General features: G+C 46.4%; 2 protein-coding genes across 3 annotated transcripts; both read right to left on the reverse strand.

Annotated features, from left to right (window-relative positions):
* Positions 1–5,251: 5,251 nt before the first annotated feature.
* On the reverse strand, positions 5,252–19,920 carry MSMO1 (methylsterol monooxygenase 1). The gene is made up of 6 exons (XM_066573563.1): positions 19,772–19,920; positions 17,170–17,470; positions 14,791–14,939; positions 13,864–13,990; positions 12,536–12,690; positions 5,252–5,892 (listed from the first exon to the last, which is right to left on the reverse strand). Exons 2-6 carry the CDS (start codon positions 17,416–17,418, stop codon positions 5,694–5,696), a joined length of 879 nt encoding a protein of 292 aa, XP_066429660.1. The 5' UTR covers positions 17,419–17,470; positions 19,772–19,920; the 3' UTR covers positions 5,252–5,693.
* A 19,872-nt stretch (positions 19,921–39,792) lies between these two features.
* Positions 39,793–115,578, reverse strand: KLHL2 (kelch like family member 2). 2 transcript variants are annotated; one of them, XM_066573564.1, is made up of 15 exons: positions 115,279–115,557; positions 103,409–103,531; positions 98,669–98,775; positions 89,692–89,813; positions 74,327–74,489; positions 70,291–70,400; positions 66,456–66,572; positions 65,304–65,453; positions 51,322–51,439; positions 50,076–50,273; positions 48,148–48,249; positions 47,929–48,057; positions 44,758–44,898; positions 42,502–42,645; positions 39,793–40,505 (listed from the first exon to the last, which is right to left on the reverse strand). In XM_066573564.1, the coding sequence occupies exons 1-15, from the start codon at positions 115,326–115,328 to the stop codon at positions 40,477–40,479; spliced, it is 1,803 nt and encodes a 600-aa protein (XP_066429661.1). In that variant the 5' UTR covers positions 115,329–115,557; the 3' UTR covers positions 39,793–40,476. The 2 variants fall into 2 exon arrangements, with proteins under 2 accessions (XP_066429661.1, XP_066429662.1); XM_066573565.1 differs by lacking the exons at positions 39,793–40,505; positions 42,502–42,645; positions 44,758–44,898; ... (2 more) ...; positions 50,076–50,273; positions 51,322–51,439 and adding exons at positions 56,966–57,268; positions 59,107–59,471; positions 60,667–60,732 and having other exon boundaries at positions 115,279–115,578.
* Positions 115,579–127,111: the final 11,533 nt, after the last annotated feature.

Raw genomic sequence — 127,111 nt, forward strand, 5'->3', positions numbered from 1 at the left:
AGCTATAGTCTGCTTCTTTTTTATCACAACCCTACGCAATGATCGTGTCTGTCATTCAACACACATTTCCATCCACGCTGGTGTTTGTCGGACACAGATTTTGCTGTATGCGGTCATAATCTTGGATACTGTGCCTCGTGGTACAGCAAATACTTCCGCTGTCTTTGTTACAGGGGCACCTACCGTGCGGGCACCAACAATTTGACCGTGTTGGAATTCCACCAGCTCTGCCATTACAACTGTGCAAAATACTGTCTCCAATACAAACGCCGCTTACCACGTGTTGGCGCTGTTATATAGATCATTGTATCATGCAACAACTACAGCACCGCCTACTAACTCCACTGTAGTACATGTGTATGGATCCCGACCATTAGGAGGGATCCGCATGGGGTTTTAATCATTAGCACTGAGCTGACCTTTTCATATAGTTAAAATTTACTGGTAGTATTGTGAAATATGATTTATAATCCTATGTAATTTAAGGCATGCATTTCCTATGGTGTTTCCATATTTTTGTCCACCCCCTGTATATTTGTACTTTAAATTAGGTCACATTCTGGAGTAAATCATAGAACACTTGTCAGCTAATGGTGGCATTGCCCCTTATGCTATGCCCTCCCAATTTTTATAAAAGTGCCAGGGTCAGTAGAAAAAAGTCAAAAAGGTGCATATTTTTGTGCAAGTACAACCTCTGCAAAAATCTGCATCTTTTTATGTCAGAAATCCGGTGTATAGGCCTTATCAATAGGTATTGTGTGAGTGGCAGAGGTTTATGGTTGTACAAGAGATTCATGGGGGTATGTTTATTTGGGTGTTTTTGTATTGTATGTTTAAAACGTCTTTGGACATCTAAAACTTAATTAATAAAAATATTTGAATAAAGAAATAAAAGAAGTTTATGGTTGACAAGTCAAGAAAATATGTTGGCAGTCAATACTCTGGCTGGGACTAATAGCCTGCGCTACGATATGCAGCGTATATGATCACAAGTGGACAGGTCATAAAATGTAACACGCAGACATCCCACTGATTCATTGTTCAGCAGGGCAGCAGATATCCATATGGTACATGAACTTCATTTCAGGCTAACCTTTTCCAATCCAATTTTGGATTCAGGGTTTCCTAAAAGGCTTTCTCTTTTTGCTGTGATACAACGGTGCCATCTGCTGGCTAAAGCCAGTGTGTGTGCACCAGAGAGGCTCCGACAGTGGAGTGGTGGCAATAGACGGTAAGAATACCCTGTCGGACGTCTTCTGACATTGGAGCTGTATAAGCTTCCATCAGAATGTAGGAAAATGTCAGACAGTGGATTGAAAAAGGTTAACAGAAGGGATTATGTTGTGGTTGGTCCGCTACACCGGCATGTGGTTACAGCAGATCACCGCAGCATAGGATGATAATGAGGAAAGTAAAAGGTATTTTTCCACATTAGCAAATAAAACATGTCCTGCACCAAGCTGCTGCCTAATTATAGTATATATCATTAAAGGCGTTGACTGATAGCAAACAGGTCCATACTCACCCTCGTTCTTCCCCGCTTTCCCCTGCCCCCCGAATCTTTTGGGACAAGCAGGCATGTACTCGAAAATGACAATACTTGCTCAAGTAATTTGCCTTAGCAAGTACGCTCACTCATCCCTATTTGTGATGCATGACCGCAGGTTGTAGCCTGCCAAAAATGGGAGCTTAAGTTGGAAAATGTCGCTGGCTTGAAACATGTATGGTGCGGTACGATCAGCCGATCGTTCGTCAATTTGAGAAAAGACCAGTGAATCTTTTTACACTTTAAGGCTGCATTCCCACGAACGTATATCGGCTCGGTTTTCACGCCGAGCCAATATACATCATCCTCATGTGCAGGGGGGGGGAAGATGGAAGAGCCAGGAGCAGGAGCTGAGCTCCCACCCCCTCTCTGCCTCCTTTCTGCCCCTCTGCACTATTTGCAATGAAAGGAGGCGGGACATGGGTGGGGCTAAGTTTTGAGAATTGCCCCACCCCTGTTCCACCTCTCCCCATTGCAAATAGTGCAGTGGGGCAGAGAGGCGGCAGGAGCTCAGTTCCTGCTCCTGGCTCTTCCATCCTCCCCCCCCCCCCCTGCACATGAGGACGCCTTATATCGGCTCTGCGTGAAAACCGAGCCAATATACGTTCGTGGGAATGGACCCTAAAAAAAACTGTAATCCTCATCAGCCAGTGTAGTCTAACATTTTGCTATCAGGGTCATTCATACAAAAGATCCCAGAATCGATTGATTGGCTGCACTGCGATTGGTCAGTTTCATGTATACTGTAGCAATTTTAGGGTACCGTCCCACGAGCGCTAGCTCCAACAACTGTAGGACTTAACTTGCATGGCAATTAACACTACTGCACAAGCGTTGACAGCACTTGTATAAAGCAGCCGTAGGGTAGGTTTCACACAGGCGAGAACATTGCGTAATTTTCACCTGATGCGATATTAAAAAACATTTGTTTTTTTTATTTATTTTTTTGCTAGTTTCTTTTCCATCAGTGGTGTTTTTACTGATGCGGTTCTCCCATGTTTCCCTATGGAGCCTGCTTTTGCGTCACAATATAACAAACATGTGTTGCAATGCGATTTTAACATTAGAAAGTCCCTTTGACTTTCCCAATAAAAACGTGATCAAGCGAGCAGCAGCGATGCGATAGTCTAAAAAAAAAAAAATACCTGAGGCACAAAAATTGCAGGGACAAAGACGTGAAAACCACAATCGCCCGTGTAGAACTGACCTTAGGCAGGAACTTTTTCTTCCATGGCAGTTGTTGGTGATCCCTTAGAAGTCGAATGGCAGGCATGATGTTCTAGAGCAGGAGGAGCGGAGCGGACTGATATGAATGAGCAGGGATGTAAATGATAAAATACAACTTCTACTGGAGCTTTCCCCATAAAGTTCTATATCAGTCCGCTCCGCTCCTCCTGCTCTAGAACATCATGCCTGTGGTTTGGCGAACACGTTCAAGCTGACAGACAGACTCCCTTTTAGGAGGTTAAACACTTCCACACATTTGGTAGTCATGCACTCATATACACACTTTTTGGATTGAGATTGATAGACTGCTTTGTAGTCCTGTACCTGTATGGGGCTTACATGCCTGGCCCTCTCTATTTCTAAAATAACATCCACAAGAACGCCGGCCCCCCTAGGCTTCCCTGCCAGGCGTTAGATGGACTGCTGTTCTCCTTATAGTACATCCTGGTGCCATCGCTTCCCGGGTAAACTATGCCCACGGCTGTCCACATGATGTAAAAAAAGACAGGATTCATCCAGCTAGTCCAGTTCTGATTCTCACATGTCCATTATAGGCTCTTTACATGGTGGATAAGGGTCATGAAGCCCCCTTTGTTCTGGCTGTGATGCTCTGTGTGTTCTGACACCTTTCTATCATGGCCAGCCATTGTTATGATACAACCAATGTTATTCACTTCACCTGTCAATGGCTTTAATACACAGTGTGTACACAATATATATCTCCAACACAACAATGATTAACCTTTTATTTCACCTCCCCTGATCCACAGCACAATCAGCACCAATTCTGCTACATACGGACATACCCTTAGTGGCAATCATATTGGGACTATTAGTGTATTTTCACACACATAGCGGATTGGCTGCAGACATGGGAGGCCCACGTTGTTTGAACAGCCCCAGGCCTTTGGTCCACCTAATCCACCACTGCATGTAGCCCTAACCAGAATGAAACATGGCTGGACTAGTCTGCAGTTTGTCCACGTATCCAACGGGTCAACAAGCTCAACAGTCAGAGAATGGCTACAGCAGACAGTTTCAGATCTTGTGTAAAAAAGGTGTTTTCAATCACTGACAACAAACAAATCAGAGATTTTGACAATGTTGAGCTGAAAGAAATCAATCAGAAAATTGCCGAACTTTTAAGAAGAGCGCATACACACCTGCGCTGGTGACTCCCCGCAGGCAGACAGTTCCGTCTGTAGGCAGAACTAAACACTGCATAGGGACCCCATTGACTATAAGGGGGTCCACCTGCTTTCTGCCCAGCTGTCTGGCTTTGGGATGGAAGAAAAAGTGCTGCATGTAACGCTGCTTCTTCCGGAATTTGAAGCTGGATCTATGATGGAACCGGATGGAGGTTCCGACACAGATGTGAAACCGGCCTTATCCAGTGAGTAAGCTTTGGTTCCATAGCCCCCTTTATGACTGCTTTGACGTCAGCTCTACGATTCAATATTTGGTCTGGGCCAAGAAAACAGTAGAGAATCCAGTCTGGTAAGGGTCTGTTTACATCACGCTTTAATCATCCAGCAACTGCATACATTTTAATAGAAAAAAACGGTATTGCTTGACATACCCATAGACTATAGTTGGTGCATACTTCAGAGCAGTAAACCCCACTTTGTCTTGTACATGTTCTACACTGCAGTCAGTATAAAACGGAAAGCAGTACTTTTCTATATATTTTTAAAATTCATAAATACCTAAAAACCAGGGCTTAACTACAAAACTATGAAAAAAACAAAGACTCTACAGTGAAATACATATGGCTATAGCTTTAACGTATACAGTAAAAAAAACGAATACGTATGATTAAGGGCACCTGCAGACGGCCGGGTCGGATCCGGCTGTGAGAATTCTCGTAGCGGGACCCGACCGAGCGCCTGCAGAGAGCAGCGCGTACTCACCCGCGCCCCGCAGCTCCAGATCTTTCATGTGGCGGCTGCCGGCGCATGTGCAGACCGGAGCCGGTGGCCGGTGAGTGACGTTTCTGTGCGGGGCTCTGCGAGCCCCGTACAGAAATAGAACATGCTGCAATTTGTTTGCCACGCAAGATTTCGCACGGACATCTGCATAGGATTGCGTTTGCTAAGGCAATCCTATAGCGGCTTCCACAGGCAGAAATTCCGCAGGAAATCCCTCCGCGGAATTTCCGCCCGTCTGCAGGCGGCCTAAAACTGCATGTTTGCGTACTTTTTATTTTTAATTTATCATATATGTTAAACGTACATTAAAACGTGATGTGAACAGCCCTTATATAAGATGCATATATGCGCAATTCAGCACGAATGTTCTGAAAACGTAACTCCAAACCACCCTCGATAATGCACCACGTTAAAGGAAAAGGTCACCATTTATAAAGTGCCAAATACAAGCACTATGCGTATTCTTTTTCATTAGGTCTTTATGGCAAAAATCGCAGAAGCAGAGGTCCGGCTTACCACGAGAAACACTGGCCAAAGTACGGCGCCAAAGATGAGTTAGTGGCTTTAATGGTATCTCCCCAACATACATGTACAGACATCAGCGCACCGTCAGTAACACTACTGAAGGGCAGCTGGCAATTAAAATGTTAAATAATTAAAATATGTACTATGTAGAAAAATACAATGCGATGTTTGACAAAGAGATGAAAGTGACAGAAGTGTGAACTATTCTTGCAGTCCTTGTATCCTCCGAGCGGTCCCAGTCAGTCTGCAACAATCATCTCTGCTCGTTCTGACAGTAAGGCCCAACGTGGCATTTGTACGATGGCAGCTGCAATTGGATTTGTGGCTGATTTGCACAGCTATACTTGTATCTCCCGCAGGCTACAGATAAATCAGTGTTCTTTCCTGCACTCGCGGTAGAAGTTAGGATTTAAGAGCAATTCTCGATCCATATAATGGAAAATTAAGCGGTGTTTTTGGGAGGGGAATTACTTCCTCTTCTTTCCTTCCTGCGTCTTCCCCTTCTCTCGGTAGCCCTGGTACTGAGAATCGGTGTTGAAGACTTTGTCCCACCATGTAAATGTTGATGCATAGTTACCTACAAAGTTCATGTGATGGAAATCGTGGAAACGAGCCCCGGCATAGAACGGTATAAGATGCAGGGGGTTCAAAGGGATGTCGTAACCGCTGGAAGAGAAATTAGCATGCGTGTTAGGAGCCAAAGGCTTGGTACCGTGTTAGCCAGTAGAGGAAAATGTGATTGTTCCCAGTGAGAGAAACCAAGTAACCTTGTAGCTATGATACCTTTCAATGGCTAACAAAACTACATGATGTTAATGCGAGCTTCCGAACCAACGCAGGGTTCTGCTTCAGGCTTAAAGGGGTTGTCCCGCGAAAGCAAGTGGGTCTATACACTTCTGTATGGCCATATTAATGCACTTTGTAATGTACATTGTGCATTAATTATGAGCCATACAGAAGTTATTCACTTACCTGTTCCATTGCTAGCGTCCTCGTCTCCATGGTGCCGTCTAATTTTCAGCGTCTAATCGCCCGATTAGACGCGCTTGCGCAGTCCGGTCTTCTTTTCTCAATGGGGCCGCTCGTGCCGGAGAGCGGCTCCTCGTAGCTCCGCCCCATCACGTGCCGATTCCAGCCAATCAGGAGGCTGGAATCTGCAATGGACCGCACAGAAGAGCTGCGGTCCACGGAGGGAGAAGATCCCGGCGGCCATCTTCACCGGGTAAGTAAGAAGTCACCGGAGCGCGGGGATTCAGGTAAGCACTGTCCGGCTTTTATTTTTAACCCCTGCATCGGGTTTGTCTCGCGCCGAACGGGGGGGCTATTGAAAAAAAAAAAAAAAAAACGTTTCGGCGCGGGACAACCCCTTTAAATGAAATAGATCTGAAGGGGCATGGATATTGATATATACATACTTATGACAAGGCACAGACATAGATGTGATTGGTTTGCACTTAAAGGAATACTGCAAAAAATAAATAAATAAATAAAAAACATTTAAAACTAGACACTGATAAGGGAATGAAAATTTTATGGTCCCTGAATTACTGTTGGGGTGCCTGATGACGACTCCCTACTTCAGGCTTGATGAATCCCCCAACAGTAATTCAAGGACCATAAACCTTCACTCCCTTATCAGTGTCTGGTTAAACATGTTTGTTTCTGTTGCAGTATTCTTTTAAGTGCAAACCGATCCCATCCATGTCTGTGCCTTGTCCTAAGTATGTATGTCAGTGTGTATAAATATGCATGCCTCTTCGGATCTATTTCATTTAAGCCTGAAGAAGAGCCCTGTGTTGGTTTGGAAGTTCACACTAACATCATTTGTTAGCCATTAAGGCCTCATGTCCACGGGGAAAATCAGATCCGCTGCAGATTCTACATGTAGAATCTGCAGCGGGTCCCTCCTGCCCCGCGGACATGAGCGCTGAAAATAGAAATTTAAAAGCATTTACCTATCCGTAGCGGGCGGCGAAGCTCTGCTCTTCCTCACGGCCGGATCTTCATTTTCGGCCGGCGGATGAATCCCTGACGCCGGCGGCACGTCGCCGGCACGTCGTCGACGTGCCGCGCGCATGCGCCGGGCACATCCGCCGAGCCGAAGCAAGGAAGATGCGTCCGTGAGGAAGAGAAGACCTTCAGCGCCCGCTCCGGGTGAGTAATTCTTTTAAATTCCTATTTTTGGTCTCCCGCGGATCCGGACGGCTTCCATAGGCTTCAATAGAAGCCCGCGGGAGCCGTCCCCGCGGGAGACCCGCATGAAAATGGAGCATGGTCCAGATTTTTTCATGCTCCATTTTTTTTTAAATGCCTTTTATTGACGATCCGCGGGTATTTATCTACCCGCGGGTGGTCAATGCATCCCTATGGGGTGCGGATCCGCGCGCGGGAGATCCGCTGCGGATTTTAAATCACATTTTGCCCGTGGACATGAGCCCTAAAAGGTATCATATCTACAAGATTACGTGGTTTCTCTTGCTGGGAACAATCACATTATGTTAGAGAGCTGGAACTGCATACGAGTTCTGATTGTGAAAACATGAACAGAAGATGCTATTCATATTTTCTGGGTCACCTTTATACGAACTGTTTCAACAAGACAAGCCACCGTGAGAGTGGTAAAAATAGTACATTTTAATGGGGTTTTCTGGGCTCATCTTTAGAATGGGTCATAGATTAGTGGGGGGGGGGGGGTCCTGTGTAAATTCACACACTGACAAGACAGACCATCAACATGTTTTCTAGAGGCAACAGATCTTATGGAAAACGCTTACATTTTAGGTCACCATCATACATGAATCTGCCAACAATGTACCCCGATGTTGGCTTTCTCCTAATGGCAGATGTCAGGAAAAGAAGGATTGTTATATAATAAAGAAATGTATAAATACATCACTGAAAACAGAGTAACTTTAAGGCTTAACGCCCATGGATGGATTATCGCTGCGATGTCTGTCAATAGACATACTGTGCAAAATGATTCTCCCCTGTCCATGAGCGGAAATCAGGGGGAAGAATTGCAGCATATTGTAATTTGTGTGGAAAAAACGCATAGACGGCTTCCATTGCAGTCAATGGAAGCCGTCCATCCGGCGATACTCCGCACTGTGGGCATAGCGGAAGTATCGCGGGAATCCACATCATACCCCAGCACCGGCACGCCGGCCGACACTCTCGTGGCAGATCCAGACAGGTAAGTACGGGGTCTCTGGGGAGCGCCAGGTCCAATTCCGCTGCAAGATTTTGCAGGCGGAATCCGACCCAGCAGTGGGCATAAGGCCTTAAGTATATAAAAAATAATCTTTATTAGTTCGACAAAAAAGACACATATATAAAAAGGATTGTTAAACTGTTAAACAAAAAGACGCGTACCAAGGACTTATAATCAGGGCTTGCCCTTTGAGGGCCCTAGATAAAAAGGCCCTCATAAACAGAGAACTCATTGTGAGAAGGAAGGGGGGGGGGGGGGGGGCCATAAAGCAACCTCCTGTAGGACCCCGTTACGCACCGACCATTAATACAGATTAGAACTAATAACCAAGTCCTTGGTCGCAGTCCTCAAATCACTCACAGAACAGACAAATCAAAGCATGCAATCAACATAATCCATGTATAAGCATCCAATGTCAGAGTATAAGAAAGCCAGATACAGACCCTCATCTATAACTATCCAAAAGGCACCCCAGATATACTTTATATAACGCACTATTTATTATAAAGTGCCAAGTGCAGATGAAAGATTACATCAATAAGGAGTAGAGCCGATGCGTTTCTCTAGCCTCAAGTAGTTCATCAGGGGAGCTAATTCATCAATTATTAAATACATGCGCTCTATGAGTAATACTCAATCTGCATAAAGCAGACCCCAAATTAATTCCAAATACTGTGCTTCACTTAAGTCAGTAAACCAATAAATAATAAAACGTGGCAGGCAGGATAAACCCAAACCACTTAGCTGGATCTTTGCAGTGACAGGTATCTCAGTGAAGCAGAGGCGCTGCGGTTGGCAGACACACTAGTAATAGGGTCCTACAGGAGGTTGCTGTATGGGGGCTGCCCTTCTCAGGGCGATAACTCCGTTTATGAGTCTTTTCATCTAGGGTCATCATAGGAGGAGTCCAGCTTATAAGTCTTTGGTATGAGTCCCTTTCCTTTTTTGTATGTTTAACAATCAATGGCACATATTAAGTGGCTTTTTTGTCTTTTAACCCCTTGAGTGGCAGGTTTCCTACCACCCTGTCGTGCCCACCAGGGCAGGTTTTTTAAAATGGTCTAATCATCGAATTTCAACTAGTTTTGCAGTTGCGTCTCAAGAGCCATAACTTTTTCATTTTTCCATTGACATGGCCATGTGAGGGCTTGTTTTTTGCGGGACAAGTTGTGATTTTTTAAACAGGGGGGAGGAAAAAAAGAAATGGGGAAAAAAGAAAAAAGGGGCCACGTCATTAAGGGGTTAAGGGGTTAAATAATGTATTAACTTCCTTCTCTGGGTCATTACGACGCACATGGATACCACATGTGTGATTGTATTTTTGATTTTTTACAAAGTAAAGGGAGACAAGTGTTTTTTTTATTTTTTTTTAAATTTTTTTACTTTTTTTTTTTAAATTTTTTTTTAAATTTTTTTTTTTTTTGTCCCTTTAGGGGACTTCCACAGGGACCCATCAGGACCCCTGATCACATTCCAGGGGTCCGATGGTGACAGCCCTTTACATGCTGCAGTGACAACCCTTTACATGCTGCAGTCACATAGACTGCAGCATGTAAAGGGTTAACACAGCAGAGATCGGAGGTTTTCTCTGATCTCTGCTGTAAGAGCAGGTACCTAGCTGTCCTCTGACAGCTAACAACCAGCTCTCCCTGCCACAGAGACCATCGGCTTGCTTCTGACAAGCCGATGGTCTCTATGGCAACCTGTAAACAAAGCAGGACATTGCCGACATGTCGGCAATATCTTCTGCTGGTTTTTCAAAGCCCTTGCACTGCTCTGTGTGGGTCTGTGCAGGCAGAGCACACTGTCACAGCTTGTGGCATTGTGCTCTGCAGCTCCCATAGTGATACATAGCCCGGAAATCTTCCGGGCTATGTTGCTATGAGCAGTGGAGCTCGTCACGGAACTTTTCCGGGCGTGCCACTCAAGGGGTTAATGAAGTAATAAAGCTTATTTTTTTTAATTTAGAACCATAGAATAGTAGAGTTGCTCAATGCAGGATTCACTAAATCATCTCAGACAGATGTCTGTCCAGCCTTTGTTTGAAGACTTTCATAGAAGAAGATCTCACCACCTCCAGTGGTAACCTGTTCCACTCATTGGTCGCCCTCACTGACAGAAAGTTTTTTTCTAATATCTAATTTGTGTCTCCTCCCTTTCAGTTTCATCCAATTGCTTCTAGTCTTTCCTTGTGCAAATGAGAAAAGGACTGATCCCTCTGCATATTTTTGGGAGTTATTCCATTTGCAGTGATTTTTTTTGTAAGGATGAATTTATTTGGTTTCAGTGATTAGAAAGAAGAATTGGGCAGCTGGATTTCAACATGTCCGCTCCTTTGTTCTCAAGAGAGATAAGCTGCCAGAGCTATCTGGCCGTAGCTTACATCCTATCTCCTTAGAGAATACATGAATGTGTATGGAAGGGTCATAAAGACTAGTGTTTGGATGACAGCCATTTAATGTGTATGGCCAGCTTACTTTGCAGTACACTTTAGACAAATGTTTATGAAGGCAAATAATTTCTACAGCTTCAAAGACAGTAGCCCCCCAAAGTGTCTGTGTGGAATGAATGGCTCAGGACACCAAGTGATAAAACAAGTCGCTGATCAAATTCTGGAAGCTTTTGACAGCAGGCAAAAAGTGTAGGAACTACCTAGCACTGACCGGCATCTTGGAGCTAGCGAGAAGAGAAAGTAGACTTAGGCCTCATGTCCACGGGGAAAATCAGGCCCGCTACGGATTCTCCATGGAGAATCTGCAGCGGGTCCCTCCTGCCCCGTGGACATGAGCGCTTAAAATAGGAATTTAAAAGAATTTACTCATCCGGAGCGGGCCGGGAAGGTCTTCTCTTCCTCACGGCCGGATCTTCTTTTTCGGCCGGCGGATGAACTCGTCACGCCGGTGGCACGTCGCCGGCACGTCTCGACGTGCCGCGCGCATGCGCCGGGCACATCCCCCGAGCCAAAGCAAGAAAGATCCGGCCGTGAGGAAGAGAAGACCTTCCCGGTCCGCTCCGGATGAGTAAATTCTTTTAAATTCCTATTTTAGGTCTCCCGCGGATCCGGACGGCTTCCATAGGCTTCCATAGAAGCCCGCGGGAGCCGACCCCGCGGGAGACCCGCACGAAAATGGACCATGGTCCAGATTTTTTCATGCTCCATTTTTAAAAAATCCCTTTTATTGACGATCCGCGGGTATTTATCTACCCGCGGGTGGTCAATGCATCCCTATGGGGTGCGGATCCACGCGCGGGAGAAGAGTTAAAATCTGCTGCGGATTTTAATTCTTCTTTTGCCCGTGGACATGAGGCCTAAGGCCTCCTGCAAAAGAGGTGTACAAAGTGTAACTGCACTGCAGGTCTATGCGGAATGCCGAATCACAGATTGAGGTTTTCTGTAAAAGCAATGAAAATATAGAAAGAAATATCTGTATACTGCTGTATCATAATAATAGCATGCAAGGTCCCACTAAAATGAGTATCATCGCAGTTGGGATTCGTTGTGTGCATGGATCCTAAAGACAATTAGTTGCATTGAGCCAGGATCACACACTGCTTTTTCACATGTCTTTATCTGAGGATCCACTGGTGATCTGTTTGGCAGTTCCCACTGACACTCGATTGTTTGCTGATCCCAATGAAACTGGAAAAACAGCCAAGGTAAATCTAATGTCTAATGGCCACTTTCGTTGGTTCACCTCCGGATCCTGCAGCAAATACTCCCCATAGGACATGCAAGGAAAATGCTTTTCTGTGCCCACGAGCGGAAATCAATTTAAAAATAAAAAATAATTAAATCGCAGCATGTCCTATTCTTGTTGCGAGGTTCGCACAGACGGCTTCCATTGCAGTCAATGGAAGCCATCCTTCCTGCTGTGAGTCGCGGCAGATCCACATCATCGCCGGCGCTACTCTCTGCACATGTGCAGTGGCGCACCAGCAAAGCAGAGAGAGAAAACAAGACAGTTATGCGGGGGTCAGTGCCGTGGCACAGGGTCTGATTCCACTGTGAGATTTGCATGAGGCCTTAGGGAATATTCTTTGCAGTGATATAACACTCTAGTTACACGTCATTAGATAAAACATGTATCTGCTGCTTACCTGTGGACATCTATCGTTTCCAGAAGTCTAACGATAACCCAAGCCCATAGAAGAATTACATGATTGCAGAAGACCATAATGCCAATGAAGAAGCCAGCTCCTAAAATGAGAGTCTCCAGGGGGTGAGCGTACTCTGCCTGCATCCCGAATGGAGACTGTAAGTCACAGAAAGCACAGGATTAGTTAACGTGCACAGTCTAACAGCAGAACCTGTCCTGTGGATCTGTACTATACTCTGCACAGATATTATTTTAACCCCTTAAGCATTCGCCCTACTTTCGTATTCAGAAATGTTTTTACATCGCCCCCTTCTAACAGCGATAACTTTTTATGTTAGCGTAGCAGTATTAGGGCCAGGGACCAGTTGTACCTCATGTGGTGCCATTAAAAAGTACATCAAACTATATGACAAAAAAATACTTAGGTTCCCTTAACAACCAATCACAGCGCAGCTTTCATTTTACCACAGAAGTTTATGTACGCTTAACTAGCTATGGGCAAGACAACTCTTTTCTAGACAATTTTATAAATGATGCCCAATGAACTGAAATAGTTGTAGTAATTTTTGGAGAAGGGTAGGTGGGGGTGGGGTGGAAAAAAGGAAACAAAATTTCACAACCTTTGGGGTTTCGTTTTGCGGTTCTCAGTGCAGTATAAATGACATGCTAACTTTATTCTGCCGGTCGGTATGATTATGGAGTTAAAGTTTATGTAGTTCTTTTTGTTTTAATACTTTTGCAAAACTAGTAATTCTGGCTTTTTTTCTGGGCTCACCGCATGGATTAAACCCCGTGATAATTTTATTGTTCGGGTCAACATGCATGTAGCAAAACCAAGTCCATTACTTTTCTTATTTTTTAATGGGGAAAGGGGTTCATTTTATTTTGTAATATTTTTAACAGGTTATTTAACCTTTTTCCCATATTTTTTTTAGGCCCACCAGGGAACTTACTCATGTATTGGCTTGCTTGCTACTATAATGCACTGCAATACTTCTGTAGTACACATAGTAAGTATACCAAGATGGCAGACTAGGTGGCCATTCCTACACCCCCAGCAAGGCATCGGCACACTCGGATTGCACGGTTTGTGAGTCAATAGTGTGACAGAGGGAGCCCCCTCCCTCCGTCTAACCACAGATGCTTTTGAGTTATCTTCGATAGATACTGGCTATTGCAGCAGAGTTTCAGCTGACAACTGCTGTGTCGGTCGGGGGCAGCCCATGAACTTGTACCGGCATAGGATTGTACATGTAGCATCGTAAATATCCGATGCATCTCACTAAGGGGTTAAATGGAGTCAATTCAGTAGATTGCCACTATACTTACTACAAACTCATGATGCACTTTGTGGATATACTTGTATATACGCTTATGGTGCAGAAGACGATGAAGGAAATAGTGCCAGGTGTCTTCAATCACTGCGCAGCCAAAACACTGGGCACATAACACGTACCTACAAGAAAAGACGGCATTGCTAAAAAGGCAGGCATGGGCTTTGTTCCATAATTTTTCATGTAGCTAGATATTAAGCCATAATCCACGTCTGGAGGAGTAACAGCATATGATACTCTAAGCATTTGTAGTGTTCTCAAAATCAGCAATTTATATATACCGCCATATCTCTACGGAAGCGCTGAACTTGGCTCGGTCTCTGAAAGTGAAACAGTAGGAGGAATCTAGCAAATCTGATCTCTTACGAATCTCCTCAACTCATCTAACCCTCTACTAAATCTCACAAACATCCCTAAAAAGCCCCTTTTAAACAGGACGATTATTGTGCAAACTATTTGTTAGATCGAGCGGCCTGCACGATAACCGCTCAGCGTGAACGCATGCAGTGAAAGAACGATCAGCGATAAATCACTGACCGGCTCATTCATGCAGACCGTAAAATCATCGTTGGTTCAACGCTGCGTTTGCCATGAAAATAGACTGATTACAATGAATGGAGGCGGGTGTGAATGATCTCCAGCCCGCTCCGCCTCCATTTACTGAGCGATGATCGCTCCCGTGTGATAGCACAGCAGCGATCATTACTGGGACGGCATATAGATGGGGCTTAATGTATATATGGCCCCACATCCGTGGTGCACAGGCGGTATGCTGGGCAGTCCTCTTACTAGGATCACATGTAATTACTGCCATGAATGCCATGCGTGGGAAACCTCTTTATACCCCTCTTCATTGCGCTATAATAAAAGTATAACATTGTTTTTTTGTATTTCCCCGAGTTTCTTGCCAGCAGCTACTTACCATCTAGGCATATTATCCCAGTCATATGGAATGTTAAAGTACTCCGTGAAGTAGTACGTTCCACAGATCAAAGGAAGCTGAATGCAGAAATGATTAAAAAGGAGCATTTTAAAGCACCGCCACTGGCCCTCCCATGTTTCTGGTCTATCCTGTAACACAAAAAGCAGTCAACATAAGATGTGAGATATATATGCCAGATAGGGGCTCACGCACTGGGCCATATTAGGGATTTGCGTTGTGCGGTCCCATGCTGTACCTCCAGTTCAATGCACACATCTGTACCCGCAGCCAGGATGGGACACCTATCTGTATTATGGAGGCAGAAACATTCACATCTGCACTGGGGGCTCTGGTGCAGATCCTGCACAAAATCCAGATGAAGTAGAAAAGTTTTCGGCTGATGTGCTGGAAGTTGGATGGACCCCATTATAGTCAGTGGGGTCTATCCAGCGGTTACAGTATAAATAGACAGGAGACCTGAACGCAGGTATGAATGTGACCCAAGTCTCAGTTCAGTCTGCATCGGAGCCTCCATATAAAATAGTCCATGTTATATTCGCAGTTGTGGCAATAGCCTGCGTGCAGATTCAGCATTCCCTGGTAGGCAGTGAACGCTATGTCACTAGTGACGTAACATTCACTGCCCCGCAGGAAGGAGAATATAGCAAATCGACACCATGTCACAGGAAAAAGATGATCCATTTGGTGGAGTGGAGGAACCATGAGAAGATCAATGAGGTGAAGATGCGGTAAGAAGGCTGCCTGCGCAGGAATAGTTAAGTATTGATTTTTTTTTCCTAATGACAAAACCCCTTTAAGACCAATATGCTCGAAACTTCACTGGTGATGGAAGAATAAAGACATTTTTTATATTTTTGCACCCGTTATGCTGTCATGGACCATGTTATTTGCATATATGGCTTTGTGGTGACTATGCCTCTTCTACCCCAATGCCTTCTGCATGCAGATGTGCTGCTGACATTTGATCATTTTATTTTTGGTCACGATCCGTCGGAGATTCTTTCATAGTCGCTAAAAAAAATAACAGTACAGTTCATGGCGTTATTTTTCTCCAGTAAAATGATGGAAATTATAACAAAACCCAACGGACCCGCCTGTAAGCCAATGGGACCGGTCATGTGCTGCTGGGGTCATCTGATAGATGCATCTTAGATTGACTTCTATTTTTTCTGCTCCTATGAGGCAATATAAAAAAATGGAACTTCTAATGCCAATGTGAGCCTAGCCTAAGAAGCTGGTAATATCACTGTATGCAAAGGTCTCTGGGGGGAGATGTCCGCTGGATCAACATTTGGGGAGTAATAGGCCGAACTGGATGGACAAAGTCTTTTTTCAACCTGAAATACTACAGTGTTTCCCCAAAAAGAAGACCTGTCTTATTAATTTTTGCCCCAAAAGAGGCACTAGGTCTTATTTTCAGGGGATGTCCTTTACTGACCTATCAGGTTCAGTCTAGGTCCCATCTACTGCTCTACAGAGCTCTGACCCATTGAGCCGTGGGACAGATTAGCTTAATTCAGAAATCCCACCTCCACAATGCAATGCCTCTGATTGGCTGAGCAGCGCTGGATGAACCAATCAATGCAGTGCTCGATGAACCAATCACAATCATCGCTTCCTGGAGGTGAAATGTATGAATCCCGTAATCAGAAAGCGATCTTCTGTGGGCGAAAGAGAACTGCAGCAGGAGGACCCAAAACAAGCCTGCTAGGTAAGTATTTTTTATGTAATGCAGCTAGGGCTTATTTTCAGGGTACGGCTTATATTTCAAGCCTCCCTGAAAATCCCCCCAAAATCAGAGTAGGGCTTATTTTCAGGGTAGGTCTTATTTTCGGGGAAACATGGTACGTTAAAGGGATTGTATGAAGAAAAAAAATAGTGAAAAGCACTCAGCGTCATGTAAAAATATAAAGAAAGCATACCCTCCTCACCCAATCCCAGCCACTCCCATTGCTCTTGTTCACTCACCACTTTTTACTTGCTGCTGCAGTGATGACATCCCGACACAAGGAGACCCGAGTCTTGCAGCCAATCACCTTGACCGGTGATTAAACGCAGTGGTCACATGTTCCTGTGTGAGGACATCATCACTGCAGCAGGTGGGGACTAGAAATCAGTGGAGGGCTAGGCACCATTAGAACAGGGGCAGCAGGGATTATCGGAGGACAGGATGCCTTCTCCTGTGTTTTACATGATGCTGAGCACGTTTCACTACTACGATTTCCTCCGGACAGCTCCTTTAAGTACTGATCAAAGTGAAAAGAAACTTCCTCCCATTATAGAACATTTGTCGGCCTTTTCTATTTAAACAACAGTCCTGTTTTCCTATGTTACGTATCAACAGCACGGAGTACCTACCTGCTGGATTTTATACCTTTGCATGAAAGGTATGAACTGAAATAGAAACCCAGGTAAACAGAAGAGGAAATAGATCAGTTCGTGGACAATAAGGGATCCCCATGTTGCAATCTGGAACTTGGAGTAGTTGTCTAACATATAGGTCCAGGCATACTTAAACAGTCCCTGCAGAGGATTGTCTGGCAGTAGAGAGTCAATATACTCCACAGCAAGATACGCCGAGCTGAGAATACTGTCGTTTGTAGCCATTCTGGTTGCTAATACATGGAGATCAACAAAGAGTCGTAGATTCCAGGGGATCCTGTAAAATAAGGGGGAAGAAAAATGAATTCTTGTGTATAAAAAAGTTATTTTAAAGTGTAACTAAACTATTTACAAACTTCAGAGAGTCATAGTGCCGCATCAGAGGTTGTCATCTGTGGGGTCTGGGGTGCTGGGACCCCCCTGAGCACTAAAATGAACAGGCAGAAGCACATATTGGAGAACGGAGACCACTGGGCTGTTTTTAGCTTTGCTTATCATTTTCTATGCAGATTGGACTATAGAGGTTTTACCTCATTTAGGTCAACAGGCAAAATTCAGCAAAACCATACTGAGACCGCGCTGCCACTGAAGCCACTGTCAGAGGAGCGTATTGTAAAACACCCGTAATGCGGCAGTGTTATGGATGACGTTACAACTGTAGGTCAGTCATTTATCATGCTTTGCCTCCATATATCTAAAGGCCCATTTACACCAGCCGATGATCGCTTAAAAAAAAAAAAAGCTAACCAGCGATCGTTTTAGCGATAATCGGCATGTGTAGATGTGCGCCCATCTCGCACATTTACAGCCTCTGTTGGCTGATCATTAAATTCAAGCTAACCTAAAAATCATCACACACTTTTATCAGCAGTTCTCCATGGGGAGGGGGGGGAGGGGTTAATAGCATGGTTTCCCTGTGGAGAACAAAGGATCTGAGCACAGATAGTAGCCTCAGGCTATTAGCTGCATATTAATTTGCCCAACTGAGTTGCACATGTGAACAAGCCCATTGAAATCAATGGGCTCTATTTACTATGTTTTGCACATGCAAACACGGTCATGGGAATCCGGCTTCATACAAAAACAATTGTGACTATAGAAGGGGTGGGACCCTCAGGCCTTAGTCAGACGGGCGTTTTTTCGCGCGATTTGTGCATCGCATGTCGCATGCGCAAATCGCGTGACCGGAGGCGAAAAATCGCGGGAAAAATCTGCACCTAGCCGCGTTAATCGTCGCAGCAAAACGCCCGTCTGACCGGAGAAAAATCGCTGTGCACATCAAAATGCGCATGAAACTTAGACTGACCGGCGAAAAAAAATGATTTTGGTGCGCACATAAAACGCCGAACGCAGATATGCGCGATCTGCGAATCGTCGTGTCCTATAATTTTTCGCATATCCGCATAAAAAGCGGACATGTGACCGATACCATAGCGAACCATTGGTTCTATATATGCGCAAATCGCGCGAAAAAACGCCCGTCTGACTAAGGCCTCACGGGGCGGCAGCGGGGCTGTCCATAACATTTTGGAGTAATGGTGATGCTACTGCTCAGTGTGCACCTGGCCATACATTAGGGCGCGTTCACATGTAGACGGGATACGCTACAAGGGAAAAATCTGCAGCAAATCAACACTAAAACCCGCATCAATAGAGGTGGAGGAGGTCATGGATTGGGGTGCGGATCCACCCCAGACTGCACCCATTCAATTTAAAGTCATTTTAAGGGGTGACGTCTGCTGTTGACCTCATTACTACATATGGATTTAGTATAGGTTTCCTATTCTTAAAAACAAAAAAAAAACAAAAAAACTTTATTTAAGACAGACTTTATATTGAAAAAAAAAAAAGTATACTTTATGTAAAAACAGGCAAAAAACACACGGTTACGTTTTATATGTATGCCCTAAAAAAAAAAAGTTACCCTGCAGTATATAACACACTGCTCTGTATGTAGCAAGTGTTAATCGGACACTTACGGCCGTGCAGGCGGATCTCATATAGTTACGCCCAACATTATAGGTGCAACTCGGATGGCGTACAGACATCCCGGCGATGTGCGGGACACCAAACACTGACATGTACAGTCATCCTCCGAGAATCGGCCAGGAATAGGGCGCGCTAAAACCTTTTTTTTTACTTGGACTATCCCCATTTGAATCCACCCAGTCAGGTGAATACGGGCTAGCGCCATCCGATTTTCGGAAAAAAACCCAAAACATCCGTGTTCATGTAACATCAGGGGCCAAATAAACTAGGACAGAACTTTTTCTTGTATATTCAATGGCTCTTGTAGTTGGATAAGATAACTTGGTGCCGCAAATTGCCAATTGGGTCCAAAGTTTGCTGTATGTGTATATATCACATAGCGGTACTACAGTTATATATATCCACCGGTCACAGTAATATAAATCTGCACTATATACAACTATAATATAAAATGTACCTGTGTGTATTTCTCTTGTATATCTATACATGCACATATTACACATCCGTATCCGCAGCAGGAGTAGCATACGGCACACATACACTGCATTAAGATACAAGTTCTCCGCGACTACATGCACAAGGCGCTCACCTCTCCCGGTTACGAGCCGTCCGTCAATGCGCTGTGGAAGTGACTGTCTTTATAGCATCCAGTCTCCCTCTCTTCAGCACCGGTACAGAGGGCTCCCAGCTGTCACGCAAAAACCGAGCCATGCTTTTCCTCCGCTCTGATTGGCTGCTTGTGCTACCACTACCTACGTCACCGGACCAGCTCAGCTTCTAATTGGTCAGCGACATGGAGTGAGCCTAGGCAGACTTTTACTGTCATCCAATCCTTACCCGCAGACAGTTCTGTTCAGCGCGCCGGAGTCCCGCCCCCTCTACCTGAGAAAGGAGGTGGGTTCCAGAGGCGGGGTCACGTGGAAGCACGGTCACCATGGTAATAGGATGACAAGGCGGGAAGGAGGTGTCTGTGTAGTGTCGCTCCTGACGTAGTTAGACTACGTTGTATTATGGCCGCGCCGTGACTAGAATGTATCTGGTGACGCCGTGCTGGGCCTCTGATAATAAATAATAGTAGTGCAACAGCTGGAAAGCCCTGGCTGGCTGGGAGGCTTTCAGTGCGCTGGCGCCATTGTATAATTCAGGGCTGCACTTCAGGAGTGTAACCATTGAGGCTGTACGGTGACATTCGGTGTGACACACCGTACAAAGATGGAGGCCACTGCGCCTGCCTCACACGTAAATGTGGCGGTGTGAGCAGCGAGTTGCCACGACCTGACAAGAAATCCAGAGATTGCTCTGTAGCCAATCCCAGATGAGCAAGTAGTCAGAGCAGGCGGCGGCCTACGGGCCCCGCGACCACCAGACCAATAAGACGGACTGGAGTTGGAGGACAATACAATAAAGCTCTCAGGCCGCGCCGCACTGCTGTCAGCGAATGGAAATATAACTGAATTCAACGTTTCCCTTTTCCTCCATTGATTTCAATAGGTTTTTTTCTAAAAAAAAAAAAAGGAAAAAATAGCACCGCGGTTGTGGAAAAAACAAAGATTTAAGTTTGATTACTGTTTCTTGACTCCAAAAACGGAAATGACCGCTGCTAGTCTGAGTGAGCCGTCCATCGCTTCCAAGGGATAGAAAAAGAGGGATCCACTCAACGAAAAGAAAGCTCCATATTAACCCTCTGCAATCCCCTGTCTGACGTCTGAAGACATTATGATTTAAGGCTGTACAGCTCCAATGTTGGAAGACGTCCGTCGGGGTTCTCTTACTGTATATTGCTAGCCTCTCTGCTGTCGGAGCCTATCCAACGTGTCACCTCATGCAGTACTGGCTTTAGCCAGCAGATAGCGCCATTGTATAGCAGCAGAAAAAGAGTAAGCCCCCTAGGAAAACCAGAATACAAATTGGGTTGGAAAGGGTTAAATACTACAGAGAAAACACTGCACTAGGGGTGATCACACGGAGGGGAAATGTAAGGATTTTCTGCAGCATTTCTGCAAAAGGCACGGAATCAAAGAAAAAACAAACCCGAATCGGTGTGGATTTTGACTCGAAATCTGATGTAGCTGATTCAGAAGGGACCGCGCTCCCTATCACCTCTAAAGTCTTCATGCCCTCATTGCTTTCTTCACCGGGTCCCTGGCGCCCTCTAGTGAGCGCAATGTAGTTGTTCAGGTGATGCAGACGTGGCCAGCAAAGCATCGAGAGCACGAATACTTTGGAGGTGAAAGGAGCGCGGTATTTACTGAAAGCCCCAATGTTTGGATACACAAATACCCCAGAATTTGCAGCGCTGTTTGGGCCGGTGTTAAGGGTAAATGCAGATGACCGTGTCAGATTCCAACGGCGAGATTCTCGCAGCGGGATGCGGCCCGTGCCCCTGCATTGACCTCTCGCTTACCCGTCCGGCGTCTTCTCTCTCTGCTCTGCGATGTGCCGGCTGGCACACAGCCACACATGCGCAGTGCAGAGCCAGCGCGTCAGCGATGATGCAGCAGTGTAAGCCTCACACTGAAATAGGACATGCCGTGTGCATTTAGCTTAAAGGAAAATGGACAGCTGTCCTACTGATAAAATGAAGAAAGGTTCCTTTACACGGGGTGATTATCACCTGAATAATCACTTAAAAATGATTTTCAAAAAAGTCGCATGTACACAAGCCACCCGCAGGGCACTTAGCGGGACATCACTCAGTAGTCACTTCTATTCAACTCACAGAAACAAAGCGACTAGCGAGCAACTTCTCACTCAGTGTCCACGGCACGCGTGGATATTCCATGCAGATTTCCATAGTGGATGCACTGCGGGTTATCTTAAAATTGATTTTTTTTTCCTTACAGGAGATCACGGATTGTGGATTTTTTCCATGTGAATGCACTGTGGATCATCCCCGCGGAAAAAATCTGTAACCTCACCTCCCAGCCTTTTCCCCACGTTCCTAATTGTTTCTAACCTTTAAATAAGCAGCAAAGCCACATTTAAATGTATTTGTAGATGCACTGCAAATCCTACACTCCCATAGAGATGAATGGAGCCAGATCTGCTCGTGATCCGTGGTAAAATGGAGCATGCTGCGCTATCAGGGAGGGGACCTGCAGTTGATAGGAGCGCCACAAAACCTTTGGACTTGATACCAGAGAACCCCAGGGTTGGAACTTTCTACATGTTTCCAAAACTACATAAAGCTGGCAACCCAGGGAGGCCAACTATCTCAGGTGTGGGAACCCTCACTGAAGGAATCTTAGGATGGGTAGAAGTGTCCTCAAACCACTGGTGAGGAACACAACCAGCTACTTTCAAGACACCACGGACCTACTGAACAAACTATCAACCATAGGTCCCCTCCCTGATGGTGCCATCCTGGCCACAATGGATGTGGAGTCATTATATTCCAACATCCCACACAAAGATGCACTGACTGCCTGCCAGGCACATCTTGAGGCCAATGGGGTCGCCTCTGAATCAGTGTTACAACTCATGAGATTCAGCCTCACACACAATTATTTCTCCTTTGGCAAAGAGATATTCCTGAAATTCACTGGCAGTAAAATGGCACCACAATATGCCTACCTTTTCATGACAAAACTGGAGAGTGACTGTCTGGCCTCCTGCCCCAGCAAACCACTGGCCTACTTCCACTACATTGATGACATCCTAATCATCTGGACCAACACCGAACAAGAACTAATAAAATTCCATGAGAAATTCAATGCCTTGGACCGCACCATAAACCTGACATTATGCTACTCGTATACCGAAATCAACTTTTTGGACACCACCATAAAATTTCCAACAAATCAATACAGACATCCCAATACCGGAAACCGATTGATCAACCCACATACCTCAGATGGGACAGCTTCCACCCTAAATACATCAAAAAGTCCATCGTCCACAGCCAGGCCATCAGATACAACCGGATCTGCTCCATCCCACCTCAATTGATGACCAAATCACCAGAGCCACCAGGATACCCAGTGATCAACTATTCCAATACACAGAATGATGAAGGAAACAATCATGTAGTAGTGACCTACAATTCACAGCTAGTGGTATTAAGGAAAACAGGAAATAAACTCCATCATACCCTACACAAGGATGACCGTCTGAGAACATATTCCCAGACCCTCCCCTTCTGTGTTAAGGCAACCTCCAAATTTAAGGAACTTTATAATTAGAGATGAGCGAACACCAAAATGTTCGGGTGTTCGTTATTCGGAACGAACTTCCCGTGATGCTCGAGGGTTCGTTTCGAACAACGAACCCCATTGAAGTCAATGGGCGACCAGAACATTTTTGTATTTCGCCGATGCTCGCTAAGGTTTTCATGTGTGAAAATCTGGGCAATTCAGGAAAGTGATGGGAATGACACAGTGACGGATAGGGCAGGCGAGGGGCTACGTGTTGGACTGCATCTCAAGTTCACAGGTCCCACTATTAAGCCACAATACCGGCAAGAGTGGGCCCCCCCCCCTCCCAACAACTTTTACTTCTTAAAAGCCCTCATTAGCATGGCATACCTTTGCTAAGCACCACACTACCTCCAACAAAGCACAATCACTGCCTGCATGACACTCCACTGACACTTCTCCTGGGTTACATGCTGCCCAACCGCCCCCCCTCCCCCCCCACAGCGCACACCAAAGTGTCCCTGGGCAGCCTTCAGCTGCCCTCATGCCACACCACGCTCATGTCTATTTAGAATTGCGTCTGCCATGACGAGGGACCGCAGGCACACACTGCAGAGGTTGGCACGGCTAGGCAGCGACCCTCTTTAAAAGTGGCGGAGCGATAGCCCACAATGCTGTACAGAAGCAATGAGAAATAGAATCCTGTGCCACCGCCATCAGGAGCTGCACACGTGGGCATAGCAATGGGGAACCTATGTGCCACACACTATTCATTCTGTCAAGGTGTCTGCATGCCCCAGTCAGACCGGGCTTTTTAATTCATAGACACAGGCAGGTACAACTCCCTATTGTGAAGTCCCTGTCGACCCACAGCATGGGTGGCTCCCTGGAACCCACCGGAGGTACACAGAAATATCCCATTGCATTGCCCAACACAGCTGAGGTAGTAATGTCGTGCTTAATGCAGGTGGGCTTCGGCCCACACTGCATGCCCCAGTCTGACTGGGGTTCTTTATAAGTGTACAGATGTAGTAAAAACTCCGTGTGCACCTACAGCATGGGTGGGTGCCAGGAAGCCACCGGCGGTACATAGAAATATCCCATTGCATTGCCCAACACAGCTGAGGTAGTAATGTTGTGCTTAACCCTTTCCAATCCAATTTGTATATGGTTTTCCTAGGGGGCTTACTCTTTTTCTGCTGTTATACAACGGCGCTATATGCTGGCTAAAGCCAGTACTGCATGAGCTGACACGTAGGATAGGCTCCGACAGCAGAGAGGCTGGCAATATACAGTAAGAGAACCCCGACGGACGTCTACCAACAACGGAGCTGTACAGCCTTAAACCCTAATGTCTTCACAGGTCACACAGTGGACTGGAAAGGGTTAATGCAGGTGGGTTTCGGCCCACACTGCATGCCCCAGTCAGACGGGTTCTTTAGAAGTGTACAGATGTATTAAAAACTCAGTGTGCACCTACAGCATTGGTGGCTCCCTGGAACCCACCGGCGGTACATAAAAATATCCCATTGCATTGCCCAACACAGCTGAGGTAACGTCAGCTGTAATGCAGGTGGCCTAAAAATTAATTTGATTACACTGTAGGCGAGGGCCCACAAAAATTGCTGTATCAACAGTACTAATGTACATCCCAAAAATTGGCCATGGCCAGCCAAGAGGGCAGGTGAAACCCATTAAAGGGGTGGTCTCGCGAAAGCAAGTGGGTCTATACACTTCTGTATGGCCATATTAATGCACTTTGTAATATACATCGTGCATTAAATATGAGCCATACAGAAGTTATTCACTTACCTGCTCCGTTGCTAGCGTCCCCGTTGCCATGGTTCCGTCTAACTTCGGTGTCTTCTTGCTTTTTTAGACGCGCTTGCGCAGATGCATCTTCTCCCTTCGGCTGGTCTTGGAAGCATCGGCGTTTTGGCTCCGCCCCTTTTCGCGTCATCGCGTAGCTCCGCCCCCGTCATGTGCCGATTCCAGCCAATCAGGAGGCTGGAACCGGCACACGTCATGGGGCGGAGCTACGCGATGATGCGTACAAGGGGGCGGAGCCAAAATGCTGATGCTGCCGAGCGGAGCCGAAGGGAGAAGAAGGGAGAAGACGGATCTGCGCAAGCGCGTCTAAAAAGGCAAGAAGACACCGAAATTAGACGGAACCATGGCGACGGGGACGCTAGCAACGGAGCAGGTAAGTGAATAACTTCTGTATGGCTCATATTTAATGCACGATGTATATTACAAAGTGCATTAATATGGCCATACAGAAGTGTATAGACCCACTTGCTTTCGCGAGACCACCCCTTTAATCGCTTTGGTTAATGTGGCTTAAGTGGTAACTAGGCCTGGAGGCAGCCCAGTGTAACGAAAAATTGGTTCAAGTTAAAGTTCCAATGCTTTTAAGCGCATTGAAACTTATAAAAATTGTTCTGAAAAATTATTTGAGTGAGCCTTGTGGCCCTAAGAAAAATTGCCCGTTCAGCGTGATTACGTGAGGTTTCAGGAGGAGGAGCAGGAGGAGGAGGAGGAGGAATATTAGACACAGATTGATGAAGCAGAAATGTCCCCGTTTTGGATGGTGAGAGAGAACGTAGCTTCCATCCGCGGGTGCAGCCTACGTATTGCTTACGTATCGCTGCTGTCCGCTGGTGGAGAACAGAAGTCTGGGGAAATCCAGCCTTTGTTCATCTTGATGAGTGTTAGCCTGTCGGCACTGTCGGTTGACAAGCGGCTACGCTTATCTGTGATGATTCCCCCAGCCGCACTAAACACCCTCTCCGACAACACGCTAGCCGCAGGACAAGCAAGCACCTCCAGGGCATACAGCGCTAGTTCAGGCCACGTGTCCAGCTTCGACACCCAGTAGTTGTAGGGGGCAGAGGCGTCACCAAGGATGGTCGTGCGATCCGCTACGTACTCCCTCACCATCCTTTTACAGTGCTCCCGCCGACTCAGCCGTGACTGGGGAGCGGTGACACAGTCTTGGTGGGGAGCCATAAAGCTGGCCAGGCCCTTAAAGACTGTTGCACTGCCTGGGATGTACATGCTGCTCGATCTACGCACATCCCCTGCTACCTTGCCCTCGGTACTGCGCCTTCTGCCACTAGCGCTGTCGGCTGGGAATTTTACCATCAGCTTGTCCGCAAGGGTCCTGTGGTATAGCAACACTCTCGAACCCCTTTCCTCTTCGGGAATCAGAGTGGGCAGGTTCTCCTTATACCGTGGATCGAGCAGTGTGTACACCCAGTAATCTGTAGTGGCCAGAATGCGTGCAACGCGAGGGTCACGAGAAAGGCATCCTAACATGAAGTCAGCCATGTGTGCCAGGGTACCTGTACGCAACACATGGCTGTCTTCACTAGGAAGATCACTTTCAGGATCCTCCTCCTCCTCCTCCTCCTCCTCCTCCTCCTCAGGCCATACACACTGAAAGGATGACAGGCAATCAGCCGGTGTACCGTCAGCAGCGGCCCAAGCTGTCTCTTCCCCCTCCTCCTCATCCTCCTCATGCTCCTCCTCCTCCTCCTGTACGCGCTGAGAAATAGACAGGAGGGTGCCCTGACTATCCAGCGGCATACTGTCTTCCCCCGCCCCCGTTTCCGAGCGCAAAGCAGCTGCCTTTATGGTTTGCAGGGAATTTCTCAAGATGCATAGCAGAGGAATGGTGACGCTAATGATTGTAGCATCGCCGCTCACCACCTGGGTAGACTCCTCAAAATTACCAAGGACATGGCAGATGTCTGCCAACCAGGCCCACTCTTCTGAAAGGAATTGAGGAGGCTGACTCCCACTGCGCCGCCCATGTTGGAGTTGGTATTCGACTATAGCTCTACGTTGTTCATAGAGCCTGGCCAACATGTGGAGCGTAGAGTTCCACCGTGTGGGCACGTCGCACAGCAGTCGGTGCACTGGCAGCTTAAAGTGATGTTGCAGGGTGCGCAGGGTGGCAGCGTCCGTGTGGGACTTGCGGAAATGTGCGCAGAGCCGGCGCGCCTTTACGAGCAGGTCTGACAAGCGTGGGTAGCTTTTCAGAAACCGCTGAACCACCAAATTAAAGACGTGGGCCAGGCATGGCACGTGCGTGAGGCTGCCAAGCTGCAGAGCCGCCACCAGGTTACGCCCGTTGTCACACACGACCATGCCCGGTTGGAGGCTCAGCGGCGCAAGCCAGCGGTCGGTCTGCTCTGTCAGACCCTGCAGCAGTTCGTGGGCCGTGTGCCTCTTATCGCCTAAGCTGAGTAGTTTCAGCACGGCCTGCTGACGCTTGCCCACCGCTGTGCTGCCACACCGCGCGACACCGACTGCTGGCGCCATGCTGCTGCTAACACATCTTGATTGCGAGACAGAGGAGGAGGAGGAGGAGGAGGGTGCTTTAGTGGAGGAAGCATACACCTCCGCAGATACCAGCACCGAGCTGGGGCCCGCAATTCTGGGGGTGGGTAGGACGTGAGCGGTCCCAGGCTCTGACTCTGTCCCAGCCTCCACTAAATTCACCCAATGTGCCGTCAGGGAGATGTAGTGGCCCTGCCCGCCTGTGCTTGTCCACGTGTCCGTAGTTAAGTGGACCGTGGCAGTAACCGCGTTGGTGAGGGCGCGCACAATGTTGCGGGAGACGTGGTCGTGCAGGGCTGGGACGGCACATCGGGAAAAGTAGTGGCGACTGGGAACTGAGTAGCGCGGGGCCGCCGCCTCCGTGATACTTTTGAAGGACTCAGTTTCCACAACCCTATACGGCAGCATCTCAAGGCTGATGAATTTTGCTATGCGGACGGTTAACGTTTGAGCGTGCGGGTGCGTGGCGGCGTACTTGCGCTTGCGCTCGAACACTTGCGCAAGCGACGGCTGAACGGTGCGCTGAACTACACTGCTGGATGGGGCCGAGGACAGCGGAGATGAGGGTGTGGGTGCAGGCCATGAGGCGGTAGTGCCTGTGTCCTGAGAGGGGGGTTGCATCTCAGTGGCAGGTTGGGGCACAGGGGGAGAGGCAGGGGTGCAAACCGGAGGCGGTGAACGGCCTTCGTCCCACCTTGTGGGGTGCTTGGCCATCATATGTCTGCGCATGGTGGTGGTGGTGAGGCTGTTGGTGTTGGCTCCCCGGCTGAGCTTTGCGCAACAAAGGTTGCACACCACTGTTCGTCGGTCGTCAGGCGTCTCTGTGAAAAACTGCCAGACCTTAGAGCACCATGGCCTCTGCAGGGTGGCATGGCGCGAGGGGGCGCTTTGGGAAACACTTGGTGGATTATTCGGTCTGGCCCTGCCTCTACCCCTGGCCCTGGCCACCGCACTGCCTCTTGCAACCTGCCCTGCTGATGCCCTTGACTCCCCCTCTGAAGACCTGTCCTCCTGAGTAAGCGTTGCACACCAGGTGGGGTCAGTCACCTCATCGTCCTGCTGCTCTTCCTCCAAATCCTCTGTGCGCTGCTCCCTTGGACTTACTGCCCTTACTACTACCTCACTGCAAGACAACTGTGTCTGATCGTCATCGTCCTCCTCACCCACAGAAAGTTGATGAGACAGTTGGCGGAAGTCCCCAGCCTCTTCCCTCGGACCCCGGGAACTTTCGAATGGTTGGGCATCAGTGACCATAAACTCCTCTGGTGGGAGAGGAACCGCTGCTGCCCAATCTAAGCAGGGGCCCGAGAACAGTTCCTGGGAGTGTTCCCGCTCCTGAGCAGGTGTCATTGTAGTGGAGTGAGGAGGCTGGGAGGAAGGAGGAGCAGCAGACAGAGGATTCGGATTTGCAGCAGTGGACGGCGCAGAACTGCGTGTTGACGATAGGTTGCTCGAAGCACTTTCTGCCATCCAGGACAGGACCTGCTCACACTGCTCATTTTCTAATAACCGTCTCCCGCGTGGACCCATTAATTGGGCGATGAATGTGGGGACGCCAGAAACGTGCCTCTCTCCTAATCGCGCAGCAGTCGGCTGCGACACACCGGGATCAGGAGCTCGGCCTGTGCCCACACCCTGACTTGGCCCTCCGCGTCCTCGGCCGCGTCCACGTCCTCTAGGCCTACCCCTACCCCTCAGCATGCTGTATTACCAGTGATTTGATTTCACAGGCAGGAAATAAATTGGCGCAAGACTGCAGGCCAAATATAATTTTTTCCCTTTTTGGAAAACGAAAGGCCCCACTGCCTCTAGTGAATGAATAATCTAAGTTTAATAACTGTGCTGTGTCCCTGCTAATGTGTCACAGAACGTGAGGGTAGCAGAGTTATTATAACTCTGGCAGAGCAGGTATTTTTTTTCCCAATTAAGGAAAGCAAATGGCGAAGCCAGCAGTAAAGCGTAGCTGGGTGCGTATGATTTAGCAATGTTTTTCACGCAGCTCACACGTGTCCACCGCCCGTAAGGACGGACAGAGGCTGGACAAATAGATTTGTTTTCACTTGTTTTTCCACCAAAAGGCAGCACTGCGTATATTCAATGAACATGAGAAGTTTAATAACTGTGCTGTGTCCCTGCTAATGTGTCACAGAACGTGAGGGTAGCAGAGTTATTATAACTCTGGCAGAGCAGGTATTTTTTTTCCCAATTAAGGAAAGCAAATGGCGAAGCCAGCAGTAAAGCGTAGCTGGGTGCGTATGATTTAGCAATGTTTTTCACGCAGCTCACACGTGTCCACCGCCCGTAAGGACGGACAGAGGCTGGACAAATAGATTTGTTTTCACTTGTTTTTCCACCAAAAGGCAGCACTGCGTATATTCAATGAACATGAGAAGTTTAATAACTGTGCTGTGTCCCTGCTAATGTGTCACAGAACGTGAGGGTAGCAGAGTTATTATAACTCTGGCAGAGCAGGTATTTTTTTTCCCAATTAAGGAAAGCAAATGGCGAAGCCAGCAGTAATGCGTAGCTGGGTGCGTATGATTTAGCAATGTTTTTCACGCAGCTCACACGTGTCCACCGCCCGTAAGGACGGACAGAGGCTGGACAAATAGATTTGTTTTCACTTGTTTTTCCACCAAAAGGCAGCACTGCGTATATTCAATGAATAATAACTGTGTTGTGGCCCTGCCTATACAATTCTTTCCCTGCAGTATCAATGGAGGGTGGAATGCTCTGCAGAGGCGATTTTGAGAAGCCCCAAAAAAATGCAGCACAGCTAACAGCAGCCTGGACAGTACTGCACACGGATAAATATGGCCCTAGAAAGGACCGTTGAGGTTCTTGAAGGCTACACTCACTCCTAACACTCTCCCTGCCTATGCAGCACTTCTGTCCCTAATGCCAGGTGCAACGGTCTGCAGAGCCGATTTTGAGGAAAAAAAAATGCCACTGCTAACAGCAGCCAACACACAGCTATCAGTGGCCCTAATAAGGACCTTTGGGGGGTCTTGAAGCCTACACTAACTACCAATTCTTTCCCTACAGCAGCTCCGGTATAAACAGCACTGTCCCTCATCTAACTCACCAGGCATCTGAGGCGAGCCGCGGGAGGGGCCGACTTTTATATTAGGCGAACACCTGATCTCGCCAGCCACTCACAGCAGGGGGGTGGTATAGGGCTTAAACGTTGCAGGGGGAAGTTGTAATGCCTTCCCTGTCTTTCAATTGGCCAGAAAAGCGCGCTAACGTCTCAGGGAAGGAAGTGAAAGTAACCAGAACACCGCATGGTGTTCGTTACGAATAACGAACATCCCGAACACCCTAATATTCGCACGAATATCAAGCTCGGACGAGTACGTTCGCTCATCTCTATTTATAATCATGAGTGCATTGCTCTCTAACACGCAAAAAGGAACCTATCCATATAATGTAAGGAGCTGTAAGACCTGCTCACATGTACTGTCTGCGGTCAGGATACAAATCACCAACACACAGGACTACGAGGGGGTGCTGATAAGGATTTGGCTTTGTGTTCTTTTTTTGTTTCTATGGTAACGAATGTTACATCACATGAAAGCCTTATGTGTCGAATATATGGTTTAAAATTTTTGTGTTTGTAGCTTATGGCAACAGTGATCTCGGCACGCGGAAAAACAAAATGGCGGAGTCTAAGGCGATATTCACAGCAAATGAGAGCAGAGGAGTGATAAAATTCTTTCTGAAAGGAAAGTCCGCGAAGGATATTCATGATGATATGTCGCAGACATTGGGGGATCAATGCCCTTCATATGGTGATGGCGTCTGTGTTCTGGGATAAGGAGGGCGTGCTGCCAGTGGACTACCTTCAAAATGGTTCCACCATCAATGCAAGGTATTACTTTGAACTTTTTGACCAATTGAAGGCAGCTCTGAAGGCCAAAAGGCGCGGCTAGCTGTCCAAAGGAATCTTGTTCCTGCATGACGACTCCGCTCACACTGCACAAGCGACCACGGCAAAACTGGTGGAGCTAGGCTTCCAGCTGTTTGATCACCCACCTTATTCACCAGATCTAGCTCCCTCTGACTATCATCTGTTTCCAAACCTGAAGAAACACCTCAAGGGTACCACATTTCACACCATTTCTGATGCCATGGCTGCTACAGATGACTGGTTTGAGGCACAACTGGAATCCTTCTTTTTGCAAGGCTTACAGAACTTGGAATACCGATGTAAGAAGTGTGTTGACATCAGTGGATAGTACGTGGAATAAATGTAAAGTTTCATCTTCCTATCTCGTTTCTTTCTGGGTAAAGCCAAAGACTTATTAGCAGCCCCTCGTATAAGATCCCCGGGGGCACTCACATGTTCCATGGCTGATGTTGGGTACCTGATCATGTGCAGTAAATGTCCTGTCCTTTATGTTGGAGAAACAGGACAAAAACTGAAAGTGAAGATGAGATCTCACCCTCACACAATTAAACAGAGAAAGACAGAATTCTCGTGGTGGAGCACTTTTCTAGTCCCGAACACGACATAGACGATATGAAAGTTATGATACTGAAAGGCAATTTCAAGTAACAAAGCCATAAAAGAATTTGGGAATATAATTTTCTAACAACTTTTGACACTTTCAATACAGGGTTAAATTCTTCACAAGGATTCATGAGTGACTGGGAAGTATGAGAAATCTATAGCACAGATAACACTGCTGACACCCCTCCCCCCCTTACCCAACCCCCGAACATAAATTAAGACTCCCTTCTCAGTGACTTTTTAAATATGTTTGTGTTTCTGTGGTAGTATTCTTTTAAGTGCAAATTATTCACATCCATGTCTGTGCCTTGTCATAAATCTGTGTGTATGTGTGTATATATATATACACATGCGTTTTCAGATATATTTCATTTAAGCTAAATCCGAAAAAAATAAAAAGTCAGACAGCCCCTTTAACATTACTCAATCCACAGTATCATGTTTATACTGGGAATATGTCATTACCACCTACAGTGAACAGCGTAGTGGCCCCCAGTGGTGTTTAATTATTGTGACCAGCAGCATCTGGCTAGAATTGTTCATGTGATCAGTAATTGACTCAGGCAGAAATTGCATCCACATTCAATGCAGGAGGCCCACACCCATATCCCACAGGTCAGTGCAGCATTCTTTAGCTTCCATGGGATATGGGAGAACACCCAGCAGAGTGCTTCTGTGAACACCACAACACTGGACCCAGTGCCTCACCTGGTCTCTTGAGGTTACTAACTGAAGCCTAAAGGCCTGGCAACATGTTGAGTGGTATGATGAGTCACGGTACCAATTGTTTGGAGCTGATTGAGTAGTGGCCCAGAAGGTCCTACAGGATGTCACACATTCACTAATCTTTAAAACTCCCGTTTATGTACTCCTTAGGAGACATTTCTGGGGTTGTCCGTCAGAGAAACCCTGTTTCTCCCCTTTCCTCACAGATGGCGTCCTAATCTGCCTGGCAATGTCTGTCTCCTGATTAGTTATTGTCACACTGATCGCTGATTGGTAGAGGGAAAAACCGCGTTTTCCCTTCTGCAGAGGCCATTTTGTGGAGAGGGACCGCAGAGCCACCCGTGACCGCCATCCTGTTTATGGCAGTGGTCTCCCCCACAGCTGGCTGGCCCTCCACCAGGACATTGTAGCTTGGTTTTGCTTGCCGTCACAAACAGGATACATTGCCTCTGTGACCGCATACACATTGCTGCATTACCGCTGGACATTTAAAGGGCCAGCACCCAAAAAGTGGGAAGATTCAAAAGTCGAAAAAGTGTTCCCAATCGCTTGGAAAACATGCCTGACAATGAGGCTGAACAACCTGGCAATCAGCAAGCTGCTGCTTCGGTAGTTGCTCCTAACCCTGCACTTGCTGCTGCTCCAGTTGACACTGTGCAGTGTGATGCTGCTCCGCCCACCGCTAGTGTCTCAGGCTTTGTGCCATTAACAATGCTTTATTGTTTAGGTGCTCCATGGGGGAAAGCACACTTTAAGAGACTTTAGGGAAAAGATGAGAGCGGTGTTTAGACTCCATCCTTGAGCAGTAGAGCAGAAGGTAGAGATATTAGTATGTCAATTGGAAGGAGCTGCAGCAAGAGAAGTTAAGACATGGCCGCTGGAGCACGGGAAAATGGTAGAGAATATTCTGGAGAGGTTGCAAAGCATCTTCGAGGTGAACATCATGTCAGAAATTAAAGAGACTTTTTTAATAAAAAGAAAAAACCTGGTGAATCTCTCTGTGAGTACGCCCTATTTCTGCAGGAGGATATGAAGCCAGTTGTACAGGCCGACTCTAAGGAAGCGGACGGTGCTGAACAGGCTTTACGTGAACAATTTATTGAGGGGACACTAACAGAAACACTACGTAGTCAGCTCAAGATGTTGTCGGTACAGCACCCTGAAGTACATTTCTGTCCTTTAAGGAATTAGCCATCCAAGTGCTGGGCACAGAGTCCCAGACTGCTGACTTGGCTGACTCAAAATCCTGCATGAGTCTCATGGGGGAGGATCAGTTGCCCCGCCTCCATAAACATGACGCGTGCCGTCAGGCTGCACAGGCCAGCATACCCGCTGAGGAGCCTATGTTGGAAATGCAAAAACAGATTGCTGAATTGTAAAAAATTGGGGGAACTTGAGAGCCAGTACTTATCTCCTCGACCGCTGGTTTCTGAACGAAGGTTGCCGCCTGAGCCACCCATATCTTCCGGGGGTCACTTGTCTATGCCCTGCCCCTTTTGTAATTATTGCCGCAAGTATGGGCACCAGGAAAGTACATGCTGGACTTTAAACAGGTGCCTCCCGGGCAGAAGGACCGCACCCCGGGTGGACAAAGAGTAGGTCCACAAACTACTGACAAGTTTTCTAAATATATTGGCCCACGTCCCGAGGTCACTATTTATGTGGACGGTGTCCCATTGTCTGCTTTGTTAGACACCGGATCACAAGTGACCACCATTCGCAAAAGGGACTTTGAAAGATTCTGGTCCCATGAGGCCTTAAGCTGTCCACCTAAACAACTATTTACCGTAATGGCTAGTAATGGTTTGCCCGTATCCATAGTAGGGTATTGGGAGCCCACTGTTATAGCGGGGAGAGCAGAGCTGTACAGGTAGGGCATCTTAGTTTGGGCATGAATGTTCTCTACGATTGCTATGCCAAGATGTTGGAAGCACTACAGAGCTCCATACCAACTGCATCACCAGCTTACCGAGCAGTTCTAAAAACCGCCATAAAGGTGCTTCCCGCGCACCAGCCGTTTGCAAACCCGAAGGGCCACGTAGGAAGAGCTCGAGTTAAGTTTATCTGGACTGTTATAGTCCCACTGGAATCCAAATTTCTGTTGTGGTGCCAGACTTGTCCCAGTCTACCAGTACGTGAGTATGAAGCATTGGTAGAGCCCATACCGATTGACGGTCACTCTTTTCTCATAGCTGCCAGAAGCATGGTCACCATTGAGGATGGGAAAATCCCAATCTGTTTAATAAATGTTGGAAGAAAATATACAGCATTGAAACAAGTCTCATTGTTAGCTCCTGAGGATGCGCTAGACTGTGAGGAGAATAGCATACAGCAGGGGGCGCAACAAATCAGTTCTGATCTGGGTTGCAATACTGGGTGACTGAACTGCATATTGGTGTATATACGGATATCCCAACAGCATATGAAATATACCACACCTGTGGTCGGACCTTCTAATAGATGCAACAGCCACACGGACCCTGGACTTCCTTCGTAATATATATGACGTCCTAATCTACCCGGCAACGTCTGTCTCCTGATTGGTAGAGGAGATCCAAGCCCAGGAAAACAGCAGAGCTTGTTCATCATCTGATTGGACTCTCTTATACACAGCTCAACAATCGAGTTAAAGGGGTTGTCCCGTGCCGAAACAGGTTTTTATTTTTTTCAATAGCCCCCCCGTTCAGCGCGAAACAAACCCGATGCATGTGTTGAAAAAAAAAAAGGATAGTGCTTACCCGAATCCCCGCGCTCCGGTGACTTCTTACCTACCTTGCGAAGATGGCCGCCGGGATCTTCACCCTCGGTGGACCGCAGGTCTTCTGTGCGGTCCATTGCCGATTCCAGCCTCCTGATTGGCTGGAATCGGCACACGTGACGGGGCGGAGCTACGAGGAGCGCTCTCCAGCACGAGCAGCCCCATTCAACACGGAGAAGACCGGACTGCGCAAGCGCGTCTAATCGGGCGATTAGACGCTGAAAATTAGACGGCACCATGGAGACGGGGATGCTAGCAACGGAACAGGTAAGTGAATAACTTCTGTATGGCTCATATTTAATGCACGATGTATATTACAAAGTGCATTAATATGGCCATACAGAAGTGTATACCCCACTTGCTTTCGCGGGACAACCCCTTTAATGAATGTTCCTGTCTGATAATTAGGATGTGTAAAATGGCCTTTAGCCATTCAACACACAAACTACTTGACCTCTTGGAGAGCGTTCACAGAGTGTTATTTAATATGCTGTGCGATTTCGTTGGGGGTTCTGTTACAGCTGCAGAATACCGGTGATGGAAACAAACGGATCCATTCACTTGTAACTGAAACTGACATTCTTTTGGTGTCTGTTTTACAAGGTTTCTGTTTGTTTCTGTTTTATTGTTTCCACTCCCCCCTTGTTGATCCAGAGGAAGGCAAAAACCCCAGTGAAGCAGAAGCCAATTTAGTCCATTTGGCGGGGTGGGGGGAATTTCTTCCCGACAACATAATGGCAGTTAGAGTGATCTCTGGATCAACATTTGAAAGTTCCTGCCTAACTCCAAGACCTGGATCAACAACCCTGCTGGTCACCTAATGTCTATATCCTTTAATGTCATAGTGCTCCAAAAAGACATCTAGTCCCCTCTTAAACTCCTCCATTGATTTTGCCATCACCACTTCCTCAAGTAGAGTGTTCCACTGTCTCACTGCTCTTACAGTAAAGAACCCCCTTCTATGTTGGTGATGAAACCTTCTTTCCTCTAACCGTAGAGGATACCCTCTTGTTACCGTTGCAGTTCTGGGTATAAACAGATCATGGCAGAGAACTTTGTATTGTCCCCTAATGTATTTATACATAGTTATTTTATAGCCCTTTAATAGTCTTTTTTTCCAGGGTGAATTCCAATTTTGATAGCCTCTCTGGGTAATCCCTTCCTCCCATTCCGTTTATTAATTTAGTTGCCTGTCTTTATACCCCCTGAAGTACCGCAATGTCTTTCCTGAGCACCGGTGTCCAGAACTGTACACAGTATTCCATGTGAGGCCTGACAAGTGCCTTATATAGTGGAAGAATAATGTTCTCGTCCCTCGCCCCTATACCTCTTTTAATGCACCCCAAAACTTTATTTGCCTTTGCAGCAGCTGACTGGCATTGATTGCTCCAGATAAGGCTACAGTCAACTAGTACCCCCAGGTCTTTTTCCATCTCACTTTTTCCTAGCAGTACCCCATTTAGTGTATATTGGTGACATTCATTTTTGCTGCCCATGTGTATAACCTTACATTTAACAATATTGAACTTCATTTGCCATTTTTCTGCCCTAGCCCCCAGCTTGTCTAGGTCCTTTTGTAGGAGGACATTGTCCTCCGTTGTATTAATTATCTTGTATAATTTCGTATTGTTTGCAGATATCAATATTTTACTGTGCAGTCCTATCAGATCATTGATAAATATATTGAACAGAATGGGGCCTAATACTGAACCGTGTGGCACCCCACTAGTAACGTTGGCTCAATCAGAGTATGAACCATTTATTACTACGCTCTGCTTTCTATCTCCGAGCCTATTCTTTACCTAGCTACACACATTTTCGCCCAGTCCAAGCTGTCTCATTTTATATATCAACCTATTATGTGGCACAGTGTCAAATGCTTTAGAGAAATCCAGATATACGAGATCAATAGACTCTCCCAGGTACAGTCTAAAGCTTACTTTATTGTAAAAGCTGATCAAGTTGGTTTGACATGATCGATCCCTCATGAACCCATGCTGATGAGGAGGTATACCATTTTCCTTGAGCTTTTCCAGGATGGCATTGCTCAGAAACCCCTTGAATATTTTTCCAATTGTTGTAGTGAGACTTACCGGCCTGTAGTTACCAGGCTCTCTTTACTCTTTTTTGTCTATTGGAGCAATGCGCTAATCCACCGGTACAACCCCGGTCTCAATAGAGTCTATAAATAAAAGAAATAGCGGACTGTCCATCCCATCACTTAGCTCCTTAGAACCATCGGGTGTATTCTATGTGGCCCCGGCGATTTGTCGATTTTAATCTTTTTTTTTTTAGCCAGCTCAGCACTTCCTCCTGTGTTAGGCAGGTGATATTTAGTGGGGGGTACATTTTATCCCCCTGCATCTCGTGTGACTTTTTTTTCTCTCGTGAATGTACTTGAGAAAAAACTAATAGATTTCTACTGCATTATTTGCTAAAGGGCCAGTGCTTTCAGTGCAAATCCTTTTAGCATTTATGTAAATAAAAAATTGTTTGGGGTACTTTGCTTCCTTTGGCAATCAGTCTCTCTGCCTCCTCCTTGGCAGTTTTTAGCTTTTCTTTACATAAGCCATGTTTCTGTTATTCCTACTATATTGTAGTTTTCCTCAGACATTCTCGCTTCAAGCTCATTCACTTTACTGACCAGACTTCTTGCATTCATTGCCATACAATGTACTGTGGTTACTGTTTGTATTTATTATTCTATTTACGGTCCTATTAGCTGCTCTGTCAGTTCTATCTGTACTAACTCCACCCCTTGCTCAACCCCCATTTCCATTCCTTAATCCCAGAATTCTATCTACATTGTCTTCCCCCCTATCTCTCTGGTTGCCCTCACACCTGGTCCCTAGTTTAATCACTCCTCTAACCTTTCAGCAATCTTCTCCCCCAGCACAGCTGCACCCTCCCGATTGAGATGCAGCCCTATTCCTCCGGTAGAACTTGTAGCTGACAGCGAAGTCAGCCCAGTTCTCCAGGAACCCAAACCCCTCTTGCTTACACCAACTCTAGAGCCACTTGTTTATCTCCCTAGTCTCCCGCTGCTTTCTGGTGTGGCTCGTGGTACAGGTAATATTTCCAAGAAAACTACCTTGGAGGACCTTGCCCTGAGCTTGGATCCTAAATCACGGATATCCCTTTTTAGTGTCCTCCATTGACCTCTTAACTTTGTCATTGGTGCCAAATGTGCAAGAACTACCTGCTCTTCAAAGAATGGGTTAAAGTATCCATAATGAAGGTGTAAGGAAATTTAAAGGGGTTGTTCCACTTTTAGCCATTTTGAGGAGGGAAACAGACAGCTCCATACAGTGTGCAGTGGCCTGGTTTGGTACTGCAGACTGAGTTCCATTCTCTCAGTCTGCAATACCAACCCAGACCACTGCTCAATGTACGGAGTGGTCTGCTTCCTGCAGCAAAATAGTTGGAAGTGGGACAACCCCTTTAACAACTGACCATATGTGTTTTTATGCTGATTGTTTAGGGGCTTTATTCTGCGACACTGTAAAAACATGGCAGGGCAGTAGGAGGTGGCAATAGCCATTTTTTGTGGTTTCTACCCACTCAATCTATGTATACACAACTCTCAAAACACTGTATAGTCAAGGGCAGCAGTGCTGCTGTTTCTTCGGTCTTGACAATCACTTGATCATCAGGACAACTGCTGCTGTATCTTGTGCCTTGTCCTTCAGTATACAAAGTCCTAAGACAACTACCTCCATAATTGCAAATCTTTATTTACCAGTCAAAGTAGAAACTCTCGGATTGTGATACAAAAATTTTATTGAAGAAATATGTAATCAACTGTACGTACATTTGTGAGTTGTCAAAAAGGGCCCCATAATTGTTCATAGAAAAACAGGTCTGGTAATAAAGACTTCCAGACGCCGCTGATTTATGCCTTTCATGTAAAATAATTTAACTACACCGACAGATACATAAATAAATCATGCATATTCACTTGGTATCCACAAGCTTATTTGGAAAACTGAAAAATCATCGCCATGCTATACAATTCCTTCACAGAAATAAAGGAATGACAATGGAATTTGTGCAAATCACATCATAAATAATCATCGATTCATAATTTACCTTTTCTATAAAAACATTTGGCAATGCTTTTTGTACACCCCCCCCCCCCCCCCCCCGAATACCACTGACGAGATCATGTGGCACCTTAAATAGGCATATAAAAAAAAATACAACTCTGTCTCACAACAGTACTGGCAAATTTCCTAGGACTGTGCCAAATATAAATAGTGCAGTAACCCAATAGTTGGACCGCTTTGAAAAAAGCAGCAATTACAGTTATACAGTACACGTATGCACAGACATACACACACAGTTAGGAGTTTATTCACACAGCTGAAAAAAAGCATCCTTGTATGTGAAAATATGACTCGCCACAATCTACCGATGTAGATTCCAAAAAGAGATACTTCACTATAATGTCTAGTCCACTTCACCAAATACACATCACTTGCAATCCTTCTCTATAAGGAGACATCTGTAAGTCCACCGCGGTCAGCAAGAGCTGGATGACATGAAAGCAGCTTTGTTAGGTTGGTTTTTGTTGTCACAGTTGGGAAGCGAGAAGTTTGTGAACAAGTATCACAAACCGTATCGAAATCCAGACATCTGCTGCTCGATACAGAAGAGCTCGGAGCTATGAATACTTCAACCTAGGGTAATCTTCAGCGGCTGCCGCGCTTTACTGCAGACGAAAAGCCTTTAATTTTCTCTGCCGCAGCTTGTAGTCACAAGCAAGGAAGTAATAGAACACTTCACTTTGTACCCGCGCTGTCTGAGGACAAGTGCTCGGATCATAATGGCTTATCGATAACTGTAACACCTACAAAGAGAAGACAAGGGCACTATTAATAAGGGGGATTTATTACAGAAATGTACACCAATGGAAACATGGAAGGATACGGGTTACTTGTAACAGACACACTGTACAAAGAAAAGAAAACAACATGCACCTAAGAGGAGTTGTCGTTTTGCTGCAAAACTCAGCATGTCACACTTCCGTGGCCTGCCCAGTCACCAGATTCATCACCAATAGATTATGGGACATTTTGGGATGCCAGCTTTGACAGCCTAAAAGTTTGCATAATCTAGCTCAGTTACAGCAAATGTGGACCAATATGCTGCAGGATACCTGTATGCCTCCATGTCTGCCCGTATCACACCTTGTATCCAAGCTAGAGGCGGTACAACAGGGTACTAGAGCCTCCATGCCTGCCCACATCACATCTTGTATCCGAGCTAGAGGCGGTACAACAGGGTACTAGAGCCTCCATGCCCACCCGTATCACATCTTGTATCCAAGCTAGAGGCGGTACAACAGGGTACTAGAGCCTCCATGCCTGCCCACATCACACCTTGTATCCAAGCTAGAGGTGGTACAACAGGGTACTAGAGCCTCCATGCCTGCCCACATCACATCTTGTATCCAAGCTAGAGGTGGTACAACAGGGTACTAGAGCCTCCATGCCTGCCTGTATCACATCTTGTATCCAAGCTAGAGGTGGTACAACAGGGTACTAGAGCCTTCATGCCTGCCCACATCACATCTTGTATCCAAGCTAGAGGCGGTACAACAGGGTACTAGAGCCTCCATGCCCACCCGTATCACATCTTGTATCCAAGCTAGAGGCGGTACAACAGGGAACTAGAGCCTCCATGCCCGCCCACATCACATCTTGTATCCAAGCTAGAGGCGGTACAACAGGGTACTAGAGCCTTCATGCCTGCCCACATCACATCTTGTATCCAAGCTAGAGGCGGTACAACAGGGTACTAGAGCCTCCATGCCTGCCCACATCACATGATTTTTTTAATGTATTAAAAGCCGCATAACCTTTCAGTGCATATATTTTTGTGCGTTTGTAAAGCATATAAAGAGTTTATATGAAAAACGCACTTTCTAGAACACATCTAGCCGCATTTTTAGTTTTGGCAAATATCCTACAACAACATAACAAAAAACGTGTGTGAATCGGGCCACATTCCAAAATGTTCATTTAGCATCTATCCCTTTCTAATTTTGCTACAATTATAATAAATTAGATAGATTTTGATACATTTTTTCTTTAATGGAGTGTGTAAGATATCCTCTATCCACAGAATAGGGGATAATTTCAGTGACGGTCAGATTGCTGGGACTCCCACCAATCCTGAGCATGGGGGTCCAAGTGAATGGAGTGGACGATGTGCAGGCAAATTCAAGCACTTTGGCAATGTCTGGCATTGTCATTGAAATGAATGGAGCAGCAGTGCAACTATGTGACTTCAGCTCCATTCACTCCGGGACCATCCGGGATCCCCCGCTGTCAGACTCCACCAGTCATACAGTTAGTTATTCCCTATCCTGTGTATAGCGGATAACTTTATAACTTGGCACAATGCCTTTAAAAAAAAAACATGCAGCAGTAATTGTTTCCACAGCAGAAAAACCAGAGGGGCCTGATCAAAACTACGCCAGACAGACACCACTGACTATAACGGGGTCTGCTTGGCTTCTGTCCAGCTCTCCGACAGATGAAATATAGCAACACGCTGCGCTATTTTGTCTGGGATATTATGCTGCATGTGCATCGGAGGCTCCAAGCAGAACCACTGGCATAGATATGAACATGCCTGCCTTTTATATTCAGATTTTATTTAACTTATTCTAAGCCGAAACAGTCCCCATACATCAGCCATTCCAGCAAGATAAGGCACAATGCGCTGATCGCTCCGTGCGTTGCATATACTATACCACAGACCTCTGTTAACACGCAGGCCAGAACTCTCTACACCATGTAAAGTATGAGTTACTTACATCAACACAGGATTTTACCTACCTGCATAACTTCTCCCTGTGCTCATACAAGACGGCAAAAGCGTCCATTTGTCAGTCGCCGAGTTATAATACTCCACCGATGCCAAATTACAAGACCCATCGTCACCTCCAACAACATATAACATGCCATCAACCGCACAAACACCTAATTAAAAAGAAGAGACAAAGATATTAAATGTGTTTCCTAAACAATGATACAATTACGATGCAGCAGAGGTTGAAGGAAACCTGTTCACACGCGGTGGATTACCTACAGATTTGTGGTGTGGATGCCACACCGAGGACTTGCAACAGAATATAGTGCAATGTATGAGAATTCATCGGCATCTGTGGTAAAATGTACAATGAGTAGTGACTTTGTGGGCCGACAACCAGGGAACAGGAAGGAAGGTGACCATAAGGCTACATTCACACAGGCGTGAATCTCGCAAATATGAACTCCAGTCTTTTGGATGGAGTCAATACATTTCCCCCCCCCCCCCCCCCCCCAGCGATTCTGAAAGGTAGAAAAAAAAATGGCTGCATGTCCTATTTTTTTCATGTCCCTCGGAACACACTGCCCACTGTTTTCAATGGGTCAGCCAAACACATTGCATGCTGTGCAATGCACACGTGAGTGTGAGGTGATGTTTCCCATTTAAATCAATTGGAAGCACTTGTCAATCCTCCAATGCGCGTGAAACAAGCAGCGGAGGATCACAATTTTACTGAAGTTATGTGTTTTTGCATGAAAAACGCCTTGCATCTGCAGGTAAAACGCACATTGACAAGCGCTATATCAAGCCAGGTTTCTCAGCTTGATATCACGTTTGCCCATGTGAATGTAGAATAAAGGCTAATTTACACGGCACGAATGTCAGGCAAACAATGCCTGATACTCTTCCCTGTGTGTACTCCCTCCTGTGCCATTACACAGGAGCGAGTATCGCTGAACCTCTAACAGAGTCACCAACAGAGGCCCGGGGCGGCTGGAGGAGATTTCTCTCCTGGCTCTCCCCCGCCTCTCTCCATTCATTTAAAGGGGTTGTCCCGCGGCAGCAAGTGGGTCTATACACTTCTGTATGGCCATATTAATGCACTTTGTAATGTACATTGTGCATTAATTATGAGCCATACAGAAGTTATCAAAAGTTTTTTACTTACCTGCTCCGTTGCTGGCGTCCTCGTTTCCATGGAGCCGACTAATTTTCGCCGTCTAATGGCCAAATTAGCCGCGCTTGCGCAGTCCCGGTCTTCTTCTTTTTTCAATGGGGCTGCTCGTGCTGGATGCCGGCTCCGTGTAGCTCCGCCCCGTCACGTGCCGATTCCAGCCAATCAGGAGGCTGGAATCGGCAATGGACCGCACAGAAGCCCTGCGGTCCACCGAGTGAGAAGATCCCCGCGGCCATTCATCAGGTAAGTAAGAAGTCACCGGAGCGCAGGGATTCAGGTAAGCGCTCTCCGGTGTTCTTTTTTAACCCCTGCATCGGGGTTGTCTCGCGGCGAACGGGGGGGGGGGGGGGGGGGGGGGGGGGGGGACTGGGAAAAAAAAAAAACCCGTTTCGGCGCGGGACAACCCCTTTAACATAGTTGCCACTCAGGATTGAACGGCTACTGTTTACACTGAACGATGATCATTCAGGATTTTATGCAGCTTGAACGATGATCGTTCAGTGTAAACAGCCCTTCAGTACAGAACGACCGCTGCTAAAATGAATGGCGGGGTGCGGGGGAGAGCGAGGAGAGAAATCTCCTCCAGCTACCCAGCCTTCTTGCTGAGCAAGCCAGCGATACTCGCTCCTGTGCAGCGGCACGGGAGCGAGTGCACACAGGGACGAGTGTTGGGCATCGTTTGCCCGATATTCGTTCTATGTACATGGGCCTTAGGAGTGATATCCCCAGACTCAGAGACCCAGCTCCCCAGAGCCCATAATTTAGTTTATAGGACTCATAGGAGCGGACAATCTCTTTAAAAAAACCTGTTAATAAATGTGGATTTACTGTGGATGTTACAAGACAAAGCATGAACCCATCTTTATTCTAGTGCACCGAAATCCCTAGATTCACAGAATATTTGCAAACTAATGTCTATAGAGCTAATCTGCGTTGATGGACTCTAGTGAGTAAGTTTGTACCGCTCCTTATCGCTCAGCAAAAAGAAAAACTGCTGGCCGCCCGCTGTGTTCTCTGCACATTATCAGAGCCTGAAGACCAGCAGCATGAAACGTAGGCAGAGATCACGTGTTCTAGCATTCATGAAGCATGTCATGGAACGTACCTGCATTTCTCCGGCACATATTCATGTCTGCAACTTGTTTCCACGCATTAGTAGAAGGGTCAAAAACCTCAACACTTTTTCTAACCAATGGACCATCATGGCCTCCAACTGCATACAGCAATCCGTTTAATACTCCCACACCTACAAACAAATGGTATTAATTAGCTGTCTGATAAACATCTCTAATGTAATTATGTGTTTACTTCCAGTATGTGCAAAAATTATTTTTCCATCACATGCACTTTTTTCCATCTTTTTCACACCCCTATTGTTTCTTATACAACGCGTCCGATCACAAACATTTTACTTTTTGCATTATTGTTTACCACCTTGCACAGGTAGCAGCCAACTGCTTTAAGCCGTACACAGCACGGGCCGACTATGTCATTGATCAAATGATTGCTGGGATTAACTGCTTACTGTATACACAGGACTTTGCAAAGGCAAAACTGCTGCCAGCTCTATGTAGGGGTGAGGAGCAGCTTTGTGAATGGAGTTAGTATCAGCATTAGGCCCAATGCATACGGGCGTATTTGCACTGCAGGATCCGAAGCGAGCGTTCGCCTCTGGATCCCACAGCAAATACTGCCCATAGACATGCTTGCAAAACGCTTTTCCATGTACATGAGCGGAAATCAACAGCGATTTTCTGCAAGGGAAAAAAAAATGGCAGCATGTCCTATTCTAGTGCAAGTCTCACATGGACAGCTTCCACTGTAGTCAATGGAAGCCGTCCCTCCCGCAGCGAGTCACTGCGGATCCACGTCATTCTCTGCACTGCGCATGTGCAGTGGTGCACGAGCCGACACATCCACAGAGAGGAGACAACATGACAGGTACGTGGGAGTCACTACCGGGGAACAAGGTCTGATTCCGCTGCGAGATCTCAGTCGGAATCCGACCCGGCTGTGGGCATTCGGCCTTAGTGATAAATTCATCTTCTATTTCACAGCATCTGCGACCACAAGCAGGGCGTCTTCCTGAAGTGCTCTCTGTATCCAATGAGCATGATGGATGTAGTTGTCTCCTGACTGCATGCTATGGGTCAGCTTAAAGGATAGGCAGAGAGCCCCAGATCAAGTATGTTGCAGGCAGTAATCCACTCTCTCTGCTATCTTTATGGGGAGCTTCTGTGGATGAAACCAAACAGTGCTGGATGGACCCCATTGACTATAATGGGGTCCGCCCGCTTTCTGCCCAGCTTTTGGTTGAAGAAAAAGTGCTGCATGAAGCGCTTTTTTCCCCAGTATTTTGGGACGGATCTGTGACGGAACCCCTGAGTGGAGGCTCCAACACAAATGTGAAACCAGCCTTGGGCCCACATGACCAGGTCAGATTCCGCATGCAGGAGGCCCGAATCAGATTCCGTCTGTGAGCCCGACTGGTAACCCTGTGTGCCGGTGTGTAACTGCGTTGCATATGACCAAATACGCGCGCAGGCAGTCATGTGCAGTACAGCTTTTTAATTTTTTTTGGCTGTATTTCCCACGACGCCACTTTGCGGTGATGCATGTACCTGCAGCCCATAGAGCGCAATAGGCTCTATGGGCGTGGATTCCGCGGTAAAATAGAACATTATGATTTTATTTTCTGCAAACAGATTACACAATTTCAACTCGCTAATGTAAGGAGAATTGTGTAATTCAATATTTGAATTACCGCAGATCATAAAATCGCAGAATCCGCAATCTAAATCTGGTCGTGTGAGACCAGAGCCTTAGGCCACTCACACGCAGTGTCGGCAAAATGCCACGATTTTACCGTGGTTTTTGATGCACCCCATCATTGTGATGGATGATGAGGTGCGTTAAAAAAATGCAAAAACGCGGCAAAATAGAGCAGACAGTGCTTGAAAATCGAGCAGAGGTCCGCAAGGCCCCCTTGAAATCAGTGGGAGCGTTATACCGTGGCGTTCAAAACACTGCAGTAATTGTGGTAAAACGTGCCCGTGAATGCGGGACAGAAGACTCCGGATCCGGAAGTATTGGGGTCTCTGGGGGGCGCCGTGACGGGCACCGCCGCGGAATTCCGTGGCGGAGCCCGTCACGGCCGTGTGCAGCTGGCCTTAGTTTTTGTGGGGTTGTTCAGGAGTGGATTCAGAAGGAATTGGAAATAGAAATGGACATCTACTTCTCCTTCCTGCTAGACCCACTTCTGGCTTTAGTTTAAAAAAAAACAACCAAAAAACAAAAAAACCTGCACGGAAAGACTTCACCTCAAGCTGCAATACCCCCTCCCCAAACCCTGCATGTGTGATTCTAGCCTATGGCCCTTTTACACGGAGGCAATCAATCATTGGCTGGTGAGAAGCTGAACACTAACTGTTCAGTGTAAACACAGCCAATGACTGGACCAGGAATGATAATTAGTTTACTTATTGTATGTTGTTCAGTTTATCAGCAGATTTTTATGCCTGCATAAACGTTCCATGTAAACAGGCAGTCAGTCGTTCATCTTTGAAGGACTGCCTGTTTACTCTGAAGGAAGGAAGGCGACTGGAAGCAATCTGTAGTGATCTCCATTCAGTGAGCAAGTGTAAGAGTACAGGCGTCATAACATTGTAACGACTGCAGAGTTCTCAAGCGCTTAACAGTCGTCCTCTTAAATGTACTTTTAGGCCTCATGTCCACGTGCATGCACGGATTCCACTGCTGAATCCTGCAGGGGAATCCAGCTGTGCCCACGGATGTGGGGAGGAAAAGATTTTCTTACCTCTCCAGCTCCAGTGCGGATCGCCTCCGAGCCGGACGGATCTTCTTTCTTCAGCATGGCCGACGCGCCAGACACATGCACAGTGTTTTTTTCCCCTCCAAATCACCTGCTTTCCTGCGGATCCGCGGCCCGTCCACAGTGACAGCTGCGGGCGGTTCGCGGATCGGACGGCTTCCATTGACCTCGATGGAAGCCGTTTGTGCGGGATCCGCAGGAAAGTGGAACATGCTGCGATTTCATCCCGCGTGTGCGATCCACATGTCGGGGGAAAAAAAAAAAATCACATCCCTATGCTTTTTACTATCCTGCGGATGCTAATGCATCCCTATGGGTGGTTTCATTTGCAGATCACGCACGCGGGTTCCGCAAATCAAATCCGCCCTTGGACATTGGGCCTTAGGCATTAAAAAAAAACAACTGTTTTTCTGCAACTATAACTTTTACATAGTCTTTTCCTACCTGCTCCACTCCTTCGTGTGCCCATTTCAGAAATGTAACTCCATTCATTTGTACTAGGGTTGTAACATTCAACTGTGCTAAGGCACTGCCGTGATGCCCCATCATAACCTCCAACGGCATATAGCATTCCTAGAAAGTACAAAAACGAGTAACAGTAAGGCCTTGGTGAGATCTCATTCTCTTCCAGAATTGTGACCAATACATATTTACAGAACTCACCTCCGACGACACCGACTCCAACACTACTCCTCCTAGTGTTCATTGGAGCTACATGAAACCATTCATTTGCCTTCACATTATAAGCTTCAACAGTCGCTAGACCTGCAAACACATAATAATCATAACCTATTCATGACTTTACAGAGCGTGTCAGAATAGAGAACTTCACAAAGTTATAGGTTAATAGTGCCATTGTGGTAATCTACGGTCCAGCACACCCACACTGCCGAGCTAATGTCACAGAGGCAAACCTCTTGTTACCATTACTAAGGCGCAAGGCATCGCTCTTCTCGAGTAACTGCTTAGTAATCTGAGCAGGCTCGGATGTACTGCGATGTACTGTACAAGAAATCACATCAATTCCTACTAGGACACAAACAAAAAAAAAGTTCAAAAAAAGGGTTACAGAATTGAAAAAAATATATATTAAAATTAAAGGAGATGTCTCGAGGAAGCAGTGAATTTTTTTTTTTGCCCAGTCCCCCTAATTAAACATACATTACTAATTACCCCTGTAAATTACTTTCCTAGCTGGTTTCTACTTAGCGTTCCAGCGTTTCAGCAACTTATAAAACTTTTTCCCAAGATGGCCGCCAGCTCTTTTCGCATCGCTTGCTGTAGCCCGACGTGCGCGCTCCCGAGACGCTACCAGCTGTGTCTCCATGGCAACCAGACGCCCCGCAGCCGCCGACCAGACCCCTGGAGTGAACACGGCCGACCTGTCACCCACCGCCAGGCAGAAGGTAACTGGCGCAGCCCCCCCCCCCCCCCCCATCACAGCGGCAGCCCCCCCGGCCCATCGACAGCCCCCCCGGCCCAGCGCTAGTTCCCCCGGCGCAGCGACAGCCCCCCCCATCACAGCGGCAGCCCCCCCGGCCTAGCGCTAGTTCCCCCATCACAGCGGCAGCCCCCCCGGCCTAGCGCTAGTTCCCCCATCACAGCGGCAGCCCCCCCGGCCCAGTGACAGCCCCCCCCGGCCCAGCGCTAGTTCCCCCGGCGCAGCGACAGCCCCCCCCATCACAGCGGCAGCCCCCCCGGCCTAGCGCTAGTTCCCCCATCACAGCGGCAGCCCCCCCGGCCTAGCGCTAGTTCCCCCATCACAGCGGCAGCCCCCCCGGCCTAGCGCTAGTTCCCCCATCACAGCGGCAGCCCCCCCCCCCCCCCCCCCGGCGCAGCGACAGCCCCCCCCATCACAGCGGCAGCCCCCCCGGCCTAGCGCTAGTTCCCCCATCACAGCGGCAGCCCCCCCCCCCGGCCCAGCGCTAGTTCCCCCGGCGCAGCGACAGCCCCTGCCCCCGGCCCAGCGGTCAGAGGTCATCTCTGATCCCGAAAAATAAAAATTGATCGAAAAGTCGTACATAACTGATGATGATAGGAATTATTTCACAGCTCACCTCTCAAGAAAAAAAGCCCTTACACAGTTCCATCAATGGAAAAACAAGAGAAAAAAATATGGAGCTCCAAATGTGGCAACACAAAAAGGTAAATTTGAAAAAATTCCATATTTTTAAAGTAGCAAAACATAAAAGCCATATAAATTTACCCCCCCCCCCAATCATATTAACCCACTGAACAAAGTTATCTTGCCATTTTCACCACTCAGGGTATGTGATAGAATGGGAAGCAAAAAACAATGGTAAAACTGTGTTTCTTTTCCAATCTACTCCACTTAATGTTTAACTGTTTTTCAATATATTATACGGTATATTGAATTCGTCGCAAATTTGACCCCAAACTTGCATTTTTTTTTTTTTTTTGCTATAAAAGAAATTACAGTAATTCATGTGCTCATCTTAACAAAAAATGAAAACCCCAATTATTGACATTGCTGGCACAAATGGAAAGGGATAGCTTCATAACTAAACCGCTTTTACATCGGACAGGTCATTATCAGCACAGAGTACTAATGCTGCCGCATGAACACTTACCTGTACTGCCGTCGAATCCTCCAACAGCATACAGAAGTCCATTGAGGACTGCCGCCCCTAGAGTGCTTCTCCTGTCCTGCATGTTTGCCACACTTATCCATTGGTCCTTCACTGGATCGTACGAATCTACTGTGCGAACTCTGAGAGAGCCATTGAATCCACCAACGGCAAACACATGTCCGTTCATATACACCACACCTAAAGAGGAGGCCATTATTACATCTTTAAACGTGTACCCACAACTTGTATTCATTGTAAGGTCTAGTGATAGTAAAGGAAAAAGACCAGTGGGGCCGTGGCAGTGAAATGGAGCGAACGGCGTTACACCTAGAAATGTTTGCATGTTCCAAAAGTGGACTTTTCACACAACTTCTGCTCATCTAACAGCCTATGTGTGTACCATAAATCTCATAATATAAGTGCATTACATTTTAGTTTACCACTGAAAATGAAGTGTGCAGTGCCCGCCACTAGGGGGTTCCCTTCCAGCAGCTTTGTATTCCACTGTCTGGTAGGCATTTGGCTTCTCTAGTAACAGGGACATGGGAACACAACTAGTTACTACATACAACAGAAGGAACAGCATTCAGATGCTACCTGGCAGCTGACTGGAGCAGGCGGCATGGGATGCGCGTTTACCACAATTTTTATTTTCTTGTAGCAGTTTTTGATGCAGTTTTTTGAGCCGAAGCCAAAAGTGGATTCAAAAGATATGATGAGAACTTTAAAGAAAGAACTTACACTACTTTCTGCTGGATGCACTCCCGCCACAAAAACCTGTGTGTGCGCCCACTCTTAAAGCGAAGGCTCATTTTTATACAACTAGACATTGAGATATGTCAGAAGACCCCATTGCTTAAAGTCTGTGTATTAGACCCCCATTGGTCGCAAGAATAAAGGCGTTCTCTGCGCTCTTCCAAGGCCTCCAACCTAAAAGCTGAATGGATACAGTTCTGAGAAGCACAGAGGATGCTTGTTACAGCAGTCGGTGGGGGTCCCATCGCAAAGACCTACACTGACAATTTCGGACACGGCTCAGTGTAATGTATAGACCGTTTTACTATTAAATGTAGTGTGGTGACTGTAGGGACTATAGTGTACTTACTATATTCCTACTAAGGTAATATATACACTATAGTTTACAACCCCGACAGTAGCAAATCCAGTACTTTCCTACACAGCAACACCTCCAACAAGGTATTCCATCGTGCTACAGATGCCATGTATAGTGAATGACTGAACAAACCTGATCTGCATCTCCGGGACGGCAGCTCCGCCACTTGGTGCCACTGTTCCTCTTTGAAATCGTAGCACTCCACGCTGCGGATGGCCTTGGGAGCCTGGCCTCCAACCACAACCATCAGCTGCACAGAAACAAAGGCATTCAGTTACAACATGTCCTTGTGTTCCTTACATGCCAACATTAGCACACAGTGATAAAACAAGTCATACATGCTTACTTCGACAAGTGTTACTTTATATCCATTATCATACGTGGATTTGATTGTTAAATAGACTTTCTGTAGAATTAGTAACAAAGTCCATCTACAGTACACTTCTCTACAGATAAGATACAGAAGACTTTCCAGTGAGGTTCACCGTTTTATTACTAGGACATTGGTGCCCCCCTGTGGAGACCAATGAAATAGCCATGTGGGGAGCACAATAGTTATGGTCTATGTGAAGCTACACGGCCCTTTTACGAGATAACTTGCTATGAGCATACAATCAGCGGAGACGCAGCAATCATATATCGTTCACTTGGCACGCATTTACAATGATTAGGTAGTTCCGATCACTCACTGGGTCATAACTACCCCTCTAGTCAGCCCTTCTGCCACTTCTATTTCAGGTCCACCTGAAATATCCCATTAGCGATTTCTCGCTGCTCATTCATTCACACGTAGACACCAAACGATTGTTTACATGATAACGGTGCCGTGTAAAATGGCCTGAAGTGTCACTTTTGTAGTCCACTGCTGAAATACCTCACTACTGATAGAGACATGCTAAAATAAACACAATTCTAAAATCCAATTCTACAAGGACTTTCCAGCTCCTCATGGATGTCTATGGGATATTAGACTCCAGTATACGTTATATACACATAGTGAAGTGTCTCCCCACACAACACGCAGGTATCCCATCAGTGCATACACACAAACCTCCTTCTGTAGTCCCTGCCAAGTAGCAGTAATTACACTCCTCTGGCTTGTATGTGACAGAATCTGTTCTCCCACACGGTTACTCATCCTTTTCCCACCCTACAAGTCCCACATTTACACTGTAGGTGTTCTGCTCATCGCTGCCATCACCCCGGAGGGAGGAGAAACCTGTCAATGGCTGCAGATCTAAGCTGACCTAAACATATTAACAATACTGGTAACATTGAAGGGAATGTGCAACTACAGAATATATGGTTTAGAAATCACATTTTTATGTCAAACACATTTTAAAAATATTACATTTTTTATGTCACTGTGTAGAGTTAAAAGAAAACTCTTAATGTCTTGCAGTTGTCACTGTGGCCACTAATCAGCAAACAATCGGTACTGCAGCCAGATGGACCACCAATACAACAGCCTAGAGGCGACCATATAGAGGAGTGCTGTGGCCATCGCCTAGAGGGAGTGGTGGATGCGGTTACCTTCAGTGTAATCCTGCCTGTGGTGATACAAAGCTGACTGCTGAACAGTTCTCTCCACAACAGGAAGCGTTGCCTACTATTGTGGAATGTATGAACTTGATCATTATTTTAAAGATAATGGTTAAACATAGGAATGTATGTTGTCAGGTCCACCGCTGGCCAGCCTATATGGAACCCCCGTGCCCTATGGAACGCGCCTACATCCTATACGGCAGCAGATCAGTGCACAGACCCAGCTTCACTTCTAGAATTACTTTCCCACATGTTAACAGAGGCAATAGTAATGTTTGTACTTAACTAGATTTTAGCTAGCAAGATGTTTTTTGAGAAGCTGGAAGTGAAATTGATGCCTCCCTGCCAAAGTTTGTACTTAAAAAGAACAGACATGCACCTGTAGGCAGATCCGTCTGGCATAGGGTGGGGTACTGGCTTGGCAGGTGAGACTTTGCTTATACTGGCATAATCCTTCACTCTAAGGAAAGCCTGTAGAAAGGCTTGTGGCAATCCTGTGAGGAAAGTCATATTTCCCAGGACTAAACTTTTATCCCTGCTGAATTGCCATTTAACCCTTTAATGACGCAGCCCTTTTTCTCCCATTTTCGTTTTTTCCTCCCCTCTTTAAAAAAAAAAAAAAAAAAAAAAAATCAAAAAAAAAAAATCAAAAAAAAATCGTAACTCCTTTATTTATTCATCGATGTAGCTGTATAGGGCTTGTTTTTTGCGGGATGAGTTGTATTTTTCAATGGTGCTATTTAATGTACCATATTATGTAGTGGAAAAAAAAAAAACTTTTAAAAGTGGAGTAAAATAAAAAAAACAAAACAAAAAAAAACAAAAAACGAAAACCCCAGACATTCCGCCATCTTTCAGTGAGTTTGTTTCTACGGCACACAAAACTGCAACTACAAAATGACCTGATAACTTTATTCTATGGGTCAGTACGATTACTAAGATACCAAAAAAACTTGTATAGTTTTTTTTTTTTTTTGCTGTACTATTTTTTTTCAAAGACATTTAATTTTTTAAACAAATTATTTTCTGCCAACTTCTGCGTGTGACAACTTTATTTTTCCATCAATGTAGTTGTGCAGGAGCTCATTTTTTACAGGACATCCTGTAGTTTCCGTTAGTACCATTTTGGAATACATACGACTTTTTGATCACTTTTTATTGTATTTTTCCTGGCAGACAGGGTGTTCTTTATTTATTTCAGACGACGTTCACTGCGCGGGGTAAATAATGCGCTACTTTCATAGATTGAACTTTTACGGCCGCGGCGATACCAAATATGTAATTTTGTTTTTTTATTATAGATACGGCAAAAGGGGGAGGTGATTTAAACTATTACTTTAATAAAATTAATAAAATTTTATTGATCTTATTTTAACTTTTTTCTTTTATTTTTTCCAGCACCCCTGGAGGACCACATCTTGCGATGCTTTGATCGCAGGGACTGCTTGATAGGCAGTCTGCTAAGGCAGCCCTGGGGCCTTTCAGGAGGACCCCAGCTGCCATTACACCCGCACAGCTCCCTGTGATCTCACGCGGGAAAGGTGGGTGGGGGGGTTTGCAGTACGGGACCCCCCAAACATTGTTCACGGGATTTAAATGCCGCTGCCAGAATTGACGGTGGGATTTAAAGGGTTAATAGCCGTGATTGGCCATGTGGCCGATTGCAGCTATTGCCTGCAGGTGTCAAGTGTAATAAACAGCTGATGCCCGCGCTGTATGAATAGAGGCTGCCCTCATAATCTCTCTTCATATATAGACTGCCGATACAGGCCGTCAAAAGGCGTATCAGGGTTCGTTGAGGGGTTAAAGCAGAATAATGGACAACGACCATCCTTTGAGAGTTTCCTTTAAAAGGAGATGTACCAAATAAAAGTTACCCCCTAACTTTATGATCGGTGAGGGTCTGACGGCTGGGATCCCCACCTATCCCAAGAACAGGGACTGGTCGGTTCCCAAATGGAGCAGTGACATGCCTGCCTAGTCGCCACTTTATTTACAGACAGACTGGACCTCTGTTCTTGGGATCAGTGGAGGTGCGAGCGGTCAGACGCCCATTGTGTCATAAAGTTATCCACTATTCTGTGGGTAACTTTATAACTTGGCACATCCCCTTTTAGGGTTCTTTTACATGGGCTGACAATCAGCTGGTTCTAATGGCCACTAACTGACAAATGTCAATCAGTGCTCATTACCGCTGTCCACATTGGCAAAAAATAGTTCATCCAAATCCTCGGCAGCATATTTCCCAGTTTACACAGGAAGATGCGCTGCTCATCAGTGATCATTTTTACGATGGCAGGAAAAGTTTGATAAGCCAATTGTGGGAATATTCATACGGGTCAACATTCATGACCAATCGCTGGCCCATGTACAAGAGTTTTACGTCAGTCATGAAACTATTGGTGCAAAGTAAAAGTGGGGCAGTTACTCCTCACATACAATCAGATTTCACCTCTCATTTGTCACAGGTCCTATTAAAAAATAAAAGCAGCAACCTGATTAGTTGCCATGGGCTCCATTTTTTTTCTATGCATCAGCTTCACCCACATTGTTCCATAGAAAGAAACATTTCTGCAATTTAAAAAGCTGAAAAGGTATTGGTCTGGTTTACAATAATTCTGAAATATCTGACATACCCATTCAGGACCCTCAGCTATTAGCCAGAGCTGAGCAGCTACAAAAAGCATCTCTTACTTCTGCTACCCAAGTAGCAGAAGTCCTTGTGATTAGCTGCTCATCAGGGGACCCTTCTCAGAAGGAAGCAGTCTTTGGCTACCTAGAAACATGTGTCATGCAGTGTCTTACTGCGATGACGCATCTAACAGTTCTCAGTGTTGCATTGTGACCTGCAACCCAACACAATTGCAACATGACAGTCGCAGCAGCTCTGAAGAAGCGGTGTGACACGTTAGCCCTAGCATTTAGCAGACCATCCTTTCAATGACTATTACAGATAGAAAGCTATGGACATGTGACCACTTTAAGGATCAATTTCAGTTTCTAAATCAATAAAACAAAAAGGTAATGCAATGCAAGACCAGAAGGTCATGGCAAATGTTGCGTCCTCTCCAATGCACAAAGTCCACTTAGTAACATTTATTAGAATCTTGTAGGGTCACCAACACAATAGTAACCATTCATTATCTACCTTCTGATAAGCCCACTATTTGGTAAGAGCAGGAACAGCTTCGATGTCATGCAAAAGAGATAGCAAATGAGGATTTGTTGAAATAATTTGAAAATGCTGAAAAATATGATCTCTATTGCGTAAAACACTCAACACCGCAGAACACAGGGAGGGACCAAATTTGTGACCCCTCCCTCTTTTACCAATTTTTAAAAATTTTAACAGCTGTCCCACAGCGGAGATGTACAGGTCGCTTTATTCCTCTGCAGGGTTACTCCCTTTATTTCACACATTTCAAAGGTCAGGCTGTTTATGGTCAGTGTAATTCCACAGACAGCACTCAGCCTCATTATAGTCTGTGGCGCTGTATACAAGGACGATGGGCTTTTTTTTCTTTATTCTTCACACAGACTCACGGCATGTCCTACTCCTATCCATTTCACAGATGAGAAATATGGCATGCCAATGCATGTTAATGTGCCGAGTCCATGTATATCACACATCATACGAACTGGTGTCAAGTCTACAACCAGGTGGTACAACTGATAAGCTGGAGGTCCAACTGCTAGACCTCCCAGTCATGAGAATGGCACACCCTGTGTTCACCAGGTGAACGGAGCAATGGTGCGCGTGTGTGCCTAATACTCCATTCATTGGGTATGGAGACAGCTGAGAGCAGCGCCTGGCTATCTCAGTCAGCCTTACCATAGTGATGTATGCGTACACTCAGATCCCTAGTGATCATTCATCAACCATCCTCTGGAGAGCGGATAAAATGATTTTTTTTTTTTGGGGGGGGGGGGTAACCCCTTGAAAGACCACACAGAAATGCTAAGAAAAAACAACCACAAGAACATTAAACTTTTCTTTTTATTGTGCTTCTGTAAAAAAAAATACAATTAACTTACAAGCAACTAAATCAACAATTTAACATGTGCAAATTTACAGAAATAACAAATGGATCCACATAAGTAACTTGCTGTGAAATGCCCACTCATCTCATTAAGCCATGGAACCCAACCCTTTTAAGTGGACATACAAGGTAAACATCGTGCAAAATTGCAAACCAACTCTTGCACAAGGGGAAAAAAAAAAAAAAAAAAAAAAAAAAAAAAAAAAAAAACTTTGTGAAAAAAATCTGAAATGAAATTTTGAACAGATCCGAAAACTAAAATGTGAACATTTTCAGATCGTACTGAGTGTAAAAATACAAACTATCCATCATACGCCATGTGTTCAGCTGGATAGTCTGGGAAGGAGTAAAATCCCAAACGTCTTCTTGTTGGATCCGGAAAAGTGCTCCGCACCAGGCTGACCACACAAGCAGGTATTGGAATTCTGCGTTTAGGCCCAAGAAATCCATGAACCCACGATTCATAGGATCTGTAAGCCGCCTTGCGAAGGAATCTGTAGGAAAGAGAACAAGAACAGTTGTAGTGCAGAGTACTCCGTGAGGAAATCATCCACAAGGCATCAGCTCTGAACGTGGCCACAACACAGACTAATGTGGGCAAATTGTGGTGGGATTGGCCAACCATTTAATATATATGGAGATCTACTGCCATGATGCCAGGTGTTGGGCTTCAACATGCCCAGACCTTTTGTTCTCAAGGGAGATAAGCCACCTCAGAGGGGCTTGGCTCCAACTTATCCACTGAGACCATAGGAAATGAGGTCAACCGACAGCGATGTAAGGTGTATGGCCACCTTGAAGGTAATTTTACACACATAAGATTTGTTGTGGGTATGTCTGACTGTCCCATTCATCTGAATGGAGCTTGCAGAAATCCATGTGCATTCTGCAGAATTACAAGTTTCTGCTACGTTACGGAGGTTTTCTATGACCGTGCTAAGGAAGTTTGTCTTCAAATTCTAAGTAGATAATACAATCCTAACCATGGGTTGGCACCACAGTGAGTAGTATGAAAAAATATCACTTTATAGCACTATCATTCCATAGAAAATGGGCATTTTCCATTGCGTGCCCTGTAGCTTATCAGCATCCAAATCACCTGATGGGTGTTCCAATTTAAATGGTCTTTGCTTTCTCCTCACATTTCTTCCAAACATCACCCCCTGCCTATTGATTAAAAGGTGCTTTCTTGGCTATTAAAATCAATCAGAGTTGTGCCTGTAATTACCAGTGCTGGCCACTATACAGGGGCTGGAGCAATCCGCTTCTGCTCCCCACACTGTTTTGGGGCAGACAGCAGGGTGCACGAATAGCTGGTTCCAAGAGGCGGACCCTAGCATATCAACTATTAATGAACTATCTGGAGGACAGTTCATCAATAGAAATTGCCTATTAAAGGGGTATTCTGGGCTAAGGATAGGGTTTGGAAGGAATGAGAGGAGAAAGCCAGGGCCATTTTCATTGAGTGTAACGCCCATCGGAGGGTTTAGAGGCGCACAGCGAGACTGATGGAGATTTCAACAAAATGACAGTTTACTGTAAAAGCGTCACTGCGCTCTTCAGTACAACCCACTGTATTTGCCATTATTTGCTTATGGAGCTTTAATGACTATATGCTTGAATTATTTATGCTTTGTCACAATGGAATTAAGAGGTATGAACTATTCTACATATCCTCAATACCCTAAATATTCTACAATATACAGAAAATGGACAGAGTAACTTGAATCTCTTTCTAACGTGCACTGGGACAAATATCAGTATATTATCAGTTTTTCACAAAGAAAGACACCCCGAAACAGCTGTGTGTGTATGGATTCTGGCTTGGTTTTCAATTCCTAACCATTGTTCTAAAGACCAGTATAAAGGGTCTGACATGGACTTGTAGGTATGCTGCCATCCAATAGTTGGCGCTGCAGAGTTATTGTTCCATCTTATTTGCAATATTTCCCATAGGAGCATGGATGGCCTTGTAAGTCTCCTCACTCACCTAGGTGCTCTCCTTAAGGAGTGATGTTATCCCTCCCGACTCCCCAAGGATAGACATGGCATCACCTTCATCACAGCTTTGTAAAAGCTGTAGAGGTGATGTATTTGTAGTCCGTGCCTCACACATTGGCGCAGGTGTTCCCTCTACAGGATATTCTCAAATCATAACCTACTGGGGGGTGCGAGGACTAAAGGTTAGGAAACACTGCCCCATACAGTCCTTGTTACAGTGAAGACCAAAACGTTTTGCAATGGTCACAAAAAGTGAGATTTTTTTCTCCTCTACAGCCAACCAGCCTTGAACAAACCATAGGGTAAACTGATACTCCATAAACAAACTTACTTCGCCTTTTCATTAAGGAATTCCTTCTTTGAAATCTTTGAATGGTATTTCAAATGGGAAATGAGTAGGGCTTCGTCTAAACACTCGTCCCTGAAGCTCTCCTCTAGTGTAATGCACTTGACATTCCTAATGATGTATCTTCTTAAATTGCCCACTTCATGACAACAAATAGATTCTTCCTTAGTAGGCAGAGGGATGCAGTTGGTACACTGGCACCATCGTGTATGTCCTTTGCGATCATTAACTGGCTTTCGAGGTCTGGTTTCGCCTTCAACCCACACTGGGTCACCTTGCAAACAGTAGTCATTGGCTATACACGAAACCCTCGACATATTCTGCAACCGCTCCAAAAGCTTTTCTAGTTCCTGCAGATACATGAAACAGGAAAGAGGTGTCAGGTCGAGCTGCTCACAGTCCTATTCGGTTATGTACAGCTTAGAAAATAGGCACTTGGTACAAGAAAAAAAAAATCTGACGATAGGTTAAAGAAGTCATTTGTGATACGCTTTTTAGCTTTATGCCAATAATGAAACAAAATTTTAAAAAAAGTCTACCAAACCATACAGAAATTTGGAAAAAAACAACAACCCCCCCCCCCCCCCCCCCTCTTAGACAGTAAATCACTAGTCCGAAACATCTGGCACGTTCTCCACCAAAGATGGAAATGCATGGCAACCTGAAAATGTAGGGTTCATCTACCACATGCCAATAGTATATAAGGCCGTCATACAGGCAAAGGGAGCATATTTCCAGGAGTCCAGCACATGACGTCAGTTGGAAGACTGAACTTTTTCTGTTTTGTTCACACACATTTATGACCATTTTCTACTAATTTCATATTCTTAAGATTTCTGCAGCTTCTGAAATGTACTTAGCTCACAGAGCATTGTTGGCCTCCACTGAGGCCAAAGGCCCTTTTACAAGATCCAATCAGGCGCATGAACACGTTTTATTACTAAAAGCCCCACGCCTCAAACTGCAACACTTGAGCCTTATTCACACGGGCGAATGTAATTGTGCAATTTTTGATGCAAATCGGAAAAGCCGTGTGAGGGTGTCCAAAAATCCATAGCAAATGTGGCACAAAGCATGCAAGACACTTTTCTGACACAATCTACACCAGAAACCTGCCATATTTGAATAGTACATCTGTCCTATTGACTTTAAAGGAGTCAGAGTTCTGTTAGTTTCACACTTGGACAGAAGTCGGACATTAAAAGACTTCTGTGTATTCCGCTGTCATAGCTGGAATACACTGGGCTGAGAGGAAGCCACCGCTTTCAATGGGAGCTGTGCCTGCAGTTACTAGCGCTGCTCAATACACAGGAGTCAGAGCAGTGGCGTCCGCTCAGACCCCGGTGTATCCCAAGACTGACAGCAGTGTGAATAAGCCCTAATGCAGTGTGTGAAGGAGACTTTGAAAGCCTAGAACAAGCCTAGATCAGGATTTGTAGGAATGTATGACTTCTTGCCTAGACAGTCACATACTGGATCCACCAGTAGGCAAACCACAGGAATTAACAGAGACACTGGGAGATTAATACATATATGTTTCCTTACCACATCGGAGCTCTGGTCTATGGATTCCTCCTCGCTGCTCGAGTCAGATTCACTTTCCGTTGGAGACTGACATAAATGATAATGAATACTTAAAAAGTTATCAGGTTAAGACACTGAATAGCGCATATTTGTAAATGTGACAATTACTCAAGAGTTTGAAGGTGCAACATGTACAGGGACAGCGGCTCTCCTCTTAAGGATATCTCTTTGTTAGAAGAGTTAAACGGGGCCTTTAAGGGAGGACGTTACAGTAAATTCTCATCTTCCAGCTGCTTATCGTTCAAGGAAAAGGGGAAAAAAAAAAGTGCAAAACAAGCAAAAAAAAAGTGAATGGTAATCGTTTAATCCAAAACGCAGCCAATGACCACAGGGCAAACGATAAATAGTTCACTTTGTTTATTTTATGCAGGCCTAAGAACAATCGTTGGCTCTTCCACTCATCGTTCCGTCCCTTTCAGTCACTTTTACAGTGAATGTCAACGACTGAAGCATTTCTTGTTTCAACGAGCCGACGATGTATCTGCCCGAGGGAACTCTGACATGGTTCACTCATTAAAATAATGAACTGCTTGGTGTAAACGGACCCCAATCTGAGCGCCAGAGATCATGACAATAGAGCAAGTTTTTCACTAATCCAGGTAAAATCCCCAGAGACCGTTGGCCCTCCTGTGTTTTGAAGTCACATTGCTACCGGTATTACAGCTTATGTGTACAGAAATACAGGATACAGTTCAAAAGGTGGTAACTACATTAACATGCATAGAATTACAGGGTGGGTTCACATCGGTGTCGGGGGTTCAGGTTTTCTGCTCCATTTCAGGAAGAAAGCCTCATCACGGAGCCAAACAGCGCTGAATGGACAGTTTGGTTTTCGCTCAGCGGTTAGGCTTTTTGCACGCAGCCCCTTTCTTCCGGTATTTTGTGCCAGATGTGCGACAGAAGGTCTAACCGGAGGTTTCAACGCAGATGCAAACCCACCTTAATAAAAAAAATATAATACATGGCAAAATTTATGTGGGAACTTCTCCTCTCTCTCCTCATATATTTTACACAAAGCAAGAAAAACTTTGTGGATGGCGGGAAAGTAGGGATTCTAGAACAAAACACCCTAGCAACAAACCCAATACATTAAAAGGAAAAGAAAGTTTACGCTCCAATTTATTTGTGCAATTGCATGAAATCCTCGGTCTTCTCCCCGTTTGTCAGGATATGCTTCTTGTATACCGGAGAAGTGGTTTCCCATCTGTTACTCAGGAGCTTTCCTCACTACTGAGCACTCAGACATTTATAACTCAAGGCCATTGAAGTCATTCAGTTGAAGTCATCTTCTAGGCGTCCCGTTTTGTTCCTTAAGCACTTCCTTGTTTAAGTATGTGAGTGGCGGTACACTTTATATGCACAAAAGGGGAGCTTTACCAAACGTTTTACACTTGCACAATAGTGTAGTGAATTCTTCCTCCTGCGCTGGCCCCGATCATTTTTTAAAAGTGGGTGCAGTTTTCAGAAGGGGGCATGGCCGCCCCACAGATTTATGTACAAGTGGTTGTAAATTATGCCAGAAGGTGTGGCGCTTGCGTTGAATGCAGGAAGAGGAATGCATTCAGCGCTCTGTGTGCCGGGGGAAGTCCTACTAAGCCCGGCGCAGTTTTTGTTTAAGCACTCACAATGCAGGCCAACGCACAGTGTATTACACTACTTGAACAAAGCTATAATCATGTTTTATCATAAAAACTGAAAACACGTACAAAAATAAAACCCACCATTGAAAGTAGAGAACTTACAGTCTAAAATAAGGGCGCGGTAACAGCAATGATTGTTTGGAATTATATTTTTGCTATAAAATTCCCAAATAAAACCGTGACCGGCAGGCTGAGAGTTAGAGCTCAAACCACCTGAAGGATCAGACGGCGTTCAGAGGTCACCATATATATCCAATATTGCACATTGTTACAATGATTACGTTACGGAGTATTACGGAGTATTACGGTACACTGAAGAGGTTCTACAGCACAATAAGTCACTGCTCTGTAAAAGGGGGACTTTATGACGTCAAGACGGTCGTAACAACGTAGTCGCAAAACCTGGGCCAAGCCTTACTGAGCACGGTTTGTCAGGAGGGGTGCGGCTGCCCAACAGATGTATATATTTACAGCAAAACTGGAGGTAAATTGTGAGGAATCTATACCAGCTTGTATTTGGGGTAGGTGTCTGTGTAATCGCCTGGACAGCCTGAGATGTACCTAGTGTGTTACCAGTGCACACTGCGTGAAGCCGGGTGGGGGAAATCATACCAAATACAACTATGTCGGATAGACTGCGGTCTCACCACTGAGACCCCCACCATTTCTAAGAGCAGGTTCCCCATGGCCCCCTTCTCTCGACACCCACCCACACTGACATCAGATTGAATGAAGTGGTGGACGCACATGCATGGCGATGCTCCATTCATTTAAATGGGGCCGATAGGAACAACAGAGCAGAAGTGCGTTCGGTTATCTTCGGGAGATCCACTGAAAATGAATGGAATGGTGCGGTGCATGCACGGCTGCCACTTCAATCATTCTCTTCCTCACTGTGGGGGATGCAATGAGCCCGCAGCAAGGATCTTGGGCTCTGTGGTGGGCTCAGCAGCTCTGAAGATCAACTCCTTTTCTGTATCTAAGGGAGCCGTATTTTCCACCATGCATTGAGCAGAAATGTGAAGTCAGAGGATAAACTGCTGGTTCTACACCTGTCTCAGGGAAGAGAAGGTCGTAAGAATAAGGTGCATCTCAAGAGGCCTTCAGTAACCCAAAGGATCTTCAGCTTTACCAGTCTATAGATGCAACTGCCAATCGCTTACAACTAGTGAAAGCACGAGGGTGCGCAGCGCACTTCTAGGAAAACCACCATTAGAAATCTGGCTTAGTTTAATTTAAAATTAGTGCCAAAAACAAACAAAAAAAGATTGTATATTTTATATTCTCTCTGCGCGCACGCACGCACGCACGCACACACAGTGACAATTACATACTGTACTTGTTGCGTAATCACAAAGTCTTAAAAGCAATTTAAATCCCCATATTTTTTCACTTCGAATACAATTCTGCTGTCAGTGAAACCTTTTATTTTCTCATCAGGATTTTATATTGTCTGTACATTACAGCAGCTCCTATAGTTCCCAGCAGAACACAAGGAGCCTTCACACAGTGGAAGGGACCTGACCCATTGACTTCTATGGGACAGTGTTCCAGACATGTACAGCGGTCACTATACAGAGATGGGGGAGGAGGTGAGCTGTGAACATCACCTATTGTGAATGAGTCCCACGCTTTATCCCTCTCATAAATGATGTATACATTACACACTCTTTATAGAAAGTTGTTGTTTTGCTACAAAACTCAGCATACAGTTAAATCTCAGGCAGAGTACATAAATGATGAGAGTTGTGGTGTGATTAGATGAACGGTCTTGCCACCTGAGGTCCTAAAAGTAGTCCCCCCCCCCCCCCTTGGCCTATAAAAGGCTCTTGGAGGCTCCTTGTGTGCAGTGACCTCCTCTTCCACTTGTGTAGAGCTCGTTGGCCACTAAACGCTCTTCCGACACAACTAGAAGATTTCGTCTTAGTAAACAGAGTTGAAGAGGGGCGTATTATGGAATGTAGGCAAGACGCTGCGGCAATAATTTGAACTTTATGCTTTGGTTCGGTGCAGTTCCAATGATACCAAATTGTATTTTTTCTGTACTATTAACTTTTAAAAGAGAAACAGCTGTTACAACTAGATATCCAGAAAAGTAAAGTAAGAGGGCTTTTTTTGCGGGATGACCTGTGGTTTCTGTTGGGGCTATTTTGGAGTACATAGGACTGATTTATTTAAATTTTTCCTTGGAGACCGTGCGACTAACAGCACAACGCCCACGCAGTGTTTTATCCTTGACTACATTCACTGTGTGAAATAAATAATGCATTATTTTGATATATGAGCCTTTTACAGACGCAGCAAAACCAAATATGTTCAAGGGGATTTCACCCAGCCACTTGAGCAAGTGAAATCTGCGGCACAAATAGCCGTGGATGTAAAATCCGACCTGTATGTTAATTTACACAGAATGTGGGTGAGATTTTGAAAAACTTCTCTACATGGCGGACTCTGTAGAAGCAGAGTCCCAATGAATGGCACGACCGCCAGCCTGCTTCTTGCTAGTTCCAAGCAGCAGGACCCAATGCCGGACAGGGAGCCACAGAAGTAGGTGAATCACATCTTTTTTTCTTTATTTTATAATTCTAAGCCGTTTTTTATTTAATGTCGCAGAAAGCTCCTTTAAGAACGGTCATAATTAACACTTTCGGTGGGTGAACCCTAACAGGTTATTAAAAGAAAAAGAAAAATCTACAATACATTATATGTACCCAAAAATGATGAGTACCCAGAGCAAACTCAGATCATGGCTTGTCAGTGCAGGAAGCTCAGCTGACCCTTGACAGACGATCGCCTGCCATTAAAAGGTACTTGTGTAGGATTAGAGCCTATGAGTGGCCGCTGAATAAAGGCGCATGGGTGGTCACTAACGGGTTAAGTCTAATTTCAAAAGTACACAATCTGAGAAAGAACCTGAAAGTTTCCATGTTCTACGCCAAATGCTGGACATCCTCCTACCTTGGGAAGACTGACAGGAGTTCTCTGCCTGGTCCGCGCACTCTTTATCAACGTCCGCTGGTCTCCGGGAAGTAAGTGGTACTTCATGGCTTCAATGAGGTAATCTTTACATGCGCTGCTGTTTTTCACTAGGGTCTCTTCTTCAACTCTCTTAAAAGAAAGAAGGGGAAGAGGGGCACATCTTCAATTTCATCCTTGTAATGCAAACATCCGCGGCACCATCACTGCATCCCACAAAGCACCCCATTCATATCCCCAAACAGCTGCCAAATGCATCAGAAAGACTGGAAATGAAGGACATCACAGCTCTAACCCACTGCCCCTGGTATCACTGACACGCACCTGCCAATGCCTATATGGAATTACATATACTTAGGTTTAAGGTTTCTGAGACGTTAAAGCAACTTTCTTCAAGTTCTGTATCAAAAAACCCTTTCAGAAATTAAAGAAAAATGGGACAAAATGATTCTAATAGGCAGCATGTGAGTTGAGTGGTTGACAACTCCACAGCAGAGATGAGGCTGTGACCCTATGACAACACTTCAGTCTACCTGCTGGCAAGATGTTCAATGTTGTCATGGGCCACTAAGCAGATCCAAATCGCCACAGCTTAAAGACTAACTGCACTTTTGACATACCATAGAGACATGTCAGCAGTGGGACCCCTCTGTAATCAAAACTGTAGGGACCCCTGCTGATCACTAGAAAGAGGGGCTGCAGCGCTCACTTGAGTGCTAGCTACTCCCCTTGGTGCATTTTCGTTACATGCTGGCTCCTTCGGGCAGCTGAAGAGGAGGTCTACAGACCTCTATGAACCAGTCTCCAGCTGCCAGGAGGAGTCGGCATGGATGGAGGGGAGGAGCTCTCAGGTGAGCGCTGCAGCACCTCTTTCTAGTGATCGGCGAGGGTCTCAGCAGCGGGACACCCACTGATCACATTTTCTCTAAATCCTCCTCTAAAGCATGAATATCTGAGCTTAGATTACTGCGTCTGTCTGCAGGTACACATCCTTATAGAAACCTGTATACACAGTGTGCAAGCACCACAAAAGGAAGGGCTTAGACAGCGTAATATTGTATTCTATGGCTTTTTGTCTTTTCAACTCGAACAACAAGCTTTTCTTTTAGTAAAAAGAGAGTTAATTTTCATTACCTGCACTAAATAGTCTCTTGAGAGTAAAGGGAGGCGGACATGCTCCATTAGATGTGACATGTGCTCCTGGCGCACATCTTTGTCGTGGTTTACCCAGGTAATGACTGACTCAAATACCTTAAACCAAAAATAAGTAAATGGTTAACGAGAAGTTAAGAAGTACATCATGTATATCTGTATCTAATGCCCCCCCGTGGATCATGGCAGCTGGTCCCCCCCCCCATGCACACGTATGCTCTGGGTCAGCCGAGTTACACGTGTGCTGCATGGGGAGATCGGAGTGAGCTACTGCCAGAGAACACAAGGATCAGGTATGTTGGGGTCACACATGCCTGAGCCTTCTTTCTCATCTGCCATCAAGGGAGAGTGGGGACAATACTCAGATAGTTGGCTGGTCCCACCAAAGCAGCACATTAAATATATTCCGATAACTACCACATTAATGCATTGGGTTATACAATAATACTGAGGAATATTTGATGTTCTGGGTGTAATCAGCCACTAAAACCGTAACGATTCTAGGAGTGAAACCAGCCATAAAACACAAAAGAACACACAAGTGCAGGGAGATGCCTTGAATTTTTTCCGTGTTGATTCTGCCTTTAGCAACAGTGGCGAAGTCTTCAGCCAGGCGCTCGTTCACATCAGCGCCAGGAAAACGGCAGCCCCTGGTCGAACGGTCCCGCATTGACCATAATGGGGTCTATTCAATTTCCGGCAAGCAGTCCAGCATTTTTCTGAAATTTCCGGGATGAAATAGCGCCGCTTGCTGTTCCACATCACTCCGTCTCGCTACTCTTGTTTATTTTCCTTATTTAGGGGAACTCCTGAATGGGGAGATTGTACTCATTTATAGACCATGCAAACGGGCTTCTGAACTCTACCTCTTAAACTGGCAGTTTCATGGTTGGGTAGTGCTTGCAGTGCAGTAACTGCCCATACCAGACATGCAGAATCTCTGGCCGTATTACGCCGGGTGTCTCTCACCTTCCGGTACCCAGTCTGGGTGCAGCACACCGGTGTCCCTAACAGGCATGGTTTAGGATCCAATGGAGCCGAACACTTTAAATAATGGGTCAGAATAACGTAGCCACCTGCCGGGTCAGGCTTTTTCTCTCTTGAACAAAGGCTGATACAGGCATATTCGGTAACATACCCCCTGGACGTTTTACGGCCTAATAGGGGGATTCTGACCTACTTGTTGACTGCAATATTGCTTGCAGCAGGGTCCTCAGACTTTCTCTCGATCGTCTTAAAACCTAAACTGATCTAAGCTAGTGGAGCTGTAATAAATTTGCCACCTTTAATAAGCTCTTGAATCTCCTGAAGATCCACCTTAAGGCCCATATACATGGAGCTATGATCACTCAACCCCCCTCCCCCCCAAAAAATGCTAAAAAAAGCGATCGTTTGAGCGATCATCGTTGCGTCTAAATGCGCGGCCATCATGCACCTTTCGTGCACTGCTAGCTGATCGTTAAATTCAGGCCAACCTAAAAATCGTCGTTCAGCCTTATCAGCAGTTCTCCACAGGGAGTGCTGATAGCATTGTTTCCTGTCTGTGAACAATGGAACAGAAAGCAGATAAGGGCCCTTGGGCTATTAGCCTGCAAATGAAGACTTTAGCTGAAAGCAGTTAAATAGCTATTAAGTAGCTGAGTAGTTACTAAATAGCTTTGAGCGATCATCTCGCATAAGCTGTCACTCAAGCTGTTTGAGCGATCGCTCCGTGTAAATGGGCCTTTATTTGCGGTGAAACGCGTTAAGTCATAAATCTGAGCTTGATCTACTCACCTCTCATCTACATACGGATAATAAACCCTGAAATTGATGCAGGGCTTTTCCATTTGACATAAATCTATGTACATTGTGAGGACTGAGATTTCTTCTCTCTTAGCCTACTCGCTATTTAGGTCTGTCTCTAGAACTGGAGCACACAAGTATGCTCACTATCTAGAAAGGGTAGACTGTTCTAGGTCTAATTACAAAGTATCCCAGGACCCAACTACAGAGAGTTTACATTCTCTCTTCTACGCGTCTGAGTGTTTAGGTTTGTCCAGCTGTTCCCCGTTGGTTACACACCTAGTCACCACATGTGACAGGGCGCCAGCCATGCGGCATCTGTGCCCTATGTGTGTCTGTTTTTAGGAATTATTTTAATAAATTCCCTGCACTGAGGTATTACAAAAAAAAAACATCAAACCAGGTTCATGACCCCCAACGATTAGTTGTTGCTCAAAGCCACATCTTACCAATTGTAACATTATATGACGGCCATTCAGAACGAACACCCGACCATGTACTGCACTGACAGGCCAGGTCCGCCACAGCCACTCCCGAGGCCATCCAAGATCTACATACTATAAATCGGGTAGACAGGGGGCTCTTGGGAAACAACATCTTTAACCGGTTTAGGGCTAGACAATTAGCCATTTTCATTGCAATTTTTCTATTTGTTGGATCATCCATCAAAGAAACGATGTTGCAGTGAGCTTTCAAAACTAATTAGGCCTCATCATCAGGCTGGTGTAGCAAGTTACCTGAACATACACAAACACACACCAGGGCAGAGACATGGCAGGATTAATACGCATTTAAATGCCCAACAGGATGCGCTTGGAGAGCAAATAATTAAAACATACTTCATTCAGGCTCATCCTGTTGTGTGTATTTTTTAATGCTACTACGTACATATGTACACATACTTCTTCAGATATTTTGTTATACCAGTCTGATGATGAAACCCATGTAGCTTCAAAGGATTGCTGTAAAAGTCTGTGTGTTAGCCATTAGGATGGAGGCGTTATAAGTGAGAGAGAAGTCTAGAGGGCAGTGGGTTTTTTCCCTTTTTTGTCTTTTATTATTGTCTATAGGTGAAGTTCGTTATTTTAGACATTTTTACTATATCATTTTTGTCCTGTAACTTTGGCTGGCACAGCGCTGAATGGGCACTAGGGTTATAACAACCTTCTAATCCTGTATACTAATTTGATATACTTTTGACAAAAAACAAAGAATTTAATGGTTTCGATATTTTTTTTCAGAATAGGTCATCCCAAAAAATATTGTTAGGGTATATAAAGAATCTGTATACATCCATATAACCAATGATAGGATGGAGGAGTGATAAGTGAGAGAAATCCTAATGGCTAACAAATAGACTTTTACAGCTATTCCAGACGCATACTGTGACCGCGCCTCAATAAAGAGGATGGCCAATTTGGGGAGTGCTGCAACTTTTCTTCACCTGCAGTGTGGTGGCTATATTAAGGCTGCGAGTGAATTGAGACATGGCTGGGGTTATGGAAACGGAGCTCGAGGTACCTGTTTAGGGGACTCATTGTCTGCTAGCGTTACAGAAACGGCAAACTTTGTATACCATGACATGTGAAAAAAAAAGGAATACAAAGTATAAGATACCTTCTGAGGGCTCATTCACATCTGAAGGAATTCTGCTTTCCTGCTCCGTTATGGGAGAAGGAGCACAGCACCCAGTGGCCAATTGGATCAATCTTATGACGGTACCAAATGGCGCCAGACTGACCCCCTCAGTACCAATCCAACCATTCAGGACAATATGGCGCTCCATGTCATTAGAAATCAGTAACAGATGCTACAAACAGAACCGAAGAGGATGAAGGGAACACAGCACTATACTTTTTAAACTTACAAGTCCATCATTTCCATCCAGGTCCATACACTGGATGGAAGAACTGCCCTCCAGTGAAGCATGGCAGTAATAAGTCACGCCTCACCTGTATGTCATTATAGCGCACACACAGAATTACCCCAATGCTGCTGGTGAATGGCAAACCACAGTAAAACGACTCATTACCTTTTCCTCTGAGAGAACGGTTAGCTTATCACTAGCAATTAGGCTGCACACTTGTTCTATGCCCAGATTCAGGAACTCTTCACCTTGGACAATGTCGGAGAAGTGTTGCTCTGTAAGGAAAAGGAAAACGTTAGCAAAGTACTGGAATGGAGGAAGATGTCCAAGAAAGGTGGATGTGTGAACAGAAGGAAGCAGCGTGGACAAGCACATCATCGGTCCCAAGTTCTGTAGGCTGTTCATAGTCTATGCTTCTCCCATTGTAGAGGAGTGCCAGACAGAACATGACTGGCACCTGCCCTGTGTCACAAACATGTTAGGAGCCATAATCAACCAAACATGCCTTGACCCCTCTAATGAACGAAGTAGACCCTGAAAACTTATCTCCTATGTTTTAGCTAAGTTTGTCCAACGAACAAATTTGTACCCACGGCTCAAACACGTTGCTGATGTGGTTGCAGCAGGTCAGCACTATGCCAACTAGGGTGCATTTACACACAACTATTTTGACCAATCAGAAAAGAATCTTCCCACCCGAAGCCCTAGAGTGACAGCTCTCTTCCTATACACCAGCAGGGGGAGCACTATCACAGTACACGATGTGGTGCCACCCTGTGATTCGGAGCCCCCTTCGGAATCAAACGTCAAAGTATGTTTGTTCTGAAACCCTGCAGCACTTTATAATAAGACATACACGGCTGAGCTGTACATACCTGACCGGGTTCATGTTTGGTCCTCCACTTTACTAAAATATACATTTTTTTGTGTGTGTGTGTGAGAAAAAAACACCACCTTTGAAAAATGAAAGTGGACCTGCATTTCTACACTTTATTGCAAGAGAAGGAAAGCTGCAAGCCGCCTCAGTGCGCCCCCACTTTCACAAACAAGTTACTTTTTAGCTGTCATTATCCCTCCCCACTACATAAACTACCAACTCAATTTAAACACCGATTAAAATTCCCATTTCACCGGTTTAACAAAGGCTGCACTGGAACGGATCTGGCACGAACACAAGATGTGAAATGATTGAGGTGGATGCCTGTAAGGCAGCAAACCGCATTATTAGGGAGTTAGCATAACCCTTACATTAACCTGAAACACTGAAACTGCTGCCAGGAATGGTGGAAGAAATGGCCTTCACCGACTGCCACAATAAATCTTTCCTGGGACGGTAGCTTCAAAAAAGTTTGTATCACACTAGTTAGAAGAAGCTGTCTCGGGAATACCCTTCCACCTGATCCGGCATTGGGTGTAGAGGTGCCTGGCAAGTATCGTGCACGGGTCCTACTATCAGGAGGTATGCATCACACCATTACCAACTAATGTATTAACCTAGCACACATTATATAGGAGTTATTGTAAGTGCGACGAGCAGATCCTGCTTTAGGGTGACTACCCACTGCAGTTCTTTTTCACAGTGAAATTCGCAGCGTTTTTTTTTTCTCCAGGGGCCTATGGAACTTGTTAATGTTAAAAATCGCAATTTACTGCGAAATCGCGATTTTGCGCGATCGCAATTTTAACATTAACAAGTCCCATAGACCCCTGGAGGAAAAACAACGCTGCGAATTTCGCAGTGAAAAAGAACTGTAGTGGGTAGTCACCCGTATAAAGTTGGCTTCGTGTCCTTTAAGACACAACTGCAGAGTAATCTGCTGGATTGCTGACAAAGCTGAATTGGATCCGTCAGCTGCATTTAATACGCAAGTAGAAAAGGGATTTGGCAGCCACGGTTCGTGCACATTGTATCACCATTGCATTGTTCCAGGACTGTCGTATTGTTTAAGTAGAAATATACATTTGACAATAACCATTCATAAAGCGTAATATGCTAAACTGGGAGATGTAGCTGCCAACGGTGACAGCAGATGGTGAGGAGGAAGAACACTAGTTGCACAGGATCTGTGCCGTGAACAAGCAGTACTGAATGTACACTATGTGGGGTAATTCTGCAGGCAAAAAACAGCAACAAAGGAACTGGCGATTCAGGCTCTTCTTCTAAATCCTTTCTATAGCTCACACTAACTGTAGACACAGACGTGCCAAAAGTCATGGGATAGCAGTAGGTAAACTGGTTATGAAGTGGTGTTACCTCAGATGACGGCTTGGGAACGCCCACACCTATTGTGAAGATGTTCTGTTGTGAGCAAGGCCAACATCCACAAGACATGATAGTAGGTGACAGACAAGTGGGACATGCCATCTCCAAAGCTGTGCAGGCATTTAACATTCCTTGATCCACAGTATCAGGTGTGGTCCTATGACTCCTAATACCAATTGTTTTGGGCTGATGAGTGAGTGTGTGGCACAGACACCCTGACGTCATGGACCCCAGTTGTCAACAAGACAGTGTAATCTGGTGGTGGCTCAATACTGGTGTGGGGTGGGGTGGGTCCACCTAAACAGGTCATTGACCCGTGCCCACTACACTTCACTGCTTAGTGATAATTTGCAGCAGTTCATAATAGGCTGAACATGTGTCTTTTTTAGGCCTTACATACAGTATTACTATAGTGACTTCATATACCCCCAAGGAAGGTATATTCCAGCAGGGCAATGCACCTTACTATCAGCCTCAAATTGTCCAGAATTGGTTCGAGGAGCATGCTGGAGAGTCCCTATGAAGAGTGGCTGCCTACACTTTCAACAGACATTAGCCTACTATGTGATGTGGTGGAAAGGTCCATTCGTACCAAAGATCCTGCTTGGAGCTGTGGGTGGCTTTACAGACAGCATGGCTTAACATCCCTCCAAACCTCTTCCATCTACTTCCGGAATTTATGGCACATACATATAGCCTACTGGAAACTGTTCTACTATACAAGAAACATTTGCTAAAATGGGAATCTCTAAGCAGCAGACTCCAGTTTAACCATATCAGTGCTGCATGACTTGTGCCCATGAAGAACGTGCCACCACAGAAGTGCCAACATTGTTTTATAGGTCATCACACTGAAAATTAATACTGTCCTCCCACCAAACTCAACATGGCTACTTATATAAAAGTGAAAAGGCAAATAAAATCTTAGGCTGCGCTCGCAATTAGATGTACACATTTTGTATACACACTGGGAAAAGTTGAACATCGCCAACAGAGCAAGCATGTGTGAAAAGGTCCTGACCAACAACTCTTCCCCCACTTAACTGTAGTAACCCCATAACAGGGCTCCAGGTGGAAACCAACATGCGTGCCGAAGCACAGGCCGGCACATCTGCAGTACAGAGGAGACGACACCGGACTGGTATGCAGGGGTCACCAACTGGGCACCGGGTCGAACTCCACTGCGGGATCCGACCCGCCCGTGGACAGGCGGCCTACATCAGGTGTATTGGCATGAAAAGTATAAAAATAAGATATGACGCCTTATGCTCTGGTCACATCCATCCTTCTACAGGACAGTACTAGTAGTTTCCCTTTAACTTGAGTTCTAGTTTGTTCCTTTTGAATAAGTTTGCCTGACATGTAGCCCTTTCTGCCCCGCCCGACACGCCACATATATTAAATCTATTAATATTTATGAACTCCTGCTGAGAAGGTCATTCATTTTCATTGCCCTGAGGTACAACAGCCTCTGCATTGCATACATGTAGACAGCAGCTGTCCTGGTAAATAGGTGGCACAGGAAGAACCTTCCATTTGTTGCCAAATACATTTCCAGTAGCCGTAGAACATCGTTACCTAAAGAAGTCAGGCTCCAACCAAAAAACTCAACAATTAAGGTTGATCTGACTGTTATGAAGCCCCAGTACTCCACCAGGGTCCCAGAAGCTGAAATATGGGAAAGTTAATACGCATTGAAAAGCTATAGCTGCCATCCTGGTGCCTGCTGAAAGCATGGAGAGGGAGAAAAAGTTGGCATGTGTGGCATTACAGGAAGGCAGTGCAAGGATCCTAGGAAGGCTTGCTATTGCTACTACATCAGAACCTTCCAGGCAAGCAAGACAAGTAACATCTATTGTGAAAGCCACAGAAAAAGAAGAAAAAACAAAAACACATTTCAACTCACGTGTAGTAGTGTATAAAGAATGGAGGAGTTACCTGCAAAGGTGTTCGCTTGATGTAACAGTTCAGTACAGGCGTGCATGTCGGCAAAGGCTCGGATCCCTAAACAGTTGGTTGGATGAAGCTGGGATTCTAGGAACTCGCAGCAGGTTTTCCTTACGTCCTGAAGCTGTAGGAGACTGGCAGCCGGCAGAAGCACCTGCAAAGGACACATATGGTAAACTTTGGATGCATTTATTGCGTCTCCTGTTCATCGTATGATAGGCTTACATTGGAAGTTTTGGCACCAGTGTAAACAGTCTGAGTGGCCCCTACCTAGCATGGACTGGAACCAAGTCCACGGTAACAAGGTAATCCAACCACAAACTAAGAAAAAGTAAAGTTGAACCTGAAGCCCCTATATAGTAAACCTCATGAAAGTAGTGCGATTTCCAAATCAAACTGCAACCACCCACTTTCGTACTCTGTTTTATCTTCAAAAGGCGCCATTTAAGCCAACATCTAGGTTACAGCTTAGCTGGTTTAATTACGCATTTTATGTGGTAGTAAGTTTATGAGCTCAATTAAACATATTACTTACAAAAACATTATTGGGTGCCAGAGACGGAGGACTACAGGTGTCATTTGTTTTTGCAACTTTTCTTAATGCTTTTTTTAAATTTTTTCTTCACACGAGCCTTAAAGGGGTTGTCCGACCCAATAAAACTTTAGGTATAAGTTATAAATGCCTTGGCACTTGCCACTTTTGACTCTACCTTAGAAAGATGCGTTTGGCATAAGCGGTTAACTCCTTAGTGATGGCCCTATAGTGTTTTTACGTGCTGCAGATGCAGGGCATGTATGAAGGGAGATCGTGGGGAGACCTCCCTTAATACATCCCGAGCGCCGGCTGTTTTTTTTTTTTTTTTTTGTTTTTTACAGCTGACACCCGTCAGCAACAGCTGCGATGGGCCGTTAAACCTTTAAATGGTCAGTCAATTCTGACAACAGCATTTAAATCCCATGAACAATGTTCAGGGGTCCCATACACCCCCCCCCCCCCCCACGCCCCGCAATGAGATCGCAGGGAACTGTGCGGGTGTCATGGTAGCCGGGGGCCCTTTGAGGTGGCTTGATAGACTGCCTGTCTGCCTAATGCTATGGCATTACATCATACTGCAGGAGCGATCAAAGCATCGCAAGTTGTGGTCCCCTAGTAGGACTGAAAAAAAAAAAAATTAAAAATGATCAATAAAGTTTTGCTAATTAATAATAATAAAAAAAAAAAGTTAATACCCCACCTTTTGCCATATTTATAATAAAATAATCTAAATAAATGAAGGTGGCATATTTGGTATCTGCGTCCATAAAAGTCCGAGCCATCAAAGTAACGCATTATTTACCCCGCACAATAAAAGTCATCAGAAAAAATAAAAACCAACCACACAACAAATGTGCTTTTTTGGTCACCCAGTTTAAGAAAAAAAATGCAATAAAGAAGCAATCAAAAAGTCGTACATATTCCAAAATGGTACCAACGCAAACAGACTGTCCCGTAAACAATGAACACACTCACAACTTTGTTGATTAAACGATAAAAGAGCTATTGCTAGAGATAGATATAGTTTGGTATTGTAGTAATCGTACTGAATCATAGAATAAAGTTATGTCATTTTTATTGGTTTGTGAGCCGTAGAAACAAGACTCACTGAAAGTTGGCGGAATTTCATTTTTTATCCCATTTCTCTTACAATTGTTTTTTTTTAAAGTTTTCAGTACATTATATAGTACCATTTAAAAATACAACACGTCCTGCAAAAAACAAGCCCTCATACCGCGACGTCGAGTTACGATTTTTTAAACAGGGGTGGGGGAAGGAAAAGAACAAAAATAGAAAACAAAAAGCACTGTAAGGTCTCTGCGATAAGCCTATCTAATTGATAGGCTCACCGCGGAGAATCGCGATAAGTCGCAGCATGCCGCGATTTTAATCACGCAAGCGGAGAATCGCAATAATTCTCCGATCGTAGACGTCGGGCTGCACTTTCCATAGTTATTGCCGCGGATCTCGCTATGACATCTCAACCGTGGACAGGCAGCCGTAATCCCACAGCAGATTTTTAGTTACAAACATGGCCAAATCGGCCCCATTTAGGTGCGGATTTGGTGCATATATGCTGAGGGTTTTTCTGCTGCAGAATTCCCGCGGCAAATATGCCACGTGTGAAGTTGGCCTAACAGTTACTTCAACCAACCCATAAAGTCACGTCTCTCAATGAAGAACTGTTGTAGTATACGGACAGGTCAGGTCTACCCTCACAAATGACAGGTCTACAGGTTGTATTGGAGAACTGACCACCTATATGGCCGTTTCCACATGACATGCCCGACTGATATTTTGGGCAAGTCCCTTTAAATAATGGCATAAATTACACAGGCCTATACTCATTCAGCAATCGCCAAATTGAGCAACAATCGTTCTGTGTAAAAGCAGGGTTTTAGCGACTATTTCGAGCGATTATTCAGAAGATGGTTCTCTTGTGTAAAGCCACCCAATGTGGTGAAAATCTAAATAATTTTCTCCAGATTTGTGGTTTACTGCAGTAATTCTAGCTATCTAGGTCAGACAATCAATGACTCACAAGAATTTAGCATTTATTTACTGTAAGAACTCCTCCCAACAAACACAAACTATTAAAGCAAACCAAACCAGATCCCCAAGTATCGCTGGAAACAAGTCAAATAGGGACGACTTCATACATAGATTTGTGTCTTACACTCATGGACAGAACATCGGGTGTACAATAACAAGATAGGAGGCACAGGACAGAGGAGGACAAAATCATCTCCACATATTCTAACAACTAGAAGTGGGCAAATACTTAATAGCATGGTCCTGACAGGCACAAAGGCACTCGCTGCCGCCCAAGTTTTGTTATAAGGTCTTCCAGGAGTAAAAGACACTGATGCCTCATCCTTGGGATAGGACATTAAGGGTCCCACGTGTCAAACTCCCACTGACAATCAGAACAGCAGCCCAATTAGACTAGGGCCTGCTTTTAATAGATGTCAATGCAGCCTATGTTATGACTTGCAAGTAGCTGCAAGAAGTCCAGTGAAGTTGGAGTCTATTAGATTAGAAGGTTGCAGTAGTCATAGTCACTACGTAGCTCTAGCCATATCCAGCTGAATGCTGATGAGCTACAAGGACTTGATACCAGAGAACCCCAGGGTTGGTACTTTCTACATGCTTCTAAAACTACACAAAGCTGGCAACCCAGGGAGGCCAATTATCTCAGGTGTGGGAACCCTCACTGAAGGAATCTCAGGATGGGTAGAAGGTGTCCTCAAACCACTGGTGAGAAACACAACTAGCTACTTGCAAGACACCATGGACCTACTGAACAAACTATCAACCAGAAGGTCCCCTCACCGATGGCGCCATCCTGCATGTGGAATTCGTACATTCCAACATCCCACATGGACTGACTGCCTGGTACACCTGGAGGCCAATGGGGGTCGCCTCTGAATCAGTGTTACAACTCACTAGATTCATCCTCATACACAATTTCTCCTATGGCAGAGATATTCCTGCAACTCATTGGAACCACCATGGCAGTAAAGTGGCACCACGATATGCCAACCTTTCCATGGCAAAGCTGGAGAGTGACTTTCTGGCCTCCTGCTCCTACAAACCATTGGCCTACTTCTGCTACACTGATTACATCAATCATGTGGACCAACACCGAACAAGATGAAAAACTAACTAAAATTCCACCCCACCATAAACACTGACACCGCTAGACTAGTTGGGGCCAGTAGTTCATACACTGCCAACCTTGTGGAGTTCTCATGCAACAAGGTGGAAAGTATACAGAGAATGGTGTGATCAGGGAAAAATATCTTGAGAATCCAGGGGATCTTCGGCATGTGAACAATTCAACGACCAAAGATGAACCAACCAAGTCTGCAGAACCCGAATTTCGAGTTGAACTTTGCTTGAAGTTCACGTTCTGGCCGAACCAAGTTTTGAGAAAGTGTTCAGTGTTTAGCAGAAACAAATTGCCCTCAAACAATGGTGGGAGCTCAGTGGATCGTCAGATTTGAACCTAGAACCTCAGCAGTAAAGACTCCAGCATTGCAAGGCAGTGCTAGTCACTCAGCCACCATGCAGTTTGTACTTTTGTTCTCCTTGGACATGGAGTGGTAGGAGAATTAAAAAAAAAAAAAAAAATTATATTATATATATATATATATATATATATATATATATATATATATATATCTATTTACATACAAATCGCTCAAAATTTGTCAGTAAATGACAGTTTTGAGCGATCATTTTGCATTAGCTACTAATGGGCTAATCACCCCATTAGTAGCTAACTACCTTTATTTGCATGTATTTAGGGAACAGAGGGCAGTCTGTTCTCTAAATACAAGGCTATTGTTCTCCAGCAGGACAACTACTGAAAGAATGTCCTCAGCGCTGCCCATGCAAGATCTCAGCATGCGGTCCCTCTCATCAGTCCCGATGGATTTAAAGCTGAGCTGAACTCAGCGATAGATGAAGTGTACAGTAAGTGCACAATGGGCACACATTTACACACCACAATTATCACTCAAAAAGATGGCTTTTGAGCGATCATCTGTGCATGTAAAAAAGGCCTACTAAAGAGGAGAAGATGGTTTCCTCTGGAGGTAGAGAAAGGAGGACAAGGAACCTTGCTGGCTCAGCGGTTATCACTTTTGCCTTACAGTTCTGGAGTCCTTGCAGATATTGTCCCTGCTCAGATTTTAACCTAGGACCCAAATACTGCAGGGCAGCAGTGCCAACCACTGAGCTACAGCCATTCAAGGGAAGGAGGGAGTTGGAGGGACTGTCTGACAAGCAGACGGCGCTGTGTGGAGCAGCAGAGCAGGAATGGGACAGAGCAGTGAGGAAGAGCTGCGTGAGATGTGCCGGTGTCCACTGCGCAGGCAGGCAGGCTGAAATTAACAGCTTGTGTACGGGACGGAGAGCTCATGTGGTGGCCGCCCGGAACGCATCCGGTGTGACAGGTGGCGCTGTGGAATAAGCAGGCAGGCTCACCCCGGGACTGAGGGCTCATCCGTTGGGGTTTGCCAGGGACAAATCCATTAGAAGTGCCGCAGGACCCAGCGGTGAGAGTCCATGCTGCTGCGTGTGCATAGCTTTTTTTTGCCGTCCGCGCTGCCTTACCATGAGGCTTATTTTTTTTTTTTTACTTAGGCTTACATTGTGAGCAGTGAAGAAAGTAAGGCTAAGGGGAAAAGCAATCCTCACCCTAAGGCTGGCAAACAGCTATGCACACTGTGCTGCTAGGACCATGTAGGCTTGACCCAATGACAGGGGTGTTCTCCCTGTCAAACCCCTGGTTTCCAGTGGCATCAAGATACACTAATACCCAAGTAAATGCATGCCGTGACAAATAGTTGCAGCTCTGAAGGTCAAAGGAGGTCCAAGATGCTACTACTATAGGTGGTAGGCTTTTGTTCCCCAAAAAGAGCCACAGTACTGGACTACCTACCCAGTGTACCTGCAAGCCATGAATTAGTTGCCTGCACTTGAACAATACGCTACACGTCCTTCACAAGCTCCACTCAAAATACCGGATGTGAACCATTTCAGAGTGCCAGCAGGGGAGGTTAACATTGCAGGCCTGTTACTCATATCTGCACTTTTATAGCTGGCTAATAATTTTAACTGGTTGCGCTGTTTATCCTGATTCATTTCGCAACTGAAAAGCATAAAATCTGTGGGTGAAGGACGCAAGAACATGCTAAAAATACACATTCATAAAAATATCTGTGGCACACTGAGATACAAAACGCTCCGTGCTCATAAATGTCTTCTGGAGAATGTGTACACTAGAAGATGGGGAAAAAAGAATTCTATTTACCAAGGTAATTCACAGGAAACTAATATATATATTTATAGAGGACTACGGCAGAAGAGCTGCACTCCCCCAGCAGTGAGAGGCCTTGGGCATCCATGGTGGGGCTCATTCACATCAGAGGCTCCGTTTTCCCTTTCCATCAGAGGAGCGTCAAAAATGGGGAAAAAAAGTTCAGTTTTAAATCCCGATGATTTCAATGGGATTTTCTGAGGTTCAGTTCTGTTTCATTTATTGACTGCTGCGTTAGTTTCAGTGAAAAAAAAAAAATATAATAAATGGAAATTGGATTTAATTCACATTATAGCCAATGGGTGACAGAACTGGATGGAGAGGTTCTTGTTTGTTTAAGGCCCCCTGTCCACGGGCGAGGCAGAATATCGCTAGCCATATTCCGCCACCGGGGAGCAGGGGAGAGAACTGACAGTTCTCCGCAGTGAGCCTATCTGACTGATAGGCTCACTGTGGAGAATCGTGGCATGCCACAACTTGAGTCCCGTGAGCAGAGAATCACTATGATTCTCCGCTCGTGGACAGGTGGCTGCGCTTTCCATAGCAACACTATGGAAAGCATGCACTGCGTTACTCATGGCCAGATTATCGCAATGCAATATCGTCCGTGGACAGGAGGCCTGACTGATGCTTTTTAAATGGGCATAAGGTTAGACAGACAAAAGATTAGTTTAAAGCAGAAATCCGTAAACGGAACAGAAAAAAATGGCAGAAATGCCCGTTTTTGGACAGAGGTGTCTACTGGATCCATTAAATGGAAACTATAGTTTGATTGGTTCAGTTTTAAATCCATTTTGCTGTACGTTTTGTTAAAAAAAGGAAAGCAAACCACTAATATGACCGAGCCCTTACCCAACCAGTTGCTTGGGGGCCATGTGCCTTATGCCCCCAGGTTTTTGCAGCTACATATACTAATTTGTATTAGTGGCACCAGGGAGATTAGAGCATTACTAGAACTACATCTCTGGAGTCAGGCCTAATGTCCACAGGCAGATCAGATTCCACATGTGAGAGCCCGCGGCAAAATCCGTCTCTGCCTGCGGCCGAGGACACTGCTTACCCGTCTGGTATACATGTGCAGTGGAGTTTAGGTTTTTTCCCTAAAACTCATGCTTTCCCGCAGAATCCGCGGCCTGTCCACAACTCAATGAGCCGTGGATCGGATGGCTTCCATTGACTTCAGTGAGATTGGACCCCCAACATTGCAATAGTGCTAACAACTGAGCCATGTTCATTGAAGAGGCATCACCACCACGATGCAGAAAATAGGCAAAACTGGAAATAAGGAAAAGCATAGTCATCAAGTTCCATCGGCCACCCATTGAGTACAATGCAGTAAAAATAAAAGGATCCATTCGTATTCAGGTTTCAGAAACTTGGAGGAAGAGAGAAAAAAACAAAACAAAGAAGCACAGCAGTCTGTACTTTGCTTTTTTGTTTTTTATTTTTTTTAATGGGCTCAAACAAAGAAAAAACCCAATGGCAAAAAATACAGGAATTGAAGACTATTCACTTCAATGCATTTCTATGAGCCTGAAAACGGAAAGGTTTTGTGGGAATAGAAAGACAGAAGTGAAATTGCTAGTGTGAAAGCCCATTAAAGTACCCACAGGCCACTTTACAGCATAGGCTGTTGTGCACATGAGAAGTAGCACTACTTCTGGTTATTACGATTTGCATCAATCGGTTGTCTGCTCTGCAGGCTCCATCCCTAAAGCCGGGTACAAACACTAGCAGCGCTGTCATTTCTATCCATATTACACAGTAAAGGAGACTCTGCCCCCTCCAGCAATATAGAAAACATTAAGGCCTAATGCCCATGGCCGTGATGGGCTCCGCAAGCGGAATACCACAGCGCCCCCCCACCATCACCACCACCGACTCCATACTTACCTCCGGATCCGCTGCCAGACGTCCCGCCGCGCATGCTACAGCGGAAGATAGCGTGACGGACGGCTTTCATTGACTGCAATGGAAGCCGTCTGCGCGTACGCCGCCGCAAATAGAACATGCTGTGGGTGAGTACGGGAGAATTCATGGGGCGGAATTCCACTGTGAGCACATTGCGCTAGACTAACAGCTGCGGGGCAACGCCGCTCATTTCCGCCGTGTGATATGCAGCGGAAATCCGCCCGTGGGAATTAGGCCTATAGGGAATGTCCCAGAAATTCCCCCAGATTGTAAACAACAACAACAACAACAACAAAAAAAGCGCTCACACTTTACCCCACTGGTGGCTCTGGGCCTTCTCACTGATGTGTCATGCTGGCAGGCTGTCTCTTAAACAGGCTGCTGCAGCCAATGAGAGCACAGTGATGATCGCCACCCTTGGTGGCAGCAGGTTTGTGGGATGTCACAGGCTGACTGCAACCGAGAAATTGAGCTTTGTTATTTTTATACACTGGACACCTGTTATAACTCATGTGTTCTTTACAATGACAAATATATACCATATATACCCCAGTAGAAGCGGAGTTTTTCAGCACAAAAAAATGTGCTGATAAAGCCCCCCTGGGCTTATACTCAGTGAGGTTTAAAACGGTGCAGTGCGGCAGGGAGAAGACTGAGGGACACACACCCCGGCTGAGAGGGGTTTGTTTTTTTCCTTATTGACCCGAGTATAAGCTGAGCTATACTGGAGTATGTACTACGTTTTACCAATTCTTCCTGGTAACACTTATTGACTCTGCTTACACTTGGGCTGATGACAAGACTTGAGCAGTGGCCAGCTGTAAAAGCCTAGAATCCCCCTTTATCACTAGAGGAGCAAGTAGATTAACGTGTCCATATACAGGACAAGAGGCTGGGAGGGGGAGGTATCTGATCACTGTTTTCTAGAATTTTAAGATAAGATCAAGAAAAGTATTGCTGATAAAATAGTATTTATCACAAAAATTATCTTTAGTTTTCTTATAGCTGAATGGCACCTAATAAAAACTACAACTAATCGCAGGCTTTGCAGCAGACGGTCCTTTTGTCTGATTTCACGTTGGCCTTGATAAGGCAGTAGGAGCGAGTGTGTAGGCAGCCAGATCACGGACATGGTGCCCCCAACTGGTTTGGGTTTGTGATTGTGTGTGTGTGTGGGGGGTGGGGGGGTTATTGTATTTAATGGCATCACAAGGGTACATATAAAAAGGTATTGTATAACCTAGTCCTTCAATGAAGAGGTAGGACAGGACACTGAATTACTTATGTAGTACATTCTACTAAAGCCTATGACAGCCGCCTATTAGACCCCGCCTACCGCACAGTCTAATAGGCCCAGTTACATGACAGACAGAGGCGGTTGTCAGGCTTCCAGCTGCCATGGGAACCCCATTGGTACCTTGAATCACTGCAGGGTGCTGATAAATGACAAAAGGATCCTCTTCCTCCTATGATTTGCATGCATGCTGTAGTTATGGATTGCAGCATGTAAGGGGTTATACTGCCAGAACCTAAGGTTTCTCCACATCTGGCGGTTAGAGCAGGAGTCTGGCTGTCCATAGTCAGCTAAGGAGTCGCCTTAAAAGATGTATATGCAAATTAAAAGCCCATTAGTGAGGCTTATTGGCTGTCACTAAGGGGTTAAAATAAAATATTCAAAACAGAAAGAGGGCATTTTTATCAAACCATTGCAATGCGCGAGACAGGAATGAATCATGTGTTTAGTCACCGATGCGTGGTCACACACACGGCATGCTTTCTGTATCACAGATTTGATCATTTATTTCGGGTACATCTGCTGATTTGTAACTCATCAACATGAGCAGAGCTTTCTGAGGCCTGAAGACTCCTCTGTGCAGCACACGAGGTACGGGTGACCACGGCTACATATGTGCACCGAGGTTGTAGGGTCTCCTCTCCAGCATACCGTAGTAGCACAGTCATTAGCACTGCTGCCATGAAGCAAAGCCGTCATGTCACAATGAAGACTGACGACCATATGATCTTACATTGTTATAGTCTCTGATGACACTCAGAGAAAAAAAACACATTAATGTAAACCAGGCCAGTCTTTCACTAACCAGAATTGCACATCATCCATATAAATGCAGTCATAAAGATCACATGCTAAAAAACTTTAGCAATTTTTTGTTGTCTCCAATTCCTCATTATATTTAAGATCCCCCAATTTTTTAATTTTTTTTTTAAACACACTGAAAAGTTGTAAACCTTTGCAGTCATACTTTTCAGGGCCAAGTGCTTGCTACAACAATGTCCAATCTAGAGAGTCACCCATGGACTCCGAGCCGACAGTGTGTAGCAGTTGTCCGCTTTCTGCAAAACACTTCAGAAACGGCATAAACAAAAAAAAACAATCAACTTTGCGTCTGGGCTTACCCCAGACCACACCAAGAAGCCCCCTTACTGTATATGGGTACTGATGGAGCCAAGCCGTGGTGATCATTGCTTCCAAAGATGGTGGCAACTGTGTCCTGTACTGCACAGTTGGTAAAGGTTTTCAGCGGGGTTGCAGGGTGTGGCTGTATGTCCTGCATCGGCGCCTCTATGGTAAACGGCCCAGCCACCAGTGTCCTTGAAAGCTATGATTGAGGGAGAACTTCTTTATGCAGGCTAAGGTAAAGGCCCTTTTACATTGGCCCAGAAGCTAATGATTCTCGTTTGCCTGAACTCGTGACGTCATCGCCCGCTCATCTGTGCTTGGCCCGCCTATTCAGAGTGCACGGTTCTCGCTGAGAATGGTGCCCTTCTCACTAGTCATTTAGGGTTCTACATATTATGTGATACAAAATACACGATCAGTGTTTAGGCTGCACGACAATAGCTCAAGCTGGCGCCAATTTTTATGCCAGCTGAAACTGGTGGACAAGCAAGAACCTCATGATTCTCATTCATGGTTTGCGTTTAAGCTGAAGGGTTATTGCTCAGTTCCGCTTGCTCAAATGATTTTCTGAACGATAAAGTTGGTCTAAACGGGGCTTAAGCCTTAAAAGCAAACTTGCAGTTTCTTATGCCATTGCACGGCATTTCAGAAGTCTACACAGAAAAAACAGAAAAGCCCTTTAACCAAACCACCAGGACTCAGTCAGTGATGTATTCTGTTCACAGAAGATTGCCTAGACCAGTGATGGCGAACATTTTAGAGACAGAGTGCCCAAACTGCAACCCAAAACCCACTTTATCGCAAAATGCCAACATGTCAGGGGCAGGGCTTATCACAGCATATGATTTTACCTCCGTCGTTATAAAAAGGACAGGGCTGTTTCAAAATAGATAGTGTGCAGATTTTGCCCTGGAAATTTCCGCTAAGGACATTCTGCAGCATTTCTGCCAAGTGTAAACATACCCCAGCAGTAACAGTGACTCCCCGCAGCGGCCTCCGCACTAACCATGTCGCCCCCGTCCCCCCGCAGCGGCCTCCGCACTAACCATGTCGCCCCCGTCCCCCCGCAGCGGCCTCCGCACTAACCATGTCGCCCCCGTCCCCCCGCAGCGGCCTCCGCAATAACCATGTCGCCCCCGTCCCCCCGCAGCGGCCTCCGCACTAACCATGTCGCCCCCGTCCCCCCGCAGCGGCCTCCGCACTAACCATGTCGCCCCGGCCCCCCGCAGCGGCCTCCGCACTAACAGCACCCCCTCCACACTAACAGTGCCCCCCGAACACACAGCTGCCCCAGTAGTAATAGTGACCCCCCAACAGCGGCCTTTGCAGTAACCCCCCCCCCTTACAGCGGCCTCTGCAGTTACAATGCCCCCCCCCCCCCCTTACAGCGGTCTCTGCAGTTACAATGCCCCCCCCCCTTACAGCGGCCTCTGCAGTTACAATGCCCCCCCCCCCTTACAGCGGCCTCTGCAGTTACAATGCCCCCCCCCCCCCTTACAGCGGCCTCTGCAGTTACAATGCCCCCCCCCCCTTACAGCGGCCTCTGCAGTTACAATGCCCCCCCCCCTTACAGCGGCCTCTGCAGTTACAATGCCCCCCCCCCCCCTTACAGCGGCCTCTGCAGTTACAATGCCCCCCCCCTTACAGCGGCCTCTGCAGTTACAATGCCCCCCCCCCCCTTACAGCGGCCTCTGCAGTTACAATGCCCCCCCCCCCTTACAGCGGCCTCTGCAGTTACAATGCCCCCCCCCCCCTTACAGCGGCCTCTGCAGTTACAATGCCCCCCCCCTTACAGCGGCCTCTGCAGTTACAATGCCCCCCCCCCTTACAGCGGCCTCTGCAGTTACAATGCCCCCCCCCCTTACAGCGGCCTCTGCAGTTACAATGCCCCCCCCCCCCTTACAGCGGCCTCTGCAGTTACAATGCCCCCCCCCCTTACAGCGGCCTCTGCAGTTACAATGCCCCCCCCCCCCTTACAGCAGCCTCTGCAGTTACAATGCCCCTCCCCTTACAGCAGCCCCTGCAGTTACAATGCCCCTCCCCTTACAGCAGCCCCTGCAGTTACAATGCCCCCCCCCCCTTACAGCGGCCTCTGCAGTTACAATGCCCCCCCCCCTTACAGCGGCCTCTGCAGTTACAATGCCCCCCCCCCCCCTTACAGCAGCCTCTGCAGTTACAATGCCCCCCCCCCCTTACAGCAGCCTCTGCAGTTACAATGCCCCTCCCCTTACAGCAGCCCCTGCAGTTACAATGCCCCCCCCCCTTACAGCAGCCCCTGCAGTTACAGTGTCCCATCCCCCCTTTCCAGAGATAGACAGACAGACACAGTAACAGTGCCCCCCCACAGCAGCCTCCACACTAACAACTGGAAAGAAAGCCCGTGGCAGCATGTAAATGCAGTAGAAATTTTCAAACCTTTATTCCTCCATTAGAAAATGGTTGCCATACAGATGGTTGCTACGTTTCAACCCTTCAGTCAGGTCTTCTTCAAGCTTGAAGAAGACCTGACGGAAAGGTCGAAACGTAGCAACCATTTTCTAATGGAGGAATAAAGTTTGAAAGTTTTTACTGCATCTGTATGAGGTCATGGTTTTTTTTCATTTGCTGCTGTTTTGAGGCTTCAAGTTCGGGCTCCTATTTTTCCATGGCTCTGCATACCTATGGACAGTGCCCGCCCCACAGCGGCCTCCGCAGTGACAGGGCCCCCACAGCGGAAGATGGCGTGAAAATGCTTCCCCGCCTACTGCCGGCTGTGTCATATGACGCGGCTGGTACGTCATGCAACGCTGTGGGCGTGTCATGTGCTATACTGCGAATGCGCACCGGACCACCATGCGGGACGTCCGGCGGTGGATCCGGAGGCAAGTATGGGGTCTCTGGAAGGGGGGGGGGGGGGGGGGGGTTTGGGGCTGTGACGGGGTCCGCTGCGGTTTTCCGCTTGCGGTGCCAGTCACAGCCGTGGGCACTAGGCCTTAGGGTAGGTTTACATGTAACAACTGCTGTTGAGTTTGCACAGAAAAAAAAAACAAACAAAAAAAAAAAAAAAACTGTCAAATTCTGTATCCAAGACACTCTAAAAATCTGCACCAATGGTGTGAATTTTCTCTAAATTTAAGATATGGTGCTCCTCTCACCTCCTAAATCTTTTCCCTGTGAGCACTCCCTGGCACCTGGTGGCGTGTAGTAAGCACAATGCCGCTGGTAAGTGTTTACTACACGCTGCTAGGTGCCAGAGTGCTTACAGTGCATACATTTGGTCTCGGTTCGGGATGGAAGTTCCCCAGCATTTCCGCTACGTCTGAAAACACCCATAATAGCCCTCGTGTTCTAATGTTCACATGCAGTAGCACTTTCCAGGAAGTTCCCAACATGTCCTGTGTACATGCTACCGTCAGGTCTACACATCTTGCCTCAAGTCTAATAGCCACAGACACTGGCCAGAAACCAGAATGACATCTCACAAAATTACATTTATGCTCAGTGGAGGCAGGTGCAATAAAGTCAGCAGATTGGGGTGTTACGGAGAGGCTGGTGGACCAGCAGGGGGCCAGGATGACGTTACATCATCAGCCCCGGCCCATGGGATTCACCAAACTAGCGCATGCTCATTGTTAAGGCTGATTTAGACATGATTTTCACAAAAAACAAAACACTTAAAAAGCAGTCTTTTGAGCAATAATCGTGTTTAACTGCACTGACATCGTACAGTTTCCGTTAACTGATCAGTGAAGGCTTATCAGGGACTCACAGCGGGATACAGCTGATACTATTGTTTCAGCTGTATCCTGCTCCCTGATGACAGGCTGGGTATGAAGAACAGAGCAGTCCAGCTGTGTTCTCTATACCCCACTCAGAGTGCTCAGCTGTATAACAGCCAGGCACTCCGAGCAGAAAACAGCTGGATGCAGAAGACAAGCAGGGACACCCCACTTGTCTTCTGCATTGAGCGCTCAGCTGTATAACAGCTGGACGCTCCAAGCAGAGAACAGCTGGATGCAGAAGACAAGCGGCCCCGCTTGTCTTCTGCATCCCACACTCGGAGCGCAAGGTGATCACTCAACGCTTGGGAGATCACCTTGCGCTGTAAAAAGCCCACGGTTATCGCTCAAAATCTTTTGAGCGATGATCGTTGTGTCTAAACTGGGCTTTACTCAGCACTGGATACAAAGGAGTTAATAGCTTCTTGCTGTTAATTAGCTGGGGTAATTGGCAGCCCAGCCAGTGACTGGATGTATAAACTGGCTTCTTAGAGCAGGTGGTGCCAGTAATATTTCTTATATCAGACTCTTCAGAGGAGTTCAGGCAGGTTTTGTTCTACTGTGTTCCTTCTGGGCGCCCCCCGCTTTCCTGGATGTGTGTCACTTGGTCTGTTCCTGGGGTTCCTTATTCTATTTAGGGTCTTTCAGGTTCTGTTTTGGGGCAGGTGTGACCATTTTTAGATCCCCTCTACGCCAGTTGCTTTGCTGCGTTTCCCATCTGTCCCATCATAGTCCTGGCGGTCTGTGTAATGTCCTTGTCGGATGTGACAGCTTTATTATACATCCAATGGCCAGTGAGTGTAATCAGAGAACAGATGCAGCTAAACATTAACTTGGTCTTAGCTCATAATACACCGCCATGTCACTTTGTCCATGATGACAGCCATAAAACGAACACAAAGTCAAGCCCGAGTCTATGTAATCTGCCTATTCTGGCATCGCTCTCCGTTAGGACAGAATTACGCTGGCCCCCCACTATAGACATTTTAGATGACCAGAAAAGCTCATTTAAGAACATTTTCTGCTGACTGTTGGCAACTTTTCATGACCTGCAGAATTGTAGAGCCTAGGTAGGGATCTGTGGAAACGACAGGTCGTCTTGTGCAGTGGATAGCAATACCTGGAAAGCCGTTAACGCCACGAGAGCGACGTACAGCCATTCAAACTAGGCCACAAATCAAGATAAAACCATTGCTGATTTGTCATTTCAATCTAGACAACACTATAAAATTAAAACCCATGATAAGTCTATCCAAAAACCAATGTGTGAAGTTATTAGTGTACAGCCATCTCTATGCAGAACAGATAAAATAAGGGGTTCCACTGGGCCCTGGTGAAGGGTGCCCTCCTATTCTACTCGTTGCAGCCAGACAATCATCATTAACGAGCCGGGATCCGGCGTCTCACCTGCACATTTTCCTCGGTCACTTTGATTTCCGCAGTGTAAACGTAATCTACAAGCAGTTTTAGCGTCCACCCATCTACCTCCTTAATTCTCACTCTTTTTGCTCGACTTTCACTCATTTCACCTACAAAAAAAAAAGGGAAATGCAAAAGTATAACAGTTACTTAATCATAATACCACTTAATGGTCATTAATCAGATATATATTTGTACAGCACTGCAGAATATGTTAGCAATATGCAAACAATAGGAAATAAGTTGTATTAGAGCAAGATGTAAAGCCAAACACACAGCCGGCTTACCGCTCATCGGTGCTCTGGTCGGTAGTACCCTCTGCCACCACTAGACAGATCCAAGGTAACTTGCTTCACAACTGGCGCTCTACTAAAACTCCTCCCTTTATTAGAAACTTGGTTGAAACAAGTGGCAGCACAGCTAGGAGACCCTCATCTCATCTTATGCACTTCTGACCTCCAGTGTTCTTAGTTAGGGTGGCTTCACACAAGTATAATTAGCTGCGTGCTGCCCATGTGACACTGCACACTTGCTGTGGGCCGCCGACTGCCATGTACCATCTTGGCGTGTATGCGCATGTAATATGTGCCAAGATAAAACATGCTACGATCTTTTTTGTATGCATATTTTGCGCAATGTGTGAGCAGCAACATGGGAGCCCATGGCTGATTGGTACAGCGTATTCCGCATGTAAAACCTGACCGTGGAATACGCAGTCAACCTACATAAATGTAACGAAACCTTTCTACCGTAACAATGGTTTTGCTACACATGCTAAATACCTACAGAGACCGCTCCAAACACTTTTGGTGCAGTTCTTTGCACACAACTGCCCCGTGTAAATACAACCTTAGGGCTCTTCCCACGAGCGCATATCGGCCGGCCGATATGCGCTGTAATCTGATGCATTGGAATCCAATGCATCAGAACACATAGGCGTATTTCTGAGACGTAAAAACGCCGGGTCCAAAAGACAGTCCTGGAACTATGTTTTTGGCCGGAGTATGTCTGCCTCTGCATGGGCTCCTATGAGAATCCATGGCAGCGGCCATAGGTGGGAGGGAGTTTAGCAGTGTGGCTGCTAAACTCCCTCCTTCTGTTCTTCTTTTCTCCCCCTGCAGGCTCACCTCTCGTTCCTCCCTGCTCGTTCTGTGCAATGGGAGGGGGTGGAGCTAAGCGCCAGTGCACCCCACCTCCTCCCATTGATGGCTATGGTCAAGGGGCACGACGTGGGTAGAGCTAAGCGCCCGCCTTCTCCCCGCCCCTTGTCCATAGCCATCAACGGAAGGTGGGGCGGACCGGGGCTTAGCTCTGCCTCGGTCCCACCCTCTCCCATTGACAAAACGAGCAGGGAGGAACGAGAAGTGAGCCTGCGATGGGGAGGGAGGGAAAATGGGCGATGGCGTGGTGAGCCCGGCCTCACCAGGTCATTTGAACGGGTGCACAACGTTTGATTCGTGCGCCCGTTCACCGGATTTTCCTCTCCCAACATAGTGTATATAGTCTGGCTGTGAAAACGGCGGCCGATATTCGCTTGTGGGAATAAAGCCTTCTACAAGACAACCTTGTTGGCCGTGCGATTATAAATCGGCTTAGAAAGAAGCACGAGGGACTAGAGATTTTATAGTGAGCGGCATTCTGCAGCTTGCTTTGTATTGCCACGCATGCATTTTAATAAATACCAAACCATCAAAAATTTTAAGCCAAAAACGTACATTTTGGGGGGAAAAAACAGAAGTGTGAAATAAATAGTTACAAATATAAAAGGTGATGTTCCTGAAATAGGTGACTATGGCTGACTTATCCACTATGCTTGACCAACCGCACAGTAAGGCCCCCCCCCCCCCCATGCATATTCGTGTGCGCCTGAGCGCTGCCCATTTACGGGATGAATTATGCTTTTTTGGCACGCATCATGTATTTTACTGTACTTTTTGCACCTGCAAAGATGCACCAATTGAAATAGCCAATTAGTTTGAGTTCCAGATATGTTTTTTCCCTGTGCAATTACAAAGTGTTTTGTGCATCTCCTAGCGTATTGTGCATTTGTGTATCCCCATTGATTTCTATTTGGGGCAAAATTAAATATAAGGCTGGGTCTTATTTTCAGGGACACCCGGTATCAGGATCTGCCCTCCTTACTGGAGGCGGCTGGGGACATGGTGGTGCGCTGCATTCTCTGCAGGAAGTATTACAAAGTATCTCTGCTTACAACATTAGGTCCAGCTCCCCTATCCATGGAGATCGTTACATTTGGCAGCCACAGCTGTGCATTGCATTACACTGGGGTGGGGTCCTGGAAACAGCTGAAGGACGCCGGCTGCCAACTGCAGGATTCCAATGTAAGTCAGACTGTAAAAACAAATACGGGAACTTCTCAGAGGGAACAATTCCTGCAGGCAGCCAAACACTCTGTTGGAAAACAAACCCCCAAAACACAGGGCACCCGGGGAAGCAGCGCTCTGAACAGGATCAGGCCGGCTCAGTACATTGTGGGAGCTCCAGTAAAGGCTAGCCGCTGGTCGGGAGCCTCACAAGTAGAAGAGCGCACACATTCTTCATAGAGTCATTACTTGTTACCCCTCCAGCACCTCCAAAACCAGAGTGTAGGCTGCGTGCACACAGGCGATCGAGAGTGGTGCTTGAGATTCTGGGACACCACTCCCATCAGACAGAACACGGACACCGCATATTACATATTCTATTCTCATACAAGAATTGGACATGTAGGGATTTTTTTTTTCCAAACTCAGACTATTGGTCTGAGTGAAGAATCGCTTGTGTGAGTGAACCCACTGAAACGAATGGGTTCTGTATGTATATGTATAACACACACACACACACACACACACACACACACACACACACACACACACACACACACACACACACACACACACACACGTCCATTTACACAAAATGCAGAGGAGAGTCCAACGCACACACTCCCTCACACATGCGTTGCTGAAAGCGCCACCCCACCATTTAAATCGTGGTGCTTTGCAGCGTTTTACTTTGGTTGCGGCCAACGCCGACTTCTAGCACTTATCATTGATAAGGAGCGCAAAAGTGCCTAAAATAAACAGACTCCGCTCGAAAATCATGGTGCTGAAAAGCGCCACGACTGAGCAGCTGTGAGAGCCTCTACTGAAAACAATGGGAGCCTCAGACAGCGTTTAGTGCTGCGCTGAAAGCTGGATAAAAGGTCTGTGTGAGGGAGGCTTGGGTATACTAACATAGAAATCATAGATATAGAAAAAGACTTGGGTATACTAATAGATCATAGACTGAACATGAGTCAACAATGTGATGCAGCAGACAATGCATCCCAGAATTGTGTTTGCCTTTAAGAGAAGCATAGAGTCCAGATCACATGAGGTCATTATCCCCCTCTACTCTTCCTTAGTCAGACCTCATCTGGAATACTGTGTCCAGTTCTGGGCACCCCACTTTATAAAAAGACAGACAAACTGGAGTAAGTTCAGAGAAGAGTTACCAAGATGGTGAGCTGTCTGCAAATCATGTCCTATGAGGAACGGTTAAAGGATCTGGGAATGTTTAGCTTGCAAACAAGAAGGCTGAGAGGAGACTTAATAGCTGTCTACAAATATCTGAAGGGCTGTCGCAGTGCAGAGGGATCAGCCCTATTCTCATTTGTACAAGGAAAGACTAGAAGCAATGGGATGAAACTGAAAGGGAAGACACACAGATTAGCTATTAGACAGTGATCAATGAGTGGAACAGGTTACCACAGGAGGTGGTGAGTTCTCCTTCAGTGGAAGTATTCAAACAAAGGCTGGACAAATATCTGTCTGGGATGATTTAGTGAATCCAGCTCTAAGCAGGGGGTTGGATCCAATGACCCTGGAGGTCCCTTCCAACTCTACCATTCTATGATTCTATGAGGCAGGAGAGTATAGCAGTCTGTCTAAGGGCCCAAAAACCTAACTTCTGCTGCTCCTAGGATGTGGCAGGTTCCATTTTCTCATGATACATTCCCTTAACTAACAAAATAATACAAAACAAAACAAAAAAAAAACAGAAAGCATGAATAGAAGATAAAGCTTTCAATAGAGTTTGGCCAATTATTATTTGTAATTAGCAAGTTTATAACTCTGAGTGCGAGTCCAGTCCACATCCTAATGTTAACAATTCTGAAGCTGCAGACATACAAAACGACATTAACCAGATAACTAGGCGGAGAACATCTTCCCGTTAGAAGAAAACAAGCAGATTCAGATCTTGGATGCCAGATAGCACAATAACCAATTAACTGTTAAGGGCCTTTCCCGCAGCTCAGTGACGGAGCACAAGCATTTCTAGGAACGCTCTTTAGCTAGATCGGGCTGAGTAAAGGCGACACAAACCACCTAATGAATCAGCAAAAGCATAGATGGATTTGGATAAATCATCAATAGTTGATCAGTGGGGTCCGTCGCTCAGGATCGCTGATGAACAGCTGATTGAGGAGGCGCCAGCACTGCAGCCTCTCTTTAGGCCTGTGATGTCATGTTCACTGGTGACATCGGTAGGGGTCAGACACCCAGATCTCCCACTGATCAGTCGTTTTCCCCAGCTGCTGTGCAATCTAGTTAGCAAACATTCTGTACACCGGGAGTTCTGGGTGGTGAGCCACTGCCGATCAGATATTGAGGACCTCTCCAGAGGAAAGATCACCAATAAAAAGAAAATTCTGGAAGATTCCTTTAATTAAAAAAAAAAAAAAAAATTCACATAATATCAAGTCACACACTTAAAGGGGTATTTCCCTCTTAGGCTACTATGGCATATCCTGCGGATATAACCTAGAAGTCAACAGATGTGGGTCCAAGAAGCCTTCCCCACGCGTCTGGCCCAGCTGTACAATGTACCTGGGACTACAGAAACAGCCTAGTGTGACTGGGCTATGCCATTTCCCTAACACCTATAGAAGTCAATGGGCACTACCGAAACAGCGTAGCACAGCGTGCTATGCCATTTCTATAATATGCTATTTCAGTAGCTCCCAAGTTACGAATACACCATAACTCAATGTGCTACCCTGCTTGTATAACTCGGTTGACCCCTATGGGAGTTACAAACATAATATAGCCCAGCCATGCTCAATGGTTTGTCCTCCTGGCCACCTCATACAAAGTGGGTTTCCACTGCAGCCATGATTGGCAGAGATGGGATCCCCCACCCCTACCCTTTTAGACAACGCACTACCCTTGCTCATTGGTTTTTAGCCAGGTTCACAAGCGCATCTCTCAACATGAAGGCTGAGATATGTGTGTGGCACACAGTCCGTATGCACTGACCTGGCGTACTGGCTGTGTGCCGCTCATCACTATGTACCATCTTGGCATGTTTGCTTACAGAATTTTTCTTGCGCACGTATTTCATGCAAATTGTGTGAGTGATGGCTGCCGATGTGAGATTGGTACAGCATATTTTGCATGCAAGGGGCTAATTAAGCAAGCGTTTAGTAGTTCTAGTAAATCCAACCTCAAATAAATAGATTTATTGATCGTATTAGAATGTAAGACATAAGATGTACTTGCTTCTAACTTACAGCAAGCAATATGTAGGAGGTCTATGGCTTACTTCACAAGACTCACCCAACAATAGAAGTGTCTTGGGGTTGACAAACAGCATTTCTTCAGGACCATAGTACTCTTCTAGGTAAGGTGTGGCAGGCAATGATCAGGCTGAGCAGAGAGGTTCTGGTCCTCCTGATGATCCCCAGTCTAAGCACAATCAGGACTACATCCCTGCTGTATACGGATACTAGGCACGTAGCATGCTCATTATCCTACATTACAATTAATGTCATTTACCAGATAAAAGACACGCACTAGTAAAAATACAGATTCTCCTTAATTGCCATCTTCCTTTTGAAGATTACCACGCTTTGCTTTGAGAGGCGGCACAAGATAGTCTTAAAACTCATTTGTGAGAAAGGGAAAATGACTCTTCATTCTCCGTAGATCCAGCGGTCCAGGAAGTATCCCACTACCGACTGAGAAAATATGGTCCACGTGAACGGCAGACACAGGAAACAAGCAGATCACTGCGGAGCTCCAATCAACTTCATGCTGCTAGAGTTAATTACATGGCCATTAAAATCCTTTAAAGTCATTGCAAACTAATCTCTTCATAACCTCATGTGTTAGGGCATCGGAGAGCACGCCTGGGACTACAGTGTGAGCCGTGAGGGCGAATGTGCAGGAGACGCCACAGCTGCAATATCATGGCAAGCTAATCCAAGGACGCAGGTAGAGATATAGATTAGATAGTTATTCTTAATATCGGGACAATAATTCTGCACACAATGGCAGTAATGGGGCTACATTATCACCCTAAAAAGGTCTATTATCCAGGCTGCAATATAACTGAGTTATGTAGTCTTGCCAAAATGTGACAAACCTTGGCATTTGTGTAGACCGGATTGTGCAGGATTAGAAACACATGACGGCTGTCTCCCAAAAACAGCGCTATGGGCAGGTGTGGCGCCATGCTCAGAATGAAGTAGCCACTTTACAGACACCCTACGATTCATCAACATTCATCCACAACAGCCATTAACACATTTTATGCCATTTATGGAACGTGGCATACTCTCTGCCCCTTGTAGAAGGACATCAAACTAGAAGCAATCCAATTTTCTAATACCATCTTGGAAGCCATTAGCCAAGTCCAAGGAACCAAACTCAAGAAAAAGTAATGAAGTCACCTGCCCCCTTCTGCAGCAGCCCTATCCTCTACGACTGCTGGACCGCACTATATATCCCAGCTTCTGCAGAACACCTCTTGTAAAGAGAATAGAGACTTCTTAAAGGGGCTGTCCGGTTCTAAACTCCTGGTAGCCCATCCTCAGGTTAAAGTGCTTTTAGACTGAACATTTTTATTTAGTTTAAAACTACAATTGTTTTAAAGAGCAAAAGTGCAAATCATTTGCGGTAAACTAAAGTTAATGACTTAACAAAAATCAAACACTTCATTCACCGTACCTTTTATGCAGGCATAAAAATAGTTGTTGGCGGGCTCATTTATCGTGTGACAAACAGCACTCATTCAGTTCTTCTTAGTCACTTATACGGCGAATGTGAAAGACTGATTGTTGGCTCGTTCAAACGAGAATCAATGTACCCGACTGCCTTAACAGGCTGCCTGAGAGCGAACGGGCACCAAGGACGTCACTTGCTTGTTCAAACAATAGTTTCATCTAAAAGGACCCTTAGGCCATTAAGGGTGGATTCGTGCAGGTTGGTTGCCCAGGACCCCAGACATTCAGCTGTTAGCCAGGCCAGTGTGCCCGTGCACCAAGCAGATTGCTGCAGGAGTGGACAGCTCCGTTCCCACTGCAGTGGCCAGGCTGGTATTCCAGGGGAACTTCCTATTGAAAAGAATGGGTGCAATACTAAGCTTAACCACTATAGTGGGACCGGAGCTATCTCCTCACCTCAGTGCACTGGCCCAGAGAACAGCTGATCAGCACGTGTCTCGGGTGACTGACCTGTATCGAGCCATTGATTGCGTAACTTGAGGATAGGCTATTAACAGTCTACAACTAGACAACATTAACCTGACACTTAACCCTACAGTTAGGGGCATCACTGTACCAGAGGCACTTTTTGGTTGGCAGGCTGCCCTTAAGTGGCCCACAATGCCCTGCAGTTTAAGCTATATCCAGATGCAGATACAGTTGAGTACTATTGTAGAGCAGGAAGCTGTACAAGGCCTCTAGCAAAACCCCTGGAACAATTCAAATATTTCATAACCATTATTGGTCACTTCTATTGAAGCAGAGTCCTTGCTCAGTCCATGGATAAGCAGATTGAACATAAAATGCTTTTATAGGGTATGTTCACATGGAGCAGAAAGTGGTGCAGATTTTTCACCAAAATTCACCCCATTGTTGCGGATTCTGACTCAGGTTCAGCTGGTTTTAACCTTCCAGCTACACCTCTCTAGGACTCAACACAAACCCACCTACAACCATCTGCTCACTGCCTGCATAGAACGGCGCTCCTCTCACCGCCAGATACTGAGCACCACTAGTGCAGCGCACACCATTACCTGGAAACCGCTACTGAGCACCGCCACTTTGCCCCCAGGAGCGGCGATCAGTAGCTGGTGTGCGCTGCGCTCCTGGTGCTGGCAGCGAGTGCTCAGTACTCGGAATGGAGAGGAGCGCCGCTCTAAGCAGGCAGTGAGCAGACAATTGTAGGTGTGTTTATGTGCTCCTTTTAGGGCCTGGAGGTAGCTGAAAGGCAGCCGTATTAGTCAGAACCCACACCAGTGCTGCGGATTTAGATACAGTTTTTGATGTGGAATTGAAGAGGATTTTTGTGAGACCGTTCTGCACCAATTTCTGCTAAGTGTGAATGCACACATAGTAAGAGGTTAATTATCTAATCAGCTTAAATGTGTCCACAAGGTTTTTTTCCTCCTTCTGCATGAACGTGTAGCCTCCATAACTCCATTCTTTATTGGCATGACCATACTCAAACATTGCACAGACCAGCTTACTACTGTTAGACAGTCTAGAGCTTTTTGGACAGAACTCTGTCATTGTGCCAGGTTTGCATCATCGTGCAGAATGTGAGCAAGTAGATCACAAAGACTGCTACCATACCCGAGTTACAATGCTCACTTTATAGAATGGAGGCAAAGGACAATTGCTACACCGTCATCAGACAGGGAAAAGCTGAGAGGACATCGTCCAACAGTTCTATGACTACAAGGGTTACTCCACAGACTTCAGGGGACTAGTAACGCTGCAACACATGGGGCCAGATCATTCCACCTTCCCCCTGTGCCGGCTGACTGCGAGTAAACATCACCACCACCACACCCTTGTGCGGTGCAGGAAGCCAGGAGGGGAAAGAAACTGCAATAGTACAGTGGATGGAAAAGCTATCCCAGGAGGAAAGCCGCTGGATACTCAGCAGGATGATAGAGAGAAGAACGTGGGACCTACCTGTAAACATGGCATGGAAGTACGGACTGCACGCTGCCAGGACCACCTTGTGAGCCGCGATCTCCACGTCTTCTGCCACAATTGTAACATCACACAGCAAATTCTGACTGTAAAAAACAGAAAATACTTTATATTTCACATTCAAACTTTATATTTCACATTCAAACAGAACTAGCAAAATGGCGCAATAGTAAAGCTGATACAACAAACTGCCCCGAACACAGGGAGGACGCAGATAACAAATATGCTATTAAAGAGGCTGTTTGAAATAATGTTAGCAATCATTTACATAAAATTATAGTGTTAGCGATGATCCGTTTAGCTGCGTGAACACAAGCAGGTAGTGCCATGTGGCAGAAACGGGCCCAGCAGATTCCCACTTTCACCCATCCGTGGTTGTTGGCTGCATTCAGAACAGGTAGGGCACGATTCACACTTGCCGTTTTTTCTGACTTTAAGCCAGTAGTGGTTCCAATATGGAGGAAGAATCTAAACATTTATCCTCCTTTGTATCTACAAAACATGCATGCGCAATATCAGTATTACAGCTCATTGGCACAAACAGTAATGTGCAAGCAAAATCTGTGCCCACAATACGCAGTGAATAGAACCCGTTGATTTCAGTAGGTTTGTGCACATGACCGCATTTTGCGCACATATTTCGTTCACGCAAAACAAAGTACACAGCATTTTCTATTATTGTGCGTGCTGCAACTTTTGGTTGTGATTTTCCCAGTCTATGGGCAAAATCTGCGTGTGGAATTTTCATTTCAGTGCATTTCCGCAACAAGAAGTGATATGGCACTTCATTTCAGTTTTAACTTTGAAACTCCGCATGTGGCTTTTGCCTAACAGGTGCAAATTCCAAATGTGGGTCAGAATAAGAAATGCGGAATTTTCATTTGGAACATACCCGCGAAGTATAGGGACACTGCCTGAAAAACTGTCAAAATCCATGGCTTTTGGCGCAGATACACACACAGAATTTGCCCCATCATCAACAGGGCAAGTTCCGCATGAGGATAAACACCAAAAACCACAGTAGTAAGCTATGAATTGGCGAGTTTAAAATTCACCACAGAAAATTGCACAGCGATTCTACCACGTGAACATACCCTAGGGACGGTGTTCATCTGTAGCACATTTTGGTGCAGGTTTGTATCAAAATACCCATTGTCGGCTTTGGATTTTGGAGCAGGTCAGCAGCAGATTTCACCTTAACTGCACCCAAATTGCACAACAAATGGTGCAGATTTTTCAACTGGTGAAAATCTGCAGCAAATCTGTTGTGTGTGAACGCACACTCACTATGCACAGATTCTGAAACGGCATCACTTTTGGAATGGGATTGCAAAATCCGAGCAGATCTGCCGTTCAATTTGAGTAGCTTCACTTATCAAATCCTTTAGAAGGCTTTCGAAAAGGCAAACTAAAAAAATTAAAGGGTTTGTATAGGACTTGATAAAGATAATCTCAGGCTTAGAATTGGGTAAAACCAAAATGTATACTGGCTTCAGAGGCTCCCCGTTCAGTACTGGAGCCCTGATACCTGGCGTTCACCATCTGGAGATCACATGCCAATCCTTCCATGGCCGCTGAAGGCCTGTGATTGGCTGGGCAGTCGTGTGCACAAGGAAGGACACACAAGTGCCAGCCTGCTTCTTCTAGGTTCCGAGCGGAACGATGGGCTTCAGTGCTGGACGGGGAGACTCCGATGTAGGAAAACCCCCATAAATGTACATGAGACTGCTGCTGTTACTACACAGTAATTCTATATGTACTGTCTGTAGAGCTTTGGACATGGTAGAACGCCTTATGTGATGTGCCTTTCCTTACAATATTGCTAATTGAAAAAGGAGATTGCATAGAGTACATGGTTACTATAGACACATCCCTCAGTAAATAGACCTGAAGTGCTGCATCGAACACTTATTACAGCATGAGAGCGCCATTATGTGTACCCCATTTACTGAAGAGCAGGCTCATCAGCAGGGTTACAATGTGTCTGTTGTGTCTTTCTTGTGACAAAAAGCCGTGTCTAGAAATACATTTGGATGCGCTGACATCACCTCTAATGAGGTGCACATATAGATCTGTGAAAAAAGGCGTTTTTCCCCTGTGAACACGGATCTCCGCTGCAATCACACCCCGACACCAGCCTCTAAACAGGATAATTACATTAGGAAATTCAAACGAAAAGGGGTGTGAGAGCAAACAGCTTTATCCTGCCGCTCAACATGACCATTCTTGCAATCAGAGGGCTTTACCAAGCATAATGAAGGTAAATTACCTGCTAGAAGATTAGGACATTTTAAAGCCCTACTACAAGCTTTTAGATACAAATTCCACATTCTTGCGTGCGCCGTCTTCAGTAGTCGTTAATTCACAGAACGCATCGTTAGTTATTTTAGCTTGTAACCAGGTACTAGTCACTATAAAGTGCCGTTATTACACAAATACTGACGCATTACACTTCTATTCACACCTGAGACCCCAAATATATTCAGCTACTAGTCCCAGCTCCCTTCCCGGTCATTCACCAATTTGGAGTGACATGTAAAAGGGCCAGGGTTGCCTTCCTGCAAGGATGTGACCTGGAAAACGTCTGGATGCCTGCGCGTCATGGAAAACATGCACTTATGACCAAAGGATGTCCTCTGCTGCGTCACTCCCAAGCTTCACTCTTCCTCTACGCCAGCTGGAAACCTCGTACAATGCCAAGGAGTTGCCCTTACAAAGAAATAAGTAACAGCTACTGTGCTTCATGGCGTACGGATACTTCAGAAGGAGCAAGTTAGAGGCGTTGTCCCGTGAAGTGGGGCTTATCCATAGGATGGGAGGTATCTGATGGTTGGGAACCCAACTGATTACAGAAACTGGGATCCCAAGTGTCCCTGAATGAATGAATGAAGTGCTGACCACTCCAATCATTTCAAATGGGAGTGCTGGGAAAAAGAAATTCACTTGTGTGAATAAATTATGCGCATCGCGTAAAACTTGTGCGGAATATCGCTCATGTGAATAAGCCCTAAGGCTGAAATGGCCCTCAGTAAAATGGAATTCAACACCCCTGCTTTACAGACTCGATCACCAAGGTCTGTGATTGGCTGCAGCAGCCTGTGAAGTCCCAAACACAAGCTGCTGCGGCCTGTGGACAATATTGGAGAAGCGAAGCTGACAAAGGGGAACGGGCAGAGGAGAGTCTAAGCTTTATTATTTTTTTGCCATGGGGAACCCGTTTTAAACAAAGCGTCATCTCTCACAACGCCTTTAGTTAGTTCACAGAAAGTGAGAGTTTCTTGGTCTCTAAACTGCAGTAGATTCAGACCTGGTGCCCCCCACTATACCTGGTGCAGATTTCTCAGATGCTGTAACCTGCCATGATTTTTTTTTGTAGAGATTCACAATGTGATGGCTGAGCAGCGACCGAAGCACCAATCACAGCCATCACGTTGTGGAGGCAGGATCTAGGAATTGGCTGAAGAGCGGCTCAACCAATTAATAAATTCTGCTTCTATAACACGATTGCTGTTGATTTGGCTGAGCCGCGGAACTTGAAGAACCTGTTTTTTTTAAACTAGTGTAACTAGGGCTTATTTTTCAAGCCCCCCCCCCAGGAAAAAACAGGCTAGGGCTTATTTTGGGGGCAGGTCCTATTTGGGGGGAAACCGTAGCTGTCAGATTCAGACTCCCTTTCCCACTCCTAGTGGTCAGTTTAAGCAGATCATTTTCATGTAGGTGACCATTTGTTATACATTACAACTCCTAGCTGGACCATATTTTGCACAGAGAAAAAAGTATAATAGAAAGATTTGCACCTCTATGAAGTACTTCTGGGCTACAGATACAGGTGCACAATACTGACCAAAAAGGTCATTTGGTGTGGTTTTGAGGCAGCTTTTCTGCCTGTATTCGGCTCTGGGAATCTCTTCCCATAGAGAGAAGAGAGCCCGCAGTGGAAATTGCGATACAATTGACAGATCATGGATTTGAACTCTGCGCGGCTTGTCCGCAGAGTGTGAATGACATTTTTGCAAAATGTTGTCCACTTTGCTACTTACTCTCCGAGACGACTAAAGGATTAGGCATCTAAATCCAATGCGTCCAATCCTTCTCTTCCCTAATATCTGTTAGATCAGCGTTTATCAACTCGAGTCCTCAGGGACCGCCAACAGGCCATGTTTCAGGACCTCCTCAGTATTGCACAGGTGATATAATTATTGTCGGTGCCTCAGGTGTTATTACTATAGGATATCCTGAAAACATGACCTGTTGGGGGTCCCTGAGGACTGGAATTGAGAAACACTGGGCTAGACTCTAGTCGTCCCAACATTTCCCTAATATATAGGGGGCCTGAGGAGATCATAAGGACAGACATTTTACACCAAACTATAGTAACTTAAAGAGACTGCTTACGTATAATATTCCCAACAACGCCAATATAGAACCAATGCCGTCAACTACAAGACATGTGAGAACACATCATGAGGCATTTATGTGCCCAAAGAACATAAAGAACAGAAGAGCAACACTTGTCATGCCCCTACACAAATCTCTTCAGCTCCTACGCTCATTATTTAGGGCACACTCGCCCTTAGGTGGATGGGTACTGATGAAACCCTGGCATAAAAGTGTGCCCCTTTTGTAGTTGCTGCCCGACAACACATTCAGTCTATGAAAGGAAGTCAGCTGCTAATTAGTAATGTACAGATAGACCATGTCTGAAAGCAAAACCAATACCTGCGGAGTTCATTCATAACCTTGAAAGCCTTCCTGGTGTGCCGCGGGTTCATAGTCACGGGACAGAACTTCTCCGTGGTCTCCTTCACTTCCGCAGGCTTCTGCTGGCATATCTTCCCGGTCCTGTGTACAAAACATACATGTCTTATTAACCTCCTGTACCAACTATCACACTGCTCCATTGCTGGACTCCATATTGTCGTTTGGAGTCCTTCTCTGGAATTTCAGCACTTTTTAGGGAAAATTAAGCGCAGCATTCAGCACTAAACTTGGAGTCAAAATACCGTAAACTTCAAGGGATCTAGGCTAGACCCCAAAATAAGTCAATTAGGTCATTTGGTTGCCAGTTTGATTGATCATACCCCACATCCAACACAGCTTTTTCGCTTCCATTAGAAATGGAAGCCATGAATCCAATATGAACCTAGCCTGCACTTCACTTACTTATTCTGCACAATTTTCTAGAAGGACAGTGAATATGTCTTTGTGGCCATTTTTTCCTCAACCTGCTGGATTTCTTGCATGTTAGTGAAAGAGTCTTGTAGGAATCTTGGAGAGATACTCCTAAATCTCTTCTACTACTGCAGAAAAAGGAATGGGGGGTGGGGGAAGAGGCTCCTTACAGGCAGAAGTGGGAGCTTAGATACCGAGGCTTCCAGCGCCAAGACCATCCTAGGTTCCTGTGTGCATGGGGGCGGAGGTCAGGAAGGAAACTAGTCAGTACTAAAGTGTTCATCCCAGTCAGTCTTGTAAACTGGATACAAAGTTGCAGTCAGACGTGTGAGCTGCTGCTCCATTATTTTTAATGGGACTGCCAGAGATAGCTCAACTCTTGAATTCTATCTGCAGTACGCTCTTCGAAGTGAATGGAGCGGCAGTGTACATGGCCGACTACCACTCTGTTCATTCAGGGACCTTCTGGACTTGTCCTTATGAGTGGTGGAGGTCCTTATGGTAGGATGCCCCCACAGATCACATAGTTGTCCCCCATCCACAGAACCTCATTTTGTGGAGAAACCACTTTAGACTGGTCTCACAGAATGGATTTCAATGGCGTAATCTGCGGTTGGCGTTCGCAGCAAATTACATGCATTGAATGGCATGTTAAAAAAAAAATTAAAAAAAAGGGAGGGAAATCACTTTTTCCTTTTCGCACGGAAACGAACTGTATAATCAGTTAGCGGAAGAAAAATCGCAGTAGCATGCTCTATTCTTGCTGAGGGCTCCACACAGACGGCCTCCATTGAAGTCAATAGAGACTTTCTGACTTGCAGCCCATCCACAATTGACATTGCAGATGGACGTAACCTTCGCCTAGCGACAGCGCAGGAAATACAACTATTTAGGGGGGGAAAAAAAGAATATCTAAAATATTTATTATAAATATGTACTGCCCATGACCGGCGGCGAGTGTCCGCAGTACAGAAATAACACGTACGCGGGGTCAGACGGATTCCGCTGCGAGACCCTGGATCGTTCGTGTGAGACCGGCCTTAAGCAGATGCTGCCAAATTTTTATTTTGTGTATTTTCTACATGTAGGCCTCATGTCCACGGCGACAGATCTACGTAATTAAATACCTGCGGATGTCATTTTCCCTTGAGGTGCAGATTGCGTGTGCGGGAAAACACCTGTAGCATGCTCCATTTTAGTGCGGGTCTCCCGTGGGGACGGCTCCCACAGGCTTCTATTGACGCCTATGGAAGCTGTCCGGATCCGCGGCACACCCGCAGCTGAATTTCTGCTCTCCTGCGCAGAAGCGTGGGAGAGCAGGAGTTTAAAAAAAAAAAAAAAAAAAAAAAAAAAAAGGGGGGGGGGGGGGGGGTGCACGGCACATGCACACGGCACACTGCCGGCGTGCCAAGCACATCCGCCGGGCCAAAGAAAGTAGATCCGGCCGTGACGGACAGGTAAGTAATGCTTACTTTTTAGCCTCATGTCCGTGGGGCAGGAGGGACCCGCTGCGGGATTCTGCATGAAGAATCCGCGGCGGGCTTGATCTTCCCCGTGGACATGAGGCCTTAGTGCTCCTTTAGGGCTCTTGCACAGTGGCGATAGGTTTTTGTGTGATGTGAGAGAAGACACATGATTATGAAACCAATGATTTTCAATTGTTTTATTCTCATTTGCGATGCGTTCACTCAAGCCAAGCTGTGATAAAAAAAAACAAAAAAAAAACCTGTTATCGTTCATGGTTTTCAATGGGGCCGGTGGCAGCAGCGTCGGCCCCATTGAAATCAATGGAAGAAGATCGCGAACCACCCTCACAATCCCCCATAGCAAGGAGAGAGAAGGTGGGGGAGTTGCAGGGGATCTCCTACATATCTCCCCATATTTGGATAGGGGCGAGGCTAGAGGGAAAAAAAGTAAAATACATGCCTTTCAATGCTCAAGTTTTATCACGGGAAGTCCGCATGGACGCAGATCGTGGAATCCGAAATACAAATCCAGTGGTGTGACCCTGGTCTTATACACAACATCCACCTTTCCTACGGCATTCAGTGAATGGAGGTGCAGCATGCCGGAGATCTCTCCTGGTTGCCTGCTTACATTCACATCGAACAGGCAGTGGCTCAAGGATGGAACGCCTCCTGTTTACACTGAGTGAGGAGTCACTCCCTAGTCCGTTTCAGTGGGCTGAAGTGACTACCAAGTGATTTCTCGCCCAGTGCCCTCTCGGTGGCTGTGGGTACATGATACAACTACCGCTGTTTCAAGAGATTTGAGTGATAATTCCCCTTTGTAAAAGGTACTTTAAGTTACCCTCCAGTTTCAAAACCAAATTCTGTCCTGGGACTGTGCAATCTTCAGACTACCTAATCTCTATAGTGCTTGGTAGTGTTAGGCTAGGTTCACACAGGGCGGATTTGCCACGGATTTTCCCTGCAGCAAATCCACCTTCTGCCCACAATACCAGGATCAGCCAGCTATGTGGACGAGATTTGTCAAAAATCTCGTCCACACGGGGGCGGACAAGCCGTAGCGGTAAAGCAGGCATTAGCCGGCGTTGCGGCGCAGATCCCCGGGACGCAGCATGTCAATTTTTTTTTCCCATTGCGGCCTCGCTCCTCTATGGGAGAGCCAGCCGCAACGGAAAAGCATGCCGCAAAGCCGCTCTAAAACTTAGCTGCGGGTTTTGAAGCTGCGGCAAAACTACGAGATTTCCACGTGGGAACCCAGCATTAGACTACGAATGCATTATACCTGCTCTATGATTGGCTAGAGCTGCTCATGTGACCAGTGATGGCCAATCAAAGCAGTGCACAGTGCACATTAAGTAGTTAGAAAACTGCTTGGGCAGCTGAAAGCAGGGTCCACAAGTCGCTGATTGAAGGGGCCGGAGAGATGGACAACTGCAGGTAATATACCCCCTGCTCCTGCTGTCCTGGAACTAGAGGGTCACTTTAACCCTAACTAAAGGGAATGTGCGGCTCTGATGAGATCAAGGGCTGAATCTGATGCCCCGTTTACACGGGACGACTGTTGGCCAACGTTCTGCAGGAGCGGGTGACGTCACCGCTAGTTCTTTGCGCTCCTGCAGCACATTTAGACAGGCAGATCCCCGCTGAGTATCGCTCTCATCGCACGTCTCCTCGCTCAGCGCTCACATTCTATGTATACACGGAGCGGGCAGCGTTTAGACACAGCGAGAAGTGAGCGAACCAGCGATGATTTTTATGTGGATTGAAAAGGAGCGACAAACGAAGAGTAAAGCCATCGTTTACTATTAATTTACGTTTAGATGAACGAAAAAGCATGATAATCGCCCCGTGTAAACAGCCCTTGAGGCTAGCTTGACCAGGCAGGCTGACTACCACAATATGTTTAGACGCATCCTCACTGTAAAGGCACCCCCTGTAAAGGCACACATGTAGTGTTAGTTTACAACGGGCATTTAGAAATACATAGAGAACTGCGAAAATATCACAGCCCAGTCTGGTTTCTCCTGCCATCTGTAAGGTCCTCTCCGTTACTAGAAGTCACTCATTAACATGCTGCTTTCTAACCACATGACTGATCACTTGACAAACAAGCCAGTAAAACCTGCACTAGGTGACAGGAGCGGCATCCACTTACTGCCAGCACCCTGCCAGCTGTACAGCAGGTCCCTCCCTCATCAGTAACATCAAGGCCAGACGAGTTACCCGATAACGTGTCTGTACACCAGCACTGCATACATATATAACTATGGATGGAGACACATATGCAGACTGTTCTCCCCTTACTGTATAAGCTATGGCCATCCCTTTACTGTGTAATAAGGGGTTAAACAGCAAGCAACTGCTTCTGTGATCTTCAATGTCAGACATTCCCTTACTGGTGTTAACATGGCACAACTGCTATGCCCGGGTGATCAGAGTGACTGAAGAGTTCTTTGCTGTACGAAAATGCACTCAAGCTGGCATCGTATTGTTAAAAGGAACTGTCACCAGCTTCATGTGCCCAGACCGCGGGCAGCAAGACTCCTGGGTAGGTACGCACTGTGCCCCGTGACATGTGGAGTGACAGCGGTCTCCCTACACCGACAGGCAGGGGGCAGTCACTAGCAGGCTGACGATTCTCATGACCAGTCTTTGTTGCCCGTAGCAACCAATCACAGCGCAGCTTTCATTTCTTTCACTGCTGGGGTAAAATGAAAGCTGCACTGTGATTGCTACGGGCAACAAAAAATTTCTTTTAGACAGTTTTCAGAAGATTGTCCAACTACATTTACACACAGCAATTTGTGATCAAACCACATGACTGCGATAAAATCATTGCTTTTTTTAAAAAAAATCCCTTAAGGGCCAAGCACAGTAAATCTACGGCTCTTGGTCCTGGCCTTTAATCCCAGCCGATAGCAGAAGTACAGCACGGAATTAAAGCCTCTGCTCCTGCAGTTTTTAGCAGCTTCTGCCATCTTTTTCAGGAAAATATAGTGCTCAATAAGAGAAAGCGGAAGTTTTAGTTCCACTATTTAACCCGGCAATCACATGATCGCCAGATGCTCCCTGTCACAGCAGAGCTGCAGGGTCTTAGCAGACCCTGATCAGCTCTGCCAGTGACTACTGTCACTACAGGGGATGTTTGTCCCTGTAACTGGGGCTCCTATGGATGCTTCAGTTAGAGTGAAAAAGTGTACAATTTATTATTTTTTTTTAAATAAAAAAAAAATGATAATGTGAATGACCCCTAGAGATCTTACATCACGTCATGGGAGGGTGGGGGGGCAAAGATGTTTAAAAAAAAACCACCCACCACTGACGCCAGTCTAAACCCTCGCAATTTGCGCCCTGTAATCCAAGACTATACAAATCATATACCATTCTAGAACAAGATGCATGTGCAGACCAGAGTGGATGAGGGGTGGGACCTAACCGTACGCCGTTCAGAACAATGCAGTGTTGCACGGCCGCATGATATGCAGGTAATGCAGTCAATAGACTTTCATTGATCCATGTGTGTGTAAACACTGTGTCAATACACACGAGAAGTAGATCGCAGTATGCTCCATTTCTCTGTGTACCACACAGTGTGAGCCCTATAAATTGGTATAGGCAGGGTATGAAAACCCTGTTCCTACGCACATCACGCATGGTCAGTGTTTTCTTATGCAACCCCGCTATGAAACAGAGGGGAATTAAAAAAAACAAACCAAAACTATATTTATATATAAAAAGGCACACTGCGCATGTCATGTGCGGGCATGCGCAGTACTCTCAACCATACGCGGTCTCTGCCAGCAAAGCCACTGTTTATGAACATCGGTAAAACGCTGTGGTGAGATACGCAGCGTTTTTTCGATACGTTCGTGGCCATGAGCCCCTACAGTTTTTTTTTTTATTCCTGGAAACCCCCTGGAACATAGGTATCCAATTGTGAACATACTACAAGCATAACATGAAAGAAACTGAACTTGCACCTCTCACTGGCCGAGCCGAAGACAAATAGAGCCAATATTGAGCAGAAAGTTTTTGTTTCCAGCAGATTTTCTGACTACCAGCAGAATAACTTTGTCATACAGATGGGGTGACAGGTAGAAGGAGCGTGTCAGTCGGATTCTGCGTGTGTTTGTGTAGTAACGTCTACATTACACAGTACATCCCTTTTCGGTCACCGCAATCCTTTCTGGACAGGATTCCAGCTCTGACATTTGACATAAGACAATAAGCAGTCATTGCTCCGGCCACGAGCACCTGCTGAGACATCCTACCAGCAAACAACCACAAGTACAGCCAACTATTTGTAAAGGCACACTGCAAGGCATTTTACTTGGAACCAAATTCTCCTAAGTCGCTGATAAAAAGAAGCTGTAACAAACAAGCTGTCTGTATTAACCATGTGTCTGAGTTACATGCATTTGCCATTCATAGCTTGACAAGTACTGGATAGAAGGGATCTCTTTCACATATCCTTGCAAGCAGTAGCCATTTTATCTTGTTGAGAACAGCTGATCTAGTTCTTGGCTAAAAGCACAGATCATATCATTAAAGGGGTTCTCCCACTAAAAGCATTTATCACCCATCCACAGAATAGGTTATGACTGATCGCTGGGGGTCTGATCACTGGGGCCCCAGGTATCACAAGAATGGTGAGTACACTGAGGGATGACGGGAATGTATGACCAGCATGTCATTCACTTCTATGGAACACCGGTAGATAGGCAGACTCCCAAAAAAGTGAATAAAGCGGAAGTCAGTTCCACAAAGCCAACAGACATTGGGTATGCATTCATGTGACCACCGGCATCCCAGTAGTCAAGCCCCCAGAGACCATACACTTAATGACAGTGGGACATGTAACTGAGGACATCACTCCGACTAATTTCAACAGGAGTGATGCCTTCTCGCACACTTCTGGCTCCGACCTCAATGCAGACATCCGGCTTAGCTGCACTGAGAGTGGGCCATAGGATTAGCCGACTGGCAAAGATCCCGAGCGGCGGACCCCCATGATCAACTACTGATGACCTATCCTAAGGTGTTCAGCACTCTGGCCAGCCAAAGTTTGGCTCTACTCTTCAACACAAAACAGTCAAGCACAAAATAGATGATTAGGCTGCCTGCACATGGCTGGGTCGGACACATCGGAATCCGACCCTGTGCCCGGCTGGTAACCCCAGTTTTCCTGTCCGGATCTGTATTGCAGATGTGTGGCTGGCGCACATGCGAAATACAGATTATGCCGCATCATCGCTAGGCGATGACGCGGATCCCATGACCTTTCCGCAATGATGACTGTGGAAGGGTCACAGGGCAGACGGCTTGCATTGACTTCAATGGAAGCCATCCACATGGGAGCCACATAAAATCACAGCATGCGATTTTCTGCTCGTGGGCAGGAAACCATGTTTTGCCATAGCATGCTCTTGGTGGCATTTTCTGCGGAATCCGGAGGCAGACACCCACTCCGAATTCTGCACTGCAAATCCACCCCTGTGCAGGCGGCCATAGGCTGCCTTCACACGGGCGAGAGGCATGTTGTGAGACGCACAAACATGAACCCCATTTTTTTGAATGGGCTCATACACATGAGTGATGCTTTCCTGCATGGCACTGCGATATTTTCAATGGGGCCGGCGGCAGCATCGCACTACGTGCTAGGGGCACCCCATGCAGGGTCTCCCATTGAAAACAAAAGGCTTACTATTTTGTTAAACAATTTATTTTCTCCCCTTCCTAAACACAGAGCAGTGTATCCCCCACTGCGGTCCTCAAGGCACCCCAACAGGACAGGTCTTCAGGATCCCTCAGTATTCCACAGGTGATATAATTGCTGTCGGCATCTCAGGTGTTCTTACCTGAAAACATGACCTGTTGGGGTGCCAGGAGGACTGGAGATGGGAACATCCGGCATAGTAGATTGCATATTTACCCTTTAGTAACGTTTTGTATTCTGCAATTGTAGTCCAATAAATATATTTTATGTTCTATAGCCTGAGGTTACCATTTTAATGCCGTAAATTACTTACTATATGAAGAAGTCCAGACAGAATTCCACTACTTGTGGCCTTGCGTTTTCAGGCCAAGTTTATGTATGGCAAGTCAGAAAACTGACAGTTTCATATGGCTTTAGTGGCTACGGACACTGCTGCCAATAGAGTTTAATTAAAAATTTTGTACATTCTGCCTTTTGCAGCTTCTACATATCACTGTATATAGAAACTGCAGATGTGTCTCAGTAGAAGATCCATCAGTAAGGCCAGGCTCACCACCAGGTTGGATTCCTTGAGCGTGAAGAAAAGTTTTAAAAAATGCACGCCTTACACCGCACGCATTTTACCACAGATCGTCGGTGTGGCATCCACAATTCAAATCCGGTGGTGAGACCGACCCAAGGCTGGGCTGACTGCTTGGTTTTCAGCCCTCATCTCTCCTGCAAGCTCTTACAGACAATTTAGGGCCAAAATAAAATGTATCTTGTATTGCCCAAACCTGGAATTTTGTTACTTCCCCAACCTGCGTGGTCCTTCCGCAGGAGCCGCTTACCAGGCACAAGTGTTCCTCTGAATGCTCGCCATCGATCGGGCCGCGTAAAGGAACCAGTGATTAGCTGACCAACAAGCAAACTCTGGTGCCTTGGCTGATTTAGGAGGAGAGCATAAAGAGGTTTGCTGATCAGCTGCACATGAAGACGGGAGACATGCGGCAGATCAGGGACAAGTCATCATGTTAGTGGTCAGCTGCCCCCACAGAGCAGGTCATCTGTCCAGGGACAGGGGGTAACAGGTGCTGACGGACATGTTGGTTAGTGGTTATTTGTACAGGCAGGTAATGTAGAAGGACCAATACACCACAACTGCAGTCATCTGCAAAAAGTTTCAGAATTCGGTGAGTTTAGTTGAGTTTTTAACCCTTTTACATACATGCGCCCCTCTGTATTTGTAGAAGGACTATCAGTAATCCAAGATCCCACAGCATTCCGACTTTATCATCAGATAGGCTGCCTGTCCACGGGCGGTTGTTCATTGCGTTACCTGCGGCGATAATCCGGCCACGAGTAACGCAGCGAATGCTTTCCATTTCCACAGCGTTGCTATGGAGAGCGCAGCCGCTGCGTACACAAGTGGAGAATCATAGCGAATATCCGCTCGGCGGATCTAAACCGCGATTTGCAGCGGTGAGACTATCTGTCAGATAGGCTTACCGCTGAGACCTGTCAGCACCCCCCCCCTGCTCCCCCACAGCGGAATATCGCCGGCGATATTCCGCAACGGCTGTGGCCAAGAGACCTTAATATCCACAGAAATTACAGTACTATACTATAAAGGCTCTTAAAAAGGGGTGTTCCAGGACTTCTTAATTTTTTCTATTGATGAGCGACAGGACATCAATAGATGACTGGTGCTCAAATTTTCAGGGCCGCTGTCACTGTTAGCAAAGAAAGCGCTGACCGTAGCACAGTGGCCTAGGTGGGTATTGCAGGTGCAGCTCCTATTGAATTCAACAAGACCTGCACTGCAGTACCCACCTAGGCTGCTGTGTGCCGGCACTATTGTATTATGTCTCCACCACAAGTGTGGGTGGAGACGTGGTGATCGGCTGTATCCGCCCAGTGTACGCCCACACATTTCTGATTGGGTGGGTGGCTGCTGCAAGGTGCTAGCAGCGTGGGGACAGAGTTTTGCCTGGGAGGGTTAGTTTAAGTGTTAGGATTACATTATTAGCTGGAAGCATTTACAGCTAATAATCTAAGCCTAAAACTGAAACTAACCCTAATCTTCTATCACAGGCAAAACTCTGTCCCATGCTGCTAGCACCTTGCCACCCACCTCAACTCTTCTCCCCTCCTCCGCAGCCTCTAAACCCACCGCCAACCTGCTACCGAGGCCGCGGCCCTCCGTCCTGCCACGCAGACAGCGGCGCTAGAGGAGCAGCTCTGGTCGCGCAGAGACACAGCGCAGCAGGTGAGTGGCAGAACCCGAATAGGCAAAGGTGCAGGCGTCATAGACGGGAGCTCGAACATCACTGGAGCTGTGAGGGAAGAGAGGAGGACCTGACGCCAACTGACACCAGCGACCTCACTCACCGCAGCTGCCGGGGACAACTTCCAGCAGAAGGCACAGTGGCAAAGGGGTGACTGCAGGCAATCAGAGGCAGAGGGGTGAGTTCACCCTATCACGAACTTGGGGTGTCACCTGGCTGTCAAGCAGCCTAACACTTGGTGACACCCACCACTTCCGGTGTCGACAACATACAACAGTACCCTGTGTGACTACAGAGACTGCGGCCCCAGGAATCAGATCCGCGTGTCCCCGTCAGTAATCAATAGAAAGACAAAAATTATAGAAGCTCCAGAATACTCCAATAACTGCTCACATATCTCTGGCGGCTTATCACCCACAAGCGCAATGGATCTGGCATGCCTAATCCTCCAGCATCTACTGTCAGGGGAAATATGGAACAGCCCCATACACATGAGATGGTCAGCAGGTGCTGCCGAAACTTCTGTCTGAACAGCCTTCACTTAATGTTTAAGGTCACCTTTAGGATAGGGTCACATGGCACACTGTGGGCGGCTAAAGAGTGTTGAGTTGCTCTGCGGCCTGGCGATCTAATAGATGTTTACCTGCAACTATGTCCCACAGATAGTGAACGTCTCGCGATCTGCGGGTTACGGCAACTCACAAATTGCACCAACATTCACCTCCGCAGGGCTGCGCTGCGATCATTAACCGCACTACTGGTATTGCAGCTGAGGTTAACATGTAGCCCTCACTTTAGTCTCAGCGCAGCTCACCAACAAAGTAACCTCGTTAAGCACTTGGCCAACGTCCACAGAGTGAGCCCGGTAGTATCTGGAACAGTCAGCCTGCCACAGTGGGTGCGTTGGCGCTGGGACGCACCGCAAACACCACAAGGTAGTTCTTCTGCACTACATTACATCAAGGTTTGTTCTGCTGGGGAAAACGGATTCACGTCTCTCTTCTCCACAAAGCAGGAAGGAAAGGCTGATGTCCCATAGCGGCAGGAAGCAGCGCCATATCCTGAGCAGCGCACTGCAGAAACACAAGGGCTGCCCACCACAATGCCCTGCTGACCACTCCAACTCCGGACAGCAGGTGTTTACCTCCAAGGACCTGGTGGTCTGGGTGCAGATCAGGCTTTATCTTAATACATGGATGTACATGTGATAAAGCCATACCCCCGTCTGACCCCCAGCGGACTAGTGCTGCCGCTCCCGATAGGTACCACCTGGCCGCTGCAGCCAATCAGAGGCCGCAGCAGTCATGTGCTTAAATGCTAGAAGCCATGATGGCCGGAGAATGGCACATGACCACCGTGGCCCCCAATTGGCTGGGAGGACTGTAGGGGCGGCAACGCTGGACCGCAGGTGAGAGCAGCTGCTATTAGTGTCTTATAACACACCTGCACCCATAATCCGCCCCCGGCCAACCCTCAACTACCCACCTCCAGAACAGCAGGCCAAGCTCTACCAAGCCCATCTGGGACAGGTACATCTTGCAGATACCAGGCCTTCTACCACCATCCCCACGATTGCTACAACAGCGGACCCACCGTGGCAGTTTCCATAGCCCTCGGGTGTCACGGCCCCTTCTCTTAGCAAGGTGTGCCGGACCCCCATGGATCCAACCTGGACCAGCTCATCAGTACTAGAGCCACGAAGTCATCCCCTTTAACCCCTCAGCGGTGGCAGCCTGTATTCTGTGACCCAGCGAGGAGTATTTCCAAGTCACATGACGGAGGGGTCCTCGCAGCCCCTCTTACTAGCCGTCCATGGGGGTATGGGGCACAACACTACAACACCTCCAATATAAGATGTGAATGGAGTCATTGACAAGCACCCGGCATGCTATATAACTGCCCCCGGGGGGCGCCCTCCATGCTACACGGACATACAAGGCACACATGTGCACAGATGGCGCTTACACTGCGGTGACAGGCGACGTCTCCATGCTGCGGGCAGATGTCAGCACCATTCCACGGGCCGGTAGAGCGGAGCCCCCGCAGTAGCAGCAGCGCACGGCTCACTCCATGGCCCGGCGGCTCCGGGGCTCTCCCGCCGCTCCGTGGATGCACACAGCCGCTCCGCCAGCCGCAGTCTATGTGAGCGGGTTACTACGAGCCGCTGCACTCTGTATCAACATCCTGATCTCGCATCTCGTGCGCCAATTAGGACGGTGTTATCCAAAAAGAATGGCGCCCTCTGCCTGTGGAAGACCGACACAACACCATGCAGTCACTCCGTGGCCGCAGGTTCCCCCAGAGCGCCGCATACAGGCAGAGCCCACTGATCTCCTGGACTGACTGTAAACCGTGACTGTCGTGAAATCTGAGTCACAGTCTTGTGGAGTCATTCCATTAGTGTAGCCGATGAGGAGGAGAGGGAACCATGTTAGTTCTTACAGGGCAGCTCATCAATAACTGTCGGGGACTAGATTCATCATTGCAATCTGAGCATGCTCGGAGCGTGGAAATCCTAGAAACCAGGAGTGTAGTCCAGGGCTGTGGGTGGACTACAGAGGACCTACAAGGGCTCTGGCTCCAACATCGGGGTTGGATGCGGAAATGTAATAGGAGGCATCACTGCCATTGGTTTCGATGGAAGCCATGCCCGCTATGACATTTCTGCCTTCTATCCCAATCAGGACCAGACAATCAGCTGATTACCGGGATCCTGAATAATGGGATCCCGGTAACTATTCATGACTTAGGGCGCGGTCACACGAGCGTAGGCGTATTTACGTTCGCACGTGCGCAGCGTTTAATCGCCGGAAAGAACGTTTTTCGGCGATCATGAGCAGAGCTAGAAAGCGTATTATCATTTGCTCTTACTTTGCAAACTATCTTTTCGGCCATCGAATATGCGTTGGCGTGTATTTCGGTCGCATATGTTCCGGTTTTTTTTCGGGTTGCCGTTTTTACGCGCCGTAAAATCGCCCGTGCGAACGAATACATTGAAAACCAATGCCTCAGATGGTCACGTTTATACGATTGGGCGCAAAAACGCGCCGTTTATGCGCTCGTGTGAATGCACCCTTATCGTGTGGATAGGTCATCAGTAGGGTGTGACCAGAAAACCCCTTTAGGTATTCCAGGACTTTTTTGATTAAACCTACTCTATTGATGACTGACAGGCCATCTATAGGGGATTGGCAGCGACCCGCCTGTAGGATCCCCACCCATCAGATGATTCCCAAGGCTGCTGCAGTCAGCAGGAAGGTTGGTAGTGCAGGCGCAGCTACCATTTAATTCAATGAGAACTGTGCCCACAATACCAACCTGGGCCGCTGCACTGCAACCAGCACATTCTGCTTACTGTGCCGAGGGCAGTCACAGTGGCCCTGGAAGTAAGCGGATTGGTGGGGATACGAGTAGCGGGTTCCCGTTGATCATCAATAGAGGAAAGAAAAAAAAAAAGTACCAAAAATAACCCTTTAGGCCTTATGCCCATGACCGGGTCGGATTCCGACTGAGAAATCTCGCAGCGGAATTGGACCCGGTGCCCCCCAGAGACCCTATACTCACCTGTCCGAATCTGCTGCAAGTGTCTCACTCGGCACGCATGCACAGTTCAGGGCATGATGCACTGGGCTGTGACTTGGATTCCCGAGATACTCTGCAGTACCCACACTGCGGAATATCGTGGGACGGACGGATTCTACTAATTGCAATGGAAGCCGTTCGTGCGATTTTCCGCACAAATTAGAACATGCTGCGATTCTCCCCCGCGAGCGGAAAAATCGCAGCTGATTTCCGCCCATGGGCAGAAGAGAATCTTAACATAGGAGGTCTGGCTGTGAATTCCGCAGCGACAATCCGTCCGTGGGCATTAGCCCTATGGCTGGGTTTCCACGGGGAAGAAATGTTGGAATGTCCACAGCAGGAGCGCACAGGAATTCCACGAGGTTTCCGCAGCAGAAAGGCTGCTTCCAACGCCCCGCCATCTTGCACGAGTTTGATGCTCATGCACTGGCCCGTGGCTGTACAAGATGGACAGGACTGCAAGAATGGCTGGGGATCGGAGGGCAGTGCGGGCCACCAGACCTACAGCATGGAAAGGAATAAAACTGAGTTTTACCAGGTATGGGGCCATCAGCTGCTATAAAGGACAACATTTGGGGGAGACTGTAATTGATGATTAAACACGGTTACAAATACCAGGCTGAATATACAGCATCGCTCAGTGCCAGACAACAATGCCACTGACCGCCAGGCGCCATATCTGGATAATACCACTAACCGCCAGGCGCCATATCTATCATATATCTATATATATTTTTTTTTTTTTTTTTATAAGTACCCGGCCGTCAGTGATATATAGCTATATCACTGACTATGTATATACATTAGAGATGAGCGAACGTACTCGTTTCGAGTAATTACTCGATCGAGCACCGCGATTTTCGAGTACTTCCGTACTCGGGTGAAAAGATTCGGGGGCGCCGGGGGAGGTGTGGCGGAGTGGGGGGGTAGCAGCGGGGAACAGGGGGGAGCCCTCTCTCCCTTTCCCCGCTGCAACCCCCCACTCACCCACGGCGCTCCCCGAATCTTTTCACCCGAGTACGGAAGTTCTCGAAAATTGCGGCGCTCGGGCGAAAAAGGGGGCGTGGCCGAGTAGGTTTGCTCATCTCTAATATACATACATACACCACTGACCTCCGGGTACTATCTATGGATAATACCACTGACCGCCAGGCGCTATATATGGATAATACCACTGACCACCAGAGCACTAGATGCTGGTTATACCAATAACCGCCAGGTACTATATATCCTGACGATAATACCACTGATCACCAGGAACTAGATACTTGTTTTACCACTGACTACCAGGTACGATATATAGATAATCCCACTGACCACCAGGAACTAGATAGTGAATGCATCTGTGTAGAACACAGCAACCAATAAGATCAATTCTTCAATTTCCAAACTTGCTGTGGAGCTATGAATGCTGACCTCTGACTGGTTGTTAGGGGCAGCACTGACACTTTAAGGTGAGCCAATGACTTCAATTTTGTTTTAAACAAGATATCCTAAATACAATAAACCGATGCTTGGCCACTCAAAATATTTAGGCCATGTTCAGAGCCTCCAACTGAGATTCGCATTAAATAGCGCAGGATGACCCCTAGTCAGTGCCGGCACTGCTCAGATCCAGAATGTGCCAGTCCCAGGATTTTTGTTGTTCAGAGCTGAAAAAAACAGAAATGCTGGTGCCAGGCATGTAACAGATGACGGGCTCATAGAAGGGTGTTGGGAATGGGTGAGCCCGTCTAGGACCCACCTCTGCCCCAAGAGGGCCTATGGACAGGTGTTGTATTCAGCAGACAAACCCCATGCTTTATGTAAATCAGCTCCTTTATATTGTTAGTAAACTAATCCAGAGCCATGCTTACACATGAATCATTACTTATGAAGTCTTGTTTTGTGCAAGTACTCTGAGCAGAGGCTTTAGATTTTTCTAGATTGTGTGCCCACGTACGCAATTATTTCAGTCAGAAAAAAAAAAAAAATAGTGAAACCTTGATATCCTCCCACATGTTAATGTGCCTCAGCAGATACTTTATTACTTCTTTCCTTGGTATTGCTGTTAGGATGTATTCTACGCCAGTCTATTAGTTTGTAGAGTACCGTACTACGGGCAAGTAACACAAACCAAAGGCCAAGAGCGCATTCAGCCTTTATCCCCAATATACAGCATATGACACTCCGCTTCTTCCAGTCTTGTGATCCTCAAAAAGGGAGGACTGCAATCCCCAGGATAGGCCATCAGTAGCTTATAACCCCTTTAAGACACATTTTTATGTACCTGGTTAGGAAATTATGAGCTGATAGAGAGGGATCCTCTGTCCAATATCCTTATCTTTTGGCTAGAGTGAAGAGCAGCTACAAAGAAGGTCAGTTAGGCCTCATTCACACGGACGAGGCGGTCTCACGCCGGCCGCATGGCGACCGAGAATCGCATCAATAAAGAATAGCTGCGATTGAGTCCCGAGATTAATTCGCGTTGTCTCATCCATTCACATGGGCCTATCGCAGAGAGATACGCTGCAGCGCAGAATGCTGTCGATCGGCAGAATTCCTCGTAATGACTTCTAATGCTTAAATACAGCCAGCTGTCTTTGTTTCCGAGCGCAGGTAAACTCCCTCCGCTTCCCCTTTTTCCCCCCAGCTCCCATAGGAGTCTATGGGAGCCTCCAGCGTTTTTCATCAAAAGATAGGCCTTTTTTTGACGCAGTGTGAAAATTCGGCGACTGAAAACAGTCGGTGGTTTGGCATTTTAACGGTGCGATTTTTTTTCACGTGCTCAAAAACCGCTCATGTGAACGAATACATTGTAATCCAGTGCATCACATGGTCGCGATTTTCGGCCAATGTTTCATCACGACAAAATAGCCACGTAAGAGCGCTCGTGTGAATGAGACCTTACTCTGGACGACCTGTCCATGTTCTGCATTACACAGACAATCCACTTCTTTGAATATTCCTCAGTACCCATTTTGTTCACATACAGTGGATATAAAGTGTCTACACACCCCTGGTAACAGTCCATTTTTTACCATGTTAAAAAAAAAAAATCTGACAAAAATGAATCATCTTAGATTTATTCCCACCTTCAATGTGATCGTCATCTGTACAATTCCATTGATAAACTGAAATCATTTAGGCCACTCTCACACAAGCGTTTTTGTACTGCAATTTCCGCGGTGTTTTGAACGCTGTGCTAATCACAGCACAACGCTCATATTGATTCCAATGATGGCCTCGCACTCCCACATGGCGTTTTCTAAGGTTATGATTTTCAAGCGCTGCCTGCTCTATTTTGGTTCATTTTCCTGCTTTTTAACGCACCTCATCACTCATCAGAATGATGGGGTGCATTAAAATACGCTGTCGAACGCAGGTTACTGTGTTCAAAAATGCCGACCAGAGATATCACGATAGCCTTAGGGCTTATTCAGACGACCGTATATCAGCCGCGTATTCATGCCGGCCGATATAAGGCGTCTCTCTCTGCAGGGGGAGGAGGCTGGAAGAGCCAGGAGCAGTGCTCTGAGCTCCTGCCCCCTCTCTGCCTCCTCTCCACCCCCTCTCCGCCCCTCTGCACTTTTTGCAATGAAGGGAGGCGTGACAGGGCGGACCTAATTCCAGAAACTTAGCCCTGCCCCTGTCCCGCATCCTCTCATTGCAAATAGTGCAGAGGGGCAGAGGGGGGAGTGGAGAGGAGGCAGAGAGGGGCGGAAGCTCAGAGCACTGCTCCCGGCTCTTCCAGCCTCCCCCTCCTGCAGAGAGAGACGCCGTATATCGGCCGGTGTGAATACCCGGCCGATATACGGTCGTCTGCATAAGCCCTTATGGTGAAAAAATAATGTGGTTGCATAAGTGTGAACACCATCTTTATTGCTTACAGTAGCGATCACAGGCCATGTGCCACCCATAAGATGCAACTCCCTGTTGCGTTAAGTACCATAAACCCATGTGGCGTTAAGGGGTTACAGCCTGAAATAAATGAGCTGCGCAAAATCACCCAATTCACTGTATTTATGTAAACTACTATTTTAGGGAGAACACTTCTCTAAATCTACAGAGCATGTTCTAAATCTTCAAAACAGATGGCTTCCTTACCTCAATGATAAGGCAGAATTTCATACAAAGTAATTGAAATTTTGATAACTCCCATTTATGACTTATTCCACAGATTTTCCTGCTGGGTAGGTGGATTGCTGCTTTTATAATACATGGGTGGCACTGTTGGCAGTAACTTTTCTTCTAAGCCATATTACATGTTGTTGGCAGAACACACTGATTTTTTAAAAATATTAAAAACCAAAATAAATTGAAATAATCCATTTGCATCTAGTAACAGAAAAAGCTAAATTAAAAGCTTATGCTGAATAATAATTGTACACAGAGCCTTAATGTGCGAGTTCTTATTATTTCCACTTCTAATCAGTCACTTTTTCCAATAGGTCCACTGTTTTTAATCACATTCAAATGAGTTTCTTCTATCATTTTTTATCTTTTTTTTAAAGGGTATCCTGGGACTAACTATTGATGACCTTTGCTCAGGATAGGTAATCAATAGCTGATTAGGGATCCTGAGTGATGGACCCCTGCCTTTGATCAGCTGATCATTCGGCCCACTGTCAGGCTGCATTCACACGAACGTATATCGGCTCGCTTTTCACGCCGAGCCGATATATGTTGTCCTCGTGTGCAGGGGGGGGGGGGGGGGGGGGGAGGATGGAAGAGCCAGGAGCAGGAACTGAGCTCCCGCCCCCTCTGCCTCCTCTCCGCCCCTCTGCACTATTTGCAATGGGGAGAGGCGGGACGGGGGTGGGGCTAATTCACGGATCTTGGCCCCGTCCCGCCTCCTTTCATTGCAAATAGTGCAGAGGGGTGGAGAGGGGGCAGAGAGGGAGCGGGAGCTCAGTTCCTGCTCCTGGCTCTTCCATCCTCTCCCCCCTGTAGAGGAGAACGACGTATATCGGCTCGGCGTGAAAACCGAGCCGATATACGTTCGTGGGAATGCAGCCTCAGTGTAACGGGTCGGAGTGGTCATCGGTGGTGACAGTCGGAAATTTATAAGTCAATTTCAGTCCCACTGAAATCAATGTTAGCGATGCCTCCTATTACCCCTTCATCTACTCACTGCAGTGGGACCACACATCCGGACCCCCGTTGATCTGCTATCCTAAGGATAGGTTGGCAAATAGAATATGACTGGAGTGTTCCCCTTTAACCTTTTGTTACCCACTGAAAACAAGCTGTGGCTAGATACTCAAGATCCCCAAAGTCTACATCCTACTATTGTGGGAACTTGGAGAATGGGGAAGGTTTGGGCTGGCCTGCATGGTTAATCACTATGGCTGTTTATACACAGTGGAAAATCTCTGCTGCAGAAATGGAAGATTATGCTGTGGATTTGGCCAGGGACTTGACCCATTGCGATGCAAAGAGTGAAATCCATGGCTCAAACCCAGAAGCAAGCCCAACATCATGCTGTGGTCACAAATAAGTAGCTTATAGAGATGAGCGAACGTACTCGGTAAGGCCGATTTCGCAATCGAGCACCGCGATTTTCGAGTACTTCACTACTCGGGTGAAAAGTACTTGGGGGCGCTGTGGGTGAACGGGGGGTTGCAGAGGGGAGTGGGGGGGGGGGGGGGAGGGAGAGAGAGAGAGCTCCTCCCTGTTCCCTGCTGCTACCCCCCGCTCCACCACGCCACGCCCCGCAGCGCCCCCGAGTACTTTTCACCCGAGTAGTGAAGTACTCGAAAATCGCGGCGCTCGATTGCGAAATCGGCCTTACCGAGTACGTTCGCTCATCTCTACTAGCTTATGGTCCCACTGAGAACTCGTAGAGGTAGAAAATTTAAAAGGCAAGTATTTTGTAAAGTTGGGCTAGGGTAGACGACAACCCAGGTGGTGCGACATCACATCTAATTATCATCATTGTGGGCATATTTACATGGCCCGATGATCTGACAAACATACATTTGGGCAAATGTTCTTGTTTTTTTTTCCCCGCACGTGAAAAACGCAAGTCGATTAAAATGCCATCCGCAGCTGCAAAATGCAATTTAATTGACCTGCAGATGGCCAATGATTTCCTATGGGCAAAATTTCTCCTGCGGAATCCGCAATTCAATTTTGCTAGAGGACATGAGGCCTAAGGCCCAATGTCCACGTGCAAAATGGAATTACTAAAATCGCGCAGGTTTTCTGCACGCGTGATCCGCGCCCATAGGGAAACATTGGGCACCCGCAAGTAATTAAATACCTGCGAATGTCATTTTTCCCTGGCGTGCAGATCGCACGTGCAGAAAAGCACCCACAGCATGCTCCATTTTGTGCGATTTTCCTGCACGGACGGCTCTCATGGCTTACACTGAAGCTGTCAGGTCCCACGGCACACACTGCGTCCGTGCCGCGGACCACGGGAAAGCAGGAGTTAAAAAAAAAAAAAGTGTGCACGGCGCCCGAGCACATCCGCTGGGCCGAAGAAAGAAGATCCAGCTGTGACGATGGGGAGACCCGCAGCGTCCGGAGAAGTAAGTATAATCAATTTTCTGGCCTCATGTCTGCTGGAAAGGAGGGACCCTCTGCAGGATTTTGTGTGGAGAATCCACGTGGGCCCAAATTTCCCTGTGGGCATGAGGCCGTCCACAGGAAAAATATTGCCCGCACGGATTTCTGCTGCGGATGCACTTTAAATTGTCTATTTTTTTTGCATTCGGGAGACCCATTGAGATAGAGGACAATTGAGCCACCGGCGCGTGATCCACGTTAAAATGGAGCATGCCGCATTTTTTTACCGCGTATGGAATCCGCAAATCCCTTAAAATACCATCCGCGGCTATTTAATTAACCGCGGATGGTTAATGCTATCCTATGGGATGCGCTTATGCAGATTTGATAAATATAATTTCTCCGAGGCCTAAGGGCGCCTTCACAACGGTGAGACGCACAAATCTGAAAGCCATTGTGTTCATTCAAATTAGTGAGGTTTTTGCATGGCACCACGATGCTTCGCAGAAAATACATAACAGCATGTCCTATCTAGCTGCGATATCACCCATTGCTGACAACGGGGTCGGCGGCAGCTGCAGCACTATTTGCAGAGTTCTCCCGTTGCTTACAATGCGGCCAGTGCTGCTACTGCCAGCCGAATTGACAGCAATGGGAGAACGCTGCAATTCCCTTCATCCCCAGAAGATGGGGAGCGCTGTGAATCACGGCCTGATATCGCTCTCACCAGTGTAAAGGGGCCATAAGGCTAGCGTCCCACGCTGATAATGCTGCAGAGAGTCCACAGCATTTACAACACAAGCCACAAAGATGGAGATTCCAAAGCTCTCCTACACACGGAGTGGAAAGTTTCTGCAACAAATCCACAGTGTTTTTGAAAAGCGCCGCGGCTTCTGAATCCACAGCTCACATATTTATACTGCAGATTTCAATTCTTGAAATACAAGGATTAAATCCCACAGCTGACCTGCTAAAAAAAACTGCGGCAAAGTCTGTAAAGCGCGAAGGTGCCTAAGGGTGCGCTCACAAATACTAGCCGATTCACTGCACAATGGTTCACAGTAAATCCACATTATTTGGGGCAGATCTGCAGCAGCGTCCACTGCTTCACCTTAATTCCAGGGGAAGGGAGAATTGGCTGCAGACCTGCATCAAAATATACACTACATTTGCTGTGGATCTTTCAGGTGCAGAAAATCCACAGCAAATCAGTTCCGTATTAAACATCTTCAGAGATTTTACCAATAGTACGAAGACATAATATACGTACCTGCTTTCAAGAGCCATGACAAGTCAAAACGAAAAGCCAGAACTTTCCTCTTCTTTCTTGTTTGTTTGTTGCTTTCCTTATAAGTAAAAGGAAGGGTCAAAAATTAATTAAAGCCTCAGAATAGAATGTTGCTCTTTAAACTACTAATTACTTTGGCAATGTGAAGGAATCTGATCACAATTTACAAAATGTGAGTTGTGGGGGGCAAAGAGGAGTAATGAATCTATATGCAAAGCACCACAAGGCTGTCAGTAGACTTATATAGGCCCTGCAATGCTCCTTGGGGAAGGAAGGGGGAAGAAACCCCAAAACTTTGGAACTGAGTGATGGTCTAACCCCCTGCAGCATCACCTATTGGAAGGGCGTTCACCTGTGACTCCATAGTAAACCTTTTAACAGGCCTTGTAACATGACCAGGAATGTGAGCCAAAGCCGAATCCCAGTGTGCAGCTGGTTCAGGGGTATCGCCCCTCATTAGGGCAGGATGCTAGATTGCTGGGGGAGCCTCCCTACACCATTGTGGGCCGCTCTACCGGGACGTACATGGAGTAAAAAAACCCTGAATCAGCCGGGACACATATCCATATACTGAACACGTAAATGCTATTAAAATATGTCACGCGACTCAGAGTGCTTTTACGTCAACTCTGCTAAGACCTGGCTCACATGCGTGTGGATTCAGCGTATCCCGCGCGTAATAAGCTGTACCCATCAGCCAAAGGCAGTAATGTTGTCACTCATAAGACTTGTGCGAAATAGGCATGCAAGAAAAATTGCAGCGTGTCCCATCTTGGCATGTATTATGCAATCGTACATGACAAGATAGTACATGGCTACAGGCGGCACGCAGCCAGTACACAGTGTCATTGCATATGGTTGTGTGCCGCACGCATATATATATCTCGTAGTCTGCATGCTGCGAGAATACGCTCATGTGAGCCCGGTCTTACGCTTGATATTTAATGTGCTCCACTGAGGCTGATTTCACCTCCCCCCCACCCATATCGCGCTCGCCAACATGCGATTTCCCTGCGGATGCAATGCATTTTTGTATAAAAAACGGCTGAGTCGCGGCGGGCGATTATGGAGTGTTCCCTATTATTATCAATGTAAAACCTCGCATCGTGTGCACGTCACATGCGGTGCGATGCTCTGCTGGTGATGTGAGGGAACGCCCAAAGATAGGACATGCCGCGACTTTTATCCAGCAAAGCGATGTGGGGAAAAATCGCTCATCTGTATGACCCCTACTCAAAAAAATGGGTCTCATATCCGTGCGGGATTTGTGCCTTTCGCAAGGCACAAATCTTGCGTGAGATTTTTGCCTGTGCGAAACTCAGGACAATATGGCGCTCCTCAGGCTGGATTCCCACGAACGTATATCGGTTCGGTTTTCACGCCAGGCCGATATACGTCGTCCTCATGTGCAGGGGGGGGGGAGGATGGAAGAGCCAGGAGCAGGAACTGAGCTCCCGCCCCCTCTTTGCCTCCTCTCCGCCACTCTGCACTATTTGCAATGGGGAGAGGCGGGACAAGGGCAGGGCAATTTTTTTTTTAAACTTAGCCCCGACTCCTGTCATTGCAAATAGTGCAGAGGGGCGGAGAGGAGGCAGAGAGGGGGCGGGAGCTCAGTTCCTGCTCCTGGCTCTTCTATCCTCCCCCCTGCAGATGAGGACATAGTATATCGGCTTGGCGTGAAAACCGAGCCGATATACGTTCGTGTGAATCCAGCCTCAGCGTGCCATTTCCCCGTGGATGTGAGGCGTTTTTGTTTTAAAAAAATGTCTTGCATCACTTCGGGGTAGTAGCGGTCCCGTGGCGCGGCCGACAGCGGCGGTGGAGGATCGCCAAGTATTCCCCATTGTTTTCAACGGCAAACATTGCATCCGTGTACACCGACCACGCGGTGTAATACTTTGCCGGCCGTGTTCCAGGCAATGGGCGATGCAAAGGCCCGCCCCAAGGATAGCCTGTGCCGTAATTTTTTTTCCCGCATTGCGATGCGGGGAAAAAAATCGCTCATCTGTATGATGAATGGGGTTCATATCCGTGCGAAATTTGTGCATTTGCCCAAGAAAAGGGCATCATGGACACTACAAAATCGTGTGCGCATAGCAGCGATATCGCTGTCGCCCGTGTGAAAGAGGCCTAAGGCTGGGGGTGCAAATCGAGTGGAAATCTTGTGAAATGTCCGCAGCAGGGCCGCACGGTAATTCTGTGAGATTTCCGCAGCTGAAGTCCTGAGACATTTGGCGCAGGTTTTAAAGCAGCTTATTCCGCTGCGGCCATCGTCCCCCCATAGACAGGAGAGAGCCCGCAGTGGAAACGGTGATACAATTGACATGCCGCGGCTTTAAATTCTGCACTGCATGTCTGTTTCAGCGCGGCTTGGCCACAACGGACTGCCTGCAGCGTCTGGATGAGATTTTTGCAAATTTCGTCCACTTTGCTGCT

This window comes from Eleutherodactylus coqui, chromosome 7 (assembly GCF_035609145.1).
Source record: "Eleutherodactylus coqui strain aEleCoq1 chromosome 7, aEleCoq1.hap1, whole genome shotgun sequence".
In the NCBI taxonomy this organism is placed as follows: domain Eukaryota; kingdom Metazoa; phylum Chordata; class Amphibia; order Anura; family Eleutherodactylidae; genus Eleutherodactylus; species Eleutherodactylus coqui.

Bases quoted from the DNA above. Each gene is read 5' to 3' on its own strand.
- MSMO1 (XM_066573563.1), bottom strand. From the start codon at position 17,418: ATGGCTACAAACGACAGTATTCTCAGCTCGGCGTATCTTGCTGTGGAG. The intron at 14,940-17,169 runs GTAGGTACTCCG...TTTGTGTTACAG, and splicing joins AAAGGTATAAAATCCAGCAG to GATAGACCAGAAACATGGGA. The intron at 5,893-12,535 runs GTAAGCAGCAGA...TTTCTCTTCCAG, and splicing joins GAAACGATAGATGTCCACAG to CGGTTACGACATCCCTTTGA.
- KLHL2 (XM_066573564.1), bottom strand. From the start codon at position 115,328: ATGGTGCTGACATCTGCCCGCAGCATGGAGACGTCGCCTGTCACCGCA. The intron at 74,490-89,691 runs GTGAGACGCCGG...TGTCCTTTGCAG, and splicing joins TGACCGAGGAAAATGTGCAG to GTGCTTCTGCCGGCTGCCAG. The intron at 65,454-66,455 runs GTAATGAAAATT...CTTTCTTTTAAG, and splicing joins CAAGAGACTATTTAGTGCAG to AGAGTTGAAGAAGAGACCCT.